Raw genomic sequence first — 134,661 nt, forward strand, 5'->3', positions numbered from 1 at the left:
GAGAGAGGGTCAGCCTCGGAGGGTGGGGAGCTGTGAGGAGAGGTGGGCAGCGAAGGGAGGGGCAGCCTGAAGAACGGGCAGCCCTGATGTGGCTGAGCTGAGATAGGAACGTGATGTTGCAGAGTGGGATGTTTCTGTAGCAGCAGGAGTCCCGACGTGTCACCCACCCTAAAAGGGGGGGATTGATGGGGTGAGAAAGGAGCTGTACCCTAGGATATGCACTGACTGATCAGTTAGAGGCCTTAGGAGGTCTCTTGGGAGCCCCAGAAGTAAGTTTGGGTGCTGGGAAGGAGGGAGGATGAAGGAAACTTGCCGAATCTGTGCCCGAGAGCTGTGCGGCAACCAGCGGCGATGGATCTTCCACACGGCGGCCAAGCTGAACCTCCAGGTGCTGCTCTCCCACGTCCTAGGCAGGGAGCTGTGCCGGGATGGCAAATCCGAGTTCGCTTGCAGCAAGTGTGCCTTCATGCTGGACCGCATCTACAGGTTCGACACTGTCATTGCACGCATCGAAGCCCTCTCCATCGAGCGGCTGCAGAAATTGCTGCTGGAGAAAGACCGCCTCAAGTTCTGCATCGCAAGCATGTACCGCAGGAACAATGAAGACTCTAGCACAGATGACAGAGCTGGGGATGGGACTGTGGACCTTTCTAACCTGCCTGATGCGCGGTATGCTGCCCTCCTCCAGGAGGACTTTGCTTATTCTGGGTATGAATACTGGACAGATCAAGAAGAGCACAGCTCGGAGCCACACAGCTGCCATGCTTCAGAGGGAGTGAGCAACCGCCCGCGGCGCTGCCGTGGCTGTGCGGTGCTGCGGGTAGCTGATGCTGACTACGAAGCAATTTGCAAAGTGCCGCGAAAGGTGGCCAGAAGCATCTCCTGCGGGCTGTCCAGCCGGTGGTCAGCCAGCATGTGCAACGAGGAGTCATCTGTGTGTGATGTGGCGGAGTCTGCCAGTGCCAGAGTGCCCGTGGATGGGGAGAGCATGGAGGAAGGCACACCTGCATCCTCTGTCGAGTCCCTAGACACAACTGTGGAGGCAAGCCTTCCACAGCAGAAGGATGAAGACACAGATAAGGGAGTGAAAGGGAATGGGAAGTGTGATGACTTCTCAGATGACCGCATGACCCCAAACTCTTCGCAGAGTGGGAATAGGCTGGAGCTCGCCTTCAGTTTGATCAAGACTTTGGACTACAAACCCCTTCGGAGTCCTCGAGGCAGCAGGCTACCTATTCCTGTGAAGTCCAGCTTGTCCTCTGCCAAGCTCAGCCGTGATTTGGCAGATGGTAGTGCTTCTGCTGGCTTAGCATGCGCTGGATCTGCCTTCCTGAATGCAGACAGAAAATCCTTTTCCAGAGCTCCTTTGGGTGTTTCCCTGGAGATTTCTGAACTGCAAGAGCTGTGGGATGACCTCTGTGAGGATTATATGCCGCTGCGGGTACAGGTAGAGGTCATTGTGCTGCTGTTCTATTGAGCAGCATCCATGTGGCCCGACACTGAGCCCACTGGGGATTCTTCTGTGCTGAGATAATACAGATAGCCACGTGTGGCTGAATCCAGGGCTCAGAATAGGCAGCTTCATCCTTTTTAGGTGTGCTGCTTTCTCCTCTGTCATTCTCCTGTCATCTGTTTCCTCCTTGTGTTCTGGGAAATGACACCCTCCTCTCTCCCATCAGCACTCGCTGTCAGTACCACCTGCTCTAAGGTGGGTCTAAGGTCTTTGTGTGCTTTGTAATCTTTCTGCTGTGAAAACACCAGTTTCACTTCAGCTTTCTCTGTAAGAAGTCAGTGTGACTTTTGCCCACAACCAGAGGGAGTGTTTTAAGCTCCTGGGCATGTGTTTTCCAGCAAATGTGTTTTCTTTGTGCCTGGGTAATAGTTCAGTGTGAGGAACGCCTGCCTCCACAGCCCTGTCTCTGCAAATCAGGCCTCCAACCTGCCTAACGTGCAGATCTACACAGGGACCTGTGGCACATGCCCTGAGGAAAAGGTGTTTTCCTTGCAGGTGGATTTGTGCCAAAGGATTTGTGCCAGTCTGATAATGACGTTAGGGTTGATATTCTAGATAATGGGTTTATTTTCTCATCCTTTGAAAAGACTCATCAGTTGGTGGCAGGTGTTGCGGAGAGGCGATGAAAGCTCATGCTTCCAAGGAACTTCCTGCTGCTGTTATCCACCTTGATGGTAGTCCTTGATGCAGCTCCGGATTGCCTCTGCTTTGCTGGCTTTAATGAAATTTTCATTAGCGTGCAGTCAAAAAGCTGAACTTGTAACTCCTTTTACCACTTTCCTTAATGAATAGAAGGCCTTAGTCAGCTTCAATTCAGGAATATCCATGTCAGCCTAATTGCATTCTCATTAGCAGCCTTAGTGCTGTATATTGGTGTAGGTAGCCTGAGGGATTAGAAAAATGCTTGTTTATTGCTATGGCAACTGTGGCTGTACTGAATTATGTTTCCTATTCAGCCAGTGCTGCTTGGTGTCCTGTCTGCCCGGGCGTTTCCCAGAGCTGTGTGCTTTTTCCACAAGCCTGCTCAAGAAATGATGCTGGGAGGCAATGTAGAAAACCTAATTTTCAGCTGGTGCACAAAGGCATGGTGCTGGGCAGGCGGTGGCTGAGGATGTGGAGCAGGGTGTTGGTGCTGCTTCTGTGATCTGTGTCACCTGCTGCTAATTTTCACTGCTAGGGATATATTTATATCGTAAGAATAGGTTTTCTCCTGCCAGTGTGGTGCAGGCAGCATGGTGCATTCGTGGCTTAGCTCTGTGTCACGCACTGCCATCCTCATGTAAGGATGGTGATGGAGGAGTTTCTGCAGTCTCTAGCATCTGCTATCTGACCATCCATGCCATGAATTCATCCTGCAGGATTTTTTACTGCCCGCTGCTTGCTGTGGCAGCAGCAATTGTGGTCTTTGGTGCAGGTTCTGGCTGAAGGGGGAAAGGGCTTAATACTTTGGATGGCTTTAACAGCAAAAGTAAGAAGTCAGATGCAGCTGCTAGACTCAATAGTTCTTGTATAAATGATTCTTCTTTCTCTTTGTACAAGCAACACTCTTTCTAGCAGTCAGGTCCTGCTGTCCAGTGATACGTGCATCAGTGCCTTTCTAATACTGTGAAAGGAATATATAGGATATATAGGACCACAGTTCCCTTATTGCTTTTGAGAAACTGCAGTTCCTTAATCTTACTGTTGTAAACTACAATGACTGAGAGCAATCTGGTGTTGGGGAATCTGATCTTGTAGATACTGTCATCTTGGGCATTTTCTTGAATCAACAGTTCTTCCCTGTCACCACTGCAGCCGCAGGAACGTGCCACCAGACCAAGCCTTTGTCAGGCACACTCTTGCAGCTGCCTGCGATGCCATGTTGGCAGTGAGGGAGGTATTGCTGCACTGACAGCCAGTCTTTTACCCACTGTTCTGGATAAATGGGAGTTTGGCAAGCCTAGATAATGCCATGAATATTATTTTTAAAGAGGTGTTCTGTGTAGGTTAGTGTGTGCTCGCATTGCTGGAGCTGTGCTGAGAGGACATTGCCAGTAAAATGCTGATGTAGGAGAAAATGCTGGGGAGCCGTGCACCTGACATGGCTGCAGGGAAGCAAGGGAGGCAGCTTGTGCTTTAGAACTTTGGACTCTGGAGCTGGCTCTGCCTTTCTTTTCCCTGCTCTTTGTTTTTTGCAGGCTTTGTGCTTATTTTTCTTTGGAATGTGCAAATTGTGAGGAAAGGTGTATTTTCCTTTCTTGTTTTTTCCTTTCTTGTTTATTACTATTCTATTTTCTTTTCATCAGCCATTCATGTGCCAGATTCCAGCAGCTCTCCCTGTCTCATCCAAAGCCTCCTGGGTGGGCATATTTGAAATTACCTGCTGTGACTGTTCAAGTTTTCACTAAAATCTTAACAAAACATCAGGGTAAAGGGAAGGATTGCTTCTGCATGAGAGGTTGTGCATAGGCATAGGGGAGCTCCCCTGCGCTGCCTTTCCCAGAGACACTGTTTCTGTGGCTGCTGAAGATGAGGATTCAGTCTGATGGGACTACTTAGAGCTGGCTGTTGTTCTCCCTGTGCTCTGCTGCCTGGAGCTCGTGCTCCTGTGTGAGCTCTGAAAAGCTCAGCTGTGTTCTCATAGCCTCTGCACTGCAGCCCTGTGTTTGCTAGGGCTCCCACTTATAAGAGACACCAGTACAATCGATCAGTCGATCTTGTGTTGCTGATGATATTTGGCAGTATCGAGCCCTGTGAGAGCTAGGGTGGGTGGCTGCGTTTGGATGTTGCTTGAAGGAGTTAACAGCAGGAGGGAGCAAAATAGTAAGGGGATGACAAGAGATTAGTGTGTGCTCATCCAGCAGGGTCTGGCAGGCCATGCATCAGGAAGTAAGCTGCCTCCATTCCCAGTAAATGGGTGTGTGTCATGAAACAAACCTCAGCTGTGGCACTGAAATTGCTATGGTTTGTGACACTGCAGGGAATTGCACATGGTATGAGTGCTGCTCCCGGTTGCATGGGGAGTTGCAAAGGAGAGCCCAGCCTTCCACCCAGGTGAAGGGAGTCATGGGCATCATCATGTTTTGGAGACATTCAGAAAAGCACAGTGGGGTCTGTGAAGGCTGGTAGCTGAACAGAAGAAGCCAGTGCAAGAATTGAGCTATTTCTTGCTCTTTTTCCTTTCAGAATTTGCAGGATGAACATCAGCAGCTGGCGCCAGGTGACCCTGCAGCAGGGAAGCAGGTATCCCATCTGCGTGCTGCAGAGCTGCAGTGCAAGATCCAGCAGGTTGAAGCTGCCAATAAGGTATTTCTTCATGAACAGCAAATTCAGTGCCTAGCAAATCTGTTGTAGCTAGTATTGGAGAATGCCTCCTAGCCTGGCCAGAGGCAGGCATCTGCACCTCTGTTACAGCAAGGGTGTGTGCTGACAAATGACGCTCAGTGTTGTCTGCCTGCTTGAGTTAAGGGCGTTTACCTTTTTTCTGCAGCTGGGCTGTGTAAATTTTCCATGTTTATTTTTGCAAACCATTATTTTGGTAGAACTTCCCACTTGTCTGGTGAGCCTTCTGAAGGAGAGATACAGACAGCTATTTCTCTGTCTCTTAGATTTGCACGGATTGAGCCTGGTGCAGGAGAGAAGGCCACCTGCCTCTTGAGACAGCTGCTACCTTTTTTGAAGGAGTAAGGGAGATTAATGCAGGGGCAGGGGCATGTTTTCATTTTGATTGAAAAGCTTTCTTGGGGAAGAAACATGAATCTGAGTTGTCTTGAGGCAAATCAGATTTAACATGTGTTACAAGGCATGGATGTTCCTAGTTATGCTCTTAAACTCTAAGGTAAGTTATACCTGCTGGGAAAATAGAGAGGTTAAATGGGAAAAAAACCACCAAGATGGAATCTTTATTTAAATCTGGAGATGGCTGGACCACAATGGTTAACAGGGAAATAGAAGCTCAAGACCCAGTAAATGCAGTTGGGAGTGTTTAAACAGGTTAGGGGGAGTGTCGTGTAGAGAAGAGATAACAGGACGGATGTGTAAACTAATGAGCTACAAGAGTAAATTATGTGGCAGCACCAACTGCTTAAGAAATTGAGGCTTGAGTAAGTTTTGAGGAGGATATGTATCATGTAAGATTAAGAACAGATTTAGAAATGCTAACTAGGAGTTGTTTAAATGCACAACGTGTGCTGCTTCATGAACATTATGGAGAGAGCAGAGAACTGTCCTAAACCTGCTTGAGATGGTAGTCTCTTCAGGGTGAAAATGTCAAAGGCAGAAGTTTCTTGGCTTGTAAACCAGCCATAGAGACTGGTGAGATTTCCCCTTTGCTTTGCAGCTGTGCTGTTGGCATGCTGGCACTGGCTAGATTCTGTTGTGCTGAAGCGAGAACTTGAGGCTAAACAAGCCACTGATCTGATCCAATGTGAATTACTTAGACCAGCAGGTGCTACAAGAGTGCCTGAGTGGTCAAAGAAGACAGTAAGAGAAGGGGCAGGAAGACTGTAACGGGGCATCTGCAATGCTCTGGAGGACTTCAGAAGTAAAGGGGACAGTTTTTAGCATGTGTAGCTTCTTCATGTTGAAGATCTCTTGGGAAGTTTTTGGGCTGAAGCAGTCCCTTTTAGAGGAAATGAAACAAATGACAGAAGCTGGGAACGCTGTTAGGCAATCCCAGCAGGACTCCTGGAGTATGTGGGAGGCAGTATGATACATGAACCTAAGCCTGGAACCTCTGCCCTGAATGGGGGAGCTGCACTGGAGGGTAGAGAGCACTGAAAACAGTCTTGTGGAGGGACTGAAGGCCTTGTGTTTGCTTGCTGGTCTCCACCCAGCTCACACAGTATTTACATAGTCTAGAGGGAGCCACGTTAATCTTGATCTAGCGAACACCTGGGCTATATGGACTTGAGTAAGGAGTAGAAGCATGCCTAAGAGTGTTTATGTGGAGAGATAGGCAGGATTAAAAAAACAAAAACCAAAACCCCAACCATATTTCTGTCTTCAGTTGTTACAGGAAAAGCTGAATGGATTGAATTTTCAATTAAAATCTGTCCAAGAAACATCACAGAGGCAAGATCGTACAATCCAGAGTCTGAATGAGGCCCTGAAGAGCAAAGAGAGCAAGGTAATAGCTCTGGGCGGACATGGTGGTGCTCGCTGAAAGAGGAAAGTGTGTTAGCCCTGTGGGTAGCGGCTGAAAAGGAATGCTTAAGCAACTGCTGGGTATCCTGGTGCTCATGAAATTATTTCTTGCAAAGCTCTTCTGTGTGATGCTCATGTCAGTCCCCGCTGGAGGCTTGGGACAGGAGGGTTTGTGCTTGGTTTGCCAATGACTGTGTTTCCTATCCTTTGATTTTTAGACAGAAGAACTTTACCATATCATTGAAGGACAGAATGAGACAATGGCCAAGCTGCAGGACATGTTACACAGAAGTCATCTGGGACAGTTGCAGGTATGTCCCTGGAAACCCTCAAATATACCAGGTTTTGATCTGCAGGGATCCTGATTTTTAAATCCCTGTTGAGAAATGGACCTGTGAGTTTCTGTGCTTCCTGCTCTTATTAGATGTCGGAGAGCCCACTCTCACTGCAGGAGCAGCAAATGTCACTGCTAGATCTTCAGAACGTGCTTTTCTGCACCAAGTTGGAGGTGCAGAAACTGAAAAGAGCTCAGCGCCAGAAAGAGCATCAATTGGCTGAAGCCAAGAGAGCAGCCCAGCTCCTGGAGACCAGGGTGCATGAGGAAGAACGGCAGAAAGAGGCAACCTGGAAACACAACCAGGTAATAAGGCAAGCACTTAGTCTGGAAGTCTTTGAGCTTACATGACTTAAGAAGCACTAATGTACTCTGTACTCTGTTCTCATACATCATTTCTGCCTACACCAGTCTGGGCAGACATGGCCAGCCCCTTGTGACATGTGGCAGAGAGAATTCTCCAGCCTTCTTAGCTACATATCTAGGGATTTAAAATTGGCAATGTATGGCAAATGTGAATATGTTGTCACTTGTATGTCTTTGCCTGATGCAAATGTCCCATCTCTCTTTGTGATGTTACAAATGTCCACTGCTGCACAGGTTAGCTGTGATTGACTGTAAAGTTCTGCTGTGGCCTGAGCAAGGTGTTTAGATGGAGGGACATTCTGGGAAATTAAAAAAACAAAAATCAAACTTACTCACTATGGAAGTGTGTTTCGCGATGTGAAAGCTGTGATGTTGCAGAACAGCTTTGGCTATTTTTCCACAGATCCTGTTGCCTGCTGTTTACAGGTTTGTGAGGACTGACTGCCAAGGTGTATGCTTTTCCCTTGCAGGAGCTGTGTGCTGTGGTACAGCAGCTGCAGGCAGAGCTTCAGAACAAGGCTCAGCAGCTCCAGACCATGGAGTGGGAGAAGTGCCGTGAGCTGCAGGCCCAGGAGCAGAGAGTTCAGCATTTGAGTCAGCACCTGGCTCGCAAGGAACAGCTTCTCCAGGTGAGATGCAGAAAGATTCAAGTTGAGCATAACTAACCAGGGCCCCTGCTCCTCCTTCGGTATTTGGTGATGCAAGAATGAGTCTGTAGTCTTCACCTGTGCCCTTTGAAGAAGGCAAGAGATACTTTTGTGTTCCCAATATGTGGAAGAAGGCACAAGTATCTGAGTACCTCAGCCCACTTGAGGTGATGCCTGGTGAACCAGGTACTAGTCAACCAGCCCCAGGTGCTGGGACTCTACCACCCTTTAATGTGGGGATTAGAGCAAGTGTAGGGTGCTGCTCTCTGAGGGTTTCTGGCCCGACAGTTGTATTAGGGGGTCTGTGTGTGTCACATGTAGGAATCAAGGGAACTTCTACAATGCCAGCAAAGCTTGGACAAGAGCCCTGCAGCCATGAATGCCATGCTGGAGAAACTGCAGCAGCGAGTCAGTGACAGGGATGCTGCTCTGGAGGTGAGCAGAGTGTGTTGGCGATATCCCAGTTTTCCCTGAGGCTCATGCTTTGGGCTACCATCAGTGGTGCAGCCCCAGGGATAATGATGTCTTCTTCGTGCTCTTTGTGGCTCAGCCTTCCAGAGGAGCCCTCTGAAAGGGAGAGCTGAGGTGTCCCACACAGTGAGTGGTGGGCTGCAGTGCCCTACTACCCCATTCTGAACAATCACCCCCTCTCACCTTAGCGAGCAGTAGATGAGAAATTCTGTGCCCTGGAGAAGAAAGAGCAAGAATTGCAACAGCTACATCTCTCGATAAGGGAGCGTGGAACTGACCTGGAGAGGTTGCGCAATGTCTTGTCTAGCAACGAGGCCACCATTCATGTGAGTGCTTTTACCTGGGCATGCAGAGTCCAGCCTGGCTGTGGTGTGGTGCTGGACAGACCTTCCTGTGAATGCTCTGGTTGTTGCTGGTGAGAGCTGCTGCAGGGTGTTGGCCTTCCTCTGGCCTTGTGTGCAGGGCAAGTTCCTGTGTCACTCATGTTTTTAGGTTGGGTGTAGAAGGTGAGTGTAGTGTCTGGAAAGGATGGGGTGAATCTGTGTGACTCCACTAGCAGGAGGCACTGGTATTTCCAGTTTTGCTTAATTCAGGATAAAGTCTCTGTCCCTGGTTGAGCTGCTTCTGTTGTGGTCCCCAGAGCCTGGAGAGTCTCCTGAAAGCCAAAACCCTGGAATTAGAGCAGGTCTCAGCAACCTGCCAAAACCTCCGCTGGCTCAAGGAAGAGATAGAGGCCAGATCCTGCAGCAGGCAGAAGGAGCAGGAGGGAATTATCCAGCAGCTGCAGACCTGCCTGCATGACAGGAACAAGGAAGTGGAGGTAAGGCCTTAGCTTGGCTTCCTGAGCCTTCAGCCAGTTTGTCTGCAAAGAGAGTGATCCCAAAGCAGAGACTACTGGCTGCCTGCCTCTTAGGAGGACACTTGGACCTGTGCCTAGTGCTTTGGAAGCTGGCTGCTTTTGGCACCTGTAAATACCTGTGTTTGCTGGAATACTTCTCTCTCGGCTACACCCAGGCTGAAGAGCTGTTTGTCCTTGAACAGCTTGTAGTTTGATGGTAACAGTGTCTCTCCATCTCTCCCTTCCTCCCCCTTGTTCAGGAGCTTACAGCAACTCTGCTGTGCAAGCTGGGCCCAGGACAGAGTGAGGTAGCAGAGGAGCTGTGCTTGCGTCTCCAGCACAAGGAGAAAATGCTGCAAGATCTTCTCAGTGACAGGAACCGTCAGACCATGGAGCATGATGCTGAAATCCGGGAGCTGCTACAAGCTATGAGCACCAAGGAGCAGCAGAGCAGAGTGAGTTGTGTGCTGTGTTGCAGTGAGGAGGTGCTGGGGTGGATGACCCTGCCTTGCATTAAGCAAATAGAAGCTGCTCTCTGGCTGCTGTTGGTGTAGCCTGCTGAAGCTGCTGAGTATTGAAGAACTATGTGAGATGCCATGAGCAATTTCTAGGTTGGTCCTAACCCATTGCATTAGAGCAGTTATGAAGCAGCAGCTCTTGTATTGTCAGGTACCAGGATTCTGTCATTAGGTGGATGAGGCAGGGTTTGTGTGTGTGGTGAGGAAGGAGGTGCAGACCCTTCTAGATAGCTATGCTCCTGGGCTTGAGGCAGCAGAGGGGCTGCGGGAGGGTTGCTGCTACATGTCTGTGTCACCAGAATAGGGAGGAAGACACTCAGCTGTTTCTTGTGTAGTGCAGAAGTCTGAGGAAGTTCTGCTTATTGCCTCTTAACTTAAATGTAAGTCAAAGTAGTGCATGGTCCTGAGCATGTAAGTGCCACTTAAAGAGCCACAGTTCCTACCCTGCCTACTCTTACACAGTGGGTGCAGTTCAGTGTTACCCAAGATACCTTGTATTGAGTTTTCTTTCATAAAAAGGGGGCTAAAAGGCCAGGCACTGCCTCCTCCTCGTTGTTTGTCCTCTTTCTCCCCTCTTAAATTGAGAGAAACTGAGGAGCTCGTTCCTCTGTAGGCAGAGGGGCTGAGCCTTGCTGCAGCTGTCTGGCAGGCAGAGATGGGAGGGCTGCAATGGAGTTGCTGTGGTTGGCCTGGAGCAGTAGCTCCCAGGTTGATTTACAGAGCACTTCTACTCTGAAGTGACAGATAAACAGAGATGGTTTTTTCTTAGTCCCTAAGGATGGTGAAGGACAGAGATCCTACCCTTTCCCTGATTTTTTCCTGCTCAATCAGGTGGCTGCTGAGAAGATGGCTCACACTTTGGCTGAAAGGGGCTCTGAGTTACAACTCCTGCGCCAGCATGTGTCGGGGAAGGAGCCTGTTAGGACCCAGTCAGCTGGTGCCAGCCTGTTGAAGCAGGACAAACAGCCCATAAAAGTAAGAATTGTGCACTGTGTTTTTTCACCTGTGACCTCAGGGCTCCAGAGAGAACTGATTGCCCCAGAGGAAATGGTAGAGGGTGGAGCACCACAGAGAATGATAGAAATCAAAGGGGGATCAGGAAAGAGAGTTTCTGTAGGAGAAAAAGAAATTCAGGTGCAGAGATGCTGCCTAAATGTTCTGATCTTGATGCCACCAGCCTTTGTCACTCAGTGTCTCCTTTCATTTTGATTAGGCAGTGTTTGAGTCCTTAGGGTATGTGAGAGTACGAAAGAAATCCACCCTCTGACCTTCCAGCATTGACCCAGTCCTTCCTTGGGCTGGGCTGCCTTGCTGTATTGTAATCCCCTCCCTGACACTGTCACATTCTAGAGGGGACAAGCAAGCTAATTTTAGGTCCCACTAATTCTTGGCAGAGCCTGTTGGCTGTTTGCTGTCTCTTCCACAATTGGAATGATATTTTTAAAGCAGCTTTGCTAAAAACCCCTTTGAGGGTGAACACAGTTCCAAGGCTATACATATGCCACGCTCCTACTAGAGCAGCTGTTAATGGTTTATTGGTGAGCTGACATGTTGAACATTTTTAAGCAGCTGTAAACAGGTTGCTCATTTCTATTCCCAGGGTCACAGTAAGCTCTAGAGACTTCCAGAGGCTTGTATATGGGCCAAGTTCTGTGTTTTCCTTCCCGCATGGTCCCTCTGGACCACATCCTTGGATAAAGGGATAGGTCTTTGTAGAGTCTCAGTTGAAAGATGGGCTTGCTGCATTTGAGTGAAACTCTTTTAATCCTTACTATGAAGGCAGACACTGCCAGTAACTTTCCAGTGCCAAGTAAAACAAGGCCAGTGCCCTTTTGCCCACATGCACAGCTTCTAGGTTGGGTGCAGTTCACTTGTCGCCACTGCTTGGCTAGATCCCCTTCACTGGTTTCTCACATTTCAGAGGTGTCAGCAAAGCAGCCAGTAGCTGTGCTGAAGTTCTGGAGCTCTGGGGAAGCTGCAAGTGCCAGCTTCACTGTAAAGGTGCAAACCTAGAGGATTTTGTATTTTCAGGAAATACTGCAAGGAGCTTGTGGAGCCACAGCCATTGCTGGACCACCACAGGGGGACAGCAGCTGCAGGGCAGAGGGAGGTGAGTGTGTTGACAGCTTCTTCCAATGTCCCCAAACTTGACCAGGGCTTTTTGGTGTGTGGGAATCATGGTTACATAAAACTGTGTGAGATTAAAGACCTTTGAGCAAAAGTGAGTGTACTGAAATAAAGCTGTGCCTCCCCTTTGGGTGGTGGTTTGGGGATGTCTAGGGATGGGAGTATGGGAAAGGCTAGTGTTGGGTTTGAGGTGACGTGCTTCTACTCAAGAGTTGATGCCATCTAGTGAAGGGCTTTTGACTTTATGGTTCAGGCTGGGTGAGACAAGTGCAACTGGTTTGGGTTTTGCCTTTGGGGCCGCGACACCATAATTTGCTAGGGGTGGGATAGCAGGCCTGGGATGTTGCCGTTGCTTGAGGCTGCTGTTTAAGGACCAAGCAGGGAAGAAAAGTGTTTGCCAAGAGTGCGATGGGCAGCACAAGCATTGTGGACCTATCTTGCTGAAGAGGGATTCTGTCTGATCCTGGGGTCAGATCTGATGCATGCTATCCCTGCTGTAACAAATCTGTCTTTGCAGTTACAGTGTCAGCAGCAGAGCTGGAGAAGGATCTTGTTAATGCCAAAGAGGAGCTGGAGCTAATGGCAAAGAAGGAAAGAGAAAGCAGGGTGAGCTTGTTGATGGAACCTGTGTTGGTCTCTCATGCTTACAGAAGATCATTGGACTGCCTTGTCACTGGAGGTTTTGGATCCCCTTCTCTTGTGAGGGTGCCCCCAGTGAGAGAAATGGGGCAGCAGCTCGCAGTGGGGTGTTTACTGTCAAGTCTCACGAACTTCTCTTCCTCCTCTAGCGAGAGCTCACTGCTCTCCAGTCTGTTGTGGCCACGCAGGAGGAAGAGCTGCAGGTGCAGGCCTCAGATATAGAGTCCTTGACCAGGACCATTCAGATCAAAGAGGACCTCATCAAGGTGAGATAATGTGCTATTCTGGGTCAATTTTGTCTGGGAAGGCTGCAGAGGAGTCTCTTCTTTCCCCACATCCTGAGAGTAATGTGGCTGGCTCTGGCTGTGGATGGTATTGCTCCCTACGTGTTTGTGTTACTTTGGCCAGAAGACAAAGGCCCCAGACCTCCAGAGTGTTGTTATTTGGTTGTGTACCAAACACCCTTCTTGGAGAGTCCTTTAAATAGAGTGTATGTCCCTTTTCAGTTCCTGCTCCAGGCTGTCGGCTGTGCCTAATACACCCTGGGTGCTTTGGTGTTTCTTTCGTAGGAGACCTGAGTCTTTCCAAACACTGGAAACTTTTGGTAGTTACGTTCCAGGGAGGGTTACAAAGGTCCAACTGTCCTTGTAACTGATTCTTTCTTCACTGAACTCTCCTGCTGTTGGTTTTCAGGATCTTCAGATGCAGCTGGTGGATCCTGAAGAAATTCCAGCTGTGGAAAGGCTGACACAAGAAGTGCTAGTGCTTCGGGAGAAAGTGGCCATAGCAGAGTCACGAGGACAGGAGGCTACTGGAAACAGAAGGCAGCAGGTAGTGTGCCATGTGGGGTGAGCTTGGATGTGTTTGCATTTCTGCTGGTGCTCAGTTATGAGGCTTTGTTTTCAGCCTTTGGCTATGCTTTGGTGTGCTTGGTTTTGGAAGCTGGATGTGTATGATAGGGGGAGTACAGAGAAGAGGATTGGTTCACTTTAGCACTTGTTTCAAGGGAAGTCTTTTGAAAGTCCAGAGGTGGCACTGATCAACTTGATCTCTTGGACACAAGCAAGAGAGGAAGAGAAGCTCCTGTTTCGCTGAGGCAGCCAGATGCCTCTTTTGATTCTGTCTCTTTTTCTAAAGTGCTGCATCTTGTCTTTTCTCTCCAACCAGTTGTTACTGATGCTGGAAGGGTTAGTGGCTGAGAGGAATCGGTTAAATGAGGCTCTCCAGGCAGAGAGACAGCTCTATGGCAGCCTGGTAAAGTTTCACACACACCCAGACAGGTAAGTGGGGCTGCCATAGCTCCATGCTGCTCTGTTCTGCTGCTGGGACAGGCTGGGGTCATCCAGGGAGGCAGTCTCCAAAGCGGTGATCGTTCTGTGAGTCTGAGAGCCTTCACTGGGAAAGAGGGAGTCTAGGCAAAGAACCAGACAAATGCAGGTTTGGGAGTCCAAATTTTTGGCTGCCTTCCTCCCTTGAAAAGGCTGCAGTGGCCAGCTTTAAATGCTGCATAAACTCTCCCCATTGCCACTTCTTGTTCAGGCCCTGAGATTTCCATCTCTGTTCCTAGTTTATCCCTTCCCAGCTCAGTTTCCCACCCACACTTGGCCACCTTTCAGAGGCTCCTGTCAAATTCCCAACCAACTGTTGGGTTGATAAGGATCTATCTAGGTGCTTATCCAGGCTGCAGCCCCGCAGGGCATTCTCTGTCCTCTGAACTAATCCCCTGCCTTGAATGGAGCTGCAGCCTCTGAGATATTTGAGCTACCTGATAGGAAGAGAGCACATAAGTGGGGTGCTTGGGTAAGTACTGAAGAACAGCTGTGACTAGGAGTCCCCTTCCATGGGCTGAAGCCTTTTTTGGGGATGGCTGTGCTCTGGGGAGGTTTAGAGGTGAGGCAAGAGCTGACTGAGCTTGCTGGGGAGCATGCAGGGCCTGTGCCTGGAGTAAGTGCCAGTCCTGGATGGAGGGGCCGGTTTTGTTTGTGCTTGCTACAGCCTGTCTAACCCTCTTCCCTTCTGTGCGATGTGTCTGGTTAGTGCTGCGAGAGACCACACTCTGCAGGTGGAGCTGGAGGGGGTCCATGAGCTCCGGGGACAGCTGGAAGAAGCTCTTGGAAGAAGCTTGGAGTGTTTGAGCAGGCTGGAGACACAGGGTGCCATAGGAGGTGGGGAACAGGAGCGTGTGAGAGTCCTACCCCAGCATGCCTTCTGAGCACTGGCGCTCGCCTGCCTGCCACGGAAACGGTTCACTAACTGAGCGCCTGTCTCACTGACTCTGGGAGGGTGGCTGTGGTACTTAGTCATGGTACGATAGAACTGGTACAGGGCTGCTTTGTTTTAGATTTGAGCTGCTTCGGAAATGGCAATCAGTGCAATCCACCTGTGTCTCGTGTACGTTCCTGTCTGACCCACCCTGGTGGCCACTAGTGCATTTGCACATTCGAATCATTCCATTTTAGCTAATTTCCCTCTTACCTCCCTTCTCCTCCCATCCTAATGGGCCAAATAAAGATTCCCTTTCTCTGAAGAAAGTACCAGATGTTCTCTATTATCTCCCAAGTGCATGAGTGTGAATTTTTGTATTCCCCTACCGTTTTTTTTTACCCAGTGACATCCACCTCTGGGTTGATGGTGGCTGGTCCAGAAGGAGAAGGTGTATATGGAAAAGTGAGTTCCAGACCCAGAGGATTTGAGAAGGGCCACAAGACCTGGTGCCACTTGCCTGTGCCTCTTGCACAAGTCTTGAGTGTGGAACTAACAATTCATTTGATGCTTAAACCAAATCCTACTTCAGTATTGATGATTTTACTGATTCTTTTTTTCCTTAACTGTAAGCAGTCTCAGCCCAGCCTGTGAGTGCCTTCAAGGGAAAGCTCCCTCCTCTTTTCGACAGATGGTTTGGCATGACCGAGACCTGTCCCTGCTCCCACAGTCTGGGCTGGGTCTGCTCCCTCGCTTGTATGCAGGCATCTTGCCTACAGGCTCCACATGCTGCTTGGCCAATGGGCAAGACCCTATTCCTGCTTTGTTGGGGACAGTCCTGCTTGGCAGCAGTACATGCCTTGTCTAGGGTATCTTTCACCTCTGGGAGTATTGGGGCTGGTGTGAGAGCTGAAAAACGATAGCAGCAGCTTTCCAGTGACCAGTGCTTCCCATGTGCAATGGGCTATGGGTTAGCTGTCCTACTCAGTCACTTCTCAAGGTAGCAGGAGTGTATTTTGTACCTTTGAGTATCTGCTTCTCCCTGATGGGGAAGCTGAACTAGGAGATGGTGGAGCAGAAGAGCTCTGTCTTGCTAGGCTGTGTTACCTGGACCTGTGACTACTTCACATGGCACCACCTATCCCATGCCTTGCACCTGTGCTGAGGTCTCTTCCATGCTTCAGGTGGGGATAGGAGGCAGCACCACTCTCCCTTTACACACAGCAGGTCAGCACTGCTGCTCTGGGTCTACACCTAGCTGCATGGTGAGTTCAGCAGTTCTCGTGGCCTGAAGGGATGCAGCTAGTGGCTGCTGGGCAGCTCTGGTACTTGGTTAGCTTTTCCTTTCTTGTATTTCATCTAATTCCTCTCACTTCTCTGTTTAGCATCATCTCATTCTCCTTCTGCCTCTGACTTTGTAGGAGCCTTAGTGTCTCTGTCCTTAACCTTTCCACCTTCCGTTCTCCATCCTGGCTCTGATGCCCAGCTGGCTGCCTGGTCCTTTGGGTACCACAGAGCCCAGGACTCAGCACAGACTCAGCAGGGCATGAGGGAAATTTTGGCTGGTGTTCCAGCAGCTCTCATCTCTTCTTGTGTGTGTGTTTTGTGGCAGATCTGTCCCTGGCCTCCGTTAGCATCACTGCTGTAAAGTGCTCTGGAGGGAAGCATTATCCTAGGCTAATGTGTTCCAGCTGCTCTGCTCTGTTCCTTAGGGCCTTCTTTCATCCCCGATACCGCTGGCTATGCACTCCTCTGACCTGTGAGAGGACCAGCCTGAGACCACCCTCTGTCAAACTGCAGTGCTTTGTTTCTGTCTCAGCTCTTTGTGTGGAGATCTTGCCTTCCTCTCTGTATTTCCCTGTGGGCCTTGTTTCTCTTCCCTTGTTTCCAACAGCATGAAGACTTCCAGTGCAGCCAGTGCACCTGGGTGGCCCGTGCCTGTGAGCCTTATGCAATTCTTAAGCCATGCAGCTAATTCTCTTTGCCTTTAGGCTTGATGTGAAAGGCAGAGGAGGCTGTGAACAATAATTCTGGGATTGCATCTCCTGCCTCCTTTGCTGGTAATATTCAGAGAGCTGAGCAGTCCCTCAATTTGCACCTATCCTGTACTCCTGTTGTGATGGAGGGTTCAAGCACTTGGTGAACAGTAGCCTGTGCACAGACTGCCCAATGTGTCCACTTCTCTGCTCCCCCAGCATCGGCTTCCTCGTCTCCTCCTCTTCCCCTGTTGTTATTTTTCCTTGGGCTTTGCTCTCCCTTTTTCTGCCTCAGCCCTGGGAGCCTTTCAGAGCTGCAGGTGAGGAGACGGGTGCTGTGTCGTGGCACCAAGAGGTGGTTCTCCCAAGTCCCCAGAGCAGTGGTACGGACTGTGAGCCATCCTGCTCTGATCTCAGCTATGGTGACCCAGTTTGAGAACCATGTCCATGTGGCACTCAGCCCCCCAGCAACGCCTGCAGCTGAGGGGCTGCATCCACTCACTCTTCAGGGCCCCACAGGCATTGAGCTGTAGCCCTCGATCTGTTGCCACCCAGCAGGTTGTGTCCCTGGGGGCTCACAGGGATGTGCTTTGTGTATGCCGAATGCCACCCTTGAGAGCCGCTGCTTCACTGTGATGCTGCTGCCACTTCCAGCTGTCTCTAAGCATTTTTCTCCTGGCACAGTGCTTCTCTGTGGTGTCTGTTCTTGCTCCATGAGGCACAGGTACTGTGGTGCACAGGCTCCACCACACAGTGTAATGTCTGCCCAGGCTCAGCTCTGATTTTTGCAGCCTCCTGGCAGTTGCTTGTCACAAGTGGATCTTCTGAGTGTGCCGTCTTCTGCATGCACAGTGTGCTGTGCAGCCCCCTGCCCTGCTGCTGCTGTGCTCCTTGCTGGTACTCATCTCTTCCTCCCAGGAGCTGTGTGCATCCCTGCCGATTTCTCCTTCACCAGCAATGTTTGGCCTCTCCTGCCAGCATTTCTCTGTATTCCCCTGCTCTGTATTCAGCCTTTCTTGGGAGCTCCAGCCCTGCCACGTCCAAAGCAGCTGCATCTCCAGGAGGCTACAGGCTGTGAAACTTGGTCCTGCACAGCCCCAGGGGATGGTCTTGGGGTCTGTGCGACCTCCCCTCTCCATGGGGAGAAGAGGGATTGGGGGTACACCCATGTCAAAGAGCAGGCAGGGCCTTGCAGCTGGGTGGGAGGAAAGCTGCCCAAACAAGGGGCACAAGGCTCTGCACAAAGGGGCCAGGAGCAGAGCTGTGTGCAAGCAGAAACACATGACCTCAACTCAGCTCTGTGGGGCAGGGTGGCCCTGAGTCCTCTACGAGCTGGGGTATGGAATGCAATTGTCCTTTTAGCTTTGCTTCAGTTCTGCAACACCAGTGCAGGGCTTGCAAAGAGCTCAGTGCCATGCATGACAGCAGAGCATGGATGACATGGGCAGGGTGGCTGTTCATTCCCTCACTGAGCTGCCCCTGAAGGTGATTGTGTGAGGTGTGCCCCATGCTCCTGCCAGGGTAGTGCCTGACCGAGTGCATGCTGCTGCTGGTTGTGGCATATGAACCGAGTGCATGCTGCTGCTGGTTGTGGCATATGAAGTGGCTGCAGGATGGGTGGCATGTATGCACGTGTGTTGGGCCAGCAGAAGGTGCTGGGTTGAAGCTCTCGCATGCAGAGGAGGGATGGCAGGGCACACAGACAGTGGAGAGACCTCAGTCCTGGCCCAGCACCAGTCATGTATGAGAGTCAGCACTTGCCCTGGAGCTGCCCACAGTGACCGTGGGCATCACCAGGAGGAGAGGACAGAGGCAGTGCTGCCACTGACACTGCTTTGAGTGCCTTGTTGTGCTGTGCTATCCCTTAGGTCAGGCCACAGGCACAGACACTGATGATGCCAGCACCAACTTTACTCACAACAACGAGGCAGCCCATAGCCTGGCAACCCAGCACGTGAGTCAGGGCAGTGCGGCAATGGGAGCACGGGTGGCAGAGTGCAGCACGGGTGGCACTGCGCCAGTGCTGGACGGTGTCTTAGCCCCTTCAGAAACATTCCTGTCACTCTCTGCATTTGTCCCTCTAGAGCAGCCTCCAGACTCGCAAGGAAAGCAGGGGCACTGGAAGGACCTTACTGGGGACCACAGCGCCCACTGTGCCAGAGCGGGAGCTGCGGGCGGAAGAGGAGCTGCAGGAGCTGAAGGCGCAGCTGGAAGAAGCCGGCTTCTCCTCTGTCTCCCACATCAGGCAAGAGCCCTGGAATATTTGAGCCATCAGGTGGCAGTAGTTTGAGGGGATATCCTGCATCCCTACTGCTGCCCGCCCTTCACAGTGCCTTGTGCCCCCAGGAAGGCGATGCTGAGCCTTTACCTAGAGAATGCAGAGCTGAAGGAGCGGATGGGTGAAGCTACGTCGCTGCTGGAGAATGAGGAGCAGGAGGAGGCTGGGCTAGGTGGCCCGCTGGCCCCTGAGCCCCGCAGGCTGCCAAGGAAGAGCCGCAGTGCCCTCGGGGACTGCCCACCCGGCGGCAGCGGGGATGGACAGGGGGCTCCAGCAGAGAGGGGAGCTGTGCCCGCCAAACGTCCAGCGCTGGAGGCACAATCCCAGGATGACATGGCCAAGAGACCCTGCCCTGGCACTCTAGGCAGAGGGGACAGGAGTTCTGTAAGTGCTTTGGGCACAGGGAACAGAGATGGGGATGAAGATGGAGATGGGGATGGAAAGGAAGAGTTTACAGTCTATCTCCTCTCTGGAAGGTGGAGGGCACAGTCCCTGGTGGGAGCTGGCCAGGGCTAGGTGCAGAGCTTCGCTCCCAGGTGGCACAGGGACAGAGGCAGTGCCAGGAGCTGAAGGACAAGCTTGCTGCCTCAGAAGCCATGGTGCAGGCACAAGCCGAGCAGCTGGAGAAGTACCATGTCTTGCTCCGTGAGTTAAAACCCCAGGGGCGATAGCGAGTCTGTGCCATGTGCACCATGCTGTACACGGGGCAGGGATGGTGAATCCTGTTGGGGGGGGGGAACCTGAGCTGATGGTGCTGCCCAGCAGGTGAACCCCACGCCCAGCAGCTCAGCAAGCAAGTGCAGGTGGACTTTCAGGACCTGGGCTATGAGACATGTGGGCGAAGCGAGACTGAGGCCGACCAGGATGAGACCACCAGCCCTGGTAAGGAAAGCCGAGGCTCTGGGGATCCCGGTGCTTTGTTCGCTCAGTATAGAGAAGTGACACTGTGCTCTGTCCCCTCTACAGAGTGCGAGGAGCCAGATGTATTTGGTGAGCCTAGCCTGGGTGAGGAGCTGGGGATGTCCAGAGCAAGCAAGGCTGCCCAGAAAGCCATGGCCTTGGCAGATGTGGGTGCCCTGCACCAGCACATCCAGGACCTCAAGGCTCAGCTGCTCAATGCCAACAAGGTGATCCAGAGCCTGCAGCGCCGCACCCGCTCCATCTCCGTCACCAGCGGCTACACCTCGGGCGCCGAGCGGCCCCCGCCGCGTCCCACAGCCCTGGGCTCCCCCGCTCACAGCCTCACCGACGAGGACGAGGGCTGGCAGTCCGACGGCCACAGCGCCCTCTGCCCGCCCGCCCTGCGGGCACACCGCGACCTGCAGCACCTGGTGCACCGCGTTGCCCTCCTCGAGGCGCAGCTGCCCGCTGCCAAGGCCGGTGGCGTTTTACCCAAGGAGCTGCAATCTGCCACTTGGCCGGGGTATGCCCACGGGGATCGGGACCAAACGGGGGGCTGCGGGCGTCTCCAAGGGTTCCCCAAGCGTGGTGACTTCTTGCTGCACGCTTTTCCTGCAGCCAGGCTCCTGGGGTGTTTGCACGGCAGGGCAGAGCCCCAGTGGTGGATGGTGCACAGGCTCTCCCCACAGCACCGTCCATGCCGTGCTCTCTGGGGTCTGGCAGCCCTGTGAACCCCCCCTCTTGCTGATCCCTCCTAGGAAGTACAATTCGCTGATCCAAGCACAGGCTCGGGAGCTTTCCCATCTGCGGCAGACACTGCGGGAGGGCCGCGGGGTGAGCCGCAGCCTGGCCCAGCACCTGCATGATGCCCTGCGGTCCTTTGAGGACCTCCTCCGTGGCACTGACATTGACTACTACCAGGGTCAGGGCTTTCGGGAGCAGCTGGCTCAGGGCAGGCAGCTGGCTGAGAGGCTCAGTGACAAGCTGGGCACTAGTAAGTACCTTTGCAGGGTGGCACTGAGGGCTGAACATCACGGGGCATGGTGGGCTGGGAAGGGATGCTTTGATGAGTGCTGTTGAAAGGCTGGGGATATTTGGGCACCTTGTGCCATATGGGCTACCCACTTTGAGCTGTGCTGTCCTGTCTTGCTATAGTTCTGTTTGGGAACAGGCAGCCTGGGTCACAGAGACACTGACTAGTTCGTCTCTGGCTTGTTTTTTCAGGAGATCGACATGATGGAGATGATAAAACCAGTCACGAGCTCCTGGCACTGAGGTACCTGTTCCTAGGAAAGGCCTGGGAGACCTGTTCTGCATGTGCAACACAGGCTGTCACTGCTTTTGGGGTGGGGTGTACCCTTGGGGTCTCTCCTCCAGATAGGTGTTCTTGGGCTGCCTCTGCACTGGGGATGGGGAGGGGAGCCCCAGGCTTGGGCTGGGCACCCCATGATTCAGGGCAGCCTCGCAGCAGAGGTGGGATACAGCATGTGGGGTGTCATACTGGAGTGTGCACAGCACAGATGGGAAGAGGTGTGGGATGGGGATTACTGCCCTGCAAACTCTGTCAAGGCTCACCTCCATAGGCTTAGCCGGGAGCTCCAGGACAAGGAGAAGGTGATTGAGAGCCTGGAGGTGAAGCTGCAGGAGCGCTGCAAGTCCCCAGGCAGCAGCCGCCCGCCCTCCGAGTCATCCCGCTCTGCCACCAGCTCCTCCTTTGTGTCTGAGGGGCTGGAACCCTGCTCTGATGGTGACACAACCAGCGAGTGCAGCCGGTGCCGTGAAGAGCCCGCCCAACACACAGGTACTGCAGGGTGCCCAGGGGCCACAGCTGTGGGCTGGGGACACCAGTACCTCTGTAGCATGTGGTCCCTGCAGCAATGGGTGCACATCAGGCCTGGGCAGGGGCTGCCTGTTTGGCACCGCACCTCTGTGCCAGCCTGGGGGGTGGGTACACAGCACCTGGAGCTGCAGGGCAGCATCTCAGGGGGGTACCACAGCCCTCCAAGGCTGGGACCTGACTGACCTCGCATGGACTGTCCCATCCTGCAGGGCCTCCAGCTATGGGGACTCAGCTGCTTGAGGCATGCCAGTGCCCCCTGAGGAGGAGGGTCCCTGCCAGGCTGAGCCAGAGCTGTGCTAACATCTATCTCCATCTCTCCTATCTCTAGGCCTTCATGTTGACTCCTTGTCCAAACCCATTAGTGCCCCCCTGCCTGCACTGGCCCCTGGGCTGCCCCCATTCCTGCCTGCAGGGCCCCCCTTCCCTACGGTCCCCCTGCTCCTGGGCTGCTGTGGGAACCCCGTCTGCTCCCTGGCTGAGGCGCAGCAGGAGCTGCAGGTGCTCCAGAGGCAGCTGGGAGAAAGTGAGCGTGTGCCTCCAGAGTGGGGTTGGTCCTGCCTGCCCTGCATGTCATGCTGTACCACATGGCCCTTCATCCTCTCTGACCTTCCTGTCCTGCCCTGGGCCTTCTCCTGCTTCTCAGGGCCAGCGCTTTGTGGTTTGGTCCCGTCACTCTGGGGACTTGTGGCTCTCATGTAAAGAGGGCCTGGTGGGTGGGATGGATCCAGCCTAAGGCAGCACTAGCCCTTGGAGTGGGCAGTTGCACATCCTGGGGCCTCTGGAGAAGGACTTGTTTGGTTAGTTGTTGCATAGGAGTGGGGCTGGCACCCTCCAATTGGTGTCATGCAACCAGCAAGCAGAACAATCTGCTCTTCAAGGGGAATGCGTTTGACCAGGGTGGGGGATGAGTGATGGGGGATCGCCACGGGGGGGACATTGGGCTGCACTGTTAGGCAGAAAAGGGACAAGAAGCACATGGTGGGAGTGTGTTATTCCCATTCTTCTCGCTGTCCACTGCCCTTCTGCTCTTCACTGCTTTCCCCTGTGCATGCAGGTGTGATGCTACCCATGGCACCAGCAAAGCCCATAGCCCCACTGGGCCCCTTCAGAGACAGCAGCAAAGTCACGGCGTCACCCTGCCGACACGGTGCCTTGCAGGGCCCCAGGGCCACCGAGACCTGCACCCTCTGGGACGTACCCCCTCCCGGCCAGCCACTTTACGGGACCCTGCCATCAGGGTATCCCTCTAGACAGAAGCTAACAGGTGAGGTCCATGTTGGAGAGCATGGGGGCATCCTGCCTGGGTGTAGGTAAATGGGGAGGAGATCCAGCACCAGAATAGCTGCGGGACATAGCTCTGATATGGGACAGGTTAGAGGGGATGGTGTGAGGAAGGTGGCACAGCTATCCCTGCCCTGAGCCATCTCCTTGGCTGTGGCAGGGGCAGATCTGCTGGAGGAACACTTGGTGGAGATCCGCAGCCTGCGCCAGCGGCTCGAGGAGTCCATCTGCACCAACGACCGGCTCCGCGAGCAGCTCGAGTGCCGACTGGCCTCTGCCAGCAAGGCCAGTGGTATGGCGCTGCCCTGGGGCCAGGGCTGCTAGGGAGGCCCTAGGCTTTGCACACTCCATTGCCTGGGGAGGGTGCTTACTCTGTGCATGGCTGGGTATTGGAGAAAGAGACTCAGCGCTGGTCCCCCTTGGCAGGATTGTCCAGCAATGTCTATGCCCAGTCACCGGAGCTGGGGCTGCAGCTGAGCAGGGAGAACAAGGCTCTGCATGAGGACAACCAGAACCTGCGGCTCCAGCATGACCACATCTCCCAAGGTGGGGCTGGGCTACCAGCATCCCCGGGGCTGTGTCCCAGAGCGCACTGTCTGAGTGTGGTGGCAGTGACACCTCCATGGTCTCTGTCCCCAGAGCTGACACGGGTGCAGGAGGCACTCGTGGCTGCTTGCTCCCGAGCCCGGGAGGCTGAAGTAGAGCTGGAACAGAGGCGCGGGAAGCAGCGGAGGCTGGCTGAGGAGCTCGCTGAGCAGCAAGAGAATGTCCGGCAGCTCCGGGACGAGCGGCTCTCCCTACAGGAGGACAACAACAGGTAAGGTTTGGGGCACTGTGGCCGTGGGGCCGGCAGGGCTGATGGTGTGGCTGGCACTGGATCCATGTGTCACCCCCTGCAGGCTGCAGCACACGGTGACGCTCCTGCAGCAGCAGTGTGAGGAGCACCGCCTGCTGCTGCAGACCCTGCGTGCAGAGCTGCACGTCTACGAGAGCCTCCCTGGCCCCTCTGCCAAGACCCGTGCAGGTACAGGACTCACTCAGCCTCCACCACCAGCTCTCTGCCCAGCTACTAGTCTTGGAGTGCCTGGCTCCTCTGCAAACCTGGGGCAGGCCCAAGCACTTCTTCTGCTGCAGCAGCAGGAGGGACATGGTGGCCCTGCTGGCAAGTAGAGAGGGTGGGCAAGACCCCAGCAGCCCCAGACACAGAGCCACGACTGTCTGCAGGAGCTCAGATACTTCTTATTCTAGGCTGCTTCCCATCTCCTCCAGTGCGGGATGTTGGCACAAGTTCACCAGCACCCCTCTTCTCCCCACTGTCCTCTGACGTGTCTGTGACCTGGCAGATGGACGGTAGGTCCCAGAGCCTGCCCATGCCTATGCCTCAGGAGCTGCTGAGATCTGACAGACTCATGGCAGCACCCTTGCTGAGCAAGGGTGAGAAGCCCAGGGCAGACCTAAGCCTCAGGATGGAACAGGGAGAGCTACAGAGGGAGCGGGCAGGGGTCCTACCTAGCCCTGCTTTTTCCACAGGGCCACGTGGGGCAGACCCACTGGTGAGGAAGAGTGAGGAGCCAATGAGGGCTCATGTCATTGGCTGCCTGGACACCTACCGGGCCCTGGAGCAGCACATCCTGGAGGGGAAGGCAGTGGCCTGTGAGCTGATGCATCTCACACGCCCTGCACTTGGGCTGCCCAACTGCCTGCTCCCGGGAAAGGAGGTAAAGTGTGGGCAGGACAGTGCTGGCAGTGGCTGGGGGCCAGACACTCTGAAGCCCATGTGTAAAGTGGCCCCTGAGCCAAATATCAGCCCTGAGGCTTGCAGGGCTGGCAAGCAGCTGGTAGCCTCCAGCTTGGGGGCTGCTGCCGGTACTGCCCTGCAGTGGTGGGCTGGCCAGGGTGAGCCCCTGGGTGCAGTGGGATGCAAGTGTCCCGGCAGTGCCTGCCCCTGTACCCCTTTCCTGCAGGCTCTGCAGTGGACAGGCACAGGGCACCTCTGGGGCAGCGCCAGCACCCTGCACGGCATCCTGGAGCAGTGTGTGTCTCTCCTCACTGCCTTCTGGAGCACTGTGCTGCCCATCAGCCCAGCCCAGCACCAGGGCAAGGTGAGCACAGGGGAGGGGCTGGTGGGGCGGTGGAGCTGGATGCTCGCTGCTCATCGTGCTCGTGTTGTCTTAGGAGCAGGTGCTACAGGATGAGATCGCAGCACTGCGGGCACAGCTTTCTGAAAGGGAGGATGCTCTGCAGAGCACGGCTGAGCAGCTGCGCAGCACAGCACAGCTCAAGGACAGCATGGAGCAGTTCATTGTCAGCCAGTGTATGTGGCCCGGGTGATACCCTGCTGTGGGATGGCAGGGCCAAGCCAGCCTTGTCCTCATGTGCTTGGGGTGGCTCTACAACACAGGAATCTCACTGACCACATCTCTCTTCCCCTCACAGTGAGCAGGACCCACAATGTGTTGCGCAAGGCTAGGACGAACCTGGAGGTGAGTTCCCCCTGGCAGATAGGGTGGGATAGGGGCAGCTGCCCCTGCCTTGGTGAGCCCTGATGCCGTGAGGATGGGCACAGATGGCAGACACCCCATGCTCTGCAAGCAGAGTGGTGGATGGCAAGGGGTGCTGAAGGGCTCAGTTGGGTGTAACGTGTGTGTGACACGGGGACCTATTTTCCTTGGCTGTCCTTGGCTGCTCCATCCCCAGGGCACAGCAGTCCTCCAGTGCAGGCCTGCTGTGACACCACTCCCTCTTACTGCCATGTGTGCTCTCTCTTGCCAGGTGAAGGCCCAGCAGGCCCTGCCCATCGCTTGAGCAGGGCTGGGATCAATGCCTCCTCTCATGGAACAGCCCGCTGGCTGCTGAGCCATGCCACACTAGAAGGCTGGAGAGGACCCTGTCCCTGCTACTCCTAGGGGTGGGGTAGACAGGGGTCTGGGCTGTCTAGCACTACATAAATAGTGGGTTTGGGCTACTGTGGTGGTCGCATGCCCTCCACCTGTCTTTGCTTGGTATTCCAGCAGCAGCTGCTGGCTTGGGCTTTGCCTGCCCCATGCGTCAGTGCTCGCCCCTTTCCACCCACAGTACTTAGAGTGGGGTGTACAGCCCTCCACATCAAGCACCTCTCGCCCTGGGACTTGGTCCCATTTATAACCATGCTGCATACTCGTCCCTGCTATTGGATGCACGTATATGTATATAGACAGAAGTATCAGAGCCACATTTTGGGGCCTCCCCGGGCATGTTGGGGCCCCAGTGTGAGAGGATGTAAGAAATGCCACATTCTGTTCAGTGGCTGGAGTCCCAATAAAGGTTTCCTGCAGGTTGTGGTGTTTCTGGCACACAGGTCTCTGCAGCTGTGCTTCCCAAGCTACCCACAGCAGAAGGCACTGGCTGGCCCCACCCCAAGGGCAGCTCTGAGCCCCACTGGGCGCTTGCTCCCTTTTCCCCTCGCCGCTTCAGAGCCCCCCTCCAACATCAGGCCAGCAGCACTGATATCAATAAATACTGTAATAAATAGAGAAAACCCTGTTGCATGGCACTGCTCTGGCAGCAGGCGGTGTAGCCGGAGTCCTGGGATATGTGCCCTGCTCCGCTCTTCCCAGGCCCCTCCAGTATGGCGTGCACGGTGTCCCTCTGGCTGTGACGAAGTCAGCCATTCCCCGCAGAAGCACTCGATGGTGGGGACGGGGCGTTCAGTCCTTGACGGTGGTGTCCCAGTGGCAGGTAAGCATGACTGCATCCAGTCCAGCTGCACCCTCCCTCCCGCTGGCTCGATGCTGAACCTGGCAGAGGGTTGGGGCTGCAGCCAAGGCTGACAGCCCTTCCTCAAAGCTAGTGAGCACAAGGAGGGGGGCAGCACCATAGCCAGGGCTGCAGGATTGGGCAGGCTGCATTGTCCCACAGCCTGTAGGGATCAAGGTGGCCTTGGAGGCCCATCACCAGGACAGCACAGCAACCTTCAGCAGACAGGACATGTTGCTGGAGGCACTGCCAGGACCACCTTGGGGCCAGTGCAGGCTGGAGAAGATGGGCAGGTGAAGCCTTTTCCATGCTGGGCACAAGGAAAAGGTGTTCTGGTGAGCAGCAAAAGTGGCCCCAGAGACTCAGAGAAGCCAAGGGGAACTGTAGGTGGGGGGAAACCAAGGGTTAAATCAAACCACACCAGTAGGATGGGACAGTGTCACAAGCCCCAGTGGCCCTGGGCTCATTGCCAGGGCTCACATCCCTGCCAGGTTCGAGGCTGGAGCCAGCAGTCAGTTCTCACACAGTCCTGTGGCCCAGTGTGTGCAGACAAAGCGGCGATTAGTGTCCTGCGTGGCGAGCGGGTGAGGCCCCAGCTCAGATGGGCTTGTACAGCAGCGTGGTGACGTACTTCTTCTTGTAGCGGTGTGTGGCACTGAGCACCATCACGCCATCCTGTGAGAGGCACAGTGTCAGTGGGAGCAGGAGGGGGACAGCCCAGTGCAGCCTGGCTGTTCCAACCTGGGAGTGGGGCGCCCCATAGCCGCCATCAGGAAGAGGGCTCTGCAAGCCTGAGTAGCCTCCCCAGCCTGTCCCTGTTCTCCTGAGTCTCACAGCCAGCAAGGCACGTACAACACCCATGACAAGGAGTGCAAGGGAAGGGTCTGGCACACAGCAGGATTGCCCAGGGCTGCCCAGTTCCATCAGGCTGCAGAGAGGCAGCTAAAGAGAACTGAAAGAAAGCCACAGCCTACACCCCTGCACATGCCACACTTCAGCAGCCAGCTAAGCTGTCCTTGTGTGGGTCCTTTGATCCCTGCACCACCATCTCCACCCCCCTGTTGTCTGCTCCCTGCAAGCACTCCAGGCTCCTGGGAGCTACAGCAGCTCCACTTCCCTCACCCAGCAGCCTCATGGGACCTGCCCTTACCTTGATGGACAGTGCGTAGAGGTGATTGAGCATGACATGGTTGGGTTCAGGCAGCAGTGCTGGGTCACACTAGGAGAAGAGGAGTGTCACAGAAGAACAGCAGAGCCCTGACCCCCCAGCTCCAGCCACCACAGGGAGCTGCCATCTCAGGCAATCTGAGCTGCTAGTGTCTCTGGCTGTTCTGAACAGGAACAGAACTCAGCTAAGCACCAGGCCAAGTAAGGAGCCAAACCAGCGTTGTTAATGGAAAAGTGGTGCTTTTCCCAGGAAATGCCAAGGGTGAGGCTCCAGCCAAGGGGAGAACAGGGTCCCTGTAGACAGGACTCCCCTTCCAACCCCACTGTGGCTCCCTGTGTGTGGGCAGTATGATGGTACCCACCGAGATATTGGTGTCCTTGTTCAGGATGACCTGGAGGAGGTGAGGTGGGAGGATGGGCGGGGATTTGAAGCGCTCCTCAGGCCGGTATACATATAATTCTTGGCCATAAGGTCCAGGTGGTGAGCTTGACAAGTCTAAAGAGAAGAGAAAGAAGGAGACATGAAATGGCTGAAGCAGGCCTGGCTTCCCAAGAAGCTAAGAAGGATCCAGCAGGGTCTTTCAGGCACAAACATCTTCCATGAGCCATGTGCATATATCCTACAGTAACAGCTCAGCCTTTTCACAATGGAAAAAGCAGCCAAGTGAGTCCTAGGCATTTCCAAGCATTGCATGTGCATTGACACAAAGCAAGCACTCTGTGGAAGCCACCCCAAGACCCCTGCACATAGCCCTCAGCACAGCTGGGTCCCTCAACTTGTAGCAAGCAGCCAGCTTGGCCCAGAACTGCACCTTGTGCAGCAGGGGCACAGCAAGCAGCACGCCTGCATGCTCTCAGTGCTGCAGGACTGCCTGATGAGGAGGTCCCAGAAAGGGCAAATGGGAGGTCTAGATGGAGCAGCTGCTCAACCCATGTGAGGAACCATGGGAGCTTGTGGTCACTGGAAGCTGGACTGGATGTACCTCCCGACCACATCTGACCTGATCATTTTGGAACAACAAGCATCCAAGAAGGGCTCCACCTCCCTGGAGGTGCTGCTGCTTGCCGGCTTCAGTGAAGTATCTCCTGCCCAGGTTGGGCAAGGCTGTGGAGCTGAGCTCTATCTGAAACAGGGTTTATACCAGGGATGGCAGACAGCAGAGGTGTCTGGACTGGAACATGCCTGAGCTACTTGCCAGCATTACACACTGAGCCAGCAGTGCTGGTGTCTGCATGGTAACCTAACCTGCTGCTGTAACACAAGTGGAGAGGGAGGTTTGCGATGAGCTAGCACCAGTACAAATTACCTTGGCATGAAAACCAAGAGTAGCTGCTGAAAATAACCTGGATCCTGCTCTCACCTAGCTTGCACCCCAGATCAGATGACTTACAGTTGAGCAGATAGAACAGGCTGATGTTCCCGGAGTTCACCAGTCTGAAACGGCTGCCTCAGCCATGCACAGGCACTGACCCTGCTCTGGGATGGTGCTAGCACAGAACAAGTTACACAAGCACAGTCCCTCTATAAGGACAAGGACTCAGCTGCGGGCTGCTGAGGACACACTGCCAAACACTGTTCCTCCCAGCTGCAGGCCCTCACCTCTGCTCAGGCGGTCTGTTCACCCCCAGAGCAGGGAGTCTCAGCACAGAGGACATGGAAAATAGCACATGCAAAGCTCTAATGTATAAAAACTCACCCCGACCTGAGGTTTCTGAGCTCTCCAGGGAATCCACCTTCAAAGCATCAAACACCTCAAAGTCAGACTTCTTGACATGAATCAGGTTGTTAATCGTCCCCATCTGGCTGGTGACCACAGGCTGGAGAGAACTGAGGTAAGAATCTTCCTATGTTCATCTTCCACCAAAGAACACTCAATGCTTCCTAGATCCTCTCACCCAAGCTGTCTTTGCTGCACCATTACCTCAGAGCACAGGCAGCCAGTATCTAGTTCTGCTCTACACTTGCAGATCTCTGCTGTTTACACTGGGAGGATTTCCCTTTACTCCCATGCTCCTACATCACGTCCTATTTTCATCCTCCATCCTGCTACATGCCAATGGGTAAGTTACTATCCTCTCCTTCCCCTGCTGCTACCACGATTTAGTTTGGAGAAGAACCTGCAGGTGAGTGCTGACCCCATAGCCCATCTTCCCATGCAGCCAATTCTCAATAAGAATTAAAGGCTTTCTGGTGTTTTCCTGCCACTCAGCACTTCCCTGGAACTCCCCTATATGGCATGTCAAAGCCCAGAGGAGCCAGCCTCTGAAAGGACTCATGGGACTGAGATGCCCCTTTTGTTTTAGCAGACACCTTCAGCTATTCCTGTTCCCCCTCTGCTGCAGTTACATCATGTCTAGTACCCTGCAGAAATCAAGATCTGCAGGGATAAAGCTTTCAGCATTACCTCAGATGGGTCATGGACCCACTGGCCATCCACAAAAAATTTGTACTGGTGTTCTCCTTCTGGGAGGTCCAGGATAGCGACAAAGTCATTGTGGCTGTGCAGAGAGAACAGAGGTTCAACAGCATTACCCTGTTGATGCTCCGGATGGTGCTCTTCCATGGGGTCCCAGAAAACATGCACTGTCCAGCCCCTCAACCACCACGCCTTCATGCAGGATTAGGCTTGCTCCTTGTCAGTGATCTGAGGCACAACGCAACAAGTGTGAGCATTCAGAGCACCAGTGTGGCTCAGCCCCTCAGAAGCCCAGCTGGAAGGAGTGCACAGGAAGCAGTCCAGCCCCACATGTCCAGAGAAAGTTGATGTTACAGACAGCCTCTGCAAGACACATCTGGAGGGATGCATGGGAAAAGCATCTAACCCTGTGCTGGCACTGCAGGATGGGGACAGCAAACACAGCAGCTCTGTTTGTAAAATCCACAATTGAGATAAACCCATTCCAGGCAATTTGCTGGGACTATGCCCAGGGTCATGTATTGTGGAACGACAAGAACATCATTAGGGCAATAAGATATGTGAGGGACAAACAAACAACCCCCGCTGGCAACAACACAACTAGGCAGGGGGTAAGGCCACAGCCAAACAAAGAGCTGACAGCTTCCAGAAGATAACTGCATAGGGCTCTGCTGCTGGGACAAGCTGCTGTGTGACATCAAGCTGGGCAAGCAAAGTGGCCCATCCTGTCCTGTCTCTCTGTTGTACAACTTATCAGCACCACCAAGGGAAGAAGCTGACTACATATTTGTGCTCAGACCCTCCAGCTTGGGTGAACATAGACAAGACAGGTGAGCAAAGGGAACAGCCACCAGCAAAGAGAAGGAGAAACACTTCCCATGATGGAGCAGAGGAGAATTAAGAGTGACCTGAGGGACAGGCTACCTCTTGATGAGTGGGATCTTGGTGCTCCAGTTGTTGAAAGATCCAGAGATGAAGACCTCTTTGCCTCCATCAGCCCAGCGAATGACAGTGGGACGAGCCTGTTGGGACGGTTTCACTGACTCCTCCAGATCTGGCTGCCATGACACAAACTCCTTATCCCCAGGAATCTGAGGTAAGAAAAACAGCCTGAGACACAGAGACAACCGGGACCACATTCACTCCGTCCTTGCCTCTACCAGCCCAGCTGCACATCCCAGACAAGAACACTGCAGAGCACCTCTAGCCTCCCAACTCTCCATAGGCCTCTCACATGGCTGGGAGCACAGAGCCCCAAAGGGCAGGACAGAGAAGGCAGTGGCTAGCCCCTACCTTGGAATCATGAGAGCTGAAAACACTGGGGTCATCAGTGCTGCCCACCATGATCTTGTGTGGGTGCTCCTTGGCAGGGTGGGTGGCACCGGAGCCATCTGAGCGGTGGGACTTGGAGCCGTGGCGCTCCCCCGACACTCGCTCACTCGTGGTGTTCCCCATGGCAGCTCAGCTCCCCTGTGAGAGAGAGAAGACAGCAGTGTGCCTGTGCCCACAGGCTCTGGCAGTGAGGTGAGGAGCAAGGATGTCATTCCCAGTGCTCTTTGCCAGGGGAGACTGACAGCAGTCCTAAAAAAGGCCCAAAGTTCATTTCCACTGCCAAGTTTGGGAGCTTGAATGGGAATTTAACAAACAAGATAGCTTGACCTAATTATAGCCATATCCTTATGAACCATCACTCTAGTTACATTGGTAACTGTTATACTCCAAAACACATACTAGTTACACTGTACCCCATACAAGCCCATAGCAGCCAGCATAGTAGAGGGACTGATGGGCAAAATAAAGCAACCTTTACTGGCAAATCAACTGCTTGGTGTTAACAGAGCCTCTTTCACAGTCTTACAGTCAAGCTTCACAGACAAATCCCCTACATACAGCAGGAAAACAAAGAAAGACTGAAAGTAGCAGCTGTTCAACAGATCCCAAGCCTCCAGGAGCTTACAGGCAGAAGAGCAGAGCCTTGCGCCTGGCAATGGTGACAGGGAGCAGTTAAAGTGTCCAAATGGAATCACCCAAGCTGGAGCTTGGCCAAGATGTGGGGTTAATGCCGTGGTGTCTGAAAAAAGCTCAGCTCTCGACAGAATTCACTTATGATTCACCAGGCAAGCCACCATGTCAGCTGCAGCACAGTGAGTTCTGCTTGTGAACCTAACCAGTAGCACCACCCTGCGCATTCTGGTGTCTCCCTGGCCACCTGGAGCCCCAGGATAAGAGAAGGGCCACCCAGCTGCCTCAGTGCCACCATGCAGCTGAAGATAGGCTGTCATCCCCAATCTCACCCAGCTCAGAGAAGGCAAAAGAGGAGAACTGTCATATAGCACAAAGCCAAGAACAACTACACACCTCTTGGGACAAACAACAAAGCCACTGCAAGCTGCATGGGACTCTTCAAGCCCTACCCACTTTTCAGCAGCTGAAATGGATTGTGATTCTTGCCCCTTCACAGGCTAATTTTTCAGCTTACCACACTGATCATGGGAGCTGCAGGGCAAGGCAAGAGGACAGCCAGCATTGCTTCATGCACTTAGCTGCAACATTTAAGGATTTGTTTAGAAGATCAGGTTATATGAAGGGTGCCAGGCAAGGCTGCCAGCCAAAGCCAGGCTTTAGAACATTACAGGGCAATTACTAAAGTATTTCTTAAATCCTGAGGGCTAAAAGGCAGTCTCAGAGGACAGCTAACCCATACCCCCCCCCCCCCCCCCATGAGGATCAAGCGTACCTGAAGATCCAGGTCAGATGAGCTGCACCACTTGCTCTGACATCTTCCCCCTCTGCCCTGGAGGAGGCTCAGCCAGCTTCTCATAAAATCTATCCCTGTGCCACTAGACCTGCTGTTGAGGAGCTTCTTCCCCAGTATCTCCACTAAGGCTCCCTTACTTCTCATCTACAGGGAGGAAGGTAGGAAATGCTGAACATCCTCTTGTACCAAGACAGACCTGAGAGATACATGCAGGTGTTAACAGATGTGAAAGCTTCTTGTCTCTAAAAGGAATTCATTCCCTCTGGCTGTCCCTTGCAGGTTACGCTATCCTAACGCTTTCTGAGGTTCCTCCCAAGTGCTGGCTTCTTTCTGGTGCATGGTATTGGCAACCCCATGCAGACAAGACCACCCCACCTCCTGTATCACACACACAGGCACCTTGCTGTGCTGGGACAGTGAGCTCTCTGAGCATAGCCTGCAGCGCTTGGGTTTACTGAATTAACTTCTACAGCTCCTGCATTCAGACAAGCCCTTGTAGCACAGCATGCTCTGATGGTGTGACACAAGTATCTTCAAGTCACTGATGGCAACACTGCCCCATACCAAAACCCAAGCAAACCTCCACAGCGTCTCAGCACGTCTGCTCCCAGTCTGGCAGCAAGCTGCTGCCAGCTACAGTCTGCAATAAGGTGGGTGCCTGCCTGCTGGATCACAAAGCCCTTTCGGTTTCAACCAGCCCCACCTCCCCACTTTGCTTCTGACCTGGACACAAAAATACACCAGTCCCCCCTGAGCGGTGTCACATTTGCTGCCTCTCCCACCCAGCCAGTGACCTGGACTGGGAAACACCAGCAGCCAGCCTGAGGTTTATTTTGGAGAGATGAGGGTCTCTGTTCAGCACTCTCAGTTGCCCACAGCCTGCCTGCCTAACACCTCTTGGTGCTGAAGGTATCCAGGGAAGCCTGACTTGCCCAGACTCTTCTGCCTCCCTCATTCAGAGAAGGGAACCAGAGCTCAGCCGCGAGGTTGCCATAAGGCTAAGGGAATGAGCTGGGAAACCGGGGATAAGAAATCCTCCCCCCTCTGGATCGTGCCAAGCAGGCATGACTGGGATGAGGGCTCTGCAAAGCAGTGGCGTTGGCACGGCTGTCATGAGGGCTCAGCGAAGCGCTGTTAGGGCTGTCACGGCATGCAGGGCCGCCACCCGCTCCCCTTCCCTGCTGGGTGCCTGCCACGGCCCTTAGGAGAAGCTGGCTGCACCGGCTAGAGACAGGGTGCTCCTGAGGTGCTCCGAGCCGGCTGCAGGCCACGGCCACCAGTGAGGGGTCCAGGCCACCGTTACCTACTGCGCTGTCACACGTGGGGACGTCCCGCCAAGCCTCACCCCCCGTCTCCCATAGCAGCGCCCGGCCAGCTGCCTCCCGCCCATCCGCAGCCAGGCCCGCCGGGACACCCGCCGCTAGCCCCCAGTCCCGACTGCAGCCCCACCTGGCCACCGCCGCCCCGCTCTCCGCCTCCGTCCAAAATGGCGACACCCCCCGCCGCCGCCGCCGCCAGCCTCTGCGGGGCGCTCTGGCCCGCCCCCGCGCGCCGTTCTATGGCCGCGCCCTCCTCCCTCCCCCCCTCCCGCGAACCCGCTTTCCCGCTGCCGGGCAGACGCCATGTTTGTTGAGGGCGGCTTCGGTGGTTGTCGTGAAAGGGCGGCTGGCCTGGCGCGCTGAGGCCTGCGCGGCTTCATCCGCGCCGCAGCCGGCGGGCGGCCATGTCGTTTGAGGGCAGGGCTGTGGCCCCGAGGTGGCGGGTAAGGGTTCAGGGATGGCGGCGGGGCTGGGGAGGCCGGCTGAGGGGTGCAGTGGCCAGGTTGTTGCCTGCGAGCTGGACAGGCACTGTGTGGGCAGGACAGATGCCTTGGAACGCACAGCAGCGACGGAGACAGCCCACACATCATGGGGACTAGCTTTATTGCCTGTTTCCCAAGGTGTCGTTGCTGAGCAAGTTCCCTGTTTCACCATCACCTCTTTGCCAAACAAACCACAGGCAGAGCTTGCAGAGTGATCCCTGTCCTCGGAGCTGCCCCTGACAAGACTTGTGGCCCTGATACAGCAGGAAAGTGAGACAGACCAGGCTGTCTGGTCTGTTTTGCCTTCAAGGAACCAAAAGTTTGGTTCTTTAAACTTCTCATCTCAAGGAACGAAGCCTCTTTGTGCCTCCTCGTGTGGTGGCAGACCTAGCAAGAGACTACGGAAACACTGTAGCCCAAAGAAAAGGAAGCAGATTGCCAGGAGGACCCGGTGTCTCCTTCATTATAGGTAAAGAAGAGATCAAGATATACACAAGGGTGGTCACAATCAACCCAATGCTGAAAAAGACCTTGAAGATGCGGGGTGTAGTTCTGGAGCGGGCAGGGCGGTTCCCAGCATTGCCTTGCAGGGGCTTGATGATGCGCTGCCGCTGGGTGAGGATGGCCTCCCTGGCACCGGCCCACTTGCCTGGGCCCCGCAGGCGGTACTGGTATGGTGTGCAGGGCCCGAAGGCAACCTCCAGCGCCAGCTTGGGGTCGGTGAGGAAGAGGGTGAGCAGGTTGGGCTTGACCCCCACCTGGCAGGCAAGCTCATCCATGTAGGGGATGTAATCCACCTGGATGGTGTGCCGCTGGCTGCTCAGATACCTGTGGGCAGGGAGACTGGGCAGGTTTGGCAGGTGGGCACAGGGGTGACAGTGGCAGGGCTGATGCCTGCACAGCTTCCTTACTGCTTGGCCATTTTCTCCTTGGTTTGCACAATGTCAGCCAGCATGTCAGCGGATGGCAGCAGGTCCTGCAGCCGTGGGGAAGAGGAGGCTGTAGCTGGGAGGAAGGGCTGTGCTCCTATCACAGTCTGGCTGGCTCTGCAGCCCAGCCTGGCCTTTGCTTGCACATGGAAACCTCTGAGGGTTCAGGGACACGCTACCACATCAGGAGCAAAGTGTGAGGCACGGGCGAAGAAAGTAACAGCAGAAAAAAAAAGGGAAAAGGTGGTTTGCAGGCAATGGGACCTGTTAGTGGCTCCCACAAAAGAAGATGAGTGTTAGGCTTGTTGCAAAATGCAATGATGGTTTTTGTCTCCAAGAAACAAAACGAAGATCAAAAGGTGAGTGGGGGAAAGCAGTGTGTGAAGGGATGCCACCAACTGAACAACTTAACCTTCCCATGTCTGGGGGAGCCCATCTGCATTCCCCCCACACTGCCTCACTTACCCTTGAAGACACGGGTGGCCCAGTGACACTGGAGCTCAGAGATGGGCATGATGGCACCCAGGGGCTGGATGAGGCCAATGAAAGCTAGTGTCGACTTCTCCAGGTCAGGGGGAACATGAATTTGTAGAGAGAAATCTGGTTCTCCACCACCTTCACACAGCCTTCGAGGAAGGGGAAGGAAAAGCTGTATCCCATGGCAAAGACCACAGCGTCAATATCTTCCCTGGTACCATCTTCAAAGATGGCAGATATCTCTGTGAACTCCTGGATGTTTGGCTTCACCAGCACCCTGCCCGAAATGATGCGGTTGGGAGGTCGTCACTGATGGTTGGGTGTTGGTCAAGGACCCTGGAAGGCACAGGCAGACCTTGTGTGTGCCCCAGCAGTGGGACAGGCAGTAGGATGGACTGCATGGAGCAGGCAGCAGGAGTGCTGCCAGGGCACTCACCAGTGCTGGGGCCGCAGGCCATAGGGATCATGGTCGAAGCGGGCATTCAGCTTGTTCTCCAAGAGAAAACTGATGGCTTTTCGAGGCAGCAGGCTTTGGAAGAGCTGCATGAAGTGGCTGAGATAGGAAAAGTCAAAGGGATACCCCCATCTGCTAACCGGTGCAGCACTCAGGTCCCATGCTTGGTGCTGAGGAAGACCTGGAAGGAAGGAGAGGAAATGTGATGATGTAGCAGTACCCTCAGGACAGGGCTGGAGTCTCACCATGTTCCTTGGACAGCGATACCAGCAGAGCTTCTGGGACCACAACAGCCATCCCCATTGAGAGGGGATGGGTGCTTGTGGCCGGGTGCTGGAGGGCGGGGATCCTGCAGGGGATGGTAAGGGGTTGCTCAGTCCTGGTGGCTCTCCCAGCACACCTGCTCAGCTGCATGGCTCAGCTCCACCACAGTGTCGATGCCTGAATTCCCACTGCCAACCACGAGTACGCGCTTCCCTGAAAAAGACTGCAGGCTCTTGTAGTCCTGGCTGTGCAGGTACCAGCCCTCAAACTTTTCCAGCCCTGAGAGAGAGAAGCTGTGCTAGGCAGGGATGTGGGGTAGGGGGTGGCTGTCCCTCTGCTCAGACTGGTGGTGTGTTTTGAGAACAGGTTGGGACCAGAGTGACCAACAGCAGCAGTATGGCCCTGGAATGATGCCCAGAGAGGTGATGGCATCTCCAGCCTGGGAGATGCTCAGTGTGGCCCTGAGTATCCTGCTCTGGCTTTGGGCCTAGCCTGGCTTGCAGCAGGGCTTGGACTGAAGACCTCCATGCTCCCATCCCAGAATTGTCCTGTAGTTCCTGCCTGGTGCTAGGTGTTGGGGTGGAGGAGCAGTTGTGATCTGTGCCGTCCTGCCAGACCCTGGTGATGGTGTACTCCATCCTGCTCCCCAGTCAGATAGGGTCTCCATGGGTGAAAGCCCTCCAGGCATTTTTGTCTGGCACCAACAGTAAAAGGCCAACACCAGCACCAAGCTCTCAAGCCTTGCCACAGAGCTGGAGAGCCCAGTGGATGCATGGCCAGCAGCTCGGGGAGCCAGTTGCTGATGGGAGAGATGAGCTGGCAGAAGTGACCCTTGCCAGCAGGGCACTTTGGTCAGGTGCTGATGGCACAGCAAGAGGCACCTAGGACAGACTACCAAGATAGGTGGGACAGCAGCATGCTCGTGCAATCCTGCCTGGTGTGTTACTCTGTGGGAGCATTTTGGCAGTAGCCAGGGTGGAGTGGGGACTAAGCTGGAGAGGAGGGTGATCCCAGGGGTGTCAAGGACCAAGCGAGCAGTCTGCAGGGCAGTACCTGGAAAGGTGCTCAGCGGGAGGTGGGCCTCGGTGTGGTGCCCGGTGCACACCAGCACAGCATCAAAGACGGCCACCTCCTGCTTCCCCTCGCTCTCCGTCACCACCTCCCACTGGCCCGTGGCGGCAAAGTCGGGGCGCTTGGACACACGGCACACACTGGTCTGGGTGCAGGGGGAGCGGGCGTCAGGCACCCTGTGCCCCGGCCCTGTTTTGCTGCTCACCCCAGACCCTGGCGGCTCTCACCCTGAATCGGATGTGGCGGAGCAGGTCGAAGTGCTGGGCGTACATGCGGAAGTACTCCATGATCTTGGAGTTGTGCATGTAGTTGGGGAAGTCCTCAGGTATGAGGAAGTCGCTGAAGCACATCATCTCCTTGGAGGTGTTGATGATGACAGAGCGGTAGATGCTGGCGCGGCCCTCCTCGGGGTGCTCCTGCAGGAGTGGGGCATGGCCTTGTGTGGTCAGGCACCATGATGGGGGCGGATGGCTGGGGCTGATGTGGTGGCTCTTTATGTAGAGCCCCTGCCCTCAGCTCGCCCTCAGGACCCCGCCACAGCCGGCTGCATGCCACCCCACCAGCAGCCACTGATCCCCCAGCTGCTGCAGTACTGACCCCCAGCAAGACATGTGGCCAGCAGGGTTTACCTCAAACCTCCAGAGCCCTCCAATGTCCCAGCTCCTCTCGAAGCAGATGGGCTCCAGTGACTCCTGCAGGCAGGCTTTGATGGCACACAGCCCGCTGCTGCCCCCTCCAATGATGGCCACCCTCTTTGCCATGCTGCCCTCCACCTCTGGTCTCTGTCTGGAGACAGTGCCAGAGAACGGGGCTTAAGGGCACGGCTTGCAGCTGTGCACAGTTTGGTCCTGTGCTCCAAAATGGTCACAAGCTCAGGGGCAGCCCCCAAAGTTTTGTCTGGGACTGTGAGAGTACAGCTATTCCCCGGCTCCAGCAGGAATCTGGTCAGTGCTGGGGTTTTTCACCATTGCAGTGTTTACATTCAGACACTTGGGAGATGTGCTATCAAGAGTTACGGATTCTCAAAATCTCCCCCCTCATGGTATGTCCAAGCAATGGAGGCACGCTGGAGTGCCGTGCCCTCCCACGGGGACCCATGACTCCCACCCTGGTGGACACAGCCCCTGCATCTGCACTTTGCCCTCCGCCTTCCTCAGCGTAAATGCTGGTGGCACCACGCCGGCACCTGCTGCGTGCTGGCACCCACCAGCACCCCCTCCACTGACCTGCAGCTGTGGGTTCGGCAGCCCAGGGAAGGCCAGCTGCTGGCAGGGAGTCAGTGAGGATCTGTGCGCACTTGTCCCAACCTTGGACGCCTGACGCTGGCCTGGTTTTATGGTGCATGTCGGCGGTGACTGGGGCCTCCCACTTGGTCACTCCTCCCACTTGGTCACTCCTCCCACACAGGCGAGATGAAGCCAGCAGCCGGTTGGCCCTGGACGCCTGCTTGGCTTTTCCAGCAAAGTCCCTTGCCAGAGATTCACGGGTGAGAGGTAAGTAACCATACCAGGCACCTTTCCAGGAACCGCAGTGCAAGGACACTGCAGGGACATGGGGTTACAGGAAAGGCAGAGATGCAGCAGGTCCCCATGGTGAGCATACCAAGTAAACAAATGCTGCTCTGTACTTTTAACTCTGTGATTATCAACATGTCCTGTCCATGCAGGTACCACGGGGCAGGCTGGCGCAGGGCTTACCTCGAAGCACCAGAGACCCTCGATGTCTCTGCTCCTCTCAAAGCAGGTGGGTACCAGCCCCTCATCCAGGCAGCATTTCAGGGCACATAGGCCAGAGGCACCGGCACCAGTGATGGCTGCTTTCCAGGCAGCCAAGTTCTGCGGGACTGTGGTGGTGGCAGGGATGCTGAGGAGTCTTGTCCTGGGGCAAAACACACTTGGGGGTGTGCGGAGCCTGGTGGGTCACAGCAGGGGTGTGCGGTGCCACTTGTTTGGGGATGGCTCTCCCGGTGCTTCCCCAGCCTGACTGAGATCAGCTGGGCTGTCACAAAATGTGTTTCATGCTGATACAATCTACAGGTTCTTCCTGCTGCCCTGCCACACCTCCTGCCTGCGCCTGCCCCTGCAAAGGGCTCATGAGGACCTGTAAGGACATAACAATGCTGACACTGCCATGGGACTTCCTGGGCTCAGGGCTGAAATGTGGCCATGCTGCAGACTTTGGCAGGTCATGGCATTGAAAACAAAAGCTTGTGGATGCTGAGTGCGCTGATAGCCAGCAGCTGTGCGGCCCTGGCATGTAGTGGCCAGGAGCCCCATCACCACTGTATGTCCCCAGCTACCCAGTGGTGGAGCTACATGCAGGAGATGAGGGTGACACTGGGCTGTGCTACTGTAACTACCCTGAGTGAGGCTGTTTTGCCTCACGTTTGCATGCGTGTGCATGTGTGCAGCCTGCGCTGCCATGGGGTGTGGGCATGAGGCTGACCTCAAACTCCTGTGAGTCCTGTGGGCGCACAGGGTATCATGGTGGCACCAGTAACAGGAAAGACACCTGTCTCCATTTAACGCATTTATCCAGTTAGGAAGTCTGCTGTGCCTTTGCCGCTCAGCTCTTGTGTGAGTGTGCCAGTGGTGGCATGGCTGGGTTAGAGGTGACAGAAAAGCCTGGTGTGTCCTTGCTGGGTTGAAAGAGCAGGCTGAGAGGGACTGGATTTTACTGTGTGCGTGAGCAGGTTTTCCCTTCTGTCCCTGGCTGTGGCTTCCTAGGGAAAGGCGGAGACTGGGCACTGGGGTTTTATTTCACGGGCTGGGGAGGCTCTGTGCATCTTGGGCTTCTGGGGTGGGCACAGCGGGGCCATGTGGGGCAGGAGGGAGGGGTCCTGCCAGCACCGGGGTGCACAGGTTACTAGGGAGCAGGGGATGAACAGCCCGCCCCCCTGGCACATCCCTTTCTGCACTTGTGGGTCACCTACAAGTAAGCAAAACCGATGGCGAGGATGGCCACAGCTCCAACCAGCTTGAAGAAGAGGGGCACGGCGGGAGCTGATGGGTGCTCCTCCACGAGCCGCGTCTGCAGGGGCTTGATGATGCGCTGCCGCTGGGTGAGGATGGCCTCCCTGGCACCGGCCCACTTGCCTGGGCCCCGCAGGCGGTACTGGTATGGTGTGCAGGGCCCGAAGGCAACCTCCAGCGCCAGCTTGGGGTCGGTGAGGAAGAGGGTGAGCAGGTTGGGCTTGACCCCCACCTGGCAGGCAAGCTCATCCATGTAGGGGATGTAATCCACCTGGATGGTGTGCCGCTGGCTCTTCACGTACCTGTGGACATGGAGGGTGCGCGGGTGGTAGGGGCAGAACTGGCAGATGCCTCGCATGCCAGCAAGGTGGTATTGAATGGACTACCATTGGATGTATCAGAAGGGTGGGGTTAGAGCAGCTGAGCACATCCCTGCCATTTGCTGGCCAGGGCAAATATGCCTGGAAACAACATAGGACAGGACAGATGCCCAACATCAGCTGTACCCAAAACAGTGCCCTCCCTGTTCCCAGGGGGATCTTACTGTTTTGCCATTGCTTCTCTCTTCTGCTTGATGTCCGTCTCCATGCAGTGTCGTGGAGGAAGCTTGTTCAACCCTAGGAAGGATAAGCCACAGCATGGCAGTGCTGGCAACAATGGCTGGGATGTATGCTGGCCATGCCATTGGCTACTGCCAGGATGGCACAGCCAGCTGCTGCCTCCCAGCCATGGCTGGGCACCTTTTAACCCAGCTCCAGGGGTCCTGGCTTAGGCTGCAGCCACAGGGGAGATTTGTCTCACTTACCCTTGAAGACTCGGGTGGCCCAGCGACACTGGAGCTCGGAGATGGGCATGATGGCACCCAGGGGCTGGATGAGGCCAATGAAAGCTAGTGTCGACTTCTCCAGGTCAGGGGGGAACATGAATTTGTAGAGAGAAATCTGGTTCTCCACCACCTTCACACAGCCTTCGAGGAAGGGGAAGGAAAAGCTGTATCCCGTGGCAAAGACCACAGCGTCAATATCTTCCCTGGTACCATCTTCAAAGATGGCAGATGTCTCTGTGAACTCCTGGATGTTTGGCTTCACCAGCACCCTGCCCGAAATGATGCGGTTGGGCAGGTCGTCATTGATGGTTGGGTGTTGGTCAAGGACCCTGAAAGTACAAGGAACCATGAGGGTGCTGCGGTGGGTGTCTCTGCTCCGTGTCCTGCTCCAGCCATGGCTCCCTGATCTGGAGGTGTGGGTCCCCAGGGATGCTCGTCCACAGGGATGCTCATTTCCAGTGGGGCTGTTCCCACAGGGGTGCTTGGCAGGTGCCACTGCACTGCACCAAGGTTCCCTGGAAGGGGCCGTGGTGGCTCCCTGGAGCATTGCCTGGGCATCACACAGCTATTAACCAGGTTCCCAGGGCTGGTGCCTTGACCCAGGTCAGGCACACAGAGCATGGGAATGGCTGAGCGGTGCTGGACAGGTGGGAGGCAGAGGGTCCCTCTTGGGAAGGGGGAGCATTTGCTGGCACCTGTGCTTTGGCTTCAGGCCGTAGAGAGAGTGGTTGAACCTGGCATTCAGCTGCTTCTCCACAGAGTTGCTCACCATGGACTGGCTCAGCAGGTTCTTCAGGAACGCGTTGGTGCGGGTGGTGATGATGGTATCAATGGGGTAGCCCTGATCTCCAACACGGTTGAAGATCCAAGCTCCACGGCGGGTGCTGAGGAAGACCTGGGCAAGGAAGTAAGCGTTGCCTCCTGAAGGCTTTGCAGGTCCTGAGGGGCTGCATGGGGGAGACGCGTCCCTGCCTCAGGGTAGGTCCTCTTCCTGCTGCCCAAGCACTCAGCAAAGACCAGGAGGGAAGAGAGAGCTGGGGGTCAGCACCTAGCAGGGGCAGGGAAGTAGGGAGCGGCCCAGGGGCAGCCCCAGTCCAGGGCTCAGAGATGGAAATTGGGGTATCCATAGAGGATTGAGTCTCAACTGATAGAGGCTGGGATAGTGGGAGCCAGCACCGCCAGCTGCAGTGAGTACCAGGACAGAGCAGTGGCTTTCCCAGCACATTGGTCCCGGTGTCCTTGTGGAGCTGGCAGTGTCCCATGAGGCGCTGCCCTGGCCAGTGGGACCGCAGTCCTGCCGCTCACCTGCTTGGCTGTTTGGCTGATCTCCACAGCCAGGTCTGCCCCTGAATTCCCGATCCCAATGACAACGACCCTCTTGTCTGTGAAGTCCCGAGTGTCCTTGTAGTCTCGGCTATGGATGTAGTGACCCTTGAAGTTGTTGATTCCTGTGGGCAGGGAGGAGGGATGCTTGGCTTCCCAGGCACTGGGCTGGAGGGTTACCTCCTGAAACACTGAGTTGGGGGTGTCTCTGGCCCTGCCAGACCCTTTCCTGGGGAGCATGGGAGCTCTCCTGGAGCTGTCTCGAGGCAGGGAAATGCTGAGGCCAGAAGGAAGAGCAATAGGGAGAATAGGGACTGCCACAGCCAAGCTTTCTGGGGTCTCTCCTCATGCCTGGGTGTGGGGCAGTACCTGGAAAGGTGCTCAGCGGGAGGTGGGCCTCGGTGTGGTGCCCGGTGCACACCAGCACAGCATCAAAGACGGCCACCTCCTGCTTCCCCTCGCTCTCCGTCACCACCTCCCACTGGCCCGTGGCGGCAAAGTCGGGGCGCTTGGACACACGGCACACACTGGTCTGGGTGCAGGGGGAGCGGGCGTCAGGCACCCTGTGCCCCGGCCCTGTTTTGCTGCTCACCCCAGACCCTGGCGGCTCTCACCCTGAATCGGATGTGGCGGAGCAGGTCGAAGTGCTGGGCGTACATGCGGAAGTACTCCATGATCTTGGAGTTGTGCATGTAGTTGGGGAAGTCCTCAGGTATGAGGAAGTCGCTGAAGCACATCATCTCCTTGGAGGTGTTGATGATGACAGAGCGGTAGATGCTGGCGCGGCCCTCCTCGGGGTGCTCCTGCAGGAGTGGGGCATGGCCTTGTGTGGTCAGGCACCATGATGGGGGCGGATGGCTGGGGCTGATGTGGTGGCTCTTTATGTAGAGCCCCTGCCCTCAGCTCGCCCTCAGGACCCCGCCACAGCCGGCTGCATGCCACCCCACCAGCAGCCACTGATCCCCCAGCTGCTGCAGTACTGACCCCCAGCAAGACATGTGGCCAGCAGGGTTTACCTCAAACCTCCAGAGCCCTCCAATGTCCCAGCTCCTCTCGAAGCAGATGGGCTCCAGTGACTCCTGCAGGCAGGCTTTGATGGCACACAGCCCGCTGCTGCCCCCTCCAATGATGGCCACCCTCTTTGCCATGCTGCCCTCCACCTCTGGTCTCTGTCTGGAGACAGTGCCAGAGAACGGGGCTTAAGGGCACGGCTTGCAGCTGTGCACAGTTTGGTCCTGTGCTCCAAAATGGTCACAAGCTCAGGGGCAGCCCCCAAAGTTTTGTCTGGGACTGTGAGAGTACAGCTATTCCCCGGCTCCAGCAGGAATCTGGTCAGTGCTGGGGTTTTTCACCATTGCAGTGTTTACATTCAGACACTTGGGAGATGTGCTATCAAGAGTTACGGATTCTCAAAATCTCCCCCCTCATGGTATGTCCAAGCAATGGAGGCACGCTGGAGTGCCGTGCCCTCCCACGGGGACCCATGACTCCCACCCTGGTGGACACAGCCCCTGCATCTGCACTTTGCCCTCCGCCTTCCTCAGCGTAAATGCTGGTGGCACCACGCCGGCACCTGCTGCGTGCTGGCACCCACCAGCACCCCCTCCACTGACCTGCAGCTGTGGGTTCGGCAGCCCAGGGAAGGCCAGCTGCTGGCAAGGAGTCAGTGAGGATCTGTGCGCACTTGTCCCAACCTTGGACGCCTGACGCTGGCCTGGTTTTATGGTGCATGTCGGCGGTGACTGGGGCCTCCCACTTGGTCACTCCTCCCACTTGGTCACTCCTCCCACACAGGCGAGATGAAGCCAGCAGCCGGTTGGCCCTGGACGCCTGCTTGGCTTTTCCAGCAAAGTCCCTTGCCAGAGATTCACGGGTGAGAGGTAAGTAACCATACCAGGCACCTTTCCAGGAACCGCAGTGCAAGGACACTGCAGGGACATGGGGTTACAGGAAAGGCAGAGATGCAGCAGGTCCCCATGGTGAGCATACCAAGTAAACAAATGCTGCTCTGTACTTTTAACTCTGTGATTATCAACATGTCCTGTCCATGCAGGTACCACGGGGCAGGCTGGCGCAGGGCTTACCTCGAAGCACCAGAGACCCTCGATGTCTCTGCTCCTCTCAAAGCAGGTGGGTACCAGCCCCTCATCCAGGCAGCATTTCAGGGCACATAGGCCAGAGGCACCGGCACCAGTGATGGCTGCTTTCCAGGCAGCCAAGTTCTGCGGGACTGTGGTGGTGGCGGGGATGCTGAGGAGTCTTGTCCTGGGGCAAAACACACTTGGGGGTGTGCGGAGCCTGGTGGGTCACAGCAGGGGTGTGCGGTGCCACTTGTTTGGGGATGGCTGTCCCGGTGCTTCCCCAGCCTGACTGAGATCAGCTGGGCTGTCACAAAATGTGTTTCATGCTGATACAATCTACAGGTTCTTCCTGCTGCCCTGCCACACCTCCTGCCTGCGCCTGCCCCTGCAAAGGGCTCATGAGGACCTGTAAGGACATAACAATGCTGACACTGCCATGGGACTTCCTGGGCTCAGGGCTGAGATGTGGCCATGCTGCAGACTTTGGCAGGTCATGGCATTGAAAACAAAAGCTTGTGGATGCTGAGTGCGCTGATAGCCAGCAGCTGTGCGGCCCTGGCATGTAGTGGCCAGGAGCCCCATCACCACTGTATGTCCCCAGCTACCCAGTGGTGGAGCTACATGCAGGAGATGAGGGTGACACTGGGCTGTGCTACTGTAACTACCCTGAGTGAGGCTGTTTTGCCTCACGTTTGCATGCGTGTGCATGTGTGCAGCCTGCGCTGCCATGGGGTGTGGGCATGAGGCTGACCTCAAACTCCTGTGAGTCCTGTGGGCGCACAGGGTATCATGGTGGCACCAGTAACAGGAAAGACACCTGTCTCCATTTAACGCATTTATCCAGTTAGGAAGTCTGCTGTGCCTTTGCCGCTCAGCTCTTGTGTGAGTGTGCCAGTGGTGGCATGGCTGGGTTAGAGGTGACAGAAAAGCCTGGTGTGTCCTTGCTGGGTTGAAAGAGCAGGCTGAGAGGGACTGGATTTTACTGTGTGCGTGAGCAGGTTTTCCCTTCTGTCCCTGGCTGTGGCTTCCTAGGGAAAGGCGGAGACTGGGCACTGGGGTTTTATTTCACGGGCTGGGGAGGCTCTGTGCATCTTGGGCTTCTGGGGTGGGCACAGCGGGGCCATGTGGGGCAGGAGGGAGGGGTCCTGCCAGCACCGGGGTGCACAGGTTACTAGGGAGCAGGGGATGAACAGCCCGCCCCCCTGGCACATCCCTTTCTGCACTTGTGGGTCACCTACAAGTAAGCAAAACCGATGGCGAGGATGGCCACAGCTCCAACCAGCTTGAAGAAGAGGGGCACGGCGGGAGCTGATGGGTGCTCCTCCACGAGCCGCGTCTGCAGGGGCTTGATGATGCGCTGCCGCTGGGTGAGGATGGCCTCCCTGGCACCGGCCCACTTGCCTGGGCCCCGCAGGCGGTACTGGTATGGTGTGCAGGGCCCGAAGGCAACCTCCAGCGCCAGCTTGGGGTCGGTGAGGAAGAGGGTGAGCAGGTTGGGCTTGACCCCCACCTGGCAGGCAAGCTCATCCATGTAGGGGATGTAATCCACCTGGATGGTGTGCCGCTGGCTCTTCACGTACCTGTGGACATGGAGGGTGCGCGGGTGGTAGGGGCAGAACTGGCAGATGCCTCGCATGCCAGCAAGGTGGTATTGAATGGACTACCATTGGATGTATCAGAAGGGTGGGGTTAGAGCAGCTGAGCACATCCCTGCCATTTGCTGGCCAGGGCAAATATGCCTGGAAACAACATAGGACAGGACAGATGCCCAACATCAGCTGTACCCAAAACAGTGCCCTCCCTGTTCCCAGGGGGATCTTACTGTTTTGCCATTGCTTCTCTCTTCTGCTTGATGTCCGTCTCCATGCAGTGTCGTGGAGGAAGCTTGTTCAACCCTAGGAAGGATAAGCCACAGCATGGCAGTGCTGGCAACAATGGCTGGGATGTATGCTGGCCATGCCATTGGCTACTGCCAGGATGGCACAGCCAGCTGCTGCCTCCCAGCCATGGCTGGGCACCTTTTAACCCAGCTCCAGGGGTCCTGGCTTAGGCTGCAGCCACAGGGGAGATTTGTCTCACTTACCCTTGAAGACTCGGGTGGCCCAGCGACACTGGAGCTCGGAGATGGGCATGATGGCACCCAGGGGCTGGATGAGGCCAATGAAAGCTAGTGTCGACTTCTCCAGGTCAGGGGGGAACATGAATTTGTAGAGAGAAATCTGGTTCTCCACCACCTTCACACAGCCTTCGAGGAAGGGGAAGGAAAAGCTGTATCCCGTGGCAAAGACCACAGCGTCAATATCTTCCCTGGTACCATCTTCAAAGATGGCAGATGTCTCTGTGAACTCCTGGATGTTTGGCTTCACCAGCACCCTGCCCGAAATGATGCGGTTGGGCAGGTCGTCATTGATGGTTGGGTGTTGGTCAAGGACCCTGAAAGTACAAGGAACCATGAGGGTGCTGCGGTGGGTGTCTCTGCTCCGTGTCCTGCTCCAGCCATGGCTCCCTGATCTGGAGGTGTGGGTCCCCAGGGATGCTCGTCCACAGGGATGCTCATTTCCAGTGGGGCTGTTCCCACAGGGGTGCTTGGCAGGTGCCACTGCACTGCACCAAGGTTCCCTGGAAGGGGCCGTGGTGGCTCCCTGGAGCATTGCCTGGGCATCACACAGCTATTAACCAGGTTCCCAGGGCTGGTGCCTTGACCCAGGTCAGGCACACAGAGCATGGGAATGGCTGAGCGGTGCTGGACAGGTGGGAGGCAGAGGGTCCCTCTTGGGAAGGGGGAGCATTTGCTGGCACCTGTGCTTTGGCTTCAGGCCGTAGAGAGAGTGGTTGAACCTGGCATTCAGCTGCTTCTCCACAGAGTTGCTCACCATGGACTGGCTCAGCAGGTTCTTCAGGAACGCGTTGGTGCGGGTGGTGATGATGGTATCAATGGGGTAGCCCTGATCTCCAACACGGTTGAAGATCCAAGCTCCACGGCGGGTGCTGAGGAAGACCTGGGCAAGGAAGTAAGCGTTGCCTCCTGAAGGCTTTGCAGGTCCTGAGGGGCTGCATGGGGGAGACGCGTCCCTGCCTCAGGGTAGGTCCTCTTCCTGCTGCCCAAGCACTCAGCAAAGACCAGGAGGGAAGAGAGAGCTGGGGGTCAGCACCTAGCAGGGGCAGGGAAGTAGGGAGCGGCCCAGGGGCAGCCCCAGTCCAGGGCTCAGAGATGGAAATTGGGGTATCCATAGAGGATTGAGTCTCAACTGATAGAGGCTGGGATAGTGGGAGCCAGCACCGCCAGCTGCAGTGAGTACCAGGACAGAGCAGTGGCTTTCCCAGCACATTGGTCCCGGTGTCCTTGTGGAGCTGGCAGTGTCCCATGAGGCGCTGCCCTGGCCAGTGGGACCGCAGTCCTGCCGCTCACCTGCTTGGCTGTTTGGCTGATCTCCACAGCCAGGTCTGCCCCTGAATTCCCGATCCCAATGACAACGACCCTCTTGTCTGTGAAGTCCCGAGTGTCCTTGTAGTCTCGGCTATGGATGTAGTGACCCTTGAAGTTGTTGATTCCTGTGGGCAGGGAGGAGGGATGCTTGGCTTCCCAGGCACTGGGCTGGAGGGTTACCTCCTGAAACACTGAGTTGGGGGTGTCTCTGGCCCTGCCAGACCCTTTCCTGGGGAGCATGGGAGCTCTCCTGGAGCTGTCTCGAGGCAGGGAAATGCTGAGGCCAGAAGGAAGAGCAATAGGGAGAATAGGGACTGCCACAGCCAAGCTTTCTGGGGTCTCTCCTCATGCCTGGGTGTGGGGCAGTACCTGGAAAGGTGCTCAGCGGGAGGTGGGCCTCGGTGTGGTGCCCGGTGCACACCAGCACAGCATCAAAGACGGCCACCTCCTGCTTCCCCTCGCTCTCCGTCACCACCTCCCACTGGCCCGTGGCGGCAAAGTCGGGGCGCTTGGACACACGGCACACACTGGTCTGGGTGCAGGGGGAGCGGGCGTCAGGCACCCTGTGCCCCGGCCCTGTTTTGCTGCTCACCCCAGACCCTGGCGGCTCTCACCCTGAATCGGATGTGGCGGAGCAGGTCGAAGTGCTGGGCGTACATGCGGAAGTACTCCATGATCTTGGAGTTGTGCATGTAGTTGGGGAAGTCCTCAGGTATGAGGAAGTCGCTGAAGCACATCATCTCCTTGGAGGTGTTGATGATGACAGAGCGGTAGATGCTGGCGCGGCCCTCCTCGGGGTGCTCCTGCAGGAGTGGGGCATGGCCTTGTGTGGTCAGGCACCATGATGGGGGCGGATGGCTGGGGCTGATGTGGTGGCTCTTTATGTAGAGCCCCTGCCCTCAGCTCGCCCTCAGGACCCCGCCACAGCCGGCTGCATGCCACCCCACCAGCAGCCACTGATCCCCCAGCTGCTGCAGTACTGACCCCCAGCAAGACATGTGGCCAGCAGGGTTTACCTCAAACCTCCAGAGCCCTCCAATGTCCCAGCTCCTCTCGAAGCAGATGGGCTCCAGTGACTCCTGCAGGCAGGCTTTGATGGCACACAGCCCGCTGCTGCCCCCTCCAATGATGGCCACCCTCTTTGCCATGCTGCCCTCCACCTCTGGTCTCTGTCTGGAGACAGTGCCAGAGAACGGGGCTTAAGGGCACGGCTTGCAGCTGTGCACAGTTTGGTCCTGTGCTCCAAAATGGTCACAAGCTCAGGGGCAGCCCCCAAAGTTTTGTCTGGGACTGTGAGAGTACAGCTATTCCCCGGCTCCAGCAGGAATCTGGTCAGTGCTGGGGTTTTTCACCATTGCAGTGTTTACATTCAGACACTTGGGAGATGTGCTATCAAGAGTTACGGATTCTCAAAATCTCCCCCCTCATGGTATGTCCAAGCAATGGAGGCACGCTGGAGTGCCGTGCCCTCCCACGGGGACCCATGACTCCCACCCTGGTGGACACAGCCCCTGCATCTGCACTTTGCCCTCCGCCTTCCTCAGCGTAAATGCTGGTGGCACCACGCCGGCACCTGCTGCGTGCTGGCACCCACCAGCACCCCCTCCACTGACCTGCAGCTGTGGGTTCGGCAGCCCAGGGAAGGCCAGCTGCTGGCAGGGAGTCAGTGAGGATCTGTGCGCACTTGTCCCAACCTTGGACGCCTGACGCTGGCCTGGTTTTATGGTGCATGTCGGCGGTGACTGGGGCCTCCCACTTGGTCACTCCTCCCACTTGGTCACTCCTCCCACACAGGCGAGATGAAGCCAGCAGCCGGTTGGCCCTGGACGCCTGCTTGGCTTTTCCAGCAAAGTCCCTTGCCAGAGATTCACGGGTGAGAGGTAAGTAACCATACCAGGCACCTTTCCAGGAACCGCAGTGCAAGGACACTGCAGGGACATGGGGTTACAGGAAAGGCAGAGATGCAGCAGGTCCCCATGGTGAGCATACCAAGTAAACAAATGCTGCTCTGTACTTTTAACTCTGTGATTATCAACATGTCCTGTCCATGCAGGTACCACGGGGCAGGCTGGCGCAGGGCTTACCTCGAAGCACCAGAGACCCTCGATGTCTCTGCTCCTCTCAAAGCAGGTGGGTACCAGCCCCTCATCCAGGCAGCATTTCAGGGCACATAGGCCAGAGGCACCGGCACCAGTGATGGCTGCTTTCCAGGCAGCCAAGTTCTGCGGGACTGTGGTGGTGGCAGGGATGCTGAGGAGTCTTGTCCTGGGGCAAAACACACTTGGGGGTGTGCGGAGCCTGGTGGGTCACAGCAGGGGTGTGCGGTGCCACTTGTTTGGGGATGGCTCTCCCGGTGCTTCCCCAGCCTGACTGAGATCAGCTGGGCTGTCACAAAATGTGTTTCATGCTGATACAATCTACAGGTTCTTCCTGCTGCCCTGCCACACCTCCTGCCTGCGCCTGCCCCTGCAAAGGGCTCATGAGGACCTGTAAGGACATAACAATGCTGACACTGCCATGGGACTTCCTGGGCTCAGGGCTGAGATGTGGCCATGCTGCAGACTTTGGCAGGTCATGGCATTGAAAACAAAAGCTTGTGGATGCTGAGTGCGCTGATAGCCAGCAGCTGTGCGGCCCTGGCATGTAGTGGCCAGGAGCCCCATCACCACTGTATGTCCCCAGCTACCCAGTGGTGGAGCTACATGCAGGAGATGAGGGTGACACTGGGCTGTGCTACTGTAACTACCCTGAGTGAGGCTGTTTTGCCTCACGTTTGCATGCGTGTGCATGTGTGCAGCCTGCGCTGCCATGGGGTGTGGGCATGAGGCTGACCTCAAACTCCTGTGAGTCCTGTGGGCGCACAGGGTATCATGGTGGCACCAGTAACAGGAAAGACACCTGTCTCCATTTAACGCATTTATCCAGTTAGGAAGTCTGCTGTGCCTTTGCCGCTCAGCTCTTGTGTGAGTGTGCCAGTGGTGGCATGGCTGGGTTAGAGGTGACAGAAAAGCCTGGTGTGTCCTTGCTGGGTTGAAAGAGCAGGCTGAGAGGGACTGGATTTTACTGTGTGCGTGAGCAGGTTTTCCCTTCTGTCCCTGGCTGTGGCTTCCTAGGGAAAGGCGGAGACTGGGCACTGGGGTTTTATTTCACGGGCTGGGGAGGCTCTGTGCATCTTGGGCTTCTGGGGTGGGCACAGCGGGGCCATGTGGGGCAGGAGGGAGGGGTCCTGCCAGCACCGGGGTGCACAGGTTACTAGGGAGCAGGGGATGAACAGCCCGCCCCCCTGGCACATCCCTTTCTGCACTTGTGGGTCACCTACAAGTAAGCAAAACCGATGGCGAGGATGGCCACAGCTCCAACCAGCTTGAAGAAGAGGGGCACGGCGGGAGCTGATGGGTGCTCCTCCACGAGCCGCGTCTGCAGGGGCTTGATGATGCGCTGCCGCTGGGTGAGGATGGCCTCCCTGGCACCGGCCCACTTGCCTGGGCCCCGCAGGCGGTACTGGTATGGTGTGCAGGGCCCGAAGGCAACCTCCAGCGCCAGCTTGGGGTCGGTGAGGAAGAGGGTGAGCAGGTTGGGCTTGACCCCCACCTGGCAGGCAAGCTCATCCATGTAGGGGATGTAATCCACCTGGATGGTGTGCCGCTGGCTCTTCACGTACCTGTGGACATGGAGGGTGCGCGGGTGGTAGGGGCAGAACTGGCAGATGCCTCGCATGCCAGCAAGGTGGTATTGAATGGACTACCATTGGATGTATCAGAAGGGTGGGGTTAGAGCAGCTGAGCACATCCCTGCCATTTGCTGGCCAGGGCAAATATGCCTGGAAACAACATAGGACAGGACAGATGCCCAACATCAGCTGTACCCAAAACAGTGCCCTCCCTGTTCCCAGGGGGATCTTACTGTTTTGCCATTGCTTCTCTCTTCTGCTTGATGTCCGTCTCCATGCAGTGTCGTGGAGGAAGCTTGTTCAACCCTAGGAAGGATAAGCCACAGCATGGCAGTGCTGGCAACAATGGCTGGGATGTATGCTGGCCATGCCATTGGCTACTGCCAGGATGGCACAGCCAGCTGCTGCCTCCCAGCCATGGCTGGGCACCTTTTAACCCAGCTCCAGGGGTCCTGGCTTAGGCTGCAGCCACAGGGGAGATTTGTCTCACTTACCCTTGAAGACTCGGGTGGCCCAGCGACACTGGAGCTCGGAGATGGGCATGATGGCACCCAGGGGCTGGATGAGGCCAATGAAAGCTAGTGTCGACTTCTCCAGGTCAGGGGGGAACATGAATTTGTAGAGAGAAATCTGGTTCTCCACCACCTTCACACAGCCTTCGAGGAAGGGGAAGGAAAAGCTGTATCCCGTGGCAAAGACCACAGCGTCAATATCTTCCCTGGTACCATCTTCAAAGATGGCAGATGTCTCTGTGAACTCCTGGATGTTTGGCTTCACCAGCACCCTGCCCGAAATGATGCGGTTGGGCAGGTCGTCATTGATGGTTGGGTGTTGGTCAAGGACCCTGAAAGTACAAGGAACCATGAGGGTGCTGCGGTGGGTGTCTCTGCTCCGTGTCCTGCTCCAGCCATGGCTCCCTGATCTGGAGGTGTGGGTCCCCAGGGATGCTCGTCCACAGGGATGCTCATTTCCAGTGGGGCTGTTCCCACAGGGGTGCTTGGCAGGTGCCACTGCACTGCACCAAGGTTCCCTGGAAGGGGCCGTGGTGGCTCCCTGGAGCATTGCCTGGGCATCACACAGCTATTAACCAGGTTCCCAGGGCTGGTGCCTTGACCCAGGTCAGGCACACAGAGCATGGGAATGGCTGAGCGGTGCTGGACAGGTGGGAGGCAGAGGGTCCCTCTTGGGAAGGGGGAGCATTTGCTGGCACCTGTGCTTTGGCTTCAGGCCGTAGAGAGAGTGGTTGAACCTGGCATTCAGCTGCTTCTCCACAGAGTTGCTCACCATGGACTGGCTCAGCAGGTTCTTCAGGAACGCGTTGGTGCGGGTGGTGATGATGGTATCAATGGGGTAGCCCTGATCTCCAACACGGTTGAAGATCCAAGCTCCACGGCGGGTGCTGAGGAAGACCTGGGCAAGGAAGTAAGCGTTGCCTCCTGAAGGCTTTGCAGGTCCTGAGGGGCTGCATGGGGGAGACGCGTCCCTGCCTCAGGGTAGGTCCTCTTCCTGCTGCCCAAGCACTCAGCAAAGACCAGGAGGGAAGAGAGAGCTGGGGGTCAGCACCTAGCAGGGGCAGGGAAGTAGGGAGCGGCCCAGGGGCAGCCCCAGTCCAGGGCTCAGAGATGGAAATTGGGGTATCCATAGAGGATTGAGTCTCAACTGATAGAGGCTGGGATAGTGGGAGCCAGCACCGCCAGCTGCAGTGAGTACCAGGACAGAGCAGTGGCTTTCCCAGCACATTGGTCCCGGTGTCCTTGTGGAGCTGGCAGTGTCCCATGAGGCGCTGCCCTGGCCAGTGGGACCGCAGTCCTGCCGCTCACCTGCTTGGCTGTTTGGCTGATCTCCACAGCCAGGTCTGCCCCTGAATTCCCGATCCCAATGACAACGACCCTCTTGTCTGTGAAGTCCCGAGTGTCCTTGTAGTCTCGGCTATGGATGTAGTGACCCTTGAAGTTGTTGATTCCTGTGGGCAGGGAGGAGGGATGCTTGGCTTCCCAGGCACTGGGCTGGAGGGTTACCTCCTGAAACACTGAGTTGGGGGTGTCTCTGGCCCTGCCAGACCCTTTCCTGGGGAGCATGGGAGCTCTCCTGGAGCTGTCTCGAGGCAGGGAAATGCTGAGGCCAGAAGGAAGAGCAATAGGGAGAATAGGGACTGCCACAGCCAAGCTTTCTGGGGTCTCTCCTCATGCCTGGGTGTGGGGCAGTACCTGGAAAGGTGCTCAGCGGGAGGTGGGCCTCGGTGTGGTGCCCGGTGCACACCAGCACAGCATCAAAGACGGCCACCTCCTGCTTCCCCTCGCTCTCCGTCACCACCTCCCACTGGCCCGTGGCGGCAAAGTCGGGGCGCTTGGACACACGGCACACACTGGTCTGGGTGCAGGGGGAGCGGGCGTCAGGCACCCTGTGCCCCGGCCCTGTTTTGCTGCTCACCCCAGACCCTGGCGGCTCTCACCCTGAATCGGATGTGGCGGAGCAGGTCGAAGTGCTGGGCGTACATGCGGAAGTACTCCATGATCTTGGAGTTGTGCATGTAGTTGGGGAAGTCCTCAGGTATGAGGAAGTCGCTGAAGCACATCATCTCCTTGGAGGTGTTGATGATGACAGAGCGGTAGATGCTGGCGCGGCCCTCCTCGGGGTGCTCCTGCAGGAGTGGGGCATGGCCTTGTGTGGTCAGGCACCATGATGGGGGCGGATGGCTGGGGCTGATGTGGTGGCTCTTTATGTAGAGCCCCTGCCCTCAGCTCGCCCTCAGGACCCCGCCACAGCCGGCTGCATGCCACCCCACCAGCAGCCACTGATCCCCCAGCTGCTGCAGTACTGACCCCCAGCAAGACATGTGGCCAGCAGGGTTTACCTCAAACCTCCAGAGCCCTCCAATGTCCCAGCTCCTCTCGAAGCAGATGGGCTCCAGTGACTCCTGCAGGCAGGCTTTGATGGCACACAGCCCGCTGCTGCCCCCTCCAATGATGGCCACCCTCTTTGCCATGCTGCCCTCCACCTCTGGTCTCTGTCTGGAGACAGTGCCAGAGAACGGGGCTTAAGGGCACGGCTTGCAGCTGTGCACAGTTTGGTCCTGTGCTCCAAAATGGTCACAAGCTCAGGGGCAGCCCCCAAAGTTTTGTCTGGGACTGTGAGAGTACAGCTATTCCCCGGCTCCAGCAGGAATCTGGTCAGTGCTGGGGTTTTTCACCATTGCAGTGTTTACATTCAGACACTTGGGAGATGTGCTATCAAGAGTTACGGATTCTCAAAATCTCCCCCCTCATGGTATGTCCAAGCAATGGAGGCACGCTGGAGTGCCGTGCCCTCCCACGGGGACCCATGACTCCCACCCTGGTGGACACAGCCCCTGCATCTGCACTTTGCCCTCCGCCTTCCTCAGCGTAAATGCTGGTGGCACCACGCCGGCACCTGCTGCGTGCTGGCACCCACCAGCACCCCCTCCACTGACCTGCAGCTGTGGGTTCGGCAGCCCAGGGAAGGCCAGCTGCTGGCAAGGAGTCAGTGAGGATCTGTGCGCACTTGTCCCAACCTTGGACGCCTGACGCTGGCCTGGTTTTATGGTGCATGTCGGCGGTGACTGGGGCCTCCCACTTGGTCACTCCTCCCACTTGGTCACTCCTCCCACACAGGCGAGATGAAGCCAGCAGCCGGTTGGCCCTGGACGCCTGCTTGGCTTTTCCAGCAAAGTCCCTTGCCAGAGATTCACGGGTGAGAGGTAAGTAACCATACCAGGCACCTTTCCAGGAACCGCAGTGCAAGGACACTGCAGGGACATGGGGTTACAGGAAAGGCAGAGATGCAGCAGGTCCCCATGGTGAGCATACCAAGTAAACAAATGCTGCTCTGTACTTTTAACTCTGTGATTATCAACATGTCCTGTCCATGCAGGTACCACGGGGCAGGCTGGCGCAGGGCTTACCTCGAAGCACCAGAGACCCTCGATGTCTCTGCTCCTCTCAAAGCAGGTGGGTACCAGCCCCTCATCCAGGCAGCATTTCAGGGCACATAGGCCAGAGGCACCGGCACCAGTGATGGCTGCTTTCCAGGCAGCCAAGTTCTGCGGGACTGTGGTGGTGGCGGGGATGCTGAGGAGTCTTGTCCTGGGGCAAAACACACTTGGGGGTGTGCGGAGCCTGGTGGGTCACAGCAGGGGTGTGCGGTGCCACTTGTTTGGGGATGGCTCTCCCGGTGCTTCCCCAGCCTGACTGAGATCAGCTGGGCTGTCACAAAATGTGTTTCATGCTGATACAATCTACAGGTTCTTCCTGCTGCCCTGCCACACCTCCTGCCTGCGCCTGCCCCTGCAAAGGGCTCATGAGGACCTGTAAGGACATAACAATGCTGACACTGCCATGGGACTTCCTGGGCTCAGGGCTGAAATGTGGCCATGCTGCAGACTTTGGCAGGTCATGGCATTGAAAACAAAAGCTTGTGGATGCTGAGTGCGCTGATAGCCAGCAGCTGTGCGGCCCTGGCATGTAGTGGCCAGGAGCCCCATCACCACTGTATGTCCCCAGCTACCCAGTGGTGGAGCTACATGCAGGAGATGAGGGTGACACTGGGCTGTGCTACTGTAACTACCCTGAGTGAGGCTGTTTTGCCTCACGTTTGCATGCGTGTGCATGTGTGCAGCCTGCGCTGCCATGGGGTGTGGGCATGAGGCTGACCTACTGCTGCTCAGGTCAGACTGGGTATCATTCAGCAGGTGCTGAACAACTGTGTTGTTCATAGCTTGTCTTTCTTGGATTTTATTCCCATTTCTTTTTTCCCTTTCATTATTTTTTTTTCATTATTAAACTGTTTTTATCTCAACCCATGGGTTTTACCTTTTTCTCATTCTCCTCCTCATCCCATGGGGTGTGAGGAGCGAGCAATCGGCTGTGTAGTACTTAGTTGCCGTCTGGGTTTAAACCATGACAGGGAATTATCCCAACCCTTGTACCTGGGGGCACACATGGTTCCAGCTGCTCTGCTGGCACCAGGTACCACATTGCCTATGTCCCCCCTGCCCCTGGGCTGGGCATGTTTGCACAGTGTTCCTGGAGCCATAGCTCACTCCTGGGCCATTGGAGTCACAGGTGGAGCCAGTGGGACCTGGGTGTGAGGAGCACTGTGCTTCTGGGGTGTTGCTGCTGCCAGGGTGGTGGGGCCGGTTAGGAAAAGGCTTTCCCTGGCAGCAGGAGGCACAGACCAGGTGGCTCTGGAGCACACCACTGGCTCCTGGTCCACCTGCAGCTGGACAGCCCCTGCAGGCTGCAGGGGAAATTTGCTCTCCTGTGTCAGGGGAACTTTGCCCAGAGCAGGATTGTGGAGAGGCCAAGCTCAGCAGCTAAAAGGTTTTTAACCTTCTAAAAGTCATAGTATGTTTGCAGTAAATAAAGGTGTGATAAAGCTTTCTGTCCCTTGCTGTTGACAAGGCTGATCTCTGTCTGGCCAGAGGCACCAAGCTGCCAATCCACACTCTGCCTGTCTTTTGAAAAGCACCAGAAGCATCTCTTACCAGGAAGGTGGATTGGCAAGTGGATCAGCACGGGAATGGCAAGCAGGCAGCACTGGCAGTGCTTCTCTCCCTGCTCCACTTGCAGCTGGCTTCTGGCTCTTTCAAGCTCTGCAGGGATGCCCAAGGTGACAGGTACAGGGGACTTCCAGCTTTCAACCCCACTGCTGTGCTATGAAATCTCTGTGCAGGTTGCCTTTGAATTTGCCCTTCTTCCTTGGCAGCTATAAGAGACGGCACAGCCTTGGACTTTGCCCCCACCTGTGCTTGGGTTCATCACCTGGCTGAACTGCACCATGAGGCACAGGTGACTGTAGGAGTGCATCATGGACAAACCATGGCATTTCAGTCAAGACCAGCTTGTTGATGTCAGTGGGAAATCTACTGTCCCCGTGCCTGGCCAGGATGTAGTGTGTGTTGGGCAGTGCATGCAGACACATCTGCTCCAGGCTTCCACAGTGGGCAGAGGTACTATGGGACAAACCAAGCAGAAAGCACCAGTCTCTTGTCACCAGCAGTTACAAGTGATAATCACAAGAGGAGACCAAAGGTCTCGCTGGGGAAGGTGGAAGTAAACAGAGCAGAGGTGACAGGGCGGCTGGGCAGCCCATGACAAAGTGGGGCTGTGCACTGGAGATAGCAGATGCCACCAAGCAGCTTGTGGAGGGTCCTTCAAGTGAGCTGGGAGCAACTTTTGGCATGCACATGTACGTAGGAACATACCACATATGCACAGAGTTGCTGCCATACTCCTTCTGCCTGGAGAGGAAGACCCCAATGGCTCTAAGAACATTTGGACAAAAAGCACCTTGTGTTTGGGAAAGAGTAGAGCTAGGATGTTTTGGCACAGCTCAATAACCCCTGATCATCCCAAACCCTGACCACACTGGTGTGTGCTGCATGCCAGTGATCTGTAGCCACCAGGGAACTCATGTCTGCCTTGAGGTGGGAGGGCTGGCGGAGGGGCTGTGTGCTGCTGTGCACACTCTGGACTGGCCCAGCCCGCTGCCAGATGTGCAGTGCAACCAGGTGATTGGTTTTTTTGGTTGCTGGAGTGCCAACCCACAGCTGTTAGCTCAGGGCTCAGCTCTGGGGGAACCTTGCCATGTCAAGTGCTTTCATTGCAGCCCCTGTATAACTGACGGTGGGTGACAGACACGTACCCAGATGGATGCTTGTACCAGTGGCCCTCAGGCTGCTCCTGCACACTTCACCCAGAGAAACAGCACGCATAAAACAGACTGGTTTTAATATGACTTAATCCGTGCTTTCCAGGCATTGAGTGTGCTAATGGACCCGAATGGCCATGATGAGCCTCACCTGGGCCCAAACCCCTCCCTCCCCATGCCACGAGCACTATTTAAGTCCAGTCCAGAGCCCTCACTCTCTATCTGGCTGTGGTTCTTGTTGGTGTTGATTCTGTGCTTTTCTGGCTCAGTCTCAGCCCTGGCTTATTACAGAAGTGCCTCATGGTGCTCTTCTGCCAAAGACAAGCAGTTCTCTGTGAAATACAGACTGCCAGGACTAATGGTGCCAGGGTAGGAGAGCCAGCTCACCAGGCAGCATGGGGAGCTGTGGTGGTGTTTGGCAGAGCCAGAGCCTCTTTCTACAGGAGCTGCAGATAAGACTCAGCTCCTGGGGCTGAGTGTGAGCTCCTGGCTGCTGGGCTATGGGGAAGAGGCTCATGCTGCAGCATGATGTCAGCAGCACTGGTAGCATACTGGCAAGCAGGAACTACTGTGAATGTGCTGTACCCCCTGGTAGACTAAAAACCCTGTGGAGGGGAAAAGCAGTTATGAAGTTCTGCACAAGGTCTTCAGGAGCAGGCTGCTATTAGCAGATGCTTTCCCCATTACCTGCTGTCTTGGAGATGGCATGGATGGACCAAACCTGTGGTTGCACCTCTTTTCCCCATGACACTGGGAGCCAGGTGCCTCTGTCTTCCTCACTGCTTCAAGACCTGTTCTCTGTGTAGTACTTAAATCTAGAGCAATGGAAGAGATGCGCTGCTTAGGAAGGCAGAGTTCTTCATAAACTTGAGGAGAGACCCTAGAAAGTGCCCTTCAGGCATATTTTATACACCAGGCTCTGCAGGGCACACTCATAATTGTAATATGATCAGTGTATTTTCAGAGAAGCCACAGCTACCATGTACATCACAGGCTAATGCAGCAGGTGCCCAGCAACAGCATGCAGGTTCACAGTACCAGTTGTGAGCTGCCACACAAATGTGCTGACCCCTCCCTGGGCTCTGCGGGGACTGTTTGTTTGGTTTTTTTCATGGGGCAACAGTCAGTGCTGCTGCTTGGCCCGTGCACACCCTGCCCAACAGGGCAAGACAGCACCAAAGTGCAGGCCCAGGAGCCTGCAGTGCCGCTAGTGTTGAAGTCTTGGTGGAATAGATGGGGTCCAATGTATGAGCTCAAGTCCCAATATCCCCTTCTTGTGCGTGCTTAGAAAACCAGGTGCATGTCTCTTCCTTTGGGAGGAACCCAGTCATCAATGGCTCCAGAGTGCAAAGAGCACTGGTGCACTGAGTGGGGACAACCAGCAGTACTCCACCACACTGTACAGCATGTAGCCCAGCAGCAGACCAAAGAGCACATCTGTCATGTTGTGCCTGCCCAGCATGACCCTTGAAATGCTGACAACGAGAACCCAGAGCACCATGAGGACCCGCAGTGGGACGGCCAGTACCAGGTGGCGCAGAACGAAGCGGCAGACCAGGGCAGCTCTGGTGGCATGGCCAGATGGGAAGGAGTACTTGTCCACTGAGATGGTGACAAACATGTCCATCTTGTTGTGGGTGGGCCGTGGCCGCTTGACAATCCCTTTCACCACTGCCACCATCACGAGATCCAGCAGCAATGCTAGGAAACAGTAACAGTGAGTGAGCAAGGTTTGGGTTTTGGTTTTGTGTTTGTTCATTTTGAGTTGGTTTCCCCCCCCAACCCCCCCCCCCCCCAACTGAAAACAAACCAAGAATCAAAGCAAAGCCATTAGCTAAGAAGAAAGCACTTGGCTACTAAAACAAGCTAAGAGAAGGCAGTGTTTCCCATGGTTATAATACCGAGGCAGGGAGAGCATCCCAATGCTTGGCCTTCTCCAGCATATCTTCAATCTTTCCTCTTGCTGCATGCAGCCTTGCATGCCAGACATCTGCCTGCCACAGCCACCAACACGTCTCTGTCTGGCTTGTACCCAAGGGCTTTTGTGTGTAAAATCTGATCTTGACAAGACTCAGGGCTCAAACCAACCTTTAACCTGAAGGCAACAGAGGAGTTAATAGACCCCACAACTCTCTGGCAACCTGTCCTGAGTCAGCATTGCTTTGCTTACCCTAGTGGGTAGAGGTCAAACAGATGTGCATGAATGACCAACCCATTTCAAGCACTCAGCCACAACTCAGTGTGAGGAGCTCTGAGCTTGTGTGGTGCCAGGGCTCCCGCAGTCTAAATTCTCCCTGCTGCTGGGGGGAATGATGCCAGAAAGTTAACCACACTTTGGTTTTCAATAGCTTAATAAAGGACAATTTAAAAAATGGTGGCTTGCCCCCAGAGAGCTAAAGGCTGTTACAGTAAAAGTCTGAGGTGAAGCATCTGTGAGGAGTGTTGAGTATTTGGCAAGAGCAGCTTCTCCTGTAGGGGAGAGTGCTTTCTGAATCCCTGTTAGCTTTGTTAGCACAGTGCTCAGAGCCAGGGGTACTTCCTCCAAGGAAGTCTTGTGAGAGAACCAACTTCTGCTTGTCCTAAGGCTTGTTTCTGGACAACAGATTTGTTGGTCCCTTCAGTTCATTCCCTTTGGTTAATCATTTAATTTAACAATCTCCCCTCCATGTAAACCTTGTTCAGTTGCTTTTTTAAGATATGATTCTTGGACATTAGGGAACACTCCTTTCCCACGTGAGTGCTGCAGCCCTGGGACAGGGCCCCAGAAAGGTGGGTGGCTCTGACCAGGAGAGTTGAGGGCTGGTCGAGGCCCTGGTACTGGAACAGACCTCCTTGGAGCAGAGGTTAAGTTGGAGGTTTCCAGGTCCCTTCCCACTGCTCTGCTTTGGGACTGTAATTTAACCATGTGCTGCTAAATGAAAAAGATACACAAAACCATGTTTCCTACCAAGCAAATTTCACTTCACATTACAAATGTGAGATGCTAATCATCTGCAACTTAAAGAGTAAGAACTAGGAATCTGAAAAGGTCTGTTTGTTCTGCAGCTCCTAGTTTCTAAATGAGCAAAATTCAGTAAGTACACCTAGTAGGACAGGACGTTGGCAGAGGGGGGAATGGGGGGTGGGGATATTACATCACATAAGATTAAAATGCATGCTTTAAATCAAGTTTCCTCACTGGCTGATACAGAACAATCCATGCAGGCACTACCTGCAGGGAGTCCAAGGGTGTAGACATCTGTGTGGCAGAGCAGCTTTTCAGCAAATGGGATGGTGTCTTAGTACTAGGTAGCTGCACCTCGAATGCGCTGTGCTGATAAGCTGAAGAGGTAAAAGTGAGTTCAGTTCCCTGAAAGCTTTGTACAACTGCAGGAGCAGTTTACCTGTCAGGAGTTTCACTGTGTGTGGTTGCAGCTGTGACGGATGAGCCATATCTGTGCCACCAGGTACTCAAAATCAGCTGGATTCCTCAGGGCTACAGGAAGACTGAGGTTGGCTCAGTTCTGCCCCATCTTTCAGGTCCCATCCTCCCCCCTCGGCTGCAGCCAGCCCCTGCCTGCAGTGCCCCTTTGTGAGTCCCCAGCCTCACCGAATAGCAGATTGAGCAGCACCTCTCTGGCTGCTGAACTGTCGCTTTGGCAGAGCCCGTAGAAGGTGCCAAGCAGCCAGGGGATGCCATGCCCCGAAATCTCGATGACCTTCATGAGGGGGCGGGCGCTGCCCCACGTCGAACCCTCCCCGGCACAGACGCCCAGGCGCTTGGATGCCCAAAGGTCAATGGCCAGCAGGGAGCTGAGGGCGATGCCCAGGAAGGAAGGGTTCAGCTTCATGCAGTCCTCCTCGGGCATGGAGGCTGCCGCGGAGCTGCCCGACTCCTTGCGGCGTGACGGGCTGTCGGGGGAGATGGGGCTGCGCTGGCTCACGAGAGACAGGAACTCTGGGCGGCCGCTGCTGCTGCAGCCGGCGCGTCGCTCGCGGCTGCTCCGGGGGCTCGGCATGGCGAGAAGAGGCGGCTTGGAGGGGGGGGCGGTCACCGGCTGCCAGGCCTGTTCTGCCAACGGGGCCCGGGCGAGTAGCTTGCCTGTCACCCCTGCCCGGGCCTACGTCTCCGTCTCCCGCTACCGGCCCCGCACCTTGCTCGGCACCGTGGCCTCCAGCTACCGCACCTCCGGGGCCCAGTTCCCCCTCCCGCTGTGCTCCGGGACGCCGCACACTGCTCCCCCGGTACCAGGCAGCCCCGATGCCGTCCTGCTTCTTCTTTCACCGCCCACCGTGACGCACCCTGTTGCCATGGAGACAAAGGACCCCTCGGAAGGACTGAGGCGCCCCCTAGCAGCGGGGAGGTCGCTCTTCTCCGCCTTGCTCCGCGGCGAGGAGCCGGCTGACTCGCCCCGCCTCCCCGCCGCGCACGTGCCCGCCCCGGCCGGCGTACGGCAGCCGGCGAGGGCCGTAAGAGGCGCGGCGGCGGCGCCTTCGCCCTGCCGGCGCCGGTGCGGGCGCCGGTGCGCGGGCGGCGATGCGCGGCGGCTGCGGGCGTGCGGCGGCGGGGGGACGGGCCGCCCCCCCGGCCCCGCGGCTCGGCGGCGGCGGGTGACGACGGCTCGGCGGCGGCGATGGGGTGCCTGCAGAGCGTGGCCTGCAAGGCGCGGGTGCGTCGGGAGCAGATCGTGGTGTCGGACGTGTCGGCTACTATCGAGCCGGCGGCCACCGCCATCGAGGAGAGCTCGCCGGTGGTGCTGCGGTACCGCACGCCCTACTTTCGCGCCTCGGCCCGCGTCCTCATGCCGCCCATCGCCCGGCGGCACACCTGGGTGGTGGGCTGGATCCAGGCCTGCAACCACATGGAGTTCTACAACACCTACAGCGACCTCGGCGTGTGAGCACCGGCACCGCCACTGGCACCACCGCAGCGCGCTGGGTTGGGGGGACGGGATCTTGCACCGGGCATGGCGCCCCGGCTGCACTGGGTGGGAGTGGGGATGCAGAGGCCCCACGTTGTGCACCGGGTTGAGTATGGCATGGGCCCCCAGCACCCAGCGTGGGCAGCACCCCGCGCACCGCCTGTTGCACCTTTACCCCATGTCTGCACCCACAGGTATGCACGGGTGTTACCTTCACCCAGCACCTGCTCCCAGCACCATCCCTGCCGCATCACACCGGACCCTGCAGTGCCCTGGCCCTCACGCTCCTCTCACTCTGCAGCCGGCTTCTGCACCAGCTGGGTGGCCTGAAGCTCCCTCGTTGGAGGGTTTGGTGGCCACTGTCCCTGACAAGTTGCTGGTTTTCGTGGGGCTGTGTCATGTGCGTGGGTGTGCTGGGGGAGTTGACCCCTGGGCTTGTTGAAAGGGGGAAGCTGTGCAGTGCTGTGCAGAAATGGCTGCTGGAAACCAACTTTTCCCAAGGCTGGGTGTGCGGGTGACTCAGGACAAAGCTGTTGGCTCTGCCATTGTGTCTTTTGCTGTTTGAAAGGGTGATGCAACATGAATCTGGAGATGGCTGGAGGGTCCATTGTGCATCTTGCCCAGGGCAGCAGGCAGAGCAGTGTGTGCAGGCATTAGGGGTGATGCCTGCCCATGTCCTTGCATTGTGGCAGATTCATTTGTGTGTGGCACTAGAGCACCTGGGGACACGGGAGATAGCAGAAGTTGTCATTTGTCAGGAGGATGGTGGCCACTTGCAGGCAGCTGTAGATACATCTGGAGCTGGAGCTTGGACTCAGCAGGAGGTTTCACCAGAGCTCCCTGCTCGCCATGTGGCGATTGTCTCCCCTGCTGTAGCCCAGCAGTGTTGCTAACATGGTTGTCAGCCAAGATTGGGCTGGAATTTCCCCCCTAGCCATACTGCAGAGATTTTACTGCACCAGCAGCAGGCGTAATTGTGATATCTAATTATTGTGTGTGCCTCTGTGCAGGAGCATGTATTTACAGGCATAAAGATCACAGACTTTTATTGCAGGAAGGGGCCAGTGCTGTGGCCACAGTGCTGCAGCTGGTGGATGGAGAAGACTGTTCTCCAGCCCAGGAGCTGATTAAGGAAAGGGTGACCCCAGAGAGACTCAGCAATGACTTTTGGCCCAGTTGGTTTGATTGCATGTCAATGAAAATAGTGTTGTGCTGGCAGAACAAAGGCTTCAGCTGGCCATGAAGGCTCGGTGAAGGAACTGAAGCCAAATCTGTTCTTAAATGAAAGCTAGCTGCAGGTGGGGAGACAGTCCCCACACTGCTTGCCTCCATGTTGCTTGCTGGGTGCTGTTGCTGTTGTTTCCCTGCTTACCTGGCCTTTCCCTTCCTGTTCACTAGGTCAAGCTGGGAACTGCCTGACCTGCGAGAAGGAAGAGTAAAAGCCATCAGCGATTCGGATGGTGTGAGCTACCCCTGGTACGGAAACACCACAGAAACTGTGACCCTGGTCGGACCCACTAACAAGATCTCCAGGTTCTCAGTGAGCATGAATGACAATTTCTACCCCAGCGTGACATGGGCTGTCCCTGTAAGTAACAGTAATGTGCCGCTGCTGACCAGGATTAAAAGGGACCAGAGCTTTACCACATGGCTGGTGGCCATGAACACCACCACCAAGGAAAAGATCATCTTGCAGACTATAAAGTGGAGGATGAGAGTGGACATTGAGGTTGATCCTATGCAGCTGCTGGGGCAGCGGGCACGGCTGGTGGGAAGGACTCAGCAGGAGCAGCCCCGGATCCTCAGCAGGATGGAGCCCATCCCACCAAATGCACTAGTGAAACCCAATGCCAACGATGCCCAAGTCCTCATGTGGAGACCCAAGCGAGGCCAGCCTATAGTTGTGATACCTCCCAAGTAGATCAGCGCCAGGGCGCGCATGTGAGGACCTGGGAGCTGTCAGCCTGCTGCAAATGAATGGGGTTCCTGAGCCAAAGCAGACCTCTTGGGTTCTCCTGCCTTTGTAGCTGTAGTTGGAAACGTGCCTCCTTCTTAGTCAGAAAGAGAGCCTGGCTGGCACGGGCGTGTGGAAGACGGATCACTGAGCTGGAGGATTTCCCAGGAAGCAGAATCAAGTACTTCTAGGGACTTGCGGCTGGCAAAGAGGCCGTCTGACCTAAATGAGTCATCTTTCCTTGCAGGGCAATGCAAGGAGCATGAGTGTGATCAAACCATGCCACTGGCAAATGTTGCTTTCCACCCAGCTGGAGGTAGAAGCGGAGATCATGTCTGCTGGATGTGGAGGGCTCCTGTGGTGACCCTTCCTGCTGAATCATGAGTGTCCCCGCGGTGTCTATACCTATGCATTTGGATCGATAATCAAGCCCTGGTCCTTGGCAGTGCCGGGTGCTGGACTGGAGCCTGGTGCTGGCCAGTACCACTGCCCAGGATGGGTATTCCACAGCTGAGGGGAAGTGGGACACGTTTTGCATGCGTCTGGGTGTGTTTGGAGTAGTTGTGAGTGTAGGAGATGCCATAGCTCTTTTCTGTCTTGGAGTGAGATCCAAGGGCAGGTTAGATGTCCTTTCGTTTTAAGGTGCACTAATCCTTTGCAGTTCCTCAACCCCCATCTCCCCCCCAGATCCTGCTGACCCTTTTCTTACAGGAGCAAAATCGATTCTCAGCTGAATGAGAAATTGGGAGCAGTGCCCATTCACCCTGCCCAGGTACTCACTGACTGTGTGTGGGGTGCCCAGACCAGCTTGGAGGTGCCCTGGGACTCACAATCCTCCACTGCAGACCCAAGTCCTTTGCAAGAATTTGGGTGCTTGTTCATTTTCCATACAAATGCTGGCTCATGTGGAGACTCTCCTCCTTCTCAGCCACGCACAGAGCAGGATGGCTACTGGCAGGGACGCTGATGGAGAGGATGGCATGCCTTGCAGTAACTCCTCAGGCTCTGCAGGGATGGAGGTCTCCTTTCCATGGGTTGGAGGCAGAGATGTGAGCAGAGCCTGTGCAAGGCAGGCCTGGGTTTGCCTGGGAAGGAGGTGAGCATTCTGCCTGGGCATTGCTTCCTGCTGCTGCAGGTGCTTGGAGGGTAACAGGGTTTTATTTGTCCTTCCCATTGCCCCTCACTGCCTGGATGACTGGCATCCTCTGAGGTGGTGTGGTGCTATGGGCTGCGATCTGCAACTCCCAGTACCTTGCCCTCGAGATGCAGTAGATGCATAAACCATGGCTGCCCTGCCTGTGCCACAGGTGCCCCATTGCTCCTGGGCAGATGGTTATGACTTGCGCTGCTTTCTCTGCTCTGTCCTCTGCCCTCAGCATGAGCCCTGTGGCTCCTCCAGCTCATGTCCCTGCCTTCATGCCGTGGGAGGTTTGCCCTGCCCTGGGGATGTGGATAATTCCCACTGGGAGGGTTCCATCTTCTGCCCCACTGCCAGGAGAACCTGGGGAGGGTCACTGTGTTTGGCACTTCCATGCAAAGCCTTTCGTGTGGTATTACTAGCACTGCCCTCAGTGTTGCTTTGCTTCCTGTGGTGTGCTGGCACATCTCTGTGGCATTGCTCTGCAGAGCTTCGGCCATGGCTTGTGCTTTTCCAGAGCGGGATGTGCACCCTGGTCCCTTGAGCAAAGGAGCTCCCCAGGCATCTTAGACCAAAAATCCGTGTGGAATCCCTGTGCTATTTATTATTCTCAGTAGTGTTTGCTGCTGATTGGATTCTTATTTATTTTTCCCTTTGGGAGTATTGCATTTTGACGCCTTGACGCACAGTTTCCCATGCTGAGGCCAGTGGTCCTACTCCTCCCGCTTGGCCTTACTATGGGCTGGGAACCTGCTGCTTTTGGTGCCTACACCTGGATTTTGCTGGGGGCTATAGCCTTGTGGTGAGAAAGGTTTGGAGGGAGAGGGGGCTCTGAGTCTTGGTTTGCTTGTTTTCTGGAGCAAAAGTTCCACTGGGAGCTTGCCAGTGTGGGAAGATGTCCCGCTCTTATGAGACTCTGCCCATGCTTTTGTTCTGATATGGGACTGATGGCAGCTTTTGCTGTCACTGATGTTTTGTTTCTCAAAAAGCATGTGTGGAGAAGGGACAGAAACTTTAAATACAATTTTCTGTAGTCTTTGAGAAAAGAGGAGGGATAAGTACCTTTTGGTTTGAAATAAGGCAGATGTGTACTTTTGACCCAGTGGGACAGAAACGTCTCTGGCAGCATCAGAGCTAAAAAGCCAGTGGAAGGGGTTTCCCAACAGATGGGAACTCAAGGGCTGCCTGCAGCCGTCAGACTGGGGAGATGCTGTGACAGCACCATGGTGCCTGCTGGCTGGGAGAGCGAGGATGCTGGTGAGGGGTGCTGTTGAATTTATTGGGATGTGCTGGCTGGCCAGAGCCTCCAAGCATCATCTGCTGTCACACTGGGACAGCAGTGTCTGCCATTTCTGTCCATGTATGTCTGCAATGTCCCCAGGGAGGCGCTTGGTACTGCCTGGTGCTGGTGTCAGGCTCCGTGCCTGGCCATAGCCTTGTGCCTGAGCTCCCAGGACTGCCCCAGCCTGCAGGCAGGCTCTGGATGAGCCCTGGGGACATGCCTGTGGTCACCCCTCTGGGCTTCTGCTGCACTGCTGTGCCTGCTCCTCCGATGGCTGGATTTGATGCGCTTAACTCTGTTTGATGCACTTCACTTGGTTTGATGTGTGGGTTGTCTACATGGGCATTTCCCTGTTTAAAAGGAAAAAAAAAATTACAAAAGTAGTGTGCAGAAACATGCAGTTCGCATGTTCACAAAAGGTGCGTGTTCACTTTGGCTGGAGGTGCCTGGTGAGCTCAGTAGCACTCGTCAGTGGAGCCCGGGCACAAGGCTCTATGTTTAAGTGAAGGGGAGGAGAGGGAGGGAGGGACGCAACAGGGGAGAGCTTCAGTGTGTGAGTTGGGGTTTTGCTCACATCCCTGTGGCCTGCAGCTCTACTGATGGGGACCTGGAGCTGGAGCCCTGCCTGCAGAGCCCATGCCAGGGACGAGTACCCAGAACCCTGAGTTCAGTTGCCCAACTGCACCATGGGATGCCTTCCCTGCACCCCCATTTCGCAGTAGCACCCCATTATCTCAGGGAGGAGCAGGTCATGGAAATGCCCACCTGCATGTTCCACTTGCCCTGAGCCTTGGAGTGCCCCTTCCCCTCCATCCTGTCCTTGGGTCCCTTATTTATTTATTTAGCTATCTACCTACCTATTTATTTATTTATTTACTTGAAGTTTAAGTTATTTATTGTTATTTATTGACGGCTGGAAGTTGGGGGGTTCATTTCTGCTGCACGGTGGGGGCAGCTGGGTTCCCCCCCCAGCCCCCTGCGTTTTGGGGTGCTGTTGCATGTTTGGGAGCACAGCTGGGGAGGGATGACTGAGGGCCCCCCTACTCGCATTTCCTTTTGGAGTCAGGGGGAGAAAACGAAGGGAATCACATCGGTGCTTGCAGGGAGGACATCCAGTGCCTGTCCCTTTCCTGCAGAAGCTTGAAGCCCTGTGCCCCCTCCCTGAGCACTGTGCTCTTTCCCATGCCCATCTGTATTCACTGATCCAGCCTCCTGGCATTTCTCTGATGGCTCCTGCTGGATTTGCTGTTGCCAATTCCTGGAGGTGATGAGAAGAGCCAGGATGCATGGATGTCGCTATGGAGAAAAGACCAAACCAGGTATTCTGCTGCCGTGTGGGGAAAATCGAAGAGGAAAGCTGGTTTTGCAGAGTGCCTTAAACACAAATGACTTTACTGAGTAGGGGGCTTGGACTTCTGTCTCTGGATGTTATTACCAACTCAAATGTTGCATTTTACTTCTCTGGGATTAAAAGAAAACCACTTGAGCTGTACTGGAACCAAACCTTGTGTTTGCTTGAGTCCATCTGGCTGGCTTGCACCTCTGGGGCCACAGTAGTGTGGGAGAACAAGCAAGAATTCATGAGCTGCCTCAGCAGTGAGACCAGTGTCTGCCCCTGCCAGCTTTAAGCCCCTGGGTATGGTGGGAAGACTCATTCCCCCTTGTCCTGACTTGCAGGTGGCTTCTCTGGTGTCCCAGAGAGGTTGTGCTTACATTGCAGTGCCCCTTCCCAAGGGATGCTCAGAGCAGCCTGCTTGCACAAAGCTTGCTGTGGGGCTGTGTCCTCAAGCTTCCAGAAAATTGGGCAGTCAGCTGGAGAGCTCCGAGCAGGAAGCAGGCAGCCCCTTTTCCCTTAGGAAACCAGATCAAGAAGAGGACTGTGTGCTGAGGGAACAGCAAGGAACCAGTAGTTCATGCAGCCCTTCTGTGGGTAACCAGGGAAGCTGCCAAGCTTGATAAGGCAGAAAACTACACAGAAGAGAGATGTTTCTCCCTTAAGTTGCAGTTCCCCCTCCCACTTCTTGCACAGTGCAAGAGGGGGAACAAAATTCAATCCAGGTGTATCTTCTAGTAAAAATAATACATAAGGATAATGCAGAATTTCCTAATGAAGGTTCATTTTAAAGTTATTTGGGGAAAAAATACCAATCTTCACTGTATAGTTCCTGAAGGTAATTAAATATTAATATAACCACTTCTTTTTAGTAATGGAAAGGGGAGCTCTCTGAAATGCAGCCATGTTTAGGGAAGGATGTGCTCAGGGTGGCCTGGCCTGTATGCTGGTATGAAAGAGGACAGTGATGGCTGGCAGGAGGAGCTGGTGGCTCTGACGTTTTCGAAGGACTGATGGGCCACATCCCAGGTGCTGCCCCAGGATTCGGGTCTGCATGATGCTGGAGGGTATCTCATTGCATCCAGTATGTTGCTCACCATGAGCATCAACCCTACTAGTCCCCACTTGCTGTGGGGTAAATTTGTGCCCTGAGCCAGCCAATTTCTTTAAGAGTGTGCTGGGCACTGATTGATGCTTGCAGACAGTCTATGTGCTATTCAGTGAGCAGGTTTCTTCTCTAGTGTTCTATTAAGACATTGCTCATTTCTTCAGAAATCCCAGAGATGTAGGTATGGAAGAGCAGGGGGGAGTTCACATGGCTTGTATCATGCCTGTTCATGCCCTGGAAGCAGGGCAGGATGCCTGTCCCCCCCCCCCCAAGCTTCTTACGCAGGCCAAGCTGAGGCACATTCCTGGAGCAGGTCTCGCCTCCTTCTCACCACTGAGCCGCTGCTGTAAAGCAGGGGCAGCACAACTGCCCTGGGCCCCCTGCCTTGTCTGAGACTCTTATCATGGGACAACCTGTGTTTCTCAAGTGCCTTATTTACAGAGCAAGAACAAGGTCAGTCTGTGCCACTGACACCCACCCAGGAACATGGGCACACATTCCAGTGGCACAGCCACAAGGGAACAAAGTAGGTGGTGCAGGGTGCCATGGATGCCAGGAGAGGCAGACAGGCGATACTGCAGGTACTACTGAGGATCAGTTTATTTGCTCTATTCCCTCTTCCCTAAAACCTGAGAACAACTTCCAGCGAGATATAAGAAAGCAGTAAGAAGTGAGAGATTTGGCTCTGCAGCTCCTCCCCTATGCACAGGACCAGATAAAGGTGTTAATGTGTTAGTGACAGTTGCTCCGAAAGGCACACAGCAGTTTGGAACCCCCAAAAACTCCCTAATGGGAGGTATGTGAACTGAGCAGGACACCCCTCTGTGGCCTGGCTGCTGACACCACGCTTCTTACTGTGCCTCCAGGAAAATCTTGGCTGGTTCTGAAACAGGAGACTCCACAGCACAAGCCCCGGAGCCCCCACTGGTCTGCTAACCTCTTCCTTGTGGGGCTGATTCAAGGCAAGAAAACACTTGGGGTTTTAGTTTTGAGAAGATGTGGAGGGTGAAAGGGATGGGGAGGACTGGTTTAGTATTGCAATGCATCATCAGTGTAACAGTACAAGGCTGCTGGTTGCACAGTGTTAGGGAGGCAGGAGCTGGACACAAGAAAGGCTCCTGACGCCAAACGATGTGCAGGATGGTTGGTCAGACCTGCTCACTCTGGCTGTGGGGTGTAACGCAGGTACTTCTTGCCCGATGGGAGGTCCTTTGTGAAGACTCCTTTGGGAAAGAGCTTCTTGGCTTCCTCATCAGGTAAGGTGGGCACGACCATGACACTGTCACCAGGCTGCAGAGCAAATGGGAACTGTGAGAGGAGCAGAGGAGCTGGCAGGCCTGGATAGAGCTGGCACGTCCCTGCCTCTCCAGGAACACTCATCCCCAGTGCCCCAGGCATATCCCCTGCAGCTCTGCCTGGAGCTAGCAGTGAGGACTGAGTGGGAGCTACACCAGGAGGTATGGGTGATGTCAAAAGGGAGAGCTGTGCCTTCTGCCAGCCCTGCCAATGGGATCCCACAGGCCAGCTCTTTCCCACAGCACTCCGATGGGAACAGGGAGTAACAAGAGGGGAATCTGGGTATCTCTTAAGATGCAGGAGGGACCACAACTAAGCAACTTCAACTAGTAACCTTCTATGAGGATAGGTCTCTGCTGTGTACATGCTATGTAAATTTCTGTGCCCACACTGGCCCTTCCTGGCTCAAAGCAAGGAGAGCAGTGTGGGGGCCTGGGAAGGGTGTCCCATGCCTACTGCTGTGCTGGCTTTGAGTAGACTTAGGCATGCTGACACCTGGAAATGCCCTTCCTTATCACAGGGCAGGACCTGCCTTGGCACAAGGCTCAAGTACTGGTAGCCAGAAAGGCCAAGCTGAGTATTTGCTGGCACTAGGCACTGAGGTGCCTCCCTTCCCTGAGGAAGGGAGGTTCTTAAGGCTGAGTCCAGACTGCAGCAACCCATATCCCATGTCCTCATCAGCTTTCCCCACTCTGTGAGTCCCCCTCCAAAGGAGGCTGGTTGACATTTCAATGCATGTTTTCAGTGGACAGCTGTGAGCTTTGCACCCCTCCTCACCTTCCAGTCCACAGGGGTAGCGACTTTCTTGTATGCCGTCAGCTGCAGGGAGTCCACCACTCTCAGGATCTCATCAAAGTTTCTCCCAGTGGTGGCTGGGTACAGTATGGAGAGTTTCAGCTTCTTATCCGGGCCAAAAACAAACACCTGAGTACAGAGAAACAGGATCAGGGCCTGGGTAAAATCCAACTGGTCTGCTGCATCTGATCAGCCCTGCTGCTCCTCCCTTTCCTCAAAGGTGGTATACTTGATTGAAGGTGTTGGGACAGGGGAGATGCCATGGTGGGTATCTAGAGCAACAAGTGATGCCCAGGGAACACAGTGTATGCTCTGAGTGTTCCTGTATCTAATGCCAGATTGGTTTGCTACTTGAAATGTTTCTTTCCTTTGACCTGTGCCTTTCTAATGCAAGCACTCGAGTCCAGCAGATCAAGCTCTTTTGTCACCTCTGTGTTAGGACAGGCACAGCCAGGATGAGCTGGTGGATGGAGCTGCTGCCAGCACGCCAGCGCTACACCAGCCTCTTCTTGCAGCACCCATGGATCTAGCCCAAGGAAGTCAACCTAGCTCTTGAGGATGGTCATGCCCATCCAGGTAAGCTGTGCCCATCTTCAAACCCAGCCCCACAGACACAGGGCAGGACAACAGGTGAAGCCTATTGCTGAGAAGGCTGCTGCGCAGCAATGCTCCAGGTACTCACCACGCGAGCAGTCAGGGGCATGCCATCCTTGTCCCGCTCATCTGGGTCCAGCATTCCCAGCTTGACAGCGAGCTCCCGGTTTGCATCAGCAATGATGGGGAAGGGGAGTTTCTCCTCGGGTTGTCCCCCATTGTATGCATTGATGTCCTGCAGAAACAAAACATGGCATGCTTGTGCTCATTGTTGTGGGTACCACCACAGGAGGCAGAGGCCAGACAGGGAGATCTCCACACAGCCTTTATGTGTGTGGGGCAAGCTCCTGCAAGGGACCATGCATAAATGTGTTCAGCAGCTGCTCTACAGTAGCTTGTGACTTATTTGGCCCCAAGCTTGGGACTTACTTGGCCCCTTACTTGCAGGCTGGGACAGCACAGCCTTCCATGAAGTTTCTCTGCTTCCAGAAACCAGGTGACAAACCAAAAACCTGAATGCCAGGCTGCACTTTGCGTCATTCTTAGAGGTTAGTTGTTAGGCTGTCTATGCTCGCACCCTGTGGCTCACCTCTAGAACTGCCTGTGGACCAGCTATTTTGCCCAGGCAGTGGGTATGGAGAAATAGGGAAGTCCTGCCCATGCTACTGACACAGGGAGATTTAACCACCTTTCCCTGAAAACAGAGGTGTTCCTCTTCTGACACTCTCCGAGTAAGTAATCTAGCACTACTGACAGATGTGTTGGTGTCACACCTGGACTGTGCTCTTAAGGTACAGTTTCTCAAGTGACAGACCAAACCAGCAACTCTAAAGCTAACAAAGGTACTGTGTCGAACACTTCACAGGTTTTGTATGAGGAACTAGTCCAACAGAGCAAGTCACTCCTAGCTTGCTTAAACACTCCTGAAAATAGAGTGAAAGTCTGAGTGCAGGTGAACCATGGCTGGGACAGAAAACAATCCCCTTCCACATCTTTGCAGGCTCTCCCTTGTGACCATAGTTTATGAGGTTGCTCCTTGTGCTAGTTCAAACTTGACCCGCTTCACAGCGAAACTGTATTTTGAGCGTCTCTGAGTCTGGACTTGGCCAAAGCAGTCAAGTTACTCTTGTAGTTTGCAGTACCACCCATACGGGTCATGCTGAGCCACAGCAGGGCTGGGAGGAGCCTGCTCAAGGCAGCACAAGCAGATCAGCTGCCAACAAGCAGATCAGCTGCCCAGAAAGCTAACTGTATCCTGGGCTGCATCAAAAAGAGCGTGACCAGCAGGTCGAAGGAGGTGATCCTGCCTCTCTACTCTGCTCTTGTGAGACCTCACTTGGGAGTATTGTGTGCAGTTCTGGTGTCCTCAACATAAAAAGGACATGGAACTGTTGGAACAAGTCCAGAGGAGGGCTATGAGGATGATCAGGGGACTGGAGCACCTCCCGTATGAAGACAGGCTGAGAAAGTTGGGGCTGTTCAGCCTGGAGAAGAGAAGGCTGCGTGGAGACCTCAAAGCAGCCTTCCAGTATCTGAAGGGAGCCTATAAGGATGCTGGGGAGGGACTCTTCATCAGGGACTGTAGTGACAGGACAAGGGGTAACAGGTTCAAACTTAAACAGGGGAAGTTTAGATTGGATATAAGGAAGAAATTCTTTACTGAGAGGGTGATGAGGCACTGGAATGGGTTGCCCAGGGAGGTTGTGAATGCTCCATCCTTGGCAGTGTTCAAGGGCAGGTTGGATGAGGCCTTGGGTGTCATGGTTTAGTGTGGGGTGTCCCTGCCCATGGCAGGGGGGCTGTAACTAGATGATCTCAAGGTCCTTTCCAACCCTAACTATTCTATGATTAAAGCAAGTTTAATCTGCAGTTTCTGCCCCAGAACAGAGCTGCCCATTCCCTCTCTTCTCTTTATGCTCCAAGGAGACAAAACTGACTCCAGCATTGACACAAGCTTCCCACGCACCACTGTGGTGCATTATCAGCTGAGCTGATAATTTGAATGTACAAATCTCCCTGCTTTCCCCAGGCTTTGAACGCAGGGGAAAAGGCTGAGTTCTGCTTAGAGGGAACTCAAGGATGGCAGGGTTGGAAATGCTGCCTCTTGGCACTGCCCACTGCTGCTTGGCATGGCAGAGGCAGCAAGAGCAGGCAGAAGGGGCTGTAACACTGTCCCCGGCAAGCCTTATCAAAAGCAGGGTACAGAAGGAAAGCAAAGCTGGAGAGGCCAGCCCAGGTGAAATGCCTCACAGTGTCACAGGAGGCTGTAGATAAAGGTCAGACAGTGACATGTCCCACCTCCTCTCTTCAGAATGGGGGCTGGAGGATGAAGAGAGATTCTGAGAAGCAATACCTGAATCTATGTACTGTAACTCGTTTCAAAATGCACATAATATCATGACCTGGGGATCTCTGTACAAAGCAGCCTAACAAACCCCACCCTATTTTGCAATAAGATACTCAAGACTCGCTTACTCCCCTGCAAATTACTTTCTTTCCAGCATCCAAGCTGAAACCAGACATCACTGCAGTGATTTATTCACTCTTGACTCACCAAGGTGAAGGCATCAGTAGCCAAAGAGAACACCGAAGCTTCCTCCGACATGCACAGCACATGCCAGTCAATGCTGCAAGCAAGCCTCTGGGTCTTGGCTAGAGATGCCTAAGAACAGCAGTGACATCTTTGACTGGGAAAGCAGAGCTGAGCAATGACATGAGAATTATTTGGTATACTCTGGTCTCACCTTTCAGGCCCCATCTGCTCACTGAAATTTGGCAGCAAAGCAAGCAGTTCATGCAGAATTTCAGCCATCTCTCTTGCCCACTTTTTTCCTCACAGGCTGTGCTCCAGATAAAAGCAGCTTCATCCTCTCACTACTGCTAGAAGCTTCATCCAAAAGCAAGCATAGGTATGCAAAGGAACGCTTCACAGAGAGGCCTGCCTGAAGTTTTGCTCACCCCTAGGATTGCTAAGATCTAGTGAAGGAAACTGCAGTTTCTAGATTTCAGTCTAGCATTTAATGAAGTCTGCTTCCGTCCAGACAGTCAGCTTCTGCCAAGGCTCTGTATGTCTGTCAAGCTCTTTTTTAACCTGTGGCTGGGCAGGAGAACCCTTAGGGCACTGCCCCCAATCTCAGCCTTGTGGTAGGCCCAGACACTTGCCTTCCCTGTTTAGCTCTCCGCATCATTGAAGTTCTTTCAAGCTTTGTCAAGGACAAAATAAAAAGGATCATGTTTATAGGCAAGGTCTAAGAACAGAGCAATCACACTCCTGTACTCTCTTATACCCTCCATGATGCATGCATGGAGGTTCATTGCTCCTCCATGCTCTGCATACTGCTCACAGTGTTGCAGCCTGACATATCCTCCTGTTCCCAGACTAAAGAGCTCCAGTTGCTCGGCGCTGAAGCAGACCTGCCCAAATCTGCAGGCAGCTTTGCTCCCCCTCTGCACCTTTTCTTGTTCTCCCATAGCCTGTGAGATGGATTATTTCAAACACAGACTACATGGAAGGCTCCAGTCTGCTACGGATTCGTCCTCACCAGCTGGATCTTTGCTCTGGTGGACCTCCACACTTTTCTTTTTGACAGGTGCTGAGCTGACATTTCCAAACCACTGCCTGCGAGGACATTCCCAGCCTGACAGAAAGCTCACTGCAGCTTGGACTACTGCCATTTGCCTTTCTCCATGCTTGTTCTGGAAGATTTTCTAAACATTTCTAAACTCTGCCTCCCATTAGTTAGTGTCAAGTGATGGTTCTGCAACTTCTGATTTTACCTTGAGGTTGTGCTAAATAATTCCATGTCAGCAAAGTCAGCTCGTTGTTCATATGTTCATATCTTTTCCAGATCACCTGAGTGTGCTGAACCCCAAGCATCCCTGCAGGCCCTCCTTTGACACAACTTACCACCTCATCCTGTTTCCCTGCAGAAAACAGCCTGCCCTTCACAAAGCTGCTTTTGTCGAAAGTTTCTTGAGAAATTTTAAGACTTCGTAAAAGTCAGCAATAACTTCACATGGCTTTAGTCAGCCATGAGATGAGACTCCCTCACAAAAGCACAAACTTTCTGCTATATTTAATGGGATGTTGTCTGCTATTTTGACTGGTGGTTTCAGCCAGTTTGACCGGCATGGAAATCTCATTTACTGGAGTGGGATTTGTACGCCAGTTTTCCCAGGCCCTTCTGGAGCCTGGAGGGACATCAGCCATGCACCCCTCAGGAAAGAAGGTCAATTTAAGCAAAAAGGCAATTAAGTAATTTCTAAAGCCAGTCAGTAATGAAACAATGTTGGAGTGTGGATATTTCTCACTTTTACTACCTCTTATTGCATGCATGTCTTACTCCTGGAAAATGTGAAAATATTCTCAATGTTACGAGCAAATCAAAAAGCAGGTAATTCACCCAGGGGGTTCTATCCTCTGGCCATATCCATCTGAAATGCTCATTTTACACCCCTGACACCTATGAGGCCTGGAATCTTACTCCCTGGGAGTGCACCACTGCTAAGGCTGCATCTGAAGTTTTTAATTAGTTTCTTTTATGTTCTTTCAGCAAGCTATTTTGTTCCCATCTTTTTATATACTCCTTTTATGGTGGTTTTATGTTTAACGTTCTCCTACTTGTGGTTTTATGTTTAACATGTCCCTCTTTGTTCTCTGTTTTCTTTTCCGTGTCTAGGCATGAACTGTACCCTTTGAAGACTGTCTGTTCACTTCTGATGCCTCTTTTCCTTTCCTGTTTTATTACAAAACTTTTTGAAAGTCTATGGAGAGGCTGCTTTCCTTCAACTTTTGGCACCACCTTCACTTATGTTTTACTCTTTCACATGTCGGTGGGAGAGCAGTAATACTATTTCCCTCTTATTTCAACATCTTAGTACTCAAGAGTGCCCTGGACTTTGTGGAGTGCTCCAAGAAGATGGACCAGACCTTTCTATTCCTGTCCTGAATTTTAGCCACTCCTATCCTACATGCTTTGGGATTTGAGATATGTAACCCTGAGCCTGTGCTTTGTTCTGTGTGGACTCTTCCTCTGGCTTTCAGAGCAAAGGCCGCAGTGCAAGCTCCCCTTGTGCCTCCTCACGCCCCATACCTTGCTCCAGCACATGTGATCTTGGACGCTGTCAATGGAGAGGGCAATCATCTTCACATTGCGCTTGCTGAATTCGGAGGCCAGCTTTGCCGCCCGGCCAAGCTCTGTGGTGCAGACGGGTGTGAAGTCCCGCGGGTGGGAGAAGAGGATGCCCCATCTGAAAGCAGAGAGCAGGAGATAGCATTAGGGCGAGATCTGTTTTGGTTTGTACCACAGACAAAAAGCTGTATAGATTGTACTGTACAGAGACTACTGCTGGAACAGCTCACCTCTGTTCTGTCTTAGAGAACTGGGAACAGAGCTGGAGGGATACAGTGAGGCACCCTGCAGATGGCTCACCAACAGAACTTACAGGGCAGTGACCCGGCCAGTGGTGCTACAAGTCTCTTTATACAATATGTGTACTACTTGAAAAAAAGGCAGCAAAAACCCAGATAGAAGCTGCCCAAGAAAGCTATCATGTGAGTGCTCAGGCTGGAACATACAGTTTTAAGAAGCCCTGCATCTTATTTTCTCGCTAAGAGGGTTCTTTTCTTCCTATTTGCCCAAGCTCACAACACTGACAGAAGCGGACTCAAACACCGATTCAACCCTGCCAAGCACTGCAGGAAGCGAGTCCTAAATGTGCTGTGCCAGCACTCTCCTGCTCCAGCCAGAAATGGAGCAACAGGTTTTTGGGGGAAACAGTGCCTAAAGGCAAGTGGCTTTCCACTTTCAACAAGTGGCTCCAACAGGACCAGACCCCTCGGTTACACACCTTCGCAAGCCCAGGCTCATTCCCCAGGGACGTACGGGACATACGTGACACGCGAGCTGATCTCTGGGGCTGCCCTGGACTGAGCTGTGCCCTGGCAAGCCTGGCTTTGCCCTTGTCCGGGCTCTGCGGTTTTCAGAGCCCGTCTTTGCTCTCCTTGGGCTCGGCTCGCCCGTGGTGCGCTCTGCCGACCTTCTGGCTGCGCAGCCCGCAGGAAGGATGGGGAGAGGCGGCTCCCCGCGCTAGGGGGGGGCCTGCGCGCCCCTCGCCACCGCGCTCCCCTGGGACATCGCGGCCCCCGGCCCGTGTCACGCACACCGCGGCGGCTCCATGAGGGGAAAACGAACATTTCTGGGAGAAGCCCGCCAGGCTCCCACCCGGGGAAGGGCAATGAACGGCCGTGTCCATCTGGAAATAAAACCCCCGCTCTCGGCGCCCGAAGCGGAAGGCAATCGGCCCCCGGGACCCTGCGCCAGTCTGCTGTGCGTTGAGCAGCCCCTTTCTCGCGGGCTAGCCTCGGGGTCATCCCCCTACCCTGACGCCCTCCCGCCGAGGTCCCCTTTCCCGATCCTCCTTCCCACGATACTCACGAGTCTCCCAGGAAGTCGTGGAAGCGGATTCGTCCCTGCGTGGTGTCCGCCTCGAAGTTAGGCGCCTCGTCGCCCAACAGCAAGCCCGGCATGGCTGAACCTGCTACTGCGACTCCCTACGCTGCCGCCTCTGCACATGCGCGCGGACACCGCCCCCTCTGCTGGTGAGGGCCCTGGGCTGTCACATGATGGGTGGTCGCTGTGCTTTACGGCTGCCGTCGCACTTTGTGGCTTGGGAGAGGAGGGAGGTTTTGTTGTCTTTCTCAGGTGGTGGTGGTGGTAATGGCGACGTACGTGAGCGAGCTGGAGGCGGCCAAGAAGAGCCTCAGCGAGGCGCTGGGCGAGAACGTGAAGCAGTGAGTGCGGTGGAGGAGGGGAGCCGCTGGAGGGTGAGGCCTAGCGGCAGTGAGGCCTGGGCGCGCGTTTGTACCGTGTCTGTGCGGAAGCCTCAGCGCTGGCCTGGGCTCCGGACCCCTCTGTGCTGGTGTTGGGAAGCAGGGCATTTAGGAGCAGCGCTTTTTGTTTGGTGTCTCTACCTTTCCCGCTCTCCCCTAGGTACTGGGCCAATTTGAAGCTCTGGTTCAAGCAGAAGATCAGTAAGGAGGAGTTTGACCTGGAAGCGCGCAGGCTTCTCACGCAAGACAATGGTAAAAAGCCATCTCGTGTTTGTGTTTCTGTGGCTCTGATGCTGGTTTGCCAGGCCTCGGAGGAGCTCCTCTCTGCTGCACACTGCTTCCCGGACAGAGAAATTGCTGTAAGGGAAATAAGAATAGCTGGGGCTCCTGTAGCCCTAGGTGGGAGGTGCCCTGAGCTGCTGGGGAAATTCCCTTTGTGGCCTTGGCACTGACAAGCAATTTGGTCTTGTGAGAATATGGTAAAATATGGTGTCCCAGCAAGCAAAAAGTCATTTTGTTATGTCACTGTAGAAATCCAGTCCTTTCCATGCTGTGCTCTTCCTGTGGCTGGGACTGAACTGGTGTGGTTGAAGTGGGGAAGGGAACCCCAAACTCACCTAGGCAGTTGTGCAACAGGCAGGTGCCTTTCCTGTTCTTCGGGGTGGCAGGTGGGAGTGCTGGAGGGTGACAGTCTCTTGTCATTGCCTCTCTGTAGGTCTGTGAACAGTGGTGGGCATTGCTGAGATTATTGTTGGGGCTCCTGACCTCCATGTTTGTGATCTGTACGGGAAAGAGCAGGAAGGCTGTTAGTGCTTGTGTTCAAAAGCTAAAGAGGATCCTTTCACCCTCTGACCCTGCTTATGAAGTTTGTCTTTGCTCTTTCTGATGCGTATTTGCTTATTTTGGCTTCCAGTAACCTTTCTGCAAGGAAGTTGCATTTATCTAGAGCCTGTTAGACTTAATTTTCCCTCTCTGGGACTGGCTCTTACTGGTCCTTTCCTAGCAGACCAAAAGCTCTGCTACCAGAAGTCTGCATGGCAAAGAGGACACTGGATCCTTCTCTGACTGGCTGAATGCACCAGATGCTTCATGTTGCATGCTGTAGGGCTGGATTCGCATGTGTAGCACACTGAGAAGTGACAAAATTTATTTTCATATCATGTGTAGTATCCTTTTTTTAGTGTAGTAGTAGCAGTTTCTGGGTCTAGTAGAAGAAAGCTCTCAAAAAAACTTAAGTTGAGAGATGTTCTTATGTAGCTAAGCATGTGGGCAATGTGTAACTGGAAGGGCATTGTGAGCTACTTTAAGATCGATTTGAGGGAGTGCCTCTGGGCACTGATGTGTTGCTAATGAGCTGTCTGTCTTTACACAGTCCACTCTCACAACGATTTCCTCCTGGCCATTCTTACCCGATGCCAGATCTTGGTTTCTGCACCAGGTAAGTCCTGAGAAGCCCTATTAAAACAACTAGGTAGCAATCATTTGCTATGCGTACTTTGTACAAAGTACTCCAGTTTTCTGAGCCTTAATATCCATGTTCTTTTTGCCACACAGGCTAAAGGGTAGCAAAATAGTGATCCAGCTGACTTCAGCAGAGATGCTTTTCAGAACAAGCTGCGTGTGCTTGGTTAGAGGCTGATGCTGGATTGCTGTGTGTGATAAATTGGTTTGATCCCTGAACTGGGTGTGTGCTCTGGGCTGAAGTGTAAAGGCTTCTACTGGGAATGCCTACAGTGAGCCTTGGTTGGGCTGTGGCTGGTTAACCCAGCCTTCTTCAGATAGTTCACCTTCTAGCTCTGTGGGCATTTTCAATGGCTATTGTCAGGGTTGTGAGATATGTCATTTTTGGTCTTCAGAAGAGCTCTCAATTGGAAATTTGATAGGAAGGACAGCTGAACTGCAATCCAAAATATGAGACTGCTGTGTAGTAAGGGAGAAAAAATTGTCACAGCTCTGGGCTGAGAGTGGAGAGGCAAGATTTTGAGGAGAGAGGGTCTCTGTTACTAATGTGCCTGATGTATCTAGAGGAATGAAAAAAAAATGCATTTTTGGATACCCACAGCTTTTTGTGTTGTAGCTGGTCTTTATACCAGCTGTGCTAATTAAATGCTAACCTTTCCCACCTCCAAACTTGCTTTGTTTGCTCTTGAACTTTATGAATGACCTTTGAGTCTCAGGCTTTTCCTCTTTATATTAATCTTGCTGCTCCTTGCTTTTGACTTAGTAGTTGCTTTTGGCTTGCAGCTGGATTATGAAAAGAAAGTACAAGCACAGCAATTCCCCTGTGGGTGTTACCTGAACTATCTCAGTGTAAATTATGAGATGGAGGGAGAGCGTGCCTGCACTCCCTGAGCTCAGCACTGACCTGATGCAAGTGTTGAAGTAGAGATCAAAGCTTAGAGGTCTTGCTTCTGAGTGACAGTAGTCAGTTTAGAGCTCATTGCTGTGTGACTAAAGGTGGGGCTGTTTGTTTCTGTGTGCATTACTCTGTTCTTAACTATTGAATTTTGTTTGTCTCTTTATCCAGTCACATAGTCTTCTGCAGCTTTTCTGCAGCCATCCAGTCAGGCTTCATCTTCCTGGGCTTGAGTAGCTCAGATTTACCAGCAAGCTCTACCAGTGCCCCCCTTTTCAAGGCTATCTAGGAGTGTGTTAAAAGTGCAAGCCCCATCACAAAGCAGTGTGGTGCTCCACAGGTGTTGTCCATATGCTTATTATGTCCTGCCTGACCTTTTTTCGTTTCAAGTCCTTGCAAGGACTTTCCCTCTTCTCCCATTGAAGCTTACTGTCTTTAAAAGCCCTTGAAGAACCCTTCATGATAGTGCTTCAGCAGCTTGATGACAGCATGTAATGGAGTGATAGCTGACCAGCTGGTGGTCACCTCCAGTGCTTTCAGGCAGGCTTTTGTTGGCTCTAGCCACACATCTGCCTAAGCCAGCTTGAAAAAAACCAACCACTGCAGTTTAACCGTGTGTTCCTGAGGACATGGTTTAGTGCTTTGCTGTTAATTGTACATGCTGCTAGTCCCTTCTAGAGTGTGTTTTGCTCTCCTCAGGTCGATGCAGTCTCCCAGTAATTTTTGAGCTAATCTGTGCTGAGATACCTCTTTCTGGGCAAGTGACTGGTAGACACACATTTTACTTGCCAGTCTGCTGTGTGTCGTGCAGCTGATTACACATGCAAGCCCAGGAAAGTTCAGTACAAGTGGAATACTAGATGCTATGTCTAGACTTGGTTTTTTCCTTCTAGATATCAGTTTGATACCTGCAAGATTGTTTTTTTTTCTTCCTTTTTCCTTTTTCCCAATGTGAGAGTGGAAAGCTAACAGGCTTTTGTCTCCACCACTGTCTTTTGGGCAGAAGGTGGAGATGTAAACATCATTATTCATGGAAACAAGTGTGCTTGATGCACTTGGCATGTCATGAGGGTTACTGGTGCATGTACTTTCCACCTTCGTGTGAGAGACACAATGGAAAAAGAACTATCTTAAAATGCTGTGTTGTAGTAATGTGTGGTCAGTGTTAAAAGTGCACTTGATATTGTAGCATTTGGAATAGGCAGCTTTGGAGAAGGTATTTTTAAGAAGTGATTATCATCATGGACCATGCAAACTGATCTGATCCAGATTTTGCTATCTCTGGCAGTAGTGGTTCCACTTGGACTTGTAAGCGACACTGGGGGAATGTGACCCTTTGTGAGGACACTTCCTATTTCCCTGTCTCATCTGCTTAGGCTGTTGATCGCACAAAGTTCAAATCCCAGTTCAACAGCCTGTGTGGCATGGGATGTTTAGGAGTTGGTGGTGGAGAGGGAAGGAAGTTCATACCTATTTCAATGTGAAGAATGACCAGTTTCTTTAATTCCTGCTGAGCTCCCACTGAGGGCACAGCAGGGTCCTGAGGTACCCTGAATCTGGCTTCTCTGCCCTTTTTGAAAATGGATATTTTTCCCCTCTGCTAGCCATATTTGTGAAGACACTCATAAATACTTGAGTGGCACCCAGCTGTAACATAGCTGGGAAGCTGTGACAGTGCCAGAAGAGAGGAAACTTCCCAGAAATACGCTATCCAAAATACTATAGTGTGCCTTACTGGTAATTTTAGGTTGGTTGTACCAGTCTGAGTGATGTGGCACACTTCCCATTATAAGAAAATTGTTTTCTTTGGTATTCTCTTTCTACCAGTATTTTTGTAAATGCTTTTCTGAATTTTTGTATCATTTTTCCATCAAAAAGAACTCAAATGTAAAGCTTTCTTTAAGCTTGCATGGACTTGCTCACTAAGCTTATTTGTTGCAATCAAGTCAGCAAAGTTTCTTGAGTTAATACTTACCTCACTTGAACTGTTACCTCCCTCCTTAGCTAAATGTTAACAATAAACCTGAGACAATTGCATGCACTTGATTTGGTGTTGTAAGGGTTTAATTTATTTGCTAGTAATCTGGAGCCATCTAAGAGATGGTTCAGCAAATTGGAACTTATGCCAGGATAGCAGGAGCATTTTATTCTATCAGCATTACCTGCGGGCTTTGCTTGGAGGGCTGCTACCTGTGAGATGGGCTCAGGTTGCGTGAGTTCTCTTCTCTCCAGACCTGGGAAGGGAGGAAAGAAAGAAAATGGAAGTGTGAATTCTTGACAGGGGAGGGTCATCAGAATCTATTTGACTAAACCCTTTCTCTGCAGGAAAACAGAATCCGAAACAACTGAAGATTGAATAAATGAGGGTGGAAAAATGCATGTTTCCTGTGCCTGACTGCTTTTCTCTGTCGTGACTGTCTTTGTTTGTATCTTTGACCTTTCCTCCTGTGTGGTGCTGGTGCAGCACATCAGGAAAACCTGACGTGCTCTGTCTGGACTGGCTGGTGCCATCACTGCAGATATGTGGCAGCTCTTAGAAGAACATTCTTATCTGTCGCTCATCTTTGAAGGCCTATCAGCAGCCGTTGCTGTGGCTTGTTAATATCTCATTCTCTTGCTAGCAAGATTTAAAAAAAAAAAGCTGCTAACATCTGTGAAGTTTCATGCCTGGGGCAGCCCAGCCTTGTCACTTGTGGCCAGGAATTCAAGTACTGGTTTTCTTAGAATACTAGAGGGAAATTTTGCTTTCTTTGTCGAGTGCAAGACATGTTTGGTAATAGGAAAACCTGGAAAAGGAGCCAAAAAAATTCTGCTCTGGCCTCATTATAATGGACAATAGGAGACAGTGTCTCTCTTTTTCCTTATTCTAAGCTAAGTCTGGCTAAATTTGTTTTTTTAATGCACAGGCTGAGATTCGGTTAAGTTGTGTCTTTCAGATCCACTGTCAAAGCCTTGAAAATCAGTTGCCATTTAGTTTAAAAGCCACTATAATATATTTTTAAATAAGACATTTAAAAAATTCTGACCCTGCTGTAACCTGTTAATCTGTAATACAGTATTAGACAAAAGGACGATTTGTTTCTGTCTCCGTCTATTCCAGTTTCTCTGTCTCCACCACCTGTCATGTAGTTAGTTGTTCAGCTGTCACAAGTGAGGATGAGGAGCTGTATGTGATGACTCATAAGGAAGAAGTGCCTGGGGTGGCGTGGCATTGCAAGCTAAAGATGTGCTTTTATTGAAAGCTTTGAAAAGGACCAAGTAATTTCTGTGTCCATAACACGCCTAATCCCCCCTGCCTAGAAGGGGTCTGACCTGCTGTGGAGGAGAGGAGGAGGGGCAAGAAAGGACTCATCTGTAAAGAGCAAAGCATCTTGTGAGAGAAGTAGCGTTATTTTGGTAGATCCCAAGATGTAAGCCCTGAGATCTTGATGAAGGGCAGTAGCGGTCCTTGACATGGTTGCCCTCATGGTGCTTTCCGACACCCACTCATGAGGGCCTCTCCTGTGATCTTGTAGTGATGAGTAGTGACACCAGCTTTATAATTTTTGGAGGGGATTTATTATCTCTTAATTTCCTATAATTGACTGGTGGATTTGGACAACAGGGCTCGTTGTAGACTATTGGTTTTCACCTCACCATTAGCATGTAGCGTAACTTTTTAGTAACCTTTTTTTTTATAGGAGCAATATATCATCTCTGTGTGTGTATCATAGAATCATAGAATAGTTAGGGTTGGAAAGGACCTTAAGATCATCTAGTTCCACCCCCCCTGCCATGGGCAGGGACACCTCACACTAAACCATGACACCCAAGGCCTCATCCAACCTGCCCTTGAACACTGCCAAGGATGGAGCATTCACAACCTCCCTGGGCAACCCATTCCAGTGCCTCATCACCCTCTCAGTAAAGAATTTCTTCCTTATATCCAATCTAAACTTCCCCTATTTAAGTTTGAACCTGTTACCCCTTGTCCTGTCACTACAGTCCCTGATGAACAGTTCATCCCCAGCATCCTTGTAGGCCCCCTTCAGATACTTGGAAGGCTGCTATGAGGTCTCCACGCAGCCTTCTCTTCTCCAGGCTGAACAGCCCCAACTTTCCCAGCCTGTCTTCATACAGTAGTTTGTTTCTAACCCCTTCTTAGCAGCTGGTGGTTCAAAAACTTCACCTGGTTTCTTCTGGTTTAACCTGACTCCTAAAGTCATATTTTAGAAGTTTTTTTTCTTTCATGGCAGAGGACACTGCTCATGCTTCAGTCAGGAGAATGGGAAGCTCCCCATAGCTAAGGACCTTTAGCCAGCCTCATTCCCCATAAACAGGGCTGTAGTATAACTGTGTTTATGAATTCCTGATTGCAGCAAATTAAACATAGTTACGAGAGCTGGACGTAAACACACAGGTTGATGTGAAGCTGGTGTTGAGCTGTGGCCACCTGCAGTAACAGGAGGGAACCAGAACTGGTTGGTTGTTGGTACTCAGTGAGTGTGCTTGAGGCTGGCCAAGCTGTGGATGGTGAGTTGTGGATTGGCTGCTGTCTTTTCTTGTAATGGCAAATGCTGCTCTCAGGCAAGAGAACATCTGAAATGTCAGTGTTGTCAGCACTGCCTGGCAGCAGAGCTCCAGCCTCCACTTTGGAGCTGAGTGAAATACCTTCAGAGCTCAGTTGTCTAGCATCCCTGGAGGTGGGCAAGGACTCAAAAAGGGTGCTCACGTGCTATGCAAAACTGAGGGAGGAGGATACTTGTCATGCAGAGCAGAGGCTGCCACTGTAGCCACGAGAGGGCTGTCCAGTCTTTGAGTTGTACTTTTCATTCACTGTCAGCAAGTGCATGTGCATCCAAACCAACGCTGTCTTAGTGCCAATGTACCTGAAGGAATTGTGCATGGATCCTGTAAACTCATCAGTGGTAAGTCTGCTAGGCTGTACTTGCCAAGAGCTCTGTGATTGTCAGAATGTGGTTTGACCTACTATAGGCATAGCTGTCAGACAGTGTACTGTGGACTTCTGATATGGCCAAGTGTATTTATTGGCATTACATAGTGATCACTTTCTCAGCTACCTGCCAGTTCTGGTCAGTCACAAGCTCACTGCTTGCTTTGGTGTCATTCTGCTCCTGGGCTCAGTGGCCTTTGCAGTTCTTCCCCTGTCTCCCCTCAGTGCAACAAGAATGATCAGCCGTGATGTTTAACAAGGGTGTGAGACAAAGCTGGCTAAAGCTGATGGGGAACTAACTGTAAAGGCATAGGTAACAAGTCAGGCTGCTTGATCCTTTTGCTTGTCATCTGATCCAGGAGTTGGTGGGAGGAGAATCCTCCCCCTGGGCAAGGTCCTATCATCTTCCTGGAGGAATAAATGTCTTGTTCCTTCCTTGTGGCTTTCCTGGTGGTTGTGCTCTTCTCCATTCTTCCACCATGGGTTTTTGTGTGGTGTGCAGATAAGTTTGTACCGAAGTAATGGGACATGAGTAAGTCAAGCTTGCCAGGGGGCTGATGAAGAAAGGAAAGGGCTGCCAAAAGCATTCTCCTCTGAGAAGTCTTTCCTTCAGGCCATGGATGTTGATTTTGGCTTAAGGGGTTTTGATTCTGGTTTTTTCTTTTTTCTTTTTTTTTTGTTTGTTTGTTTGTTGTTTTACCTTTTCAATTTGTAGAAGGTGCTGGAACTCTGCCATGGCCGGGTGGCTCTGCAGCTAAACCTGGAAAACCCAAAGGAAAGAAAAAGATATCTTCTGTTCGACAAAAGTTTGATGTAAGTGTGATCAAATGGTCATGGCTCTCTGACATTCTTTCATGGGTGAAGAGCTCTGCACATGCATGTAGCTTTTCTTGCTTCCAGGGATGATGGAAATCCAACATGTGCAGTGATGTATGTCTTATTTGTTTCGAGTTCTGAATTGGAATAAGAGCTGGGGGGTTAGTGGCTGCTGTCTGTCTTATGGAAGCCTCTTTGGGATAAAGGCTACAGTGTGACCTGGCTTTGTTAGACACCAGAGAATTCATGGAAGGCCACCTAAATGTTGAAGTTGCAAAAGCTTGCATTCCAGGAACCAGTGAGGAATAGCTTAAGCTCTGCGGTCACTGCAGTTATGCTTGGGCAGGTCTTTCATAGTCTCATTCACCTCTCACATTCTCTGTAATATCTTGTTCACTTCATACATCTGCGAGGTACTTGAAACAAAAGGGATTTCCTATTTATTCAGGAGTCAGGCAGAACTCAGTGATTGTATGGTCTGCTCTACAGGACCCTACAATCAGAAGTGATAGAAGTAAGATGTTTGTTTAAGAGGGTCAAGTTGTTTCAGAACATGTTTTGCAAAGGTGCTGTCTTCTGGTAGGTGGCAGGTGAACATGCAAGATCCTGTTCACTTGGCAGCAAAGGCTTTGTACCTCCATCTGGTACTGTCTGTGTTTGTTCTACAGTTTTGGCCCTGCCAGACCAGTGTGGAGGGGGCCTGGTATGAAAGAAGATTGGGATGGGGCACTGTCTTCAACAGATGGGGTTTGATGAGACAAATCTGAGCACTTGATGGGGGCCTACAAGACATCTGGAGAGGGACTTTTTGCAAGGGCATGTAGTGATAGGACAAGGGAAAATGGGTTTAAACTGACAGGGAGAGGTTAGATGTTAGGGAAAGTTCTTCACTATGAGAGTGGTGAGGCATGGAACAGGTTGTCCAGAGAAGCTGTGGATGTCTCATCCCTGGAAGAATTCAAGGCCTGGTTAGACGGGGCTTTGAGTAACCTGGTCTAGCGAAAGGTGTCCCTGCCTGTGGCAGGGGGGTTGGAACGAGATGATCTTTAAAGTCCTTCCAACCCAAACTGTTCTATGGTTGGTTCTGTGATTCTGCGATCATGATCCAGTTCAGTTTTCTGACAAGGCAGAAAACAAACCACACAAAAAAAGACCACAAACCCCAAGTTTTTCTTGCTGGTTTATTCAGCTGGATCAGTGTTCTTTGTGGTTGGATGAAAGGCAGTGAAAAGGAAGAAGGAGCTGGGGATAGGGGAGAAACGGGCATGTGAAACTTCCTGGTCTTAGGCATTGAGGGGTTAGGTTGGCTCAGCTGAAGTGCATGCTGCAGGTCTGGGGGCTATAGTTAGGCACCATGTGTGTGCTTCAGTGACTGGTGTTTAAGGGATGTGTCCAACTGAAGGCTTGTTGCATTTGGAAACTGCTGAAGTATTCTGCAGTGTTCACAGCTGCGACCTGAATTCTGAGGGCGGTCTGTCATCTTTTTGTTCCAAAACTTCACTGTGACTTTTCAGTAGCAAGTGGAGGGGAGGTTGAGAAACAAGTTGTGATGTTGTAGAAGCCTTGGAATTTGGTTACTCGGATCCCCCTGTGTTACAACACATCTAGTGTGTGTTTATACACGTATTCCTGTAATGCTTGGTAGTAAGCACTGTATGAAATACTGTATGTTGTGATTAATGTGCTTGTCTACTATTAGTGGAATTCCTGAGCAGTGTGAACTTGAAATGCCTTGATATTTCCTGATGTGTTTCCCTCATTGGTCGGAATAACAGCTGTGACTGACCACAGGCTCATTCCAGTTGGCTTCTGCTCTGCTAAACCACATTCTCCTTTGGAGTTGATTACATTTTGAAGGTCTTTTTTTCCAGGCATACAGATATGTAGCTTTCCTGTAATGAAAGCGTAAATCTTCAGAATTACGGGGAGGGAAACCTGCTTTCACATAACTGGTGGGTGGATTGGTTTTTCACTCTTGAGTTAAATGCCACACTGTACTTTGAATAAAGCAGCCACCCTTCTTCTCCTGAAACCAAGATGTGAGAGATCCAGTTTGCTGCATATTCGTTGTTTATATTTAAAGAATGCGTTTGTCTTGATGCCTGAGAACCTTGCGGCAATTGTCATTCCAGAGCCACCGGATTTGTGATTTGGATGCTTGTGGGAGTACTCCATCAGCTTGTTCCCTTGTGGGCTGGGGCAAGCACATGTCTGGGCTCAAGTATCAGTTGTTCTCGTCTGCTTTTTTTTCCCCACTTTACCTGGGGTCCAAGACTTCCCAGGAGCCACCACAACCACTTGGAGCTTGCGGCACCAGCTCTGCAAGGGCACTGTGCTGGAATATGTGTGGCCTGGAAAATGGAGGTTGTCGTCTTGTGGTACAAATTCCTGTTCTGTGATGTCTTTTTTTTTTTTTTTCCTAAGTAACTGAGGCAGTTCTGAAAAGTATCCATAACTCATCTCTGAATCAGTGGCTGCTCAGTAACACAGCTCTGCTTGGAGTATTGTAATTGCATGGGGAGACTAGAGTATGAAATTCAAACCTGGAATTTGGCTAAGTTGTTCCATTTAAAGCTTTAAATAAATGAGAATCAATCACACAAGCTTAAGATGATGGTTTTTAATCTTGATGGAAACTGTACAGTTAGTAAGTAAAACCACACCCTTCTGTACAATAAATAGCTAAATAGACAAGAACCCTTCAGCATGGAAGGAGGTGACTGCAAAATATGGAAGTCCATAAAATTAGCACTGACCTGGATAGCATTTGAGCCTTAGAGGAGAATCAAAAGAATCTAGCAGGTGGGGGAGGTACAGAGCAAACCAGGGAAGGTGACTCTTTATGTGGTGTGTTGTTACACCATAGAATTCCTTGCTGTAGGATGTGGATACCCAAAGTTTGGGTGGTTCAGGGCGCTGCTGAACAAGGTCACGGGTTGCTTAATAAAAGGACACCAGCTCTGGCTCAGATTTCTTCAGTCACAAATCACTGGGGGTTGGGAGAGTGTCCTGGGGAAGAATATCACTTTGCTTGTTCTACTGTGATACACTTTTACAGGCATTTGCTTTCCAGTTGGAGAAGGGATGTTTAGCGTGATGAACCAAAGGGTCTGCTGGGTATTTTTCTTCTTACAGTCTAATGTTGTGTTCATAACAGCACCGGTTCCAGCCACAGAATCCGTTGTCTGGAGCCCAGCAATTTGTGGCAAAGGATCCTCAAGAAGATGATGATTTGAAGCTGTGTTCTCATACCATGATGCTTCCTACACGTGGCCAGTTAGAAGGAAGGATGATCGTAACAGCATATGAGCATGGGCTAGACAATGTTACAGAGGAGGCAGTGACGGCAGTTGTTTATGCTGTGGAGGTGAGAGGCTGGGCTGGGCAGCAGTGGTGGTCTCATTATGCCAGCAGCAAAACGCTCTGTGCGCAGTAGGGAGTAGTGCCCTTCAGTGTGGGGAGGAAATCTGCTTCTCTAACTACAAGTTTGCCTTGGGAAGAGTAATGTGAGACTGAAAGGTCTTCCAGACTTGTGGCATCATAGAGGTAAAATCTTGGATTTCTGCCTGCAAGTGTTAATTTTGAAGTGCTTTCATATGAGGAACTCTGGGCATGCTTAAATAGCTGTTTTGGAAAATGCTTTTTGTGTCAGTTAAAAGCAGGGACAGAATGGGAGCTTCAGTTTAAACACTTCTATAAAAAGAAAAGTCCCAAAACCTCTGTTACAGGTGTAAGTATCTGGCATGGTAGTGAAGTGACAGATTGGGAAATACCTGCAGGTGAAGTGCCTACTCTTGCTGGTTTTGGGTGTCAGTGGTGCATTGCCTGACATACCCCAGGACTGATACAGCTGTTACTTGGAACATTGATGTGTGGATGGTTTTCTGGAGTCAGGATGTGGAGGCCAACCTGAATTCCCCATCTGGGACTGAGGCCAGATTAAGAAGCCGTTGTCTGGTTGTCTTCTCAGACAATTGCTACTCCTAACACTTTCCAGGCAACTGAATAGTCTGAAAATGAGGAGCGAGTGGCTTTTCCGCTGTATTTTTAGGGCCAGTATTTCAGTACAAATGTAACATCTACTGCCAATGATGAAATCTCTTAACTCTTTATCAAAGGGGTCAGAGATTGGGAATTTCCTAGCATTTAAGAAACCTCTTTAACATTTAAAGCAGTGCATCATGTATTAAAGTACAGTTCACAGGCTAATGCCTACAGTACTTGCACAGTGCTATGTTCTCTGTATCCAACTCTATCAGTGAAAACATACTGTAACTTGTCCAGATCCTGGTTCCAGATCTTTAGGTCCTTGTGGTCGTAACAGCACTACTTCTGTCTTGCCAATTAATGAGGCACTTCTCATAGCCATGGCTTGGTACAGTAAATAAATCAGCATGGGTAATAAGATTGTTTTTCATTGCAGAATCATCTTAAAGATATTCTGACATCTGTGATATCCCGGCGGAAAGCCTATCGTCTGAGAGATGGCCATTTTAAATATGCCTTTGGAAGCAATGTTAACCCTCAGCCGTATCTGAAGAACAGTGTTGTTGCTTATAACAATTTAATTGAGTGGTAAGGAGCTCTCAGCACCCTGCTAGTTTCAAGTGCAAGTTGCTAGTTATGAAGTTACTCCATGGTTCAGTTTCTTTTTTTACTTAGTAGAATCGGTTAATAATGGTGTTTAGCTTTCACACTAGGAAGGTATCAGTATGGAGGACTGTAGGGCTAAACAGAGAGGGAGAACATGGGGATTTCTCAGCAGTGGAGTTTAGAAAAGTTTTAAGTCCCTCTTTCTCACTTGTGCTTGTCCATCAATTTAAGAAGGTGACCCCTGGCCCTCTGAATGTCCCTAATAATTATTGCTTTTTGGAAACTGTAGCGAGACAGGAATTTTGCTGTTCTCAGGGCGGAAGAGCCTGGGCAGAAGAGCCATGCCTTTCTGGGGCATTGCTGCAGTGCCATAGGAGTGAAATGCTGGTGAGGGCATCCTGCTGTTTCCTGCATCCAAATGTATTTATGGCTCCTTGGCATGCCTTTCCAGTTAGCAGAGCTTCAAGGTCATCTTGTTTTCTGAAGTCTCAATGTCAAACAACTTGTGCTGTGCATCTGGCAACCTATGTGTATGAGAAGGCAGTTGTGCTTGTCTGTGGCAGCTTCTAGGAGTTGACAGGAGGTTGTGGGTGTTTTAAGGTTTGATTACAGCACTACAAGCACTATGGGGCAATCCACTCCAAACAGCTTTGCCTAACAGCTTGTGTCTTTCAATTTTATGTCGTGAGTGCCTTAAGTCTTGTGCTGAGTAGAAACAATTGGCTGTAAATAAAAAGTTGCCCAATCGAGATCAGTTAAGCAGGTTTGAAGCATGTTGAGGATCAGTTTGTGCTATTTTTATTAAACTGGAGTTTTAAAGATAATTACAACTGAAGTAATTTTATGTACATTAGGGCTAAGTCAGCTGATAGGGCAAAGCAAACCCTGGGGCCAGGCTGCTGCTGTGTGACTTCCAAAGCTAGTGCTGTTGTCTTGACTGGGAGGTTTTACTGCTTGCTCTCCCTACAGCCCTCCAACTTGTGCGGCGCCTTCTGCTGGTCAGAGTCTAGCTCCACAGCCCCCACCCGATGATGCCGAGCAGCAGGCAGCATTACTCCTGGCATGCTCTGGAGACACCTTACCAGCATCTCTCCCACCAGTGAACATGTATGACCTTTTTGAGGCACTGCAGGTAAGCTGTTAATGTTACACATGATGCAGGGAAGTGACTTAGCCTGGCATGTCCCTTCTTACTCCTCTTGTTCCACCTGGGTGGAACTTAAAGGCATATTTGGTTCTGGTGTGTAGACTGCTTCAGTAGGTTACTTGTGATCAGACACCAGTGCTGGGGAGGTGTCTAAGCAAAAATGATTATTTTCTTACCTGGCCTCTCACTTACAAGATGGCATAACAGGTGGTTGCTCTGTGCTGACCGGGGTGGCAGTGCCGGCAAGTTGCAGTTCTCACGTGTGACAGCCTGCTGGGCTCATGCACAGGAGGAGGTTATTCTATGGGCAACGTGGGGAAATGTGTATGAAAACATGAAATTTGCTTTCTCGTGTGTATGTCCAGGTGCACAAAGAAGTTATTCCTGCGCACACTGTCTATGCTCTAAACATTGAGAGAATTGTCATGAAGCTCTGGCATCCAAACCATGAGGAGCTGCAGCAGGATAAAATTCATCGCGAGCGCCTGGCAGCAAAGGAGGGCCTTCTACTCTGCTAGAGCTAGGAGCCATGTCAGGCCTCAGATGGCTACAGTGCTGTTCCTTGGACTTGACACTTGGATGCTTCTTACCAACCTCTGTTAGCATTTCAAGGATGTTGTAAGTTATGAGTCAGCTTTTCCTGTGGAAATATAACTGAGTTGCAGTACACTTTCTCTGCACCCCACAGTCAGGTGTCATGGAGTGCTTGCAGCAATCCCACTGAATTGGGAAGGAGAAATGAGATTTGTTTGCAAAGACTGGTTTGGGCTTTGGTTTTTTTTGTTTGGTTGGTTTTTTTGGTATTTTGTATTTTTTATTTTTTTTTTAATAAATGTGAGGGTAGAAAGAGTTGATTTTTAAAAAGGGTGTATTTGTGTTGTCTTTTGTGAGTATGGAGAATCTGCTTTCTCATCTTCCCCTCTTGAGTATTTTCCATTCTGAGCAGGGGCCTTGTCCAGCTTCTTTTGCAGTTGATGGGATCCTCTTCCATTCGTTTAACTGGAACGGGGGGGCTCTTCTGAAGATGAGCAATTCTGTAAGCTGACATTGTTCCTCTTCTGCCAGGGAAACTTTCAGAAACAGAAAACAGGGCAAAAAGGGAAAGGTCCTTCCTAGTCTGTCATTTGAACTGTTTTGCATCACAAACCATGATGGTGCACACCGTCATAGGAATCTCTCTCCCATTAACCAAAATGCACAATAAAATCAGGTTGTGAGTAGTGTTTTCTTATCAGCCTTATCCTTCCCTTACCTCTGTCTTGCAGTAGTGGTGATCAGATGCTATCAGGACCTATGATAAGAGGCAACTTTGGTGTCTGTCAGTACAGCTAATGGTTTAGCCCTCCCAGCAGGCAGCTTGACCATCCCTGAGGTGGGACAGCAACTCCTGAATACATATACCAGTGCACTGTCAGCATTGAGACTCATTGGATTTGCAGTGTAAGCAAGATGTCTCGTATTTACTTAATCAGAAAAATATGCAGCCACAGCTCTCCACATGGGAGGATGCATATCACTGTGTGTGAAATGAGAAATTCCACCTGCTGTGCTTTTATAACATGAGAATTCCATAAAAATATTTTAGTTACTATTATTACCTGGTTTTTTACTACATGTATGGAGACACCTGCTGAAGGGGGACTTGGCTTATTGTGCTACCAGATAGCGGAATCGAAATGGTTTCCTTTGGGGGATATGAAAGGGGAAGTTCATTGTCCCCCTCTATTCTAGTGTTCCTGTGTGGGAAGTATTTGGATAGGAGGTCTTTCCCTTTTCTTGCACAGTTTCCTTAGCTGCTCTGCCCCCAGGACTAAAGAAGGTGCAGGTCCCTGATGTTTCTTCCCATGTATCTTTTTAATAACATCCGGTTTTGACCCCTGTGGCTGTTCATATTGGACCAGAGTTGTAGCAAGGGGCTGTGCAGTTGTCTCTGTGCTCCTGGCTTTCCTGCAGCACCTTGTGGGATGTGCTGTGGAGTTGGGCATAGCAGGAGGGGGTGCCCATGCAGATATTGATGGCTCTCATCATGAGAAGACCATTTAAGGACTGCAAAGAAGCTGGGAAAGGCAACAACAGAGACCTACGGCAGGGTCTGGCAGGATGAGAGCAGTTGTACTTGGTAGGTCATGTCCCTTAAAGTATAGCGGCATGTGCTTGAGAGAGGAGATAGAAGACTGCTTTTGGTTCCTTTCTCTCAACTGCCATTTTTTCTGTATTTAATCGTACATACCTTTTCTAAGTGAGCCTTAGCTTAAAAGTTGACCCCAGTGGCTTTACATGACAGTTCTTAAAAGCAACACTGAACCTGAGTAACTCTGTGAGATCATCGCATCACCCAACGTATGGACTCTGGGGTGTGGGAGGGGAATTTTCCTGATAACTGTTATGTTTCTGGTGTAAAATGAAAGCATTAAGTTTGTTTGCCAGAAACTTTGGGGCAGCTCTGAGGATTTCAGATCTGAAGAAAGCATACAGCCTCTAAACTGCATCACAAGCGAGTTCTGAAACAAAACACTAAGCATGGCACAAGAAGTGCCTCCCTCTCCTGTTTGCATGTGCTGGGAGAAGGCTCTGCAGATACAGCCTCATGTTCTGAAGAGCTGAGTCATCTATTCCACACTGTTGTTTGGGTTATTTGGTACACCTGCTAGACAACAAAGGCTGGAATAAGGAAATCCTGTCAGCCCAATTTCACAAATCAGAAAACTGAAAGGCACATGTTCTCAATGCACTTTCCCACAAAGTGAGAGGTCTTGTGGGAAGTGATGCTTCTGGGGCAGTTTTGCTGGAAGGGATGTCTGGAGGCTGCTTTGTCCACTCCCTGCTGAAAGAAGGGCTAAGTTCAAAGTTGGAGCAGGTTGACTGTCTTTGGAGATGAGACCACAGAAATGGTGGCATTTACTATTACAGTTGTCTGACAGTGAAGGTGTTTCTTTGCATCTCATCTGGATTTCTCATGTTGTGCCTGTTGCCTTTCAGCTTTTCCTGTGCGTCTTTGTGAGTCTCCATGAGTGATAGCAGATAATAGGAAGATTTCCCTTTGCCTTCTTTCCAGGCTGAACAAACCTGTCACTCTCAGCTGCTGCTTATACGTTGTATGCTGCAGCCCATCTTGATAGTCTCCACTGAAGTTGCTCTGTTGTGTCACTGTCCTTGTGCTGTTGATCCCAAACTGGACCCAGCTCTGTGGTTGCAGAGCAGAGATGAGGGTCCTTGTCCTTGCCCTGCTGGCTGTGCTCCTGCTAGTGGTTGGCCATTGCTGCACAGGTGCAGTGAGGAGCCCTGGGTTGCTTGTTCACCCACACTTCCAGGTACTTTCCTGCAAAGCTGCGTTCCTGCCTATTGTCTCCTATTGTCTTCAGCTGCAGCCTGTTCTGCTGCAGGAGATTACTCCATCACAGTGGCTGGGCTGTGCATTTGCCATTGAACTTCTTGAGGTTCCTTTCCGCCTCTCTCTCCAGCCTGTCTAGGTCCTTCTGAATAGCAGCTCTATCCTGTCATCAAGGTCAGTAGCAAACATAGAAAGCATAAGAAACCCCAATGTTGACTCCTGAGTGTTTGTCCCAGTATTGAGTGCCACTAGTAACCAGCAGCCAGCTGGAGTCATAGTTGCTGACTACTGCTGTTGGAGAGCCCTGAAAGCAAGGGGATATGTATCACTGTTAGGCTAATGACTTTCACTGTGATGTGACATATGTCTGCACTGCAGTAATCAGCCCTCTAAAATGAGTAAGATTGTTGAACTTAAAGGGAGTACCTCAAAGTAGCACTGAAATTAGTTTGGAAGGGTTTGTCTTCTGCCCCAGGATCTACTAAGAGCCTGCCAGTTCTACAGCAAGCTGGGCTTGGCCAAAACTGTTCTGCCAAAAAACTTGCAATGGAAGCTTTTCAGGGTTGTCTTAGGCAACCTGCAATGCTGTTCAGTGGCCTTCACCACTGAAGGGTTTTTTCTGCAGTCCTCTGCCTGTTGCTGCAGTTTAGCTCTAGAAGTTGTGTTCACCCCAGAGTACTGTATAGGAAGACAGAAGGGAAGGAATGTGACATTGTCTGTCACATCATCAGTAGTGAGAATTGCATCCTATGTTCTTAATGCTGTAGGAACTGTGCAGTGTACTGAAAGTAGCTACCTGGGAGCTGCTAGTGCTTCTAGCAGCTCATTTCTAGATTTACAGTGGAAAACCATTAGCTACCACATGAAGAGGGAGAAAAAGTGCTTGAGAGCTTCATCATGCTCCCTTCATGGCCTCAAGTTGGGTGAAGATATCCATCTGATCTCAAGATGTGGTCAATGCCTCTGAGAATGTAGGATGCAGAAAGAAAATCTCTTATTTTAATTTTTCAGACAGTTCCAGCTGCCAGACCTGGCTTCATTCTGACAAAGCCTTTCCACCTGGGTGCCAAGGTGGATCCTAGAGCTGTGGATGTAGCCTTCTTCAGCACCCCAAATAGTCTTGCTCCTGAGACTGGTGACCAGGAAAGCTGTTTCTCATCACTAGTTCACAGCAGAAACCTGGAGCATAGCACTTCATGTCAGATATGCACTGTACTGCCTTAACGGCTAATATATCCCCTCCCAGCCTTCCCACTTTTTCTGCTGCAGCTGAGGTGGATGTTTTTGGTTGTTGCCCCGTTCTTCCTTGTAGCAAAAATCCCGCTGTTGTAGAAAGCTGGGGTATGGCTTGATGCAAAGAGTGACTCTGAGGGCCAGAAACTGTGTGCCAGCAGTGCCTAAAAACATGGACTCTGGTAAGTTTGTATCACTTTCCCGCTACTTGACCTTAAGGAAACTTATGGCAAAGAGAAGAATGAGGAAATGAGACTGCTTACATTTAAGAAGAAACCACATGCACCACACTTGTGTCCTTAACCATCAATGCCCAGGAGCCCCAAATAGGGGTAGCAGAAACACTCTGCTCTGCAGCCAAATGAAACCAATACCAAGAAACAAGACCACCTTTTGTGCTGCTGGGGTGGAAGGAAGCATGTGACTTGTTGCTGCAGTACAATGTCATCAAAGAAGAAAGTCTCCACAGAAGAGGGGCTGCCTCCCCGGCGTTGAGAAGGCAGCTGTAGAGAGGCGGGAGTGGTGGCTGATCCGTGTCAGAGACTTGTAGGTGATGATGAATGTTTCTTGCTGGCCTGAAATAATGTGCAGAAGGGTTTGCAACAGTACTGTAGGAGTAGCGTGATGCCAGCAGCTCCTCTCCCAGTGAGAGGCACAGCTCTTGCTGATAGGGGAGGGCTTCAGCAGCGTAACTTCAGCAGGCTCCTAGAAGGAAACAATTTCTCAGAGCCGAAAGGTTTGCTTGTGGAGTTGCCTTTCTTCACTAGTGTGGCTGCTGGTGTGGTCTGTTTGGTAGAAGAGGAAGAATTCACCAGCCTGCCTCACAGTAACTGCAGGACAAAAACTTAATGTTGTAGCTGTGTCCTGGGGCAGGCTGGGAAGCCAGGCTATGCCAGGCATGTGCACCCTTGTTGTCCCCAAGATCAGTGTGCGCCAAAACTTGAGGCAAGCCAAGCTCTGTGTGCTCTGGACACTGTGGGCTGAAGGGACTGTAATGGGTTTGGAACCCCTCGAGCTTGTTTGAAGAGCAACAGAGTTAACAAAGAGTGCAAAGCCAGGGCACAGACACTGGTGTCTGCCTTCCTTGGTTGTACACAGACATTAGTTCATGCTGAGATGAGGGCACCTCAGCGGCTTCCAAGACATTGCATCCTCTGAGGAGTCCTGTTAAGTGTCCTGGGCATCCCTGTGCAGAGGCTGCTCTGGCCGGGGTTGTGTAGCAGTGACGGGAACACAGAGCTGATTTCTTCTGGGTCAAGAACAGGGGCTGGCCAGCACTGAGCTGCTGCTGTAACCTGCCTCCAGCCTTGAATTTGGTTATGGTCCATGGTCCTGAATAGATGATGATTTCCTCTCTTCTAGATCATGAAAAGTGTAGGCAGCATTGAGTTATAACTGGACAGAAAACTTGGGTGTAAGAATTATTTGCACCAAGAAGTGCATCCAAGTGAAGTTTTTTTCAGCATTTTTTATTCATTTCCTGCCAGGAAATGAATTTGTGTCTCCAGATAACATCTGGCCCATGGGGGTTTTACAACTGCTGAATATCATCGGCTTGAGAACACCCAGGTGGAGTACTGGAGGCCTGGACTTGGGCTCTTATTCTGCCTGAGGGCTATTAAAGTTTCCGCATTAGAGAAGTACAAGCTGCCCATGGGACACTGCTTAGAGCCTTGACCTCCTTGCAGTAGGTACAGGGTTTGAAAAAGAACTTGAAACTGCTGCAGCAGTGAGTGTTTGTGGCCCAAAGTTTGTTTGCCAGCTCAGGTGTGCTTAGGAGAAACATTGCCATCACATAGCCTGTGAGTAGCCCCTTTGCCACATGTCTAGCCCTTACCCTTTTCCTGTGGGCCAGCTGCTGGGAGGTGTGTCAGGAGCAGGGCTGGTTGCCCACCTTGCTCTGCTCCATCTGGATCTGGTGCCTGGGTAAGCCCTGGAGGAATCATCTCTGAAGAGACATCCCTCAGAAAGATGTCAGGCATCAGCTCAGTGACTGCCTTGCTGGGGCTGTGTTGTTGGTTATCATTAAAAAGTATTGTTTCCATTTGAATTTCTGAAACCAGTTTCCCGTTGGTGGGTTTTGTTATGTCTTTGTTAAATTTAAAAGCTCCCACAATCAGATATCTGCTTCTGTGCAATGACAGCCACTTCTGAAACTCGACTTTGGTAACAAGAAAGAAAGGAGCTGGTGTTGCTTTTGTCTCACAGGAAGGGCTGCTGGCCTTGCCATCACAACCTCTTTACACCCTCTGACGGTTTTCAGACCTTGTTTTGGAGTGCTCAGGAGTTTTAGTGTCCCTGCCCAAGGCAGGGGGGTTGGAACTAGATGATCTTAAGGTCCTTTCCAACCTTAACTATTCTATGATTCTATGATTGCTCCTGTCCAAGTCCTGGCAGCAGTGCATGCAGGCAAAGCCCTGTTCCCCTATTCCTTCTGTACTCCTCTCTCCATATGCATGGCTGGCCAGCTTGCCCTCACATCCTGGGACTGGTTTGGCCCCAGCTGAGGAGCCTTCCCCAGCAGTTCTTGAAGTTGTCATCCTGCCACAGATAATTACAGAAGAGATTCCTTTGGGTCCTACTGTTTCAGTGGGCTGGACTGCAGCAGTAAAGACACTGGAAGTTGTATGTATCTCTTGGAAGCCGGTGCTCCAATGGGGTTTGGCAGAGCCAGCAGCAGGTGCTTGTCTGTATACTGTGGGAGGTTGGTGCACAGCCCTTCTGTGAACTGTAGGTTTGATTTTCAGATACTTACATTTTGTTGTTAGACTATATGAGGTGCTGATGGTAGCAGATACTCTATGTTGCTTTAGGGAAAAGCAAAGATTTTGGATGTTTTTTCCACTGAAACTTTCATTTCTCACTAAAATGCATGTTCCCATCAGAAAAATCATGAAGTAACCCCATCTGCTTAATTTTCACCTCTACCCCCAGCCTCTCCGGAATATTCACCAGAAGATTGTTCCAAATTGTCAAATCTGGTTTTTAACTCTATTTATTACAGAGTTACTGAATAGTTCTGTAACAGTGACTTCAAAATAATGCTTATCTGCTAGGTTCCCCTCTGTCCTCATGCATTCTCTACTGTGCTTCTTAAAGATAGGAAAAAGGGTATAAGAGTATGACAGTCTATCAGCTTTGTTCCCTTGCCCTGAAAGCACGGAGGAGGTGACTTGCTCTTTTGCAGGTGGCTAATGATGCTTGCACAGGAGAGTTGGTGCTGCAGGGGTGTGAGCAGGATTTCTCCCTTTTCAAGTGGTAGATATTCATCTGTATTAGTGCCTCTTGCCTTGCAAAATGTCTCAGCTGGACTCCCTGGCTTTTCCTGGAGCCTGTGAGCGAGGTATATGTGAGAGCTGGGGCTGGACCTCAGTCATAGGCAGCAGAAACCACACAGCATGGTGGCCCTTGTTCTGCCAGGATGGTTCATCCAGAGAGAAGGGAGTCGAGGTGTGCCTGTCCCTGAGCCAGGGACACCGAGCAGAGCTTTGCTTGGTGTCTTTCCCAGAGCTGCTACAGGCACTGCTCACTGCCCTGGAAGCCATCCTGTGGGTCAGGAGCTGCAGTTCAGAAAACTCTGTGTTGTGGTGCTGAAAAAATGGGGGAGCCCTTGAGGCAAAAAAGTCAAGTATATACTCTCCTGCCCAAACCCAGTTTGTACACACTAATGCACTGAGTCAAACAGCCATGTCCTTGCCCCTCGGACAGCAGGGCCCATGGGGCAAACTGCTGTTGTGCCTGTGCTGGCTGCTGCGGGCCAGCTGCCCCTGCCTCATGTGGTTGTGAGCTCTTGCCAGCATGGCTGAGTGTGAGGCTTGTGCCCCTCACCACTCTTTGCCTTACTGAGGCATGGCTTCTTCACTGGCCCACATTTCAATGGCAAGGGACTGCTACTGCTGCTCCCCATGTGGCTGAGCTATGCGTCCTGGGGCTGTTCATACACTGGCTGCAGATCCCTTCTCTTCAACTTTCTCGCTTTCACTCCTGTTGGCTGCGAAAGCCAGTGATACTGATGCATTGTGCCATACAAGCATCCTGTTTCCAGAACAGCTCCTGTCACACTGTAGTCTTTAGCATAATTTTTCCCAGGGGAAAAATGGAGGAAGCTCAAGAGCTGGGGCCGAAGGGGAGAGAGCAGGAAGGTGGAAATATTCCCTCCCTGCCCCTTTTTTTTAATAACTGAGAGTGTTGAAAAGCCTGATCTGGAAAGCAGAGAGGAAGAAATGGTAGAACCTGGTCTGTGAAGCCCAAGAGGCTTTGGGGGCAGCCTTTGCTCAGCTGTCTGGGTGCAGAAAAATGTGTGGTTGTGTTGTACTCACATGTGAACCACACGTGGTTTCCTAGCACTGTGAGCCCTCCTTAGAGGGTGTGGGAATGACTGGGAAGCCCATCACCACTGCCAAATCTTCATGCGCACACACTTCAGAACAGCTCTTCTACCTTTTCGTGGATCTTCCTGGTAAAATGCAACATGCAAGATTTGTTTTAGGGCTTTTGTCAGGTGAGGTCCCTTGGGCCAGCCTCATGGAGTGGGCGCAGGCTCCTCCAGAGGGATGTGTCAGGGCAGCTGAACCCTCTGCCCTTGTGTGAGCCCTGAGGTTTTGTGGGCTCCAGCTCCCCTCTCCCCACTCGGATAGTGACGGGGGTGATTCGCATTGTTTGACTCTTCAGGACGCCCACGGGTGGAAAAAAACAAAAGAGGCAAAGACAAACACATGATAGCTTGTGTGCACACACGCACACACCATGTCACCTGAGCACTGTTGACCTGCTGCTGGTCACTGGTGACAAACAGCCATGATGCTAACACTGGGAGCTGCCACCCTGGAGTGGTGCATTTTGCAGGCTGTTGCTCAGACTGGTTGTTCCCTGCTGTGTGGTGGGTGTTACGGCTCACCTCAGTCACCTATTTCCAGCCCAAGGTCTTGGTGTGCGAGCAGTGGGTATGTTGGCAGCTTTGGTATTATAGAGAATGGTCCTGTGTTGTCTAAACTGGACTCCTCCACTTCAGTGCTCAAGGGTGGTGCTGGTCCCTGCGCAGAGCTGATCCCATGAAACCTCTGCATCCACAACCAAAAAAGAAAGAAAGAAAACAAACAAGGGCTGAAGAGCAGTGTTAATATAGAGCAGACACAGCCACCTGGAGATCACATCTTTAAATACCAGTAAGCAGCCAGTGGGGCTGGCTTGAACCTAACGGCATCTGCAGCAGCCCTGAGGGACAGACCTCCAGTCTGGCAGCTGTTTGGGGCCCATCGAGGTCAGCTCTGTCTCTCTCTCCCCTAGAGACCTATTGGCATTGCTGGCATCACCCCCTTTGGACCTGCCTTGCCCTTATGTGCTGCAGACACCTGAGCAGCCCCTCAGGTGGCTGCTGCTTCTTCACCCCGTGTGCCACCACGCCTGAGCAGCTGGAGCCCACCTCGCCAGTGCTGGGCAAGCTCCAAAAGATGCCTGTTGCAAGCTTGCCGCTTTTGATGGTACAGGGGCTGCCGGGGGGTGGCACTGACCATGTAGCACACAGGGACAGGCCCCGTTGTGCAGAAGTGACACAAAGGCATAGGCCAAGGAAGGAGCAGCCTCTCCAGTGCCTTAAGAGCTGCAGGTGCCTTCCAGACCTGTGCCCCTGCCCCCTTCCAAGCCCTCACTGGCTTCTGGAAAGGCGGCGATGGGTGAGTGGGGCCAGGCAACCTGGGTGCCACACTGCTGCTGGCTCAGCTGGCCATGGCGGGGACAGGGAGGGAGCGGGGATGAGCCCGCAGCCAACCACGCTGCCTGGATGGCCGTGGCTGTGCTCACCAGAGAGTAGCATGGGCATACCTGTCTTCCTGGGGTAAACAGGAGCTCCAGGCACCCTGGGCATCGTAACCTCACGTGCGACATCAAAGCAGCTGAGGAAAGTGCATGATGCAAATGAGCAATACCTCAGAGATGGTGCTTAACCACAGCTGTGCTTCTGCATGTGCTGTGGGAATAAGCTGGCAGTTCCCCTTTAGAAGCCTTTTGCGTGAGCTCAGAGGTGTTTGTGGTCTACCCCATGGCTTTGTTCCCACTGTCAGGGCAAGAGGCATCATGTCAGGCATGCGCCCAGCACTGTGGAAGCATATCCTCCATGGTCTTGAGGCATCACTGGAGAGGAGCAGGCAGAGCATGGCTCCCGTGGGCACCTTTACTGGCATCTTGTGAGGGCACATCTCACCCTCCTGGTGCCCCTAACATGTCTGCTCCCCAGGGCACCTAATGGCTATTGCTTTTGCTACTACTAAAAGAGAGTATGTAAAAAGTAAGAGCATGAGCCCTTATGGAGCAGAGGCTAGATTGCCTAGGTGATGGAGGAGCACAGCTTGGCACTCTCCCAGTGAGACCTGCCTGGTCTCGTTTCTATTCCTGTAATCGTTTATTGCTCTGGCTTCTATTTGCTGGGCTTTGAATAGTTTATTCATTCATGTTTTCTGAAAATAGCAACCACAGGGAAAAAAGGGGTCCCCAGCCAGAGGCTGAAATGGAGCAGCTGGGATGACCCTAGCTAGCCCCTATGGAAACAGATCCTCAGCCTCATGCTTCCCTCTCTGCTGGGCTGATGTCAGTGCTGCAGCATCAGTCTTGCCCAATCCTCCACGCCTGGCACCCTGAGCATAAGCATGACCTGGCCACAGGTCTGCGTTTCCTGTCAGTGTCACAGGCAAGAGGAGCTGTGGCTGCTTTTCATAGACTCAGTCATAGAATGGTTTGGGTTGGAAGGGGTTTTAAAGATCATTCAGTTCCAGCTAGAATGGCTGTGGCGTTGTGGGCCAGGCGTGGGACCAGGCCATGGTGCGCTGCTGCGGGAGGCTCTGTGTCTCTATGCACTGCTTTAGGTCTTTCAGAAATCCTCTGGTGCCTTGGCTAATCCATGGTGGCTGCATGGGGCTGGCAGAGCCTCCAGCTGGGCTACAGCTGGGCTATCAGCCCTCCCTGATCTTCTGATCAGGGGGCTAAGGCTTCTGCCATGGCTTGCTCTGTCTGGGGAATTCCTTGCCTGTTTAGCCACATCTTTGCACCATCTTTATAGCTTTCTGCTCACTTCAGGAGTGAGTTTTCTATTTAAAGGACATAATCTAAAGTCTAATTCCTTCCTGGGATCACCAGGCAAAAGACCATTGCTCTTCAAGCACAAAGGCTGGTGTGTGTCCTTGGTGTGTCCCAGTCCCCACTGGCCCCTGGCTAAGAGCTCACCAGGGGAGGGGATCCAGGCTCTCACTTGGCACAGGGGTGCTGCTTTTTCCCTGTTGTGGGCTGAGCCCAGTGAATTATGTGTCCATGAAAAACCAGAGAGAATTTGGTGATGTCTGGGTAAATGATATTTTGATCTTTGCATGCTTCTGTCCTGGTTTAGCAGTAGCAATCATTTTTTCTACTGGTGCAGTGCTGTGTTTTGACTTTTGGCCTGGCAATAATACTGATAAAGCCGATGTTTTCAGTTGTGGGTCAGAATGTTTACCCTGACCAAGGACTTTGTGAGTCTCATGCTCTGCCAGGGAGGAGGAGAAGCCGGGAGGAAGGAGGGACAGGACACCTGACCCAAACTAGCCAAAGAGGTATTCCATACCACAGCACGTCATGCCCAGGATGTAGAACGGAGAGTTCCCAGAAGGGCTGGATGACTGCGGGGTGGGTGTGAGGTACCGGTTGGTGAGCGGCTGAATTCTCTTCCTTGTTATTTCCTTTATCATTATTACTATTAGTGGTAGCAGTAGTGATTTGTGTTATACCTTAGTTATTAAACTGTTCTTATCTCAACCCGTGGTAGTTGCATTCTTTCGCTTCTCCTCGCCATCCCTCCAGAAGAGGAGGGAAGAAAGGTGGGGGGGGAAGTGGACTTCGTGGTTCTAATTTACGGCCTGGGCTTAAACCACGACAGTTTCCTTGCCACATAGGAAAAGAAACCCATGTAGAAGCCAGTGATGAGAGTCACAATCTGAGCACAACAGTATGGTGTGGTCCTCAGCCCCTTGCTGCTGGTTAGGGCTTTGTACTGCGTGTCAGTAGTCACCACTGATATGGGAACATGATGCTGCTTCCAGGAACAGGGGAGTGTAGGAAGGGGTATCTACCCCAGGCTGCTCTTGGAGCACCTTCACTGACCTGACTTACATGAATATTGTCCATAATAGACCTCACCAGGCAGATGCGTGACAAAGCAGTTGCCATCCCACTGCTGCCTCTCTGTGAGCTTGTTTTCTGCAGTTTATCCTCTCTTGGACACCCTGTGTGCTGTAAATGAGAACATGAATCTCAGAGAAAGATCCAGTAACTTGAATTAATGTTGCAAATTAATGTTGTAGGAAGATGCAGGCAGGCAGGCATGCAGCCCAGCAAGCCATCCCGCCCTCCCATGGCTAAGGCTTCCCAATGGCTGGTGATGCTTTGTGGCATTTAGCTTTGATTCAGTTTACTTGCAGTGATTGTCTGCTGGATTAACTACCAGCCAGCAGGTTGCTAAGAAGGGTTTTTTTGAACCCAGAAAGTGTCAGCTTGAAAAGAGTTCTGAAAGAGGCATGAAAAGCTGTACTGGTGAGGAGAGGAGATGGGCAGTGGTCAGAGTGGGCACACTGCCAGGTTGTGGTGAGGCAGATGGATGCAGCTCACAGGGCTCAGTCCAGTGGTTTCAACTTTGCCATAGCTCTGTTTTGCTCTTGGGTTCATCACCGAGATATGGCTCCAGGGAAACACCTCCCTGCTTCCTATCAGCATGGCAAAACTGACAGTCACGGAAACCATCTCATTCTCCTCCCGACAGCTCTCAGCAAACCCAGTATGGAGACAGAGGGACTGTCACTCCCTGCAGAGGGAAGAAATGCTAGAAAATAAGAACCACCCAAGCAATTTGCAATTAGGGGCACACCAGCTGCCCGTGGTGCCACAGAGCTGTACCTCAGGTGCTCTTGGCTCTCTGATCTTCTGTGGCAGCTCCAGCTGGGCACAGACACACAGTAAGTCTCTCAGCTGCTTGAATCCTTTCTGGAGCCTCAGAGCAGTGTTGGGGTTTCTAGCCAGGATTTGAAGCTGCCCTTGAGTGGCTCCTGAAGCGAGGGCAGGATGGAAAATGGCAGCCCAGGGACAAGGCTGTGTCCCTTCTCTGCAGGTGGTGCTCCTCTCAAGTGTCCAGCACTGAGTGAAACCCTCATCCCCAGGAGCCTGTCTGCCTCTGACAGCTGAGACTTTGGTTTTCCATATCTAAAGATGTCTAGGAGAGCTACAAAAGTCTTGGGGTGCAAGTATTGGATTGCCTTGACCCTGAGACAATCACAGCGTTAAGTAGTACATTTTTATTCCACATATGACTACACACATACTGTATTATTAAAAGTCTGCACAGGGCTCTGGATGGTGTGAAGAAGTGCCACCAGCCCACAATACCCAGCATCGAACACCCCTGCTCAGCTTGAGGGACCCTGTGCCAAGATGACACAGACCAGGCAGCACCCACCAGCTCTGGGGTGTTTGCCTTAGGGGAGCAATGCCCTAAGCTTGAGGTGTCAGGTATAGAGGTTCCCAGGTTCATACTATGTGTCTAAGTCAACCTGGGTCAGTAATTTCAGTGAGAAGGAAGCTCTGCACAGGAGTGTGCATTGAGCCTCCTGCAACTGGAGTTACCTGGAGACTGACAAAGCTCCTGCCCTGCATCAGGAAACCTGCCCACAAACACCTATTTCTGCATGACGTATGACTGAAGAGAACCAGCCTGGAGCAGCCCCTCCACTTCTGCTTTGTCCATCCCAGGGTCACTGTGTGAGGGCTGGGGCTCTCTCTGGCTGCCGGGGCAGTGTGTCTCTCAGACAGGAGCTGGTGGTGGTGGGCTCCGGGAGGCAGGGTGCTGCCTGCAGGCACACAGCCCACCTCAGAATTTCCAGCAGCCTCGAGCACTTTCGTTTTTTCCATCCTGTATTCTGCACAAGTCATAGCAGTATTGATGATATCGCTGCGAGGAGAGACATGACTGGGCACGCTTCTGGCACTATGCAGATGACTGCGCTGTGTTATCAGCTGAACTTCTCTGGGATATTTTTGTTTAGTTGCTTGGTTTTGTTTTTTTTTCTTCAGCCACCAAATACCAGAAGTCTTTTTTCCAGCAAAAGTGCTGATTTCTCTGCAGCTAAAGTGCAACAAACACACTCAAGGAAATGCTGGGAAGTGAAATGGATCAAAAGGCAGCTCTCCAAATGCTCCTGCTGGCCTGGTGAAATGCCATGCGTACAGTGGCTTTAAAAAGTCCCCGTTTACTCCAGAGTCAGTGTAGGAGAGCGGGACTCACCAGGCAGGGCTAGTGTGTCACAACCCTGGGTGCTATATAAAGCCATGGGGGCTTCGCTTTCCAGCACTAAGCAGCATCTCTACCCAGATCTACACTGATTTTGTACATGGTAATGGTGCAACTGATGAGTCATAGCCACAAATATTAATTCTCTATTAGCACACTTACAGTGCTAAACCTGTCTGGAGTAACACAACTATAGAGAAATTAGTAGAGGAAGTAGAAAAATGACTGAAAGAAACTTTGACTGAAAGATAAGAAAGTGGGCATGAAACCTAGCAAAACACAGCACAAAACATTAGAGATCTGATGATAGCTGGGTCTTTTACTGGTATACTCTACCATCAAAGCAGGATGGGGCATCAGCTTGGAAGCAGTGGCCTGCCTGGCAAGCTGGTGGGTTCGCTCCATCTGGGCTCACAGGAGTTTTGGTACCCATAGGGAGCTGCTAAGGATATGTGGAAGAGTGGACCTAACTGTGGACAGACTTCCCATCACTCATGTCTTCAGATCAAGACTGGAAAATGTCCCAGATTGATGAGAGTCTGTGGCATTAAGAGAAGAGAAAACCCCGCTTGCACCACGGCTGCCTCCTTGCTCGGTCACTGCCTGCCTTCGGTTGACCTACTTGAGTCATGGGGAGACAACAAGTGAGAAGACATCCTGCGCTGTGGTTGGCACTAACGCTGCCTGGGGAAAAAAAGGTGCTTCTCCCAGTGGTTGCTCCCTGTCCCACATCGGTGGGGGGAGCAGGAGCACAAGGACAGCACCCCGGGGCAGGGCTGGTGGAACAGACAGGCTCTTGCTTACATCCATGTGTCACACCAGCCTGGCCCTTGTCCCTATGCTGCAGTATGAAGTGAAAAGACGGTTTCTCTTCTTCTGGCCAGAGCAAGGGACATCACTAGTGCCTCTCTCCCAGCTGATGTGTGGGAGAGATGGTGCAAACCAAAGGAACAGGCTGGGTGGTGGGGAAAGGAGCTGAGCTCTGGGTAAACTCCTGCAGAGACCTGGCTGGGTGCTAAACCCCAGTTCAGGCACATTTAAGTACGTTCAGACGTGTTTGCTGCTTGCCAGTGTTTGTCTTGCTTGGGTTTCAAAGGAAATACATCCACCTGTCGAGTCATTGCTTGGTGTATCTTATCTGATCATTGCCTCTCCATGGGACACATCCCAGGCATCCCCGGGCATGGTGTGTGTCTGACCCTCCTCCCAAGGCTACTGAACCTGGGGCAGTGGAAGGCAGGCAGTGCTGCCACTAGCTGTGGCCCTCTCTGCATTCCCAGGCAGGCATGAGCACTAAATGTTGCTCAGAATTGGGACAGAAAGGAGCTTTTTGGACAGAAAGCTTTTTGGAGCTTGGGACAGAAAGGCTTTTCTTGTTCGTTTGGTTTGTACTGAAAAATCTTTTTCTTGGTTGTGCAAATTTTTTTTTTTTTTTTTATTTTTTTTTTTTTTTTAGGTAAAGGTATCAAAACCAAAAAACTCCTCACACAGGAGAGCTGGATTTGTGTTTGGTGTGTCTTGGGCTGGGAAAGAGCATTAGGAGCTGGACCTGCAGGGAATAGCTGCAGAGACAGGCTGAGCTCATTACACATCAGGGGAGCATCGCTGGGGCCAGCTGGGGCTGTCTCCAGCTATAAAGGGAGCAGGGCTGGAGCTAGGGTCCCTCTGACTGGGGGTTTGCTTGAAGCAGAGCTGAGACAGTGAGGCTTTGCTTCACCTATTGAAGTGCTATTGATGGGATGCAGGGGAACTCCAGCAGCTGTGCCCCAACGCTGATATGCATTTGCATGTGAGCTGGTGGATCCAGCCGCTGCAGCTCCCTCCCTGCCCAGGACAGATACCAGGAAAGGAGAAGAAATGCTGCAAAAAAAAAAGGTAATTTGGGCTCTTTTCCCCATCCCCAGCCTTGAAAGGAGCTGAGGCAGGGGTAGTGGAGAAGATGGGCTGTTGCTTACATCCATGTCATGCCAGCCTGGCCATTGTCCCCATGCTGCAGTTAGGGGAAAATAGTAGTCTCAGTGGAATAAACTTTCTTCCTTGCTCAGGTCTGTTACCTGTTGTACATGTACTGCAGATGCATCTGAAGAAAAGTGTTTTAAGGTTCTAAAAATCCTGTATACGCCAAAAGAGTAAAGCATCCCTAGAACACTGGATGAGGAAGAGATGGTTTAACAAGAAAAAGATGTCACCAAATTCCTGAACTATAACTTACTACTTTTGCAGTCTTGCTGTGAAAGTATTTCGCAGTTGCTAATGTCAGTGTGAAGCCTGTCTGAAGAGTTGTACCTATCTATCTGAAAGAAAATGAAGTGCAACAAATACTCCAAGTATTTGTTTAACACGTGAGTTCAGGTGGCATTGGCGGAGGGGAGCAAGTGGTCCTACACTCCCTGGGTTACTCCATCTGCCTTGGTAAGGAACTGGGAAACTCTTCTCAGTAAAGAAGGCAATTGCCCTAAGGCATACGGGATGCTGGGAAGAGTCTTCTGAGACTGTGCAGGGCTTACTGTGGGATGTCTAGGGGAAGGAGCAAATGGGAAACAGGGAAGAATAAAGTTGGTTTGGGAAGGAACCAGTGTGGGGAAAAAGGGGACAAAAGGGGCTGCTCACATGCTTGTATGCCCTGTGCTGGTCTCTGTGGTGCAACCTGTGAGACTGGGGTACAGGTGAGTATGTTGGTGAGTACAACTGCTAGCAAATAGAAAGCCAGGCCAGCTGAAAACTAGGATAAAAGGTTCAGGAGAGACTATATGTCTAAGACCAGCAGCTGAAGAAACCTAGATTGTGTGAATATATGTGTATGTATGTATATATATATATACACACACACAGAGCCTTCCAATACCCAAAGGGGGGCAAAAGAAAGGTGAAGAGAGACTATTTAATAACGGCATGTAGTGATAGGACAAAGGGAATGGATTTAAGCTGAAAGAAGGTATATTTAGATTAGATATTAGGAAAAAGTAATCTTCACTGTGAGGGTGGTGAAGCACGGGCATTGATTGCCCAGAGGAGCTGTGGCTGCTCCATCCCTGGCAGTGCTCAAGACCAGGTTAGACAGGGCTTTGAGCAATCTGGTCTAGTGGAAGCTGTCCCTAGCCATCGCAGGGAGTTAGAATTGGGTGATCTTTCAGGTTCCTTCCAACCCAAAACATTCTATGATTCTATGATATTTTCTGCTAATGGACTTTGGTCCTGATTAGCCAGAGAGAGTAACAGGATGAGGTCACTGCTTCTGTTTGTATGAGGACTGCATTTTTCCGCCTGCACTGATCTGCATGGCTCTGTGTATATGTGTGTATATATATGTACTGTGGGTGTATGGATGGATGTGCTGTGTGCATGCAGACTCAGCCTTGCTGCTGTTTGGACCGAGGGAGGCGGAACTGCAGCAGACTTACCTCTATTTGCTGCCAGATATGGCAAACCCAACACAAACCAACCTCAGCACAGGCTTCCCCAGCAGGATTCTTGTAGGAACCCGTACCTGTTTGCCAGCCTGCAGAGAACTGTCCCTTTTCAAGCCTGTTCAGGGTGGCTGGGTGTGGAGTATGCTAGAGCAGGCAAGGGAGGCCAAAATGTGCCCCTGAAGTCCAGTTGTGTTCATGTCTCTAGGGAAGAAACTAGGCAGGGCTGCTTATATTTCACCTAAGGACTAGTGAAAGTGGCATGTGAAGAAAACAAAGGTCAACTTCAGACGCTGGTGGTAAAGGGCTGACTGCTTGGCCCACCTTTGTTTCATACTGCTGTACCCCTTGTACTACTTGCGTGTGTCCCTCGAGGCCAGCAATGTGGTGGCTGCATGGAAAGGGCATGGAGGCAGAGTATCTGGGGGCTCTGGCTGCGACCACAGCCTTTGTGCTGTCCCACGCTTTAAAGCCCACTGGAGCATGAGTGCTGCTATGTGTAATACAGAGAAAATCTCTGGCCAGGGTTAGTAATTTTTGGCGCTCGAAACTGTCTTGCAGCCCTCTGAACGAGTGCTGTGGAGGGGCTGTGCGCACTCTTCTGTAGAGCTCCAGTGCATACCGAAATATATATGATGGTTGTGGGTACCCCTGTCCACAGCACCCACAGGCTGCTCCTGCCAGTGCACATGGCCTCCTGCCTGCTACCCCACATGGCTCTTGGCTGCTTGTTTCATTGCTGTGGGAGAATTATAGAGCAGCTGGAAAATACTTCCTGCCCATGCCATGTTACTGGCTTATGTCATGAAGATGGTACACTTTGCATTAGATGAGCCTGAAAGCCTCAAGGGCTATTTGCTTGGGGCACTTAGGGAAGAAGGGGCCAAAGACCACTTGCTTTTTGGAGATATGAGCCTTTTCTCACCCCAAAGTAGAAGCTTAAACCTGAAGAAACCTGTTGTAATAGGGACTTTTTGATCAGTCATTCAAACTACATCAAGACAATTCAGTCTATTGCAAATAAAAGGAATAAAGAATAAAAAGAGAAAACTGAGAGCCGGTTGTTTCTGTCTGCCATGTTAAAGCAGAGATTGGCACCAGGTCCCAGCAACCTCCCTCTTACAGGGTCCAGAGAAGGAAACAGTGAAGCTGTGGGGAAGATCTGTCAGGACTTGTCATGACCAAGGTGAGTTTCCGAAGGTTTCAGATAGACATTTCCTAGTATAGAAATGATTAAGCTGGGCGCAAGTGCTGTAGTTGGTGAGGTTTATAGTGTGTAAAGATCATTTAATTGCTGAAAAAGTGTTCAGGGCTTAAGGATTAGTGACCATGATCTGATTACAGTTACTATGAGCAAACAGAGGGCAGCCCCAGCCAGTAATACAGTTATCAGATGTTTTAAAAGGGCTAAGGTAAATTGAGGGTAATTGTATGCAAAACTGACCAGGTGGAAAAAACAATAACTAAATGACAGTGAATGGAAAGTTAAAGAGCTCTTTAAGAAGTGTTTAAGAACCAGCAAAGGAAACAATTTAGCCAGAAGTTTAGCCTGACAGATGTTAAAAATCAGAAAACAGTACTCAGGAAACAGGAAAAGGAAAGAGTTCATATTGTCCACGAGGGAGATGATATGAAGCATCATGCTGGTCAACATGCTTTGGTTGACACTAGATATTGATTTAGTTTCTGGAGTTCCATAAGAAATCAATAAATTTTTGCTGATGAAACTGATGGGTGAGAGGCAAATGAGGCAGTATTGCATGTATCCTGATTAGACAAGGGTGAGCATTTCATCCCAGTGAAACACCTGCAGAGGGATGAATTGACTCATGTCATCAAGTAGGAAATGGCATTGCACATGGATCTTTCTCACTGGGCTTGACTGAGGCAGGAGTGTTGTCTAACCCTTCTCAACCTCTTTATTGCAAGTTTGAAGTAAATGTAAGGCCATCACCACTGATTAAAAAATGCAAGTGACGCCAAGAGAAAGCAACACATGGTAAAGGCTGGGGTTTGCAAAAAAAGCTGGTGTAATCGCCAGCCTCTGTCCTAGAAAGATCACCAGGTCTTAAACCCCCATCTACTTACTGCAGTCTGTGCTTGCCCAGCAGCCACTTGCTCATAGAATCATAGAATAGTTAGGGTTGGAAAGGACCTTGAGGTCATCCAGTTCCAACCCCCTGCCATGGGCAGGGACACCTCACACTAAACCATGCCACCCAAGGCCTCATCCAACCTGGCCTTGAACACTGCCAGGGATGGAGCATTCACAACTTCCCTGAGCAACCCATTCCAGTGCCTCACCACCCTCTCAGTAAAGAACTTCCTCCTTATAGCCAATCTAAACTTCCCCTGTTTAAGATTTAACCCATTACCCCTTGTCCTATCACTACAGTCCCTAATGAAGAGTCCCTCCCCAGCATCCTTATAGGCTCCCTTCAGATACTGGAAGGCTGCTTTGAGGTCTCCATGCAGCCTTCTCTTCTCCAGGCATAACAGCCTCAACTTGCTCAGCCTGTCTTCATATGGGAGGTGCTCCAACCCCCTGATGATCCTTGTGGCCTTCCTCAGGACTTGTTCCAACAGTTCCATGTCCTTCTTATGTTGAGGACACCAGAACTATACACAATACTCCAAGTGAGATCTCATGAGAGCAGAGTAGAGGGGCAGGATCACCTCCTTGGACCTGCTGGTCACACTCCTTTTGATGCAGCCCAGGATACGGTTGGCTTTCTGGGCTGCGAGCGCACACTGCAGCCGGCTCATGTTCATTTTCTCATCGACCAACACCCCCAAGTCCTTCTCTGCAGGGCTGCTCTGAATCTCTTCTCTGCCCAACCTGTAGCTGTGCCTGGGATTGCTCCGACCCAGGTGTAGGACCTTGCACTTGGCATGGTTAAACTTCATAAGGTTGGCATCAGCCCACCTCACAAGCCTGTCAAGGTCCCTCTGGATGGCATCCCTTCCCTCCAGCATATCAACCGAACCACACAGCTTGGTGTCATTGGCAAACTTGCTGAGGGCGCACTCAATCCCACTGTCCATGTCACTGACAAAGATGTTGAACGAGACTGGTCCCAACACCTGTCCCTGAGGGACACCACTCGTTACCGGTCTCCAGCCGGACATCGAGCCATTGACCACAACTCTCTGCGTGCGGCCATCCAGCCAGTTCTTTATCTACTGAGTGGTCCATCTATCAAATTGATGCCTCTCCAATTTAGAGACAAGGATGTCATGAGGGACAGTGTCAAACGCTTTGCACAGGTCCAGGTAGATGACGTCAACTGCTCTACCCCTGTCTATCAGTTCCATAGCCCCATCATAGAAGGCCACCAAATTGGTCAGGCAGGATTTCCCCTTAGTGAAGCCATGCTGGCTGTCACCAACCACCTTGTTGTTTTTCATGTGCCTTAACATGCCTGCCAGGAGAATCTGCTCCAAGATTTTGCCAGGCACAGGGGTGAGACTGACTGGTCTGTAGTTCCCTGGGTCATCCATTTTCCCCTTCTTGAAAATGTGGGTTATATTACCCTTTTTCCAGTCTTCGGGAACTTCACCTGACTGCCATGATCTTTCAAATATGATGGACAGTGGCTTAGCAACTTCATTTGCCAGCTCCTTCAGGATCTGCAAATAGATTTCACCAGGTCCCATGGACTTGTGTACGTTTATGTTTTTAAGATGGTCTCAAACCAGATCCTCTCCTACAGTGGACCTAAGGTCTTCATTCTCACAAGTCCCCGCGTCTGCCTTCCAAGACTTGGGTGGTGTGGTCAGAGCATTTGCCAGTGAAGACCGAGGCAAAGAAGGCATTAAGAACCTCAGCCTTCTCCAAATCCAGGGTAGCCAGTTCTCCCGATAGCTTCCAGAGAAGGCCCACATTGTCCCTAGTTTCTCTGTTATTTGCAATATACCTATAGAATCCCTTCCTGTTATCTTTCACATCCCTAGCTAAGTTTAATTCTAGCTGGGCCTTAGCTTTCTTAACCACATCCCTTGCTTCCCGGACAACATCCCTGTATTCTTCCCAGGCTGCCTGTCCTTCCTTCCGCCTTTTATAAGCCTCTTTTTTTCCCTCTAAGTTTCCTCAACAGCTTGTTATTCCATCCAAGGAGGTCTCCTGACCCTCCTGCCGCACTTCCTTCTGGTTGGGATGCAACACTCCTGAGCTTGTAGCAGGTGATCCTTGAATATCACAGAATCACAGAACATTAGGAATTGGAAGGGACCTCAAAAGATCATCTAGTCCAATCCCCCTGCCGGAGCAGGAACACCTAGATGAGGTTACACAGGAAGGCATCCAGGTGAGTTTTGAATGTCTCCAGAGAAGGAGACTCCACAACCTCCCTGGGCAGCCTGTTCCAGTGTTCCGTCACCCTCACTGAGAAGAAGTTTCTTCTCAAATTTAAGTGGAACCTCTTGTGTTCCAGTTTGAGCCCATTACCCCTTGTCTTACCATTGGTTGTCACCGAGAAGAGCCTGGCTCCATCCTCGTGACACTCACCCTTTATATATTTATAAACATTAATGACGTCACCCCTCAGTCTCCTCTTTTCCAACCTAAAGAGACCCAGCTCCCTCAGCCTTTCCTCATAAGGGAGATGCTCCACTCCCTTAATCATCTTTGTCGCCCTGCGTTGGACTCTCTCCAGCAGTTCCCTGTCTTTCTTGAACTGAGGGGCCCAGAACTGGACACAATATTCCAGATGTGGTCTCACCAGGGCAGAGTAGAGAGGAAGAAGAACCTCTCTTGACCTACTGACCACCCCCCTTCTAATACACTCCAGGATGCCATTGGCCTTCCTGGCCACAAGGGCACAGTGCTGGCTCATGGTCATCCTCCTATCAACCAGGACCCCCAGGTCCCTTTCCCCTTCACTGCTCTCTAATAGGTGATTCCCCAACCTGTACTGGAACCTGGGGTTGTTCCTACCCAGATGTAACACTCTACACTTCCCCTTGTTATATTTCATCCCATTTTTCACAGCCCAACTCTCCAGCCAGTCCAGGTCTCGCTGGATGGCAGCACAGCCTTCTGATGTGTCAACCACTCCTCCCAGCTTAGTGTCATCAGCGAACTTGCTGGCAGTACACTCAATTCCCTCATCCAGGTCATTGATGAAGATATTGAATAATACTGGCCCCAGCACTGACCCCTGAGGCACCCCACTAGATACCAGCCTCTAACCAGACTCCGTTCCATTGACCACAACTCTCTGGCTTCTGTCCTTCAGCCAGTTCGCAGTCTTGCGACCAACAGTCTTGAGCCCCCCTGCCCTCTAGGGCTGTACCCCATGGAACCTTACTAAGCAAGCTCCTGAAGAGGCCAAAGTCTGCTCTCTTGAAGTCCAGGGCAGTGAGCTTGCTGCACGCTCTTCTCACTGTCCTGAGGATCTCGAATTCGACCATCTCTTGGTCACTGCAACCGAGGCTGCCCTGGAGCGTCACATTTCCAACCAGCCCCTCCCTGTTGGTGAGCACGAGGTCAAGCATGGCACCTCTCCTTGTCAGCTCCTCTGTTACTTGCAGCAAGAAGTTTCTTCCACACAATCAAGGAATCTCCTGGATTTCTTGTCCGTACTGTCCCTCCAGTCGATATCAGGGTGGTTGAAGTCCCCCATGAAGTCAAGGGCCTGCGAGCGTGAGGCTGTTCCTATCTGTCTATAGAGCGTTTCATCCACAGAATCCTCTTGATCAGGAGGTCTGTAACAGATCCCCACAGTGATGTCTCCCATTGCTGTTCTCCCTTTAACCCTGACCCACAAACTCTCTGTCGACTGCTCACCTGTCCCCAGAGTTCCATACTCTCCAGCCTATCCCTAACATAAATAGCAGCTCCCCCTCCCCATCTGCTGGGCATGTCTTTTCCTAGAAAAGAGCCTGTAACCTTCCATTCCAACACTCCAGTCATAGGAGCCATCCCACCATGTTTCTGTGATACCTGATGCATCATTCCAGCTATTTCAGGGAGCTAATAAGGCTAATAAGAGATAGTATCTGTGCCTGCAGATCTTCCTCAAAATCCTGCTTGCAATTCCTAGCATGTTTAAAAGAAATGAATAGGTTAGAGACCCATAGAGAAAATCAAGAGCTGGAATAAAACCTCATTTTCAGGAGCAACAACTTTGGGAGTATCTTTGTTAGTCAAAAAACTCCCGTGGAGGTAATGAGGGGAAGCAGACAGATCCGTGATGACAGTTCCAGGTATGCCAAGAGAAACCACTTCCTTCACCCAGAGCCAAGCTGTGCCTGCAGCATCACTGGCTTCATATCCTTTCTGGGGTTTTCTAGCACCACAGAAATGACTGAGCTGGCTGAGTCGGGGAGCTGTGCATTTCTGAATGTCAGTTACAGAATTATTTCATTTTTTTTTGTAGATGGGTATTTCTCTTTAACACCCCCCCAAAAAAATAATCTGTTTTATTTTCTCACCTGATATCTTGTGGTGTGATTTTATGGTGGGATTTCTGACTGAAGCAGCTACTGAGGAAAAGAAAAGGAGATTAGTGTGACAAAGTTCACTTTGACCTTTTAAAGGTGCCACAGTGGATGCTTAGTTCCTACCCACTCAGCTGATACTGTGGTAAATGAAGTTCACTCTGAGGAATGGAAGAGTACAGTCCACAGGGGTTCACTGCAAAGAGATAATGCTCAGGGCAAAGATCACCGCCAGCAAAGGAAAATCTCATGTCATGTCAAAATGGGGCAGCAGCTGACCTTTGGAAACCTAACAACTCTAGAGTGAAATGCGGTGGCTGCTGGCTGAGGGAGCACCAGCTTGAGTTTGCTTGGAGGTCTGCACTGCTGCACATTGGTGGCTGTGCTGAACGCCATGACGCTGCTGCTAAAAATACTGCCATCAAACAAGCCCACAGCTCTTCCTCAGTTACTGTACCTGCTCACAGATGCCACTAGCCTGTCCCAGGGTACTAGGCACACTGCAGTCTCTAAGCACCAAGAAAAGCTGTCACCACTGTCAGAGGCGCAGGTCCTAAATCCTGCCTGGCTTTGCTGTGCCCAGTTCAGCTGGAGTTGAGCATCAGGTCCTCTTGGAAAAAGGCTACCTGTTGGCCCAAGGGCTGTGACAGCCAGGGAAAATGACTCAGCATGCCAGTGAGGAACCAGCAGCTGCTGGAGGTTTGCCCTGGTGAATCCATCTATGGCTTCCCCCACTGCTCCCATGAGAGACAGCTCGCTTGTTAAAATCCCAGTGCAGCACTCTGGGATGAGGCACGGAGGAATTTATCTCAGTGCCAATGCTTCTCCTTTGGAATTTCCCCATAAAATCCTGGCTCCACACGAATTTCAATATTTTTATTTGTGATTTCACAGCATTTTCACAATTTCTGTCTCTATTTTACACTGCCAAAAGTAGCCTTACTAACATAAACTCCTTTCTACTGGCTCAGTGCCTCTGCTACCAGAAATCTTTGAATAGGTAAGTCGACCAAAGAGTGGCTATAAGCAAAGAAAAAGAAAAGTCCACATGGAGGTGAAATTAAGGAGAGCTGGTCCACGTGGTTCAGAGACATTGGAGCAGGAGCCCATAGACATTTTAGGAAAAAGCTCTGACTTAGATAAATAAATCTGGCATAGTTAAAGAATACTTTATTTCTAGAGTGGACTGAGACATTAAATGACAATAGCTGGGGCACATGCTGAGAAGCAGGACCTGGATAAAAATCTTGCCTTTGTAAGCTTCTTTCCCCTTCCTATGTAACTGCAAGTTAGAACTATTACTGAAGGCATTATGAGTACCCACAGCTACTCCTCTGCCCAAGAGGCTTTCTTGCCCCACAATAGAACATCAGCTTTTGTTCTTGGAAACCCATGCTGGTTGGTATTCATTTCCTTTTTCCTTCTAGATGTTTACAAACAATTCAATAGGTTGTTCCACTGTTTTTCTGAGAAGTTAAACTGTCTAATTCCTCAATTTCTCTTGGGGTAGTGAGAGTACTTTCCTGGGAAACGGGAGCTAAATCAGGGAGCGTGCCAGCAAGGGCTCCCACCCTGTGACTCCCTCATATGGGGCACTCCCCACAGGCCAGGGACTGTGGTCTGCGGTGAGGATAGTCACTGCCCTGGTCCAATGGTTGGAGCACAGCAGCTCTGTGGCATGGGAGCACTGTCAGGCTGGGGCACCGAGCTGCATCTGAGATTCAGGATTTAGCCTTGACTGTGACCAACACTTTAGCTAAGGTTTTAAAACAATCTGGTATGCAGCCTGTGAAAGCCCAGAAGAGTGCGAGAGACACTGTAAAAAAAACCAACCCAGCAAGCCGTACTGCCAACTAACTCTGGTTTCCTTCAGTCCTTGCTGGAATATCATTGCTGAACATGCCATGGAGAGTCATTTCTTTGGAAAACTACTGAAGTGACCAAGTATTTGCTGCAGAGTGCCAACAGGCTCATGGAGCCCCAAAGCCACCTCAGCCTGCCTCCTTGTCCCACCATTAGAATGTCATGATCCCTGGAAAGGGCTAAGAAAGCCCCATAGACTCCAGCTTTCGAGTGCCTGTGAAAGAGGGACCAAAATAATTTTGATCAATGCAGCAAATTTTGGCAACTGCTGGGTATGTGCAGTTCCAAAGGCCAGGAAGGTTTCCTCTAGAAGGGAGAGCAAGGGCTCTGACAGCACATGTGTAAAGTCACTGAATTTGCATGCACTTGGGTATTCATATGCAAGGCAGGAGGACAAGCTGAAGACAATTAAAACCACGAAAGACAGTCTGTGCATAGGTGTTTATGATGCCTCTGAATGAGCTGTCATCTTTCCTGTTTCAGACACAGTGCTAGATAGATTACTTGAAATGTAGCTTTCAATCCTCAGTGCTACCAGGGTTGTTAACACAGGCTGAGCGACACTTGCACTGAGGAGTACAGACATGACGAGGCAATTTCAGAAACATATATGCACAACCTCCACCCACATTTGTTTTAGGGTTTTAGAAACAAAACCAGCACAACATCCAGAGTCAGGGAGGAGAGAGATGGAGATGGGTGAGAGCTTGCTTCTGGCTCAAACGCATGTACCCAAAATGTGAGAGTTATGGGAGTTTGGAACATTTTAGCTCAGCATTCTGGCATTTTTGCAGAAACAAAGCAGCAAATGGCAAAACCTTTTCTGGAGGGAGCCCACAGCACAGAATAGCCCAGGCTGTCTGTGCTCAACAGAGCTGCTCTGATACACAGCAATGCCTGCTCTTCCAGGAAGGCAGCTGTGGTGTGATGACCATGTGCTCTTGTTCTGTGGCTCCCCACTGAAACACGGGTGAGTTCGTTGGTGGGCTGTCCTAGACCTGCAGCTGACTACCTCTGCAGTCACTGGCTGGCAGCTTTTGCTACAGGTAGGATCGCAGGGATGGGGCAGCCCTAGCTGCAGAGCCCTCCTCCTTGCCTGTCTGCTTCAGCTGCAGCTTCAGCTGTGGGACCACAAAGCGATGCAGGTCTGGGGACACTGCCTCTGACACATCTCCACAGCAGCATGGACTTCACATGAGGAGGCACTTGCACAGGTGTTGTGCAGCTCAGACAGCCCCCTTGAGCCTATTTCACCTTTCCTGTGGGACTGGGAGAGCTGGATCCCAGCTTCCCAGCCACCACTGCAATCCATCTGCGCTGCAGGAAGCCAAGACCCACACTCATGGGGGAAAGACCCAGTGCTGGATCTGTTGCCCACAAAGAAGCTGCTCTGAAGCCAAATCTGAGATTTCCTCAACTCCAGAGTCTCTGTGGGCTCCCCCCACACCACCAATCCCCTTATGGTTGGACACCAGAGCTGCGAGTAGGTGTGATTGTTTTTCTGGGGATCTTTTAAGCAAGCACCTAGACATAGCAGGACACTTCAGATCCACTGAAGCAAACAATCTCCTTCTCCACTTTTCCCCAGCCTTAGCAGGACTCTGCAGCATCCCAAGGTATTGCTTCACTCCTCTGCAGGGCTTAGGCATGGCTGATGCTGAACTTTGTGCAGGGCCACTTGGGCTCCCAGGCACTGCTAGGTGTCAAAGTCCTTCCTGCCTCCAAACTCACACTTTAAATCAGAGGAAACTGCTCAGAGGCAGCACAAACTTTCTTTGTTGAAGCTCCAGTCAAGTTTCTGGACAATTAAGGAGGGTTAGGCTTGTTCCCTGGGCTTCTTATTGGGCTAGCATACCCTGGTGAGTGACTGCTGCTGAAAGTGAGGAGAGTTTCCACACACTCAAGAGCCAATGGAAAATGTGAAAACTGAACCTTCCTCAGTAAGGTTCTGTGACTTCTGGTTTGCACTCGAGACACCAGAGTGTGTTCCTGACTCAATTCACCAGCTACCAGCAACTCAAGTTTATTTTTTAAGAACAAGAGTGGCCAGCATGAGATGTCCTCAGGACAGGTTGCTTGCCCAGCTGCTGTACTCCCCCTTTCATTTTGTTTATGTTTATAGGGAATATCCCTGCCTAGATGGAAAACCACATGAAAGAACTTTACTCTTGCTTCCTCTGCATGCAGAGTACATTCTTATCAGGACATGTGCCTTGTGACAGGTTGAGAGAGCACATTTTGGAGAAGGGAAACTTTCTGACAACTCATCCCTCAAAGACAGATAGACAGTAACACTCCCAATGGGCTCGATCCTCACCAGGAGGAGGCAGCGCCTGACTTCAGTCATGATGTGCTAATTTACAACAGAAAAAAATCAGGCTGAAAGAGCAGTGCTGGACTGCCCCCCAGAAGGATGCAAAGCCTGTCACTCAAAATAAGCCAGGAGGTGGTCCCTGCTGCAGATAACTGACATTTAGAAGCTCTGTGTGTCACAAGCAAATGTCACAAGGAGACCAAGTGAAGGCGGAGGTGCTGCTGTGGCAAGAGACAGGCAATCCTCTTCCTGGGGGAAGCCTGGATGGCTGAGGGGGTCCTCTCCAAGTGCCTTCTTTGAACTATAGGTTTCAGTGTGTGCAGAAAGGGATGTTCCCTGAGCAGTTCTCCATTTTTCCCTCTTAGGCCTCATGCAGCATCCCCTGGCTTTAAAGGCAGAAGATGAAAATGAAGGGAAATGGAGAAATGGAAAGGACATATTTTCTCTCCAATTCTTTATGCTGGCCACCTGTTCCACATCCCTTCCCATTGCTTCTTTACAAAAAAGAGATTACAGCCACATTGTATACTGCTAATAAGGGAGGGAGCCAGCTCTGTAAACCTTCCACTCAAGGCTGAACACAGAGGTGAGAGATTTTACTGACAAAAGACTGAGTAAAGACAAGCACTGTTTACCCAACTCATTGCTATTGTTGGAAGTATCACATATCAGGACATCCACAGCTGAAGCTATGAAAGATATAAACACATCTACTTCAAAGGCCCTTACTCAAAACTGAACTGGGATGCAATAAATCAGCCCCCACATTCACACCAAAAAAAAAAAAAAAAAAAGAAAAAGAAAGAAAGAAAGAAAGAAAGGAAGGAAGAGGAAAGTCAGATTAGTCACAAAGAAGTTTCCCCGCCTGTTTCTCTGTGCACTTAAAGCAGCCTCCTGAAGGCACTGTCTTCACTTCATCTCTGTCCCTGGGACGGGAGCACATAGCTCATTTGCCCCCCACTCTTCCAGACTCCTGCTGTGCTCCTGCCCCCTTCCCCAGCAGCTGCTGGCAGTGCAGCTGAGATGGAAGGACAGACAGATGTAGAGCTGAGAAACCAAAACCAGATGGATCATGAAAGGAAGCCTGCAGAGAATGAGTGGAAGAGCTGGCAAAGAGGGCAGGTTAGGAACACGCTGCACCTTGTGTCTGCGACTGCTCAGTGGATTTTACTGCTTGCCTGCTTGATTTACCTTGCTATAGGTTCTCTGCAACCCTCAACGGTAAGAGCTCATGTTCAACCCATTGTCTGCTGGCCTGTAAAGCTTTGTATGGACTTTATTTAATGCTGTCTTCTTTTTTTTCTCTTTTTTTTTTTTTTTTTTTTTTTTTTTGAAAGAAAACCAAAAACCCAAACCATTTAGGTTTATCCCTATTTAACTCACAAGTTTTTAACCATCTCCTTAATGATTTCAGCTCTTTCTTTTACATTTCCTGTCCTCAGAACAGCATTCATTATTGCCCAGTGCAGGGCTTGGTGAAGGTGTCTGGAAGGGGGATTGTTCCAGGAACGCTCTTTGCTCTGACCCCTGGGGGAGGAAAGTCTGCCTCCCTCTTGCTCCCTCCACTGCTTGCAGTGGCTATTGTGTATTTCCATTTAATTATGGAAATCTGGGTGGATGGATCACTTCCAACAAGGGCATGTGGAAGAATCAGGATTTTATGACCAGGTTGCTCATAAACATACCCGGAATTTTTTAAATATACTATATGTACAGGCAGGATACTTGAAACTCAGAATGCTTTAGCAAAAACTGCAGCAAATACATTTGTTTTTTTTTCATGTGCTTGCAGGCTGCTGGATTGACAACAACCATTTACTCCTATTTCAGTGCCACTTACACATTAGCTACTTCTCCTACATTTTCTCCAGGAGCTATATACCACTTTAAAGCTTGTCCTTTGTCTTACCAGAGTTTGTTCTTTCCTTCCACTTAGAGTTTCCAGGGAAGAAAGCCAAACATGTAACTGTGCAAGGGAGGGATGGCCTCATGCTCAGAGTCCTTTGCTGTTTAATGAAAACCCTTGTGTTCTGCACAAGTTTCACTGACCCGAAACTCACAGTGGTTATTAATGTACAGAATGATGACCCTGATAACCCTGAAAGATAGCACTTTTCTTTCAGCTTAGTCCTACTACTTTGGAAGACAGAAGTTGCACTGGAAGCCAATGGAGAAGAGCAAGCTATCAGACTGCTCAAGATGCAGAAACCTCTCCTGGTGTGTCAATCCTCATCCTGCTGTATCTCTCTTTTCTGTAAAAATGTTAACTCAAATTTTCCTTTGAGAGGAAGATGGCAGGGGTTGGCATTGCTGCCCTTGCATTACAAATCCAAGAGAACAGCGGCTGAGGAGCGGACATGCCTGAAGCTTCCTTTCCTCAACGCAAACAACCAAAAGAGGGTGCTTGAGGAGCACTGACTGCAGCATGCGAAAAGTCCAGCCCAGGGACTGTTTGCAATTCCTGGACTTTGTAATTGTAAACACTTGCTAGCTGCAGTCTCAGAACTGGTTTCTATTATTTTAAGCAGATGACCATGGTGTCTTGTTTTGACTGCACCATGCTGTGCAGGAGCGGTCTCGCAGGCTATATGCAGGGGGATTTCATTGCACTACAATTACTGGGTTCAGTAGGACAACCATGAGCCAACCATATGCATGTCTGTAGAACAGGCAGCAGTACCAATCTGACTTGACTCTCATGGCAGTTTAGGGTGGTAGACTTGATGAAAGTAGGGGCACAGCAGCATCAGAGCAGCAGGTTGGGAGCGACGGTCCATGGGAGCAACCAAGAGGCTGTCCCTGGTCTTCAGAAGAGTCTCCTGCTCTCCAGGGCTGGAGAGTGCCACATTAACTTAATAGCAAGTCAGTAGCTGTGTTGTTTCACAGCAAGACCATATTTGATTACTTACCATTGTCCTCCTGGCTCCCAAACCCCACCTTGGACTGATGTATTGAAAACACAGCACAAATAATGTCACAGCATACACTCAGGAAAGTTGGCATCTGCAGCCCAGACCATGCTTAACAAAAAGGGACAGTGATTTGGATTGTGTCATGATGCCGCCTGGTGAGCAAGCCTCAGCTGTGATTTCCAAAGAAGCAAGTTTAAAAAAAGGTAGTGATAGTCTGCTCTTGCATCTGCAAGGCTTTGTGAGTTCTCATCAGTGCTGGAGTTACCTCTTCTTGCCACACCAGCTGAGATCAGGCATGGCAAGCCACTCACAGGTGCGATCAGAGATGTGAAATCTCCCCCAATGACAAATGCATGGGAGGTAAAAGCCTTGAGCAGCTGTTGGGAATTCAAAAACTTCTAATGATCTGTTGCAGGGTGGTTTTGCCTGAACAGGGCAGGAAAAGGTGCAGGAGGAGTAACTGTGTAGATGTTTGGTGTAGATAAGAAAGATATGGCTATAATCCTAATATCTCATGGTGTGGAAAAGGTACAACCCACTTCCAGTGCACAGTCATCTGCAATCTGTGTGTCTGACAGGGCATCATGCACCCTCTCAATGGTCCTTTCAGTCAGCACATATTGCTACAGTCCCTCAAAATCCGTGCTTTGTGCAGTACAAACCTATTCCTGAAACTTCTGCCATGTGGCAAAACTTTAAATGCAGTGTCCAAGACAGGAGAAAGTCTCATGTTTGTGTATCCAGAACAGGCAAAAATGATGTGGAAACTCTGTGTGTAAATGATACAGGGAAATCTGAAGCAGTCAGCAAAGCGCACCTCTGTGCCCTCGACCCTCGTGGCATCCTTTCCTGCATACCATAAGAAGACAGAACAGGAAAAGAGGGACAACTAACCTTATTACTAGTTCATGGATATCCTTCCAGTCTTACAAATTTGTTCTCTCCTTAGCAGAATTTACCAGTAAACAATGCAAAGTGCTTTGAGCTCTCACAGTAACTGGCAGAGATGTGTAAACCAGTTATGTGCATTATTGACAATGGGGTTGATATTCTTAAAATTACTACAAGTTGGTCACCCAGCCTGCCTGTGTTTAATACACCCTGTCCATCAGTGGCCAGATCGGACAGGTTGTGGTGGGTGTTGTTTGACCTCAGAAGCTCAGCGGTCCTGTGCTTAGCTATTGTCTTCCTGGGAAACTACCTGGAAATCCCAGCTGCCTGAGCCAGAGTGAAATGCTCATGCACTTAGGTGACTAGAAAAAGAGTAAGACTCAAGCTGCTGAGGCAATGAATAGGACCAGTAATGCTGAGGAGATAGTTCCACCAAAGACTGTGTGCAGTGAAAACTTGTTTTTGGTAGCTGAATCCAGCCTTGCTAGAGGAGCAAGCCGCAGAGCATCAGTTGTGGGAACACTAGAGGGTGCCAGAGCAGATCTTTCCCACCACCAGCTTCCAGCATCCACCTCACTCTGACACAAGGCAGTCCGATTCCAAGCTCATCTCATGCTGCTTGCCTTTATCGGGGCATAGCACTGAACCTCCAGGGCTGCATGACAGTGCTCACTCTCTATCCCAGCACTTTTCCAGTACTCAGAGTGAAAGGGCTGCTCTGTTCCTGTAACACACGAGGCCAAATACATGAAAGTCAGCCCAACACGCATTTTACTAGCTCACTTAGGAAACATATGACATAGGTAAAGAGAAGAACACAGAGCAGCTAAGCCTAAATCTTTCACTTTTTAATCAGGCAAAATGCTGAAGACTTGTGGTTGTGAAGAGACTGCAGACTTGGGTCTCCTGTGGTTGAGATGTGGGTTAAAGATGCAAGTTCAGATTTAAGAAATCTAATTCAGAAGCTTGGTGTTTTGAATATCTGATCAGGAAGATACACACTTCTGTATTTGCATTAACATTTTCTGTTATACTCATAAAATGCAAAGCAATTTTCAATGCCTTAGTGCACTTCTAAGGGATCCACTAAAAGACACACATGCAGTAACAGCCTGATCCAAAGTACAGGAACCACGAAGCCAGACCCACCTCTTGGAGCCCTGCCGGAGGAGGGTGAGGCAACAAAGGCACATCTAGGTCCCAGCTCTGTAAACAGGCACCCCCGGCTGTATGTCAGACTCAAGGGGCTGACTCAGAAGAGGCTTTGCACCTCAAGGTCCTTCCTTGCTATTTGGTCTGGATTGGTGAAGTTCACTGGGATGTTTTTCTAAACAGGAGCAACACTACCTGATGTGCTCTGGAGGGCCCAGCACTGGCTGTAAGTTGGGCTGGCTACGAACCCCTCTAAAATCGTGCTTTATAATGATGATATAAGAACAAATACAAAGCAGGTGCCAGGAAAGGATGCACACAGCACTCAGAGGCATGGCTCTGGTCAGGAAACAAAAGTGGCAGCGGCAAGGGGCCGCTTGCATGGTGCGCTAACAGGGATTCCTCTTCTTTCTTTTCAGCCTCGGAGTCACCTTCACTTGGGCAAACTGCCGTGGACCCACATCCGGTACACAGGTAGGTGGCTGTCACGGCAGAGTTACCCATGAGGGCTTCCAGAGCATTTCCTGTGAAAGGGGCGGCTCCTGGCTTCCCGCTTTGCTCCACAATGACTCGCGGTCCTCAGGCACCACTGGTGGCCCCTCAAATGCTGGAGGCTGTTAAGTGCTTTTTGTCACAGCAGAGGCTGTTTCTTCTGATGGAGGAAGGTGTCAGGAGAGCTGTCTCAGCGGAGAGGGGCTAAATGTGACCTGGTGCTGCTAGGTGCCAAAACCAAACAAAAGGGTTTTCCCAGAGTAGAAGAAAAGACTGAAAATCAGTGTGGATTTCTGCAGTCCTTACCTACCTACTGAAACAAGCTTTCCTCTGTGAAAGAATGAGAACAGTAGTTTTGAGAATTTTCTGAGCACACACAACATGCTTTTGGGGTATTTCTGACACTAATCAATGACTTCCTATTTTATGAAATCTGTAAATGATTTCCTGCAGAATGAGCGAGCATACACATGGTAGCAGAAACAGCAATGCTCTGTGTGCAACTGCATGGGATGCTCTGTCTGATGACACACCTCTACAATAGAAGCAGATACTACAGTTTTTAAATTGTACTAAAAAAATTGTTGATATTGTTAATATTGAAAAGTACCAGTGGGTCTAACCTAATAGAAACCCAGGTTCTTAGAGAAATTTGCTCTCAGCTCAGAGGGGCTGTGCTGCCCACGAGGAGACCTTCTGGGTCCCCTGGCCCATGGGGTTTCAGCTGACAGCCCAGGAGCACAGCAGGGAAACATTTCCAGCATAGCCCTGGGAACCGTTACTGATCGTTCCGAGAGAAAAACCTTTCATGCTAAGTTTGGTTTAATTTCTCATGACTCTGCTCTGTATCCATTTGTTTCTTCCATTTCTGTCTCTACACTTCTCTTTTATCCTGTCTTCCATTAAAAAAACCCAAACCAACCAAACCCAGAGAAATGTTTGTTGTGTTATGTTACCAGCATCTCCACAGAAAGCACTTTTTCTCATCCTTCCAGCTCTGAACACTTGTCCCTGTTCTTATTTACTGTTTATTTATTTATTTACTTTCTTTATTTTCAGTTCTTTTTAGGAGTCTGTGCTTCCTAAACTCACAGAGATGCTTTACTTACATTTTAATTAAGACATACAGTAAATAAACATGCATTAATATAAACTTGGAGGAATAATTTGTATAAACTGGGGTTGTAGTCTGAAGAGCCCAGCTTGCTCAGGAGTGGGAATCTGGAAATTTCCACTGTAGATGATGCCTGTCTAGAGCAGATGATACTTCAGCTTTGGTCTGCCCTATTCTCTAGTTCATTCTCTTCCTTTCCTATATTTTTCCACCCTTCCTGCTGTCAGTCTGTATAAAACAACCTATTTCCAAGAAGGCATTTGTCATCATGGGACCATCTTTACTTTCTTATGTTCCAGGAAAAAGCATCAAAGGAGTAGCCATGAATTTCACTACTCAAGTAGGCACTATTCAGATCAAAAATGGTTCCATCATGATCAGCTGTGATGGCCTCTACTTAGTGTCCTTGAAGGGCTCTATCATTTTTGCTGACTTGGAAGAGGGGGACTTGCTGAAGCTGACACTGCAGAAGACAGCCAAGAGAACCAGCGAGCCCCTCTGGGAGCAAACGGTACAGGAAAGTGCCAATGCAGTAAATCTCATCACAGTGCTCTTCTTGTTTGAGGAAGATAACATCACCCTGTGGACCAACTCCAGCGTCACCATCAAGGATTTGTCGTTTAGCCTTGTGTTACAAAGTCCCTTCAATTGCTCTCATCTTCAATCATAGAAGATGAGAATATATGAAATGTAACATGTAAAGTACAGCATTTCCTACCAATCTATTTACCTGTGGGAGGTTTGCTCTTACTGGCTGTACTTGTACAGGCAGACAGCCCTAGCCTCCCTCCTTAGGGCTGCAGAAATCCTCAGCTGGAGTGCAGATAGATCACAGTGCAAACGGGGTTTATATAGTGCATGCTGTGCTCATCTTTTTGGAGCAACATGCAGCTGTTTTGCTACCCAGGATGGATCTTTTTAGCTCTGGAGAAAGGACTATGCAGAGCCCTTGAGGAGAACAGAAATGAAAGCTGAAGAAAGTCACCTAAGCTTAGCTCATATTCAGAGAAACCCTGTGTTTCTGTTTACCTGACAGTATCTGTATATAGTACAAAAGCACTGTACATTTGCTAAAATAAAAGGCTGGTAAGTCAGGAAGATACCTCAAGTGTCTTGAAGCCATTTGGAGAAGGAAGAGAACAGATCTGCTCAACAGCTCTTTGCCTGGCAAGGCAGGAGACAGGCAAGAGGCAGCAAGGGACTATCCTTTGCAGTCATCCAGATAAATCCCCTCTGACAGGTAAAGACCATGAATGGAAGGTGTTATTTTGAAATGAGCTGACAGGACTGCACTGGACAGCAGAAATGCAGTTCCTGCAGTGACTATGAGGCTTTTAGGAGCAGCTTTTAAGAGTGGAGGCCCACTGGCTGTTCCAGCTATGCAGACTACTGAAGCCTGAGACAAGGGAATTCTGGTGGGACATTTCCATCTCGAAACCAGCTGTCAGAGCTGTTAAGTTGAAGAAGAATCTCCTTTGAGCACACACACACAGACTGGCTTGACCCAAAAGTGATCCAGGAGCATAAAAACTTGGAAAAATATGACAACTCTGGATTTGATGGGCTCTCTCTAATGAGCCAAGTGAAACCTGCAGCTCTGCTCACCCTTTTCCTTGGGAGGGCTCAGATGACTCCTGGGAGCTTCACAGTAGGCCTTGTCATATAGGTATGCACCACAGAAAGATTCACAGGCACAACCTCCACGATGTGCCTGTGCACCCACGTGCACCCTGCCTTAGCTTCTGCTGAAGTCAGATTGCTGTCACTGACCCTGCACTGCACAGCTCTTGCTAGTGCTTGTGGCTGCTGAGACTAAATCCTGCTCTGCCCTGTGCTGCAGCCAGCACATGAGCTGAGCACTGCCAGTGACTTGTATTTTTGGTTGAAGTGGAGCAGATTTCAAGTTGACTACCTGGCTCTCAATGAACTCCAGCAACATTTCAGCATCTCGCTGCAGGCTGGACAATCCAAAGTATTTTGTAAAAAGTATTTATAATGTAAAAAATGTATTTATACCATAGGCATAAGAACATTACTTCAGATTTCTTAGAAACACTGGGAAGGGTTCAGACTTTGGGTTGTCAGCACTAAGCTCCTCTTTGCAGATGCTCCCGATGCCCCGGAGAGTTCCTGCTGCGCAGGCACCCCGCTGCTGCCCGCCTCAGCTCCGAGCCAACCCACTCCTGGCTGAGCACTCCTGCAGGATAAGGTGCCAAAGGCAGCTAAGGCAATCTTCCAAGCCTTGGTGAGCTTTTCTGCATGCTATTATTGGCAGGTTTTACGAACATCCCTTCCTGGGGCCAGGCAGCAGCCCCAGGGGAAACCTCCACTGACTGACAGAGTTATTCATGCTGTGCCAAGCAACAGCTTTTTCTCAGGACTGAGAAGCTGTGGGCTGACTTTCACCTGCAGGATGCTTTTTCCCAGCTACAAGGGGCATTTTGGGCTTTTATCTGTGGCCATTCTGCCCACCACTAGCACCAAAGGCAGTTGCAGCCTGCTGCCAAGCTGGGGATTGTCACACTCCCCAGCTGAAGAATGTGTTTCCTCTCCTAAAATCTGATAAAACTTCTTTGTAATGTCTGAGCTTGCAGGGACTGGTGAACTATACATTCACTGGGTTTGAGTAAACATTTTCACTGGTATGAAAACTATAGAAATTTTCACATATTTTCTTTTTTTACAGTTCAGCTACAGTTTCAGCTCTTCCCAGGGGTATGGGGTGTTTGTGCTTCTCAGTGTGAACTAACAGAGCAGGCTGTCAGTAGTGTGGACAGGGTTGTACAGCAAGAAAGGTTAAGCCTAAACAGCACAAATGGATTTGTACCTCAGAAGGGTGCACCCTTTCTTCTTGTTTAGAGCAGGAGAGGGCATTTCACACACTGATTCCTCTGCTCTTTCAGGCTGAACTAAACTGACCTGCATATATACATGTATATGCACGTGTCTTGAAATAAAGGTTGAAACAATTAAATTCCTGAGATTAGTTACTTGAGGGACTAACAACCCGCACCAGTAAGTTTCCATACCATCAGCTTCTGTTTATATCTGGTGACTCCTTCCTCCTTTTAACAAGGTTAAAAGTCTCTTTGATATAAGAAACATGAATTTTTGTTATTGGGATTAAGGCCTTGTAGAAGCTCATAGATGGTGCTAAAGTCACATCTTACAGCTCTGTTCAACCAGGTCAGGCACTGAGGTTTTAGGTCAACCCCGATGCTAATTGCAGGGTGTTGAAGTGGGGGCTGAACTAGGCAGTTTCTGGAGACAATCCGTAACTCTACAGGGATAGCATGTTCCCCTTCCTGTGCTTACCACTACTGAAATGGGATCTCATGGTCTGTTCCTTACAGGGCTTTTAATAAGACCATTTCACAGAATACAGTAATCAGCTGGGGATTACTGACTCCTCCAGGATTCTAAAGCAATCTTCACCACTGCTGTCTTGTGTTTAACATACACTACTGCCTAAACTACAGTGGTGGCTACCACGTGTTTCTTCCCTTCTCTCTCCTCTTTCCTACCTCCCCACTTATGTAAACAAAGGACAGGGTGACAAAGTTGATGTTAGTGCCACAGTCACTCTGGGGAAGGAGCTGGCCTCACTGCACCCATCAGAGATGTAAGGCTCTTGCTCTCCAGCTGAGAAGAAACTACTGAAGGCAGTGCAGAGATAGGAGCTGCTTCTTGTTACAAGCATATAAGAACAAATGATGGGAAGCATTTAATTTAAAATACATTCATGTACCTTCAAAAGTCATCTCCTTTTCTACCACAAATGGTTACCAGTAATAGTAGATAATGAGTCTGTGGCTTTTAGATACCACTTATATTTCATCAGCCAGCTTGAGTCACAGCAATTGCCTGTTCACTCCGCTAGTGACAGAGAACAAGAGAGCTGGAGTATGCTTAGCAAAGTGCAATCACTCCCACTACCATAGGGCTAGCAGAAAGAACAGGAATTTAGTTTTCATATTCAAGTACCAAAATGGGAAAGTATGACACAAAATCCAACATTTTTTCTCCCACAATAACTGGTTGAGAAGGTTTAGCTTATAGACTTTTCCCAGCAACATCCATAACTTCAACCGTAGAGCTGTTCTCTGAGCTGACTGTTGGTTGTTACTGTCCAAGGGATCCAGACCAGCCACAGATGCTTGCTTCCAGCTATGTGGTGATCCACCAAGTAAAGCAAATGGAGTAACACCCGCTGAGAACTCCGAGAAGGGGAGTTTGTACCAAGCCAGAAAGGGACAGCTGCAGAAAGACTTATCATTTGCCATTTGCAGCCTTGTAGCTCTAAGGCCAGGGAGGTTCAGAGAGCTTGTTTGCTTGGTTCTCTAAGCTGATGAGGAAGGATGTAAAGAGCAAGCAACCTGTGCAAGCAGAGTGGAGACTGAAGGCATGTCTCCCCATTAAGGTGACAAGCAGTGAGCTCACTTGGTGGCAGCTGTTCAGCATCCCAGGGCAAAACATACCTTGGCAGCACTTGTGCTGTGTGGAAGGGGCTCACTGTGCTCACCGCACTAGGAAGCAGGAGCCTGAGGACTAGAAAACTCGCAAGCCAAGGCAGGAGGGGCTGACCTGTCTCAGAGGAGCTGAGCATGAGGAAGGACACGGAGCAGGAAGCCCAGGCAAGCACAGGGAAGGAGAGTTAAGGAGAGACACAATGCTAGTAGCAGGTCTGTAGATTGTACTTAGAACTTTGGGACCACAGGTTAGACAGTGCTAAAGGAGTATTCCTCCTGTGAGCCCACACTAAGTGAACCAGACCTCTAGAAACACCTAAACACAACTGCTGCCTCCTCAAACACCCATTTCAGCCTCTTAATATGAAGCCTTGCACAACTGCCTTTTTAAACATGACAGCTGGCACAAAGTGCTCTGTAATATTGATCACCTTTTAATGGGGCACGGTTGTTCCCAGGGGATTACAACCTAGAGCTGCTCACAAGCACAAACTGGCTACCATTCCTAGGCTTTCACTTTCTCCTCTGGTTTGCTGGGGTTGGTAGCCTATGCTACTCTTTGGTGGCCA

The 134,661-nt window shown here is 51.9% G+C and overlaps 10 protein-coding genes and 1 pseudogene across 31 annotated transcripts; 4 read left to right on the forward strand and 7 right to left on the reverse strand.

Annotated features, from left to right (window-relative positions):
- Positions 1-298: 298 nt before the first annotated feature.
- PDE4DIP (phosphodiesterase 4D interacting protein) lies at positions 299-25,966 on the forward strand (the record flags this gene model as incomplete). Its single annotated transcript, XM_080623867.1, has 38 exons — positions 299-1,447; positions 4,679-4,798; positions 6,501-6,620; positions 6,856-6,948; positions 7,062-7,277; positions 7,808-7,966; positions 8,306-8,419; positions 8,644-8,781; positions 9,096-9,275; positions 9,554-9,748; positions 10,643-10,786; positions 11,843-11,921; positions 12,456-12,544; positions 12,727-12,843; positions 13,271-13,408; positions 13,745-13,857; positions 14,615-14,742; positions 18,624-18,709; positions 18,840-19,000; positions 19,102-19,417; positions 19,510-19,678; positions 19,799-19,915; positions 20,000-20,456; positions 20,692-20,927; positions 21,158-21,209; positions 21,517-21,734; positions 22,102-22,296; positions 22,828-23,037; positions 23,215-23,346; positions 23,481-23,600; positions 23,694-23,871; positions 23,954-24,078; positions 24,303-24,404; positions 24,585-24,772; positions 25,019-25,156; positions 25,230-25,368; positions 25,491-25,537; positions 25,827-25,966. 38 exons carry the CDS (start codon positions 299-301, stop codon positions 25,857-25,859), a joined length of 6,711 nt encoding a protein of 2,236 aa, XP_080479993.1. The 3' UTR covers positions 25,860-25,966.
- Positions 25,967-26,546: 580 nt separating this feature from the next.
- Positions 26,547-37,159, reverse strand: PRKAB2 (protein kinase AMP-activated non-catalytic subunit beta 2). Of its 2 annotated transcripts, none has more exons than XM_080622852.1 (9): positions 36,775-37,159; positions 36,327-36,674; positions 31,667-31,843; positions 31,298-31,464; positions 30,362-30,455; positions 29,660-29,774; positions 28,319-28,452; positions 27,940-28,008; positions 26,547-27,464 (listed from the first exon to the last, which is right to left on the reverse strand). In XM_080622852.1, exons 3-9 carry the CDS (start codon positions 31,826-31,828, stop codon positions 27,387-27,389), a joined length of 819 nt encoding a protein of 272 aa, XP_080478978.1. In that variant the 5' UTR covers positions 31,829-31,843; positions 36,327-36,674; positions 36,775-37,159; the 3' UTR covers positions 26,547-27,386. The 2 variants fall into 2 exon arrangements, with proteins under 2 accessions (XP_080478978.1, XP_080478977.1); XM_080622851.1 differs by having other exon boundaries at positions 29,654-29,774.
- Positions 35,037-39,338, reverse strand: LOC308223596 (flavin-containing monooxygenase 5-like; annotated as a pseudogene). The gene is made up of 8 exons (XR_013958953.1): positions 38,757-39,338; positions 38,355-38,543; positions 38,110-38,272; positions 37,193-37,335; positions 36,775-36,973; positions 36,327-36,674; positions 35,844-35,931; positions 35,037-35,760 (listed from the first exon to the last, which is right to left on the reverse strand). The product of XR_013958953.1 is annotated as a flavin-containing monooxygenase 5-like (transcript).
- A 20-nt stretch (positions 39,339-39,358) lies between these two features.
- Positions 39,359-57,505, forward strand: LOC308223592 (uncharacterized protein; the record flags this gene model as incomplete). Of its 5 annotated transcripts, XR_013957373.1 has the most annotated exons (8): positions 39,359-39,620; positions 39,794-39,870; positions 45,302-45,378; positions 50,551-50,636; positions 50,810-50,886; positions 56,059-56,144; positions 56,318-56,394; positions 56,688-56,727. XR_013957373.1 is itself a non-coding variant. In XM_080622856.1 (7 exons), the coding sequence occupies exons 1-7, from the start codon at positions 39,470-39,472 to the stop codon at positions 56,755-56,757; spliced, it is 615 nt and encodes a 204-aa protein (XP_080478982.1). In that variant the 5' UTR covers positions 39,359-39,469. The 5 variants fall into 5 exon arrangements, 4 of the variants coding, with proteins under 4 accessions (XP_080478982.1, XP_080478984.1, XP_080478983.1 ...); XM_080622856.1 differs by lacking the exon at positions 56,059-56,144 and having other exon boundaries at positions 56,688-57,505; XM_080622858.1 differs by lacking the exons at positions 56,318-56,394; positions 56,688-56,727 and having other exon boundaries at positions 56,059-56,199.
- Positions 39,467-45,479, reverse strand: LOC308223582 (flavin-containing monooxygenase 5-like). 5 transcript variants are annotated; one of them, XR_013957369.1, is made up of 11 exons: positions 45,333-45,479; positions 44,862-45,103; positions 43,863-44,071; positions 43,618-43,780; positions 43,231-43,373; positions 42,621-42,820; positions 41,905-42,254; positions 41,644-41,716; positions 41,060-41,401; positions 39,825-40,227; positions 39,467-39,595 (listed from the first exon to the last, which is right to left on the reverse strand). XR_013957369.1 is itself a non-coding variant. In XM_080622834.1 (10 exons), exons 1-10 carry the CDS (start codon positions 45,395-45,397, stop codon positions 40,218-40,220), a joined length of 1,797 nt encoding a protein of 598 aa, XP_080478960.1. In that variant the 5' UTR covers positions 45,398-45,479; the 3' UTR covers positions 39,810-40,217. The 5 variants fall into 5 exon arrangements, 1 of the variants encoding a protein (XP_080478960.1); XR_013957370.1 differs by lacking the exon at positions 45,333-45,479 and adding an exon at positions 44,265-44,421 and having other exon boundaries at positions 43,863-44,051; positions 44,862-44,990; XR_013957371.1 differs by lacking the exon at positions 45,333-45,479 and having other exon boundaries at positions 43,863-44,051; positions 44,862-44,988.
- On the reverse strand, positions 45,547-50,496 carry LOC308223583 (flavin-containing monooxygenase 5-like). Of its 2 annotated transcripts, XM_080622835.1 has the most exons (10): positions 50,370-50,496; positions 49,773-49,929; positions 49,371-49,559; positions 49,126-49,288; positions 48,739-48,881; positions 48,129-48,328; positions 47,413-47,762; positions 47,152-47,224; positions 46,568-46,909; positions 45,547-45,735 (listed from the first exon to the last, which is right to left on the reverse strand). In XM_080622835.1, the coding sequence occupies exons 2-10, from the start codon at positions 49,902-49,904 to the stop codon at positions 45,726-45,728; spliced, it is 1,602 nt and encodes a 533-aa protein (XP_080478961.1). In that variant the 5' UTR covers positions 49,905-49,929; positions 50,370-50,496; the 3' UTR covers positions 45,547-45,725. The 2 variants fall into 2 exon arrangements, with proteins under 2 accessions (XP_080478961.1, XP_080478962.1); XM_080622836.1 differs by lacking the exons at positions 48,739-48,881; positions 49,126-49,288.
- On the reverse strand, positions 51,106-56,471 carry LOC308223581 (flavin-containing monooxygenase 5-like). 3 transcript variants are annotated; one of them, XM_080622831.1, is made up of 10 exons: positions 56,349-56,471; positions 55,878-56,119; positions 54,879-55,087; positions 54,634-54,796; positions 54,247-54,389; positions 53,637-53,836; positions 52,921-53,270; positions 52,660-52,732; positions 52,076-52,417; positions 51,106-51,243 (listed from the first exon to the last, which is right to left on the reverse strand). In XM_080622831.1, the coding sequence occupies exons 1-10, from the start codon at positions 56,411-56,413 to the stop codon at positions 51,234-51,236; spliced, it is 1,797 nt and encodes a 598-aa protein (XP_080478957.1). In that variant the 5' UTR covers positions 56,414-56,471; the 3' UTR covers positions 51,106-51,233. The 3 variants fall into 3 exon arrangements, with proteins under 3 accessions (XP_080478957.1, XP_080478958.1, XP_080478959.1); XM_080622832.1 differs by lacking the exon at positions 56,349-56,471 and adding an exon at positions 55,281-55,437 and having other exon boundaries at positions 54,879-55,067; positions 55,878-56,006; XM_080622833.1 differs by lacking the exons at positions 54,247-54,389; positions 54,634-54,796 and having other exon boundaries at positions 56,349-56,470.
- A 2,186-nt stretch (positions 57,506-59,691) lies between the features above and the next one.
- Positions 59,692-63,334, reverse strand: PLPP6 (phospholipid phosphatase 6). The gene is made up of 2 exons (XM_080622854.1): positions 62,685-63,334; positions 59,692-60,796 (listed from the first exon to the last, which is right to left on the reverse strand). The coding sequence occupies exons 1-2, from the start codon at positions 63,091-63,093 to the stop codon at positions 60,426-60,428; spliced, it is 780 nt and encodes a 259-aa protein (XP_080478980.1). The 5' UTR covers positions 63,094-63,334; the 3' UTR covers positions 59,692-60,425.
- A 374-nt stretch (positions 63,335-63,708) lies between these two features.
- On the forward strand, positions 63,709-66,835 carry FAM78B (family with sequence similarity 78 member B; the record flags this gene model as incomplete). Its single annotated transcript, XM_080622853.1, has 2 exons — positions 63,709-63,971; positions 65,395-66,835. The coding sequence occupies 2 exons, from the start codon at positions 63,709-63,711 to the stop codon at positions 65,915-65,917; spliced, it is 786 nt and encodes a 261-aa protein (XP_080478979.1). The 3' UTR covers positions 65,918-66,835.
- Positions 66,836-69,284: 2,449 nt separating this feature from the next.
- PRDX6 (peroxiredoxin 6) lies at positions 69,285-80,104 on the reverse strand. Its single transcript, XM_080622859.1, has 5 exons — positions 79,934-80,104; positions 78,590-78,746; positions 73,585-73,731; positions 72,885-73,031; positions 69,285-72,101 (listed from the first exon to the last, which is right to left on the reverse strand). Exons 1-5 carry the CDS (start codon positions 80,023-80,025, stop codon positions 71,970-71,972), a joined length of 675 nt encoding a protein of 224 aa, XP_080478985.1. The 5' UTR covers positions 80,026-80,104; the 3' UTR covers positions 69,285-71,969.
- On the forward strand, positions 80,096-95,044 carry TADA1 (transcriptional adaptor 1). Of its 9 annotated transcripts, none has more exons than XM_080622838.1 (10): positions 80,096-80,289; positions 80,489-80,580; positions 81,701-81,766; positions 88,333-88,430; positions 90,566-90,811; positions 91,591-91,800; positions 92,857-93,008; positions 93,342-93,413; positions 93,996-94,158; positions 94,539-95,044. In XM_080622838.1, the coding sequence occupies exons 1-10, from the start codon at positions 80,216-80,218 to the stop codon at positions 94,689-94,691; spliced, it is 1,326 nt and encodes a 441-aa protein (XP_080478964.1). In that variant the 5' UTR covers positions 80,096-80,215; the 3' UTR covers positions 94,692-95,044. The 9 variants fall into 9 exon arrangements, 8 of the variants coding, with proteins under 8 accessions (XP_080478964.1, XP_080478965.1, XP_080478968.1 ...); XM_080622840.1 differs by having other exon boundaries at positions 80,168-80,322; positions 90,566-90,797; XM_080622841.1 differs by having other exon boundaries at positions 80,244-80,289; positions 90,566-90,797.
- Positions 95,045-134,661: the final 39,617 nt, after the last annotated feature.

This window comes from Psittacula echo (assembly GCF_963264785.1).
Source record: "Psittacula echo genome assembly, chromosome: 7".
Classification (NCBI taxonomy): domain Eukaryota; kingdom Metazoa; phylum Chordata; class Aves; order Psittaciformes; family Psittacidae; genus Psittacula; species Psittacula echo.

Excerpts from the sequence above, each read along its gene's own strand:
- PRKAB2 (XM_080622851.1), bottom strand. The coding sequence starts at position 31,828 with ATGGGGAACACCACGAGTGAGCGAGTGTCGGGGGAGCGCCACGGCTCC. Across the intron at positions 31,465-31,666 it reads TCAGCTCTCATGATTCCAAG|ATTCCTGGGGATAAGGAGTT; the intron begins GTAGGGGCTAGC and ends TTCTTACCTCAG. Across the intron at positions 28,009-28,318 it reads ACAAGGACACCAATATCTCG|TGTGACCCAGCACTGCTGCC; the intron begins GTGGGTACCATC and ends CTCTTCTCCTAG.
- LOC308223582 (XM_080622834.1), bottom strand. The coding sequence starts at position 45,397 with ATGAGGGGCTGGTACCCACCTGCTTTGAGAGGAGCAGAGACATCGAGG. Across the intron at positions 44,072-44,861 it reads TGCCGAACCCACAGCTGCAG|GCCATGCCCCACTCCTGCAG; the intron begins GTCAGTGGAGGG and ends TGACCACACAAG. Across the intron at positions 43,781-43,862 it reads TCCGCCACATCCGATTCAGG|ACCAGTGTGTGCCGTGTGTC; the intron begins GTGAGAGCCGCC and ends CCCTGCACCCAG.
- LOC308223583 (XM_080622835.1), bottom strand. The coding sequence starts at position 49,904 with ATGGCAAAGAGGGTGGCCATCATTGGAGGGGGCAGCAGCGGGCTGTGT. Across the intron at positions 48,329-48,738 it reads TCAGCCAAACAGCCAAGCAG|GTCTTCCTCAGCACCCGCCG; the intron begins GTGAGCGGCAGG and ends TTCCTTGCCCAG. Across the intron at positions 47,763-48,128 it reads GGCCTGAAGCCAAAGCACAG|GGTCCTTGACCAACACCCAA; the intron begins GTGCCAGCAAAT and ends TTGTACTTTCAG.
- LOC308223581 (XM_080622831.1), bottom strand. The coding sequence starts at position 56,413 with ATGAGGGGCTGGTACCCACCTGCTTTGAGAGGAGCAGAGACATCGAGG. Across the intron at positions 53,837-54,246 it reads TCAGCCAAACAGCCAAGCAG|GTCTTCCTCAGCACCCGCCG; the intron begins GTGAGCGGCAGG and ends TTCCTTGCCCAG. Across the intron at positions 53,271-53,636 it reads GGCCTGAAGCCAAAGCACAG|GGTCCTTGACCAACACCCAA; the intron begins GTGCCAGCAAAT and ends TTGTACTTTCAG.
- PLPP6 (XM_080622854.1), bottom strand. The coding sequence starts at position 63,093 with ATGCCGAGCCCCCGGAGCAGCCGCGAGCGACGCGCCGGCTGCAGCAGC. Across the intron at positions 60,797-62,684 it reads GCTGCTCAATCTGCTATTCG|CATTGCTGCTGGATCTCGTG; the intron begins GTGAGGCTGGGG and ends ACTGTTTCCTAG.
- PRDX6 (XM_080622859.1), bottom strand. The coding sequence starts at position 80,025 with ATGCCGGGCTTGCTGTTGGGCGACGAGGCGCCTAACTTCGAGGCGGAC. Across the intron at positions 73,732-78,589 it reads ATCACATGTGCTGGAGCAAG|GACATCAATGCATACAATGG; the intron begins GTATGGGGCGTG and ends TTGTTTCTGCAG. Across the intron at positions 72,102-72,884 it reads CTACCCCTGTGGACTGGAAG|CCTGGTGACAGTGTCATGGT; the intron begins GTGAGGAGGGGT and ends TTTGCTCTGCAG.
- TADA1 (XM_080622838.1), top strand. The coding sequence starts at position 80,216 with ATGGCGACGTACGTGAGCGAGCTGGAGGCGGCCAAGAAGAGCCTCAGC. Across the intron at positions 80,290-80,488 it reads CTGGGCGAGAACGTGAAGCA|GTACTGGGCCAATTTGAAGC; the intron begins GTGAGTGCGGTG and ends GCTCTCCCCTAG. Across the intron at positions 91,801-92,856 it reads CAGTTGTTTATGCTGTGGAG|AATCATCTTAAAGATATTCT; the intron begins GTGAGAGGCTGG and ends TTTTCATTGCAG.